The sequence below is a fragment of the Harpia harpyja genome, chromosome 16 (genome assembly GCF_026419915.1).
Source record: "Harpia harpyja isolate bHarHar1 chromosome 16, bHarHar1 primary haplotype, whole genome shotgun sequence".
NCBI classification, from domain to species: Eukaryota; Metazoa; Chordata; class Aves; order Accipitriformes; family Accipitridae; genus Harpia; species Harpia harpyja.
Window position 1 is genome coordinate 18,898,737 of NC_068955.1, and position 144,179 is coordinate 19,042,915.

At 38.1% G+C, this 144,179-nt stretch overlaps 1 long non-coding RNA gene across 1 annotated transcript; it reads right to left on the reverse strand.

Moving 5' to 3' along the window:
* Positions 1 to 22,183: 22,183 nt before the first annotated feature.
* LOC128152739 (uncharacterized) lies at positions 22,184 to 95,914 on the reverse strand. Its single transcript, XR_008238743.1, has 3 exons — positions 95,781 to 95,914; positions 35,964 to 36,038; positions 22,184 to 24,844 (listed from the first exon to the last, which is right to left on the reverse strand). It is a non-coding gene; the product is annotated as an uncharacterized LOC128152739 (long non-coding RNA).
* Positions 95,915 to 144,179: the final 48,265 nt, after the last annotated feature.

Genomic DNA, 144,179 nt, shown 5'->3' on the forward strand with positions numbered 1-144,179 from the left:
TTAGTTTTCCTGGTAAATGTTTTGTTATCTAAGTCACTGAAGTGAGTGGTTGCAAGTAATTATGTGTGCATTTCTTCACTGCATTTCTATATGGTGATGAACACATGTGAAACAGGGCCTCTAATGGAACTCTGTCCATGTGGACCCTGTGGCATTCTCTGTAAACACCGAGGCATTTCATCCTGGTATTCCAGCTGGATTTACAAGGGATTACATTTGCTTGTCCAAACTGCCCTGCAGTCACTGTTGGCACAGTGTTGTTTCTCTTTTCCAGTTTTAAACTGTTCTCTGTTGAATTAGACAGCTGCATTCTAACTCTGTGACATCTACGTTTTGGGGATGGTTAGGCTCTGATCTGTACAGGGACAACCGGTTTCTCTTTGGTGTCTGAATGATATTCAGCACCTGTTTGGTTTCTATCTCAAAATTCCTCTTTAGTCTCTGTAGTGTTGCATTGTTGGTTGCTATTTGTTCCTACTGATCATTATAGTTCATAGAGGCCCAATGAAATTTGGAGCCCATTAATACCGGGATCACAAAAAACACAGATTGGTTTGCTTATAAAATTTTTAATGATTGTCAGAAATTGCAGGGCTGGCTGGACATACCATCAACTGTTCAGAATTACAGTAAGACTGGGTGAAACTAAAAAGGACTAGCATCTGGGCTGGGAAAAAAGATTCAGGCCAGCAAGTCTGTGAACCAGTGGAAGTCACACAGGCATCTGTGCTGTGCGTTCTTTCACGTGAAAAAGCACAGAATAATGATGATGATGATGAAAGCAAAGATTCCTGTTTTCTTTACCCATGCTTCTTGCTGTAATTTTGATGAACATGCAGCAGAGTCTGTTCTAGCACCTCCTAGAAAGTTCAAGGGCTGCTCACATCAGTCATTACTAAAAGAGGAATTACTCTGCATCCAATTTGCAAAGAAAATGCTTGGAAATGTTCTCTGTATCCCTCTGTGGGAATTTCAGAACCTGCAGGACTTCTGGTTGCTATTCTAAAGAACATAAATGAAGTTGAGTGATTTACAGGCATAGCAGTTGGAGATGAAGGGGAAATGTCTTAGAACATCCGCTCCTCACCTCTTTCCTAAATATGCTTTCACCTTGTGTTTGTGTTTTCTGAAAGCGTAACACATTGGTTTAGGTACATTTTTCTAGTCAGCCCAGAGCATCTTTTGTCTTCTTGCATCCTCTGTATTATTTTGCCTCCCTCTCCTGTGGCTGAAGGGGAGAACCAGCTTCTGACAAACAGGCTTAATCTTCCAAGGTGCCAAATAATATGGCCCTATACAATAAAGTGCATAGATAGTTGGTCTTAAGAATGTGAATGGTTTCACTGATTTCAAAGGTCTTTCCCCAGACCCCAAGATCCTATACATTAAGGACAAGGACATGACAAGCAGAGTATCAGGGTCTTATGTTCCCTTGCCTAATAATTAATTTTCCTCTCAGCTGTGGATGAAGGAAGTGGGTAAAGGGGCATAGTTTAGGGAGAGGCTAGACTTTGAAAGGACAGACAGACTTAGTGAGGTCTCTTGCACAAGCAGCCTGCTCCATACCCAAAGTTACTTACATTATTAAACACAGGCAACTTAGTAAGTTGTCCGGTAGATACACGTTTCTGTACTTTCCATATCTTCCATGTGATTTTACCCATTAAGTTCACTGGGCATTGGATCTCACTCTTGCTGTTTATTCAGTGAGACTCTTCAGCCTTGTGTCCCATTAATAGCTTGACATCAGCTGCATTTACAGCTTATCATCTCTTGTGTACCTTCTTTTATTTTGATGTGATTTTATTAAAGAAGACATACTTTAAATAGAGATTGTCAGATTGAGGACATGGTCCTGTAGGTGATTGAGAGAGGAGAGTATTTTACATGGTGTTTTATTTCATTGTGTTTTGTTTCTCCCATGTGATAATCTGGAGAATAAAAGGGTACTTCAGAAGTGGAGTTGACTTCACAAGGCCTAGTGCAGATCTGTTGCAGTACCTAGAGTTATATCTGGGTCAAACTAGCGTGAAAACCAAATCAAGACAACATGCAGTAAATATACAATTAAATCATTGCCATTTGCTTCCTTGTATTTACTTACTTCAAGAATCTTTACAGGATCAGCTTATTCAATTTATGTCTGGCTCAGAACTTACACTGTCATGAACACTAGGTCAAACCTTATTTGGTTTACTAAATTCTGAGACAGAATACCTAGGTTTGATAGACTGGAAATGAGTGTTCATGCACATCTCTGCACAGGCAGTTTAAAAAAAAAAAACCTAGTCATTTTTGAGAGTAATAAATTACTGTGTCTACTCTGGGTTGTGAAATCCCCCTGGAAGATTTGAGAGGAAAATGTTACTGCGATTATAGAAATCTCAGTAGCTTAACTAGACTGTTTGCTTCTCTTTGGAAATGCTAACAGATAGTAGAGCAGACTATGGACTAATGTCTTGCCAAGGGCCTTTTTTCATGCCAGAACTATTTTTTTTCCCCAAGATAAAAATCTTTAAAAGCTTTTCAGTGCAACAAACTTCTTTTTCTCTTCAGACATGCATAACTGAACAGTTTGTGTTCCTGTTTGTCCAGAAATGGTGAAAGAGATAAGATCTCAAGATAGAGCTTAGTCTTAGGTTAGAGAGGATGTTTATGGCTCTATTGTAAGTCTCTGGCTTATGAGTGTTTGAAAAGTAAATGCTGGCATAACCCTAACCACCATGTAACAACAAAGTAACCATTCCCTGTTTAACTCCCAACTGTGCCTATGTTGTCGGTCCTTTTACAGGTAAAGGAAGGGTGTTTCCAGACTTATGATTGATTCTCAATGGCAACTTTTGCTCACTTAAACCAGAACAGTATACATCTGGGCAACTTTTAAATATTTTTTTTCTACTAAGCACAAGCATGGCCTCCCTGGCTCATATATAAAAGAGCTCTAGCACAATTTTGCACCTCTCATTTAAACATTGTTTTATGGGCTGAACTCTAAATCCTCATTGTCTAAATTTTCAGGATGGCTAAGGTGATTAGCAAGCTGCTTAGATTGAAAAGTGGCCTATTTTAGGTACACTTGTTCTCTGCCAAAGGTTTGTTTTTCTTTTTCTTTTTTTTTTTTTTTCTCTCCTGCCCCTTCATTATTCTCTGAAGGGACTGCTACATTTTCCTCTGATGGTGATTAAAACTATGTCAAATTGCACATGGCTGCCCAAATCTTTCAGAATTGATTATTAGTACAGTTTTGCAACAAATAAAACTGAGTTAATTAGTGCATCTGTAATCAACAATAATCAACTTTATTCGTCTGTAACAAACAACTTTGCCTGATCACACTATAATGTAAAATAAAAGTGGCAACAGTTGTATATTAACACAACTGACATGAGCTCTGGTTTTGCATATATTCAGTACTTGGTGTGATATTTTTGACTTGCTTCATGTGTTTAATCATGTTTCTTCATCTATCTACAAGGTTTGTTGGGTACATACTCTATTGTAATTCTTACTGCTGTGGCAGAGCATCTACTATAAATCAGTGGTGGGTTTATTGATCTAAACCATGGCTCAGATAGATCTCTGTCTCATATAAATCAGCATATCTCTATCAAACTCATTTATGTGGCTGCATCTTCTGGTCTTTCACATTCTTTTCTGTATGTATTTGTCATATAAAAATATTTATTTAAATAAATGATACAGTCTGATATCACAGAACATGATACCAAAATACTACCTGTGTCTTTAGGTTCTTTGTAAGATTATCCAGCTGCCATGCATATGTGTGTGTTACTGGAATCTCTCATAAAGAACTCAAAGGACTCTGACCATCATATGAAGATAATTCTTTTTAGTGATGACTAAAACTCAAAAGTTGCAGAGCTCTGATTGGATTGCCAACACAGGGTTAGGAACCTTGTAAGACATTATTGTAAGAATGACAGCACTGATTAAGGCCAAAGATCTATCTAGCCTAGTATCCTTCATTCAACAGTGGTAATAAGCCCCAGCATAGAATAAGAACATGAAAAACATATATGATATTTCTAACCCAGCGTTCTCCTAGCCTCTGTTTTTCAGTCAGAATTCCTGAGCCTCATGTTGTGTGTTTGTTTAGTAACTCAGTGTATTACTTTTTTTTAAATGTAAGGTGCCAGTGTGCCCTTGCTTGAAAAACATTCAACTGGTCTACCATCCATTGTATGAAGAACCACTTTTGGTTTGGTTTGTGGTGTTTTGTTTTGTTTTGTTTTAAAACTTTGTTTTTCTAGCTTTGTTTGGTAGTCCCTCATACTTGTACTAGGAAAAAGTGAACAAATGATTCCTATCCACTTTTTTTCGTGTCACTCATGATGTAACCTTATACTACGTTCTAAACACTCTGTCTTTCAGGCTGAAGAGTTCTAACGTAATCAGTCACTTTCTATGTGGAAGAAACTTTCTAGTTCTAAAGTATTCTTTTTGAGATTGGGATTCAAACAGCACACCGTAATTGAGGAATAAGTAAATAATGAATTTATATGGTGGAGTAATGACATTTTTAATGCGGTCACTTGTCTTTTCCTGCTAGTTCATATAATTGCAGAAAAACTTTGGTTGGAATGGACATCTGGAGTCATCCAATCCAACCTCCTGCTCAAGGCTGGGGTAACTTCAAAGTTAGATCAGGTCATTCAGGGCCTTATCCAGCTGACTTGTGAAAATTTCCTGAGATAGAGATTCCACAGGCACTCTGGGTGCCTGTTGCAGTGCTTAACTGCAACCACTGCATAATTTTTTTTTTCTTCATATCTAACATTAATTTCCATAATTGCAACTTGTTACTATTGCACCTCATCCTTTTGCTTTGGGAAGAGTTTGATTCCATCTTCTTTATAACCTGTTTTTAGGTAATGGAAGACTGTAATTAGATCCCACCCTAGCCTTCTCATCCAGCTAAATACTGTTCCTTTAGCCTCTTCCATATCATTTGCTCCAGCTCCTAACTGTATTAGGGCCCTTCTTCTGGACTCTCAGGAGTTTGTTAATCTCTCTAATACTGGAGTGCGAAAAACTGGACACAGTACTCCAGGTGTAGCCTCTCAAGTGCTGAGCACCTTTCTTTGACCTGCTGGCTACGTTCTTGTTAATGCAGACCAGTAGGTGGTTGACCTTCTTTGCCACAGGAACTCATTTAAACTTGACCCGCAAATCCCTTTCTGCAGAGTTGATTTCTAGTCAAATTGTTCCCAGCCTGTATTTTTGCATGGGGTATTTCTTCCAGAATTTCCATTGTCTTTCAATTTCATGAGGCTCATGTTGGCCCATTCCTTGAGCTTTTTGAGGTGTCCCTGAATGGCAGCCCTGCCTTCCAGCATATCAACTGCTCCCCACAGTGTGGTGTCATCTGTGAAGCTGGCGAGGGCACGCTCTGTGAGTTAGTCACTGATGAAGAGGCTAAACAGTATTGCTCAAGTAGTAACCGCTGAGGAAAGTTCCTCATAACCAGCTGCTATTAGTCTTTGAAGTATTGACCACTAGCCTTTCAGCTCCAACATTCCTTACCTTTCATTTCCCTTTTTGACTGCTACTGAGCTAATGTTTATATAACTCTATTTACCATAACTTCTCAGACTTCCAGTTGAGTACTTGTAGTCAGCTCACAGTCCTGCATTTTACTTTTGGCTGCCAGTCTAACCTGGAATGCCTTTTTGAATATTTAGCATTTTAGAACTTTGAAAACTTCTTACACTCAGTTTGAGAAGTTAAAACTTTTTTCAGTAGTTTGTAGCATAAAAAAAATCTAAGCAGTTGAAAAGGAAAGCTGGTTCAATGTGGGGATTTAGTTTGGGTTTCTGTGGCTTAAATGTTAGATTGGATCTGACATTGGATATATTTGTGAATGGTGGAAGGAAGCTTTTGAATCCATGTTGGATCGCCCATCTGTTGGATCACCCAGTTGTTTTTATATACTCCTAAAATTCTGCTGTTGTAAACAAGTATAGAACCAGTCTTGGATCCTTCCAGGTTTTCTAGGGGGACTGCTGCTGGGCAACATGTTCAGTATCACAGTATGCAACATCAGCTATTTCTGGCTTTCAGTCAACTACCAGATGAGGAAGCTTTGAACTGAGGTGCAACTGAAAGACATTCCCAATTAGTTAACTACCTGCCTATTTGCTTGGTTTTGTTGTTATTTTCTTTAAATTGTACTGGGGAGATGCCAAAACATCTGTAAAGTTTTATTTTAAATTTAAAAGCTTTATTACTCTGGTGTGAAGGACCTTCTGTGCTTGCTTTTTTCCAACACTCAAGCCACTGAGCACTGGTCACGTGAATCCTGATAGAAAGCAAATGTTAACTTTTCATGCTTGAGTACCTACTGACAGCTAACATTAAACTTGTAAGCATATGTATTTGCACTGGAAGTGGTATCTGCTGTATGAGAGGGGAACACTGCTTAACATTGTAAGGTAATGTTCCTCAGATCTGCTTGCCAGAATATAAGAATGGAGACTATTAAATAAGATCTGAAATATCCCTTCTTAGCCACGACTACTGACATACATAGTGTGATGACCACGATTGTTCCAGAAAATTACAGGCTAATACATGCAGTGTTCTCTGTGTGTATATATAGTATATATAAAATATGAACGAAAGCAAAGAGACAGTTTCCCTGAAGCCTTTTGCCAGACTCCCAGCACAGAAGCTGTTAACATAATCTGTCAACCGGAACAGCCTTTCACCAGCCCGAGAACTGAGCCCTGTTATCCCTGTGTTCTGTTCCAAGCAGAGCCTATTCTGGAATCATGAATTAGGTTTTACTTATTCCACTTCGGTTTATAGGAATTCAGTTCAATACCCCCTGAAATAGCAAAACCAGTATCTTCCCAGAAAATTTAGAGGTTTTGTCATGGTGGAACATTGTGATTCCTTTTCAACGGGACACCACTTCCCAGCAGTATAGCCTGACTGCTTTAAAGTGTTGCAGCAAACTGTCAAAATATACACTCTGGTAAGATTTTAACACCCACCCCCCCAACCCCCCCTGTAAGATATTTTTATTTCTATTTTACTAGCAGGGCAATAGAGTGGCCATTACTGCCAAACCAAATCCCTTTCTCATCAGTTTATTTACTGGATTTTTAGTTCTGCTTGGTGGTTACCATAGATTTTTTTTACAAAATGCGTTAAGTCTTGGCATTCAATCCTGTTCCATGGGAAATCCTACAAGCCTTCTTAGATGGCTTGATGACGTCACAATGTCTTTTCTGGCATGGTGTTTTGTGTCTTGTCCATACTCTACCTTTTTGAAGAACAGGATTTCTATCTTTGACTTCTGACTTCAAAGCTCAGTGATAAAAATCCACAGACTAAACAGATTCCTACATTTTGTTCTGCTTATCCAGAGGGTAATGCCTAGATTTTCATTTAGTCAGCTATCTTCTCTGTTGAGAACAGGCTTCTTAATCAAGAAGATCGTCAAAATTGAGGAGGTGGATCTTTCCTTTTGTGAAAGGAGTTATTTTCTAGCTTCCAGGTTTTTTTACCATCAAGTATTTGTACTTTTTTTAGTCGAAGTTATTAAACATATTAGTGTGACCTGGTATTTCTTTCCTTGATACTCTTTGTGGGACTTACCTATGAGATGAACTTTTGCACAGATGAGTCCCCTGAGTTTATCAGCTTTGTAATTAAATATAACATAGCTGATTCTACTATGAGCACAGTTATGCGATGTGATAGCTGTAGGCAGATGAAGGTGTCTGGTACATAGATGTAGTTATGCAAAACATAATCAGAGAACTACTGCAGTTATGACACATTTGCTGGACGTTGTAGTTCCTTGTGGTACTGGCAGTCCAAGCGTTGCTTACCTGAATCACAGAGGAACTTGTTCTGTTGGCAGGTGATGCTCAAGAAGACAAATGGTCTTGTGGTGTTTTTCTTGTTTGCAGCAAAGCTGTTTCATGTCTCTTCTGGTAGCTTACAAAATTATTTTAGATAACATTTTGCAGAATGTAATTAGTGCCTGCATAATTATCAGAATTTCCTACAATAATGTAATCTAATATCCTATTTAGGACAGGATTTATCAAGTTGGGAGTAATAACAATTAGAAGGAAGCTGTTTAATACAGGGATAAAGGCAAAATGACTAGGACATAATAGTATGGAAATGGAAATTAACTTAACCAAGGTGGAACTAAAATTGGAAGAGCTAAATATGCTCAGACTGGGGGAACAAGGTATTCTTCAGTGTAAAACACTGAAGGTCTGCTGCAGGTCTTGTTTCGAGGGCTTTTAATACACCTGTGAATGGCACCAGATGGCCGGAGAATAACAAACATGGTATTTAAGATGGTGGTGAAAGCCTTTGGAGCATGTACAGACCTTTAAGTCCGCTATGCTGGTATGCACAAAGTTTTAAGGAAAGGTTAGTTAACAATATTAATAGAAAATGGGACGGCAACAGGCTAAACTTGCATCTTTCTTTGGTGATTTAACTGATTTCCCGGACTAAAAAAACCAACACTGGTAGATCTAATCTTACTGGAATTAGTATTTGATATGGTGCAAGATGGAGAACTATTATAGAGGATGTGATTGTGTATCATAATTGTGCGACCAATAGACACCATGTGAAATAATAGAAAATACCAATTCGTATGAAAGCTAGAACTACCAGTTTGGGCAACAACCTTACCTAACGTATCCTTTGGCCAGAACATTGGCCCAAGAGCAGGCTACTTTCCAGCTACGTGCAGCAACAGCTTATCAATGAATCTGGCCTATATACTTTGTCAAGAGGCAACTCAGCAGATATCCCAACAGTCTGTCAACTCTTTGCTCTATTTTGGTGCCCTAAAGTACATAAAAAGCTAGTTAAATTTCCATTTTGCTTTGGCTGTCACTCTGTAGTTGAAGGGTCTTCACAGGGGACAAAACTGAGTAGCTGGGAAGACCGGATTCTTCTCCCATTCTACCACCTCTGTCCCCTTGAGGGCAGGTGCTGAGTCAGAGGCAATGGAAAGGACAGATCTCCAGACACCTGAGCTTTCTGGGCACATGTGGGCTCCTGTCCCCTGTGCCTTAGTTGCCAGGGAAAGGAAATTCAGGTGCACAATCCGCAAAGAAGCAGACCTGGACCTGCCTCCCAACATATTCCTACTGTTTATTTCTAGGGCAGTCTTTATTCTCAGTCCAGATACATAGTTCCTCATGTATCCTGAGAAAATTAAGCTTCTTACAGAACTACATATTAGTAATTTTCTGTTCTTGAATTGCTAACATGGAAAATATGGAGAATTTATTTCTGATTCTGCTGTATCAGCAGATCATTTACCTTTATTGCACAGTTATCTCTTGCCTCGTAAGGGTACCTTGGTAGTCTCTTAAGATCACCAGAACAGTGCAAAGGACAGTAGTGTGAGCCCAAGTCTTCCTTTTTTAATTCTTTTTCTTTTCTTCCCCTGACTGGTGCTGCAAAGGCATTTTGCATATATTTTGCTCTTGTAGTAGGTTTCACAGAAAATTGCATAGAATTTGCTCTGGTGTCTCTAAAAGCTTGGTGACCAAAGGCTTTTCCAGCTGTCACTCAACTGACACTGGGACCATGCGTCAATGGCTTCATAAATGCAACTGTTCTGAACACAGCTGCCCTCGTTGTACCTGTTGAGTCACAGCCTTATTATCTGGCCATTTTCTGAATACTGCCAAATTTCATTTGGTACTTTCACAGTGGCATTAAGTTTGCTGTTGTCATTTCTTGATGGAGTACAATCCTGTCTTTGGATTTAAAGCTGTAAAAAAAATCTACTGCTGCATGTAAAATACTGCTTCCTAAATCCAAGTGTAGCCAAATGCACTGTTAAGATATTTAGAAGGTTCTTAAATTATTTCCACTTTAAAAATACTTTTATGTATTCTATTTTGTTAACTTCTTAGGTTAATACAAAATTGCTTTCCTGGCTTGACATTAACATAAAGTTCTCTTTTTTTCCCCCTCTTTACAGAGGACAGTTAATTTTGTTGCTTGATACTTAGAACAGATACTAACTTTGAATAGGACATTGTTTCCCAGCCAGATCAGTAGCTGCCTCATGGGGTTTTTTTCAGTATTATTTCAGGACTGGCAACAATATAGCAGTAAAAGAAGTAAAATTTTGAGTATGCTCAGAGATTGTTTAGATTTAATGCAATAGCGAACACTGTTAATTTCTTCTTTGTAAGATTTCCCCTCCCTCTGTTATAACTATTTGTAGCTGTCAGCCTGTAACCTTATTTTAATGAGAATGGCAGCTCTAAATCCCTTCTGATTGCTTTTATTTCTTACTGGTTCTAAATAAGGATATTTCCAGTGTGTATTAATCTCACTTGGAGATGTTTAATCAACTGATCTCAAAGAGGCCAAGTCCTCTTATGCTGCCTGCTATCACTTTGGCTCTTCTGCATTGCTAGGGTCAACTGTGTTAGAATATCCACTGTTTGCACTAATTCAAAGCAAGATAAGTTTAAATTCAGGCTTTTTCCCACAAGACTAGTGAGTTTCCTTCATTTAATTTTGTTGAATGATACCTAAGAGGGGAACAAAAGGAGCAAATAGGTCATTTATGTATTAATTTACTACAAATGAGACAAATACCTTGATTTCTTTGTTTGCCTCCATTTCTTTCTTTCTCAAAATGTTTTGCCATTCTCCTATTTTCTTTCCCCTCTCCTTTCCCCCATCTTCTTTTTTCTTTTCTTTTTTCTTTTTTTTTTTTTCCTTTTCCTTTTGTCCTTTTTCTCTTTTCTTTTTACTTTTTTCTTTTTCTTGTTTAATCTGCCAGGCCAAATGAGGAAACAATTACAGGATGTTGGCTTTAAAAGTGTCTGGCTTTGCCAAATAAGTTTATCTTTTTTTTCATTGTGGCTTCAAACATGCTAAACTCAAAGCCAAGTTACTAACCTAAAACTCATGGTAACTTCAATTTTTTTCATTAGGCTTACAATAAACTTGGATAGTTTTTCCACAATCCCTTTGCCAGTGATTAGTTTGGAAGATAGTATGTTTTGAATTTGCTGAGAGATCTACTGCTCTTAGCTTAGTTTTAGTACTTTTAAAAAGCAATCAATAATGCCCGTTTTGTAATAAGAAAAATTTATGAACTGACAAGCAAAATGTAATTATAGTGGGTATTCTGTACAAGAAAAAAGAGGTGATCTTAAAGCCATCTCAGCATTCTGTTTGCACTCATTTTCATTCATATAAATGATTAAGTGGTTCTGTGCTGAAACATTTCTCTCTCAAGGCATGAGACATGAGTCTGGAAAAGTTGTTGCCAAAGAGTTTTATAATGAAGTCAATGACCATTTGTATTAACTTTTCATTGTTACTTACAGACTAATTTTTTCACTGTATTATTCTTATGACGAAGGCCCTAACTCAGCAGCAAGTTAGACACCTTTTATTTTTGTTCTCTGGGGACTGTAGTCTATAAATGCAAATTCATGACAAAAGCGAAGCCTGCATCAAAGACTTAGGTTGATTTTGCAGTTAATGAAACTGTTTCCCTTGTCCTTTCCTCTGCTGAAAAAGGGCTTCTTCCTGAATGAACCACCAAAAGATCATTCAAAAACTATGACATAATAAAGGAGAAAAAGAAGAAAATTTCATCTTATTGTGCCTGATCCAAAACTCAGGTTTGTGAAAAATCACCTACTGAATTCAGTAGCCTTTGGATCGAACTAAATAATGGAGATGTTAATTTCCATTTAGAGCTGGAAATTATGCTTTGTCCATGCTGTTTAGCAATAAGTGTTGAAATAATATGAAGTTAAATAAACATTCTGTCTTTTAATAATCAGAAGTTGCAGTGGATTTTAGTACAACCTAAGCAGTTCAGGCAGTTTAGGTAAAGCCTACTAGTTTTGAAGTGAACACATTTTCACACACCTTACCTGCTCTTGGAAATCAGCTCATGAGCTGACCTTCCTATTTGCTTTCTGATCATATGCCTTTCTGCATCACCAGTTTTGGCTGCACAAACTCTTGCCAAAGGATCACCTATACTAGGTATTAAAAAGAAGCAAACCAAAAAGCCTTCAAGCCTTTGAGTCTTAATGTCCACATGTCCATATTTAGAGAAATACACATCTAACCACAGTAGATCGGATCATCAGATGGGGCTTCCAGCTGTGCCCAATATGTAATGTTGCTGGTTAAACTTGTGTAGACTATTGCTACAGCAGCAACAATTCCATAATGCATCCTGCCAACTCTGTAACACCAGACATAGAGGGTATTTCTTGCAGTGCTGATCATTTTATACCTGACATTTAAGAATAAATTAATTTCTGTCAGGCCTGAAGTTGTAGTAAGTGAAAACCTGCAGGTTTGACTGCTAAACTTACTGGAAAACATGGACCAACTCTGGTAGAGGAGAAAACCCCTCACTATGGCCTTCTTCAGTAATAAACTCACATTGGGGCATATGTACACATAAAGCTCTACGGACCTCTGTGGGACTTTATATGAGGGTGAAGAGATCAGTCAGCACAAATCTTTCCTCAGGATTGGGACCTAAGACTTAGAGTTGGAGAGGACGCAAGCAGAAGATGAAAGCAGAACTCTAAGCCTCCTTCAGATATACCTCTCAGTGTGGCAGAGCAGCACAATGATAGCTATTGTTATGCTTGATGCAAATTCCAGCTACAAACATTACATTGGTTTTCTTACAGATTAAAAAAAGAAACCTTCCAGATACCCATATTTCATTTGTGGGAAGTAAAATAACGATGCTGTCAGCTACTGGGCAAAAGATAATTTATATACTGTGTGTGAAACTTATGTTTTCATTAAATCAGGCCTAGAGATGCTTATGTGGATTTAACTTGCGAGATTAGCCAATAACATATATTGTATAGGCTTATATCAGAGAACAATAAAAATGTTTTAATGACTACTTTGCAACCAAGTAGATTATCTGAAATTGATACTAATCACCAGGTCTCGTGTTAAGTTTATTTAGCCTTTTTGGGAAGGGGGGAAAAAAAAAAAAGCCAGAACGAAACCCTGACCTTAGTCAAGGTTCAGCAGGCTTATCTTGAGTTTCTTGGTGAAAAGTTACGGCAAGCTGACCTGCATGCCAGTCTCATTTTAGTAAAAATACTTGCTCATTTAAGCCTTGTCTTCTGTATTGGGTTGGCGTGGCAAGGTTTTGGTAGCGGGGGTGGGGCTACAGGGTTGGCTTCTGTGAGAAGCTGCTAGAAGCTTCCCCCATGTGTGACAGAGCCAATGCCAGTTGGCTCCAAGATGGACCTGCCGCTGGCCAAGGGCGAGCCCATCAGCGATGGTGGTAGTGCCTCTGGGATAACAGATTTAAGAAGGGGGAAAAGTTGCTGCAAAACAGCAACTTCAGCTTGAGAGAGGAGTGAGAATATGTGAGAGAAAGAACCGTGCAGACCCCCAAGTCAGTGAAGAAGGAGGGGGAGGAGGTGCTCCAGGTGCTGGAGCAGACATTCCTGTGCAGCCCGTGGGGAAGACCATGGTGAGGCAGGCTGTCCCCCTGCAGTCCATGGTGGAGCAGATATCCACCTGCAGCCCAGGGAGGACCCTACACTGGAACAGGTGGATGCGCCCCAAGGAGGCTGTGACCCTGTGGGAAGCCTGCGCTGGCACAGGCTCCTGGCAGGACCTGTGGCCCCATGGAGAGAGGAGCACAGGCTGGAGCAGGTTTGCCGGCAGGACTTGTGACCCCACGGGGGACCCATGCTGGAGCAGTCTGTGCCTGAAGGACTGCAGCCCATGGAAGGGACCCACAGTGGAGCAGTCTGTGCCTGAAGGACTGCACCCTGTGGAAAGGACCCACGCTGGAGCAGTTCGTGAAGAACTGCAGCTTGTGGGAAGGACTCATGTTGGAGAACTTTGTGGAGGGCTGTCTCCCATGGGAGGGACCCCACGCTGGAGCAGGGGAAGAGAGTAAGGAGTCCTGCCCCTGAGGAGGAAGGAGTAGCAGGGACAACATGTGATGAACTGACCACAACCCCCATTCCCTATCCCCTTACATGGCTGCGGGGAAAAGGTGGAGAAAATCGAGAGTGGAGTTAAGCTTGAGAAGAAGGGAGGGGTGGGCTGAAGGTGTTTTAAGATTTGGTTTTATTTCTCATTACCCTACTCTGATTTGACTGGTAATAAATTAAACTAATTGCCCCAAGTTGATTCTGGTTTGCCTGTGATGGTAATTGCTGAGCGATCTCCCTGTCCTTATCTTGACCCACGAGCCTTTTGTTATATTTTCTCTCCCCTGTCCAGGTGAGGAAGGGGGAGTGATAGAGCGGCTTGGTGGGCACCTGGTGTCCAGCCAGGGTCAATCCACCACATCATCGTATGGGAATGTGGCTGTTAAGTTCCATTATCCATATACCCATGTATTAGCATGGACTGCAAATCTAATTGTGTGAGCCTGGGAAGATGGTCTAGATATTTGAGCCTTGGTCTCTTTATGGTACATCTAACAAGAGAGACTCAAGAGGGTCTTCAAAACAGATTGATTGGCAACTTTCCAAACCTTATTTTCTTGTCACAGAAATAACCAATATTTGGAATCCTACCTACAACACTGGGAATAATCCATGTGCTTGTTAGCTTCTTTCAGTCTCTAGATTCTCCTAGGGATATGAACCAAACCAGGCATGTACATCCTGCAGTGAAGCTCTGAGGTTTTTGAAGGCGTCACTGTCTTCCCTGCTGGCATTGGCCTGTGTTAGTACGAAGTTAATGCAGAAAGACTTTAACTCCTGAGACTTATCCTAAGGTACTCCTGTAACTTCAGCCTCTTTTCAGGCTATGTAGTCACTTTGTGTCAGTGCCAGAGTAGTGATAGTAATAATAGTAATGGGCACTTCAGAAATGCAAGACAGACCCACAAATTAGCATTCATGCTAGAAAGTGTTTTGTCTGGTGGAAAGGGGAGGGTAATCAGTGTTTCTAATGAGCCCAGTTTCCACTCTGGAAATCTGAATTTCACTCTTTGTGTCTTGAAGTGTGTATTGGCTTTGTGTGGCAAGGTTTTGGTAGCGGGCGGGGTTACAGGGGCGGCTTCTGTAAGAAGCTGCTGGAAGCTTCCCCTGTGTTTGAGAGAGCCCATACCAGCCGGCTCTAAGACAGACCCGCCGCCGGCCAAGGCCGAGCCAATCAGTGGTAGTGGTAACGCCTCTGTGATAACATTTTTAAGAAGGAAAAAAAGTTGGGACAGACGGTATTTCGGCAGCCGGAGAGAGGAGTGAGAACATGTAAGAGAAACAACTCTGTGGACACCAAGGTCAGTGAAGAAGGAGGGGGAGGAGGTGCTCCAGGCGCCGGAGCAGAGATTCCCCTGCAGCCTGTGGTGAAGAACATAGTGAGGCAGGCTGTCCCCCTGCAGTCCATGGAGGTCCACGGTGGAGCAGATATCCACCTGCAGCCCGTGGAGGACCCCATGCCGGAGCAGGTGGGTTCCTGAAGGAAGCTGTGACCCTGTGGGAACCCCGCGCTGGAGCAGGCTCCTGGCAGGACCTGCGGATCTGTGGAGAGAGGAGCCCACGGAGCAGGTTTTCTGGCAGGACTTGTGACCCCGTGGGGGGCCCACGCTGGAGCAGTCTGTGCCTGAAGGACTGCACACCGTGGAAAGGACCCATGCTGGAGCAGTTCGTGAAGAACTGCAGCCCGTGGGAAGGACCCACGTTGGAGAAGTTCGTGGAGGACTGTCTCCCGTGGGTGGGACCCCATGCTGGAGCAGGGGAAGAGTGTGATGAGTCCTCCCCCTGAGGAGGATGAAGCAGCAGAAAATAACATGTGATGAACTGACCGTAAACCCCATCTCCGTCCCCCTGTGCCGCTGGGGGTTTGGTAGAGAATCCGGGAGCGAAGGTGTGCCCGTGAAGAAGGGAGGGGTGGAGGGAAGGTGTTCTGAGATTTGGTTTTATTTCTCATTACCCTACTCCGGTTGATTTGTAATAAATTGATTTAATTTTCCCAAAACTGAGTCTGTTTTGCCTGTGACAGTAATTGGTGAGAGATCTGTCCTTATCTCGACCCACAAGCTTTTTGTTATATTTTCTCTCCCCTGTCCAGCTGAGAAGGAGGGGGAGTGATAGAATGGCTCTGGTGGGCACCTGGCGTCCAGCTAGGGTTAACCCATCACACCCACGTTCTCTCAGTTAGAAACCTCTGTTTGGTTCTGTGTTACTGAACTTTGTGACATGACAGCAATTAGAAGACACTTAACTGAGACAGAGGAAACAGTATGCTATTGAAAACTTCTCTTTAAAAAAAAAAGAAAGAAGAAGGACAATTTTCAATATTTAAGTGATTAGAACCTGTCATTTCATGTTGTTGTTTGCAGGATGACACAAATGACAGGATAAAGGAGCATACATGGAAATAAGACGAAAATTCAGAACAGATGTCAGGAACCATTTTTCATGCTGAATGTGCACAGTGGCCAACCAGGTAAGGCAAAAGCATTTTCCCAGTTAGGAAATAATTAGATGGCCCGTCATGGACAAAATGGCTTTCCCAATTTCCTTTTTCTCTAATTTTCTTACATTCTTATTATACTCCAGCTGCTATTCACTTTTTTCTGACTGGAAGCTTCATCATCGTCTGGACATGAACCTAGTTCTTATAGAAATGAATGAACTTTTAACTGCTAAGTGAACAGCTACTTAGCTAGATATTATCCTGTCGATATTGTATCATGCTGTTATGTTCAAGGTCTAGCAATGCATACATTTTGAAGTTCAGAGTTTCTGAAAGTTTTTAACACAGTTACAAAATTGAGTCTAGGAGAAAATCAGAGTGACAGAAAACATGCTGTTGCTATTATCTTAGAGTCTGATTATTTTAAGTGATAGAAATGTTACCAAAAATGAATCTAGGAGATAACTTGGGAAAAAAAACAAATTAAATGGACAATTGCACCCCCCCCCCCCAAGATGAATATGTTTCTGGAATCTTCACTTTAGTTGAGGCTCTGCTCCCAAATCTGATACAGATTACCTGTGTAATCTTGCTGCCAGTCTTTTATAACTTTATGCCTCATCTTTTCTGTTCATAGAATAAAATAATTTTATTTTCTCAGGTGAATGTGAGTGTGAAACTGTAATTATTTGGGGCACTGACATTTGATCTCTCCAAGTATCAGTCAGCACTAAGTTAATTTATTATGCTTGTGATCCTCATTTTAGTCTAGTGTTGGCCCATTACAAGTTCATATGTTAAAGCTATTTGAGAGTGTTAGATAGATAATGCTCACTGAGGACAATGTTAAGACTCAGACCTAGAAACTGAAAGTCTTTGGTTTCTAATAAATTTTTCCAAGAACTGTTAAGTGACACCTTTAAAAGACTTGCTGAACAAATAGCTACAACAGCAGGCCGTGTTTCCAAGCTAATGATTTACACCATGTAAAAAGTAGAGCTGTCTGCCCCACCCCAAGCTCCCATAGTTTCAGTACTAAATGGTGTCACCAATATTTTCAAGTTAAAGCCATTTATGTGATAATTAAAGAAAATAATTTGATTTTCATATTTGTGAAAATTGCTCAGTGAGGTTGCTTATGGCTCCTTAAATATGGGTTCCAGCATTCATAATAAAAATTAAAATGTCTTAATTAACAATGACCAATTTAGACATGTAATTATGGATATTTTAAAAAAGCTAATGGTGCTGAAAGATAGTAGCTCTGAGAAGCATTGTTCGCTGAAGATGTACTGAAGAGAATGATCATTTCCATTTTTCAAGCAATTCAGCCTTCAATCAAATAAAATGCCTAAGGAAATAAAGCTAATTTTTAATGACATATGGAGGCAATGTCAGTCACAGCACAGAGCAAGTACAATTTTGTTGACTTTGGAATTGGTACAGGACTTGCTTAAGTTAAATATAGCTAGAGAGCTAATTTAAGGATGATACTCTGCCCTTATTTCTGTTTCTTTTCCCCACTGTAATCCCATCAACACCACTTCATGGTGCATACAATGATGTGAATTAACACTGGAACATCAGTTTTGAATTGGAATTCCATGACTTTCTGCTGACGTATGTGACTCCCATACTCTGTTTTCCAGGATTAATTCTTTGGGGTGGTAAGTGAATAAAAGGTGTCCAACAACTCAAAAATGGGTGTATACTAGTGTCAACAAACCTTCCCCATCTAAAAAATTCAGTCACTCCTTTTTATATGGATGGGGAAACATTGACATAAAACTGAAGTTTTTCTGGAGTAAAACAATCTTTTTGTGGGGGAATTTTCAGGAATTCAAAGGGGGGCGTGTGTGTATATATATATATAAAAAAATAAAAATACAGTCTACAATACCTTACAATATATATGGTGTGTACACATATATGTATGTAAAAGATATGCTTGGTGTATCTGTAAATGAACCCTTCTTCTGGACATTAGCTTTTTCATTATGCTTTTTCTCTTGGTGGAAGATTTAATGGTGCCCTTGTACTTGAGGTCATTGACCACTACAGTCTGACTACAGAAGGAAAAGGCTACTCTTCTATTCTTACATATTAAATGTCTAGTATTAGATATGAAGGAATATAAACAAATTTGTGCAAATACAAGAACTCGCTCCCAATGTCCTCTCACATCAAATTTACATGGAAGCCCTCACAATTCTGCCTAACATGTTGTGGATAAGGACAAATTCTGTATGCTGTGTTGTTATGTAGCAGAAGAAACTCTTCATTGCAGAGTGGTTGTTCCATCAACAGTCTAACTGGCCTCTGCAGCCAGTTTTGTGGAGGGAAGAACATTGGTTCATAGGAATAGGATTTTTACTCCATTTTTCTTCCTTTCCTGAAGATGTAACAGGGAAGAGAAAGGACCAGAAGGAAGTTTTTACACCACACGCATCCATACTAGTTTAAAAATTACTTTGCACTATCATGAAGTTTTTAGAGAATCTCATGCTACTGTAGGGAGAGAAAACCTTTTAGTTCTTTTACCTCTGCACTACTGAAAATATCCATTTCCTGCTGTCCTGCTCAACACTTTTTAACCTGTGCTGTCATACTCAAGGCTATTCTTCACCTGCCTTGCGGTTTTGACATTATTAGCAGTAACAGATTTGAAACAATATTTAGCATTCCAGGTATTTGGATTTGAATGCCAGAAGTCATAGCATGAGCATAGAATTATGCATTTTTATTCAAATTATTTATTTGCATTCCTTCCTATACGCTTTCTTTATTCTGTGCTGGTTAATTGACTTTTGGTCATGTTTTCAAGACTTTTTTCATAACCATGAGGCTATGAACTTTATGTTCTTCTAAAAAAAAAAGAAAAAAGGATCCTTGTGAAATGATGTGATTGAGAAACTGGATTTTTAGAGGAAAAGATTGGTGGAGTTCATCTTATTTCATATGACTTAAGTTAAATAACTAATCTTGAACTCTACAGTTGATGGAGGCAGAAACATCACCAGTGAGTGCCATATTCCATAACAGTATGGGCTGAATGGACCATTAGCAGGATCTAAGCAGTTTTGTTTTGGACATTTACAGCTAGGCCACACTTTCTCTCTTCCGAAGCGGTGAAGATCTACCTAAAAATGAGATTTGATAGCGTTGTTTACTGAAATGAATTGAAAGCTGCATTTGCATGTGTTGTTTTCAATTTACAGCTTATATTTTCTGGATTAGAAATTCTTAGTGTTTTAACTTCTCTGATTCAGTCTGGGAGAAGGCCTTATTCTTAAACTAGTATGTCCAAATCTTCCCTGTTGTCCTTACTGTGAATTCATGGTGCTACAGTACAATGTAAAAAGGTTCTGTTTAGTGGTCATTTTGGCATGCATATTTCTCAATGTCTCAATCTGACAAGAGTCTGTAAATGTCATGGAATAACTCTATGATTGAGCCCTATTAATATTACAATTAATGCAATATATCATATGAAGTATTTCACGAGCACCAAGATCCTGTAGAATCAAAAAACCAAATAAAAAAACCTTATTAAAGCAAGTACTAAATATATAGCTTAGTACTACAATTTAATTTGCAGTCACTAAGCAATCAAGCCATTTCAAAACAATTTTTCTGTAGTATTAGGGAAGACAAAATATCCCCTTAATATGCCTGTGTTTATGTTTAAGATACAAAGTATGTGGACTTACTCATGTGGCTAAGGTTAACTTTCTGGATATCTGTTTGTAGGAACAGGGATATTAATTTGGTAATAATCCATACTGCAGAAGAAAACCCATTTTGGGGGAGAAGGGGCTTGGTGAGGGATAAAATGCATTGCATGCTGCAGGCAATTACAAGACCAATTGTTGACTCTTTAAGAGCTTTCTTAGAAGAGGTCTTTGACTAGCTAGAAAATGAGCTGCATGAAAATCCAGGTTATGTCATAGGTATTTTCTTGGTATCACAGGGAGTATATAGCATTTCTGTACCTTCCTTTTTTGCCTCCAAGGGAATAGTAAGGTTAAATTTGTATATGTATTTTCAAATTCTGAGAGGAAACATGCTACGTATGTGCGAAATGTTATTAATAATAAGATCACTATATTGTGTCAGTTGGCATAGTTGTGTCCTGGAAAATAGTTCTCATATCATTATTAGCTATGACTATTCCAAGAGGAAATGTTAAGTACAATACTACAAAATGGACCTCTTTTGAGCATATTTTCTTTATGTTTATGTGCCACTGAAAGTAATAACTGACCCTCTTAAAATATAAGGCATTATTTCCTTTTCAGTTTCCAGTGCTGCAAACGCTGCATTAAAAAAAATAAAAAATAAAAATTGTGTGGATTATTCCTCTTTTCTTCCACATAATTTGTTAATGTATGCAGCGATGGAGAACTTTAAGAGATTCTTTTGATGCAATGTAAGAACAAATTACCTTAATTCAGTCCAATTTATACATGAGAATAACTGACTCAAAACAGTCCTGTGTTCAATGTGGCTATGACTACCTTAAATACATTCACTGAATATGATCTCTACAGAAAATAGCCTTGTAGCATTAATTATTATATGAGATTTTTTTTTTTAATTGATTTTAAAAGGTAAAAATTTTCAAATGATACTGTTATTTAAATGTAGTGTGAAGGTTTAAGTGCAAATCACTCAGGTAACTTTTTTTTAAGAGCAGACTAATGCAGTATTATGTTTTATAGTGCAATAAAATTATGTGCTAAAATTATGCTCATAAATGCAGGCAAATGTAAACTAAGCTATTAGTTATGTTTTCTCAGATAAAAGTGATTAGCATAGCTATCAAACTCTTCTCCCATTTGAATAACAGAATTATGTTTGAAATCTAAGGCTTGTTTGCAAAAGCTGAGTCTTAAAAAGAAATGTAAATCCAGCTATCAACGTTGTATTTGAAAGTGAATGCAATGGTCTGCCCGTCATTCTAGTAACAACTAAGAGCAGAGGAACATGACCCAAATTGCAGCAAAACACATCAATATGAAATGTGCTTCAAATACTATTTTAGAAGTCATTCTTAGCACTTTATCATAATCTCTTTACTGCAGATCAGACTTATTTAAAAACTATTGTGGTTTGTTTAAACATAAGAGTGATGAAAGAGTCTTTTAGCAACAGTCACCGTGAGACAAAGTTTCATGTATAATTCATGAAGTATGTGGTCATCTACTAGCAAATTAATTTCCATCTGACAGCTATACTTCTGGTAGTGTCTTCTCAGGAAGGCACATGGTATATAATTAAAATCTGAACAGAACAAATTAAACGCTGATTACTTCATAAACAATTTCAAGGCTCGAATATTGTTACGTGTCTTTATAGGATCAAACCAAGATATTTTGACAATGTGTAGATGAATGGATGTATTTTCTCAACCCTGTATCCAATTATTTTCTAATGCCTAAGGGTTGTGGTTAAAATTGCTACTGGAAAATCCAACTGTGGAAAAACAATTAAAAAGCCAACCTGCACTTCAAACCTGCAAGGAGCAAATAAAACTGTCTCTACCTGTAGGTGGCTTTCCTGTAATGCTAATGTTGATTGGTCACAGGCAACATTTAATATTTTAGATGCAAACTACTGCTCAGACAGGTGCAGTGTTTCCTTTGCATCCTCCTTGCCTCCCTCCTTTATCCCCTTAAATTTGGTTAATCAATGTGATTTGAAGCATTTAATGGGTGTTTTCCACACTAATGAGAGAAAGACTATAGATGACCAACTCTGGTGATCATAAAGGATTTCTACTTCTGGTTGGAACAAAAACTTTTACAATAAAAGAAACTATTACATAAAATGTTACAAATGTTTTCAAGTAGTCATGGAATGAAGAACACTGCAGGGAAGGTTCACACATGATCTTACTGAACAGGAATGTTTTTAAGGTTTCTACCATGTTTTGCACTTGCATGCAATGTGAGGTTTAGCTTGTGCTGGCAACTGCAGTGCAAAGTCTTAAGGACATGTTAGCATATGCTGGAGTCTGTCACCGCCTTTACTATCCTTTGCCTATGCTACTTAGATACTTGGCAGAGATGCACTACCATATCCTAAAATTTACCTTTCTAGGCACAGGTTTTTTGCCAGTTGCTGCAATACTGGATGGACAGCTAGACTTCCATTTTTGATGCAAGGACATTTTCTGTATGATGATACATCATTTATCAATCAAATGCATTTCGATTTATACCATCCCTCCATGATCTTTTCCTGGAGAGGCTGAAGGCGCAACATATACAAAATGTGCGGTAACAGATTCCTGTGCAGCATAGCAATAGCAGCAGCCCTTCAGTAATGCAGGCCAAGACAGTTTATTGAGAGAGACCATTTCTTTAAATGACAAGAGTAAACCTAGAAGAATTCAGATGATAAATGTGTGTGCAGACATGGGTGGTATATACAATGTTATAACATTGGTGCATATGTTTATTTCATAAAGATAAGACTAGTAAGTCAAATGGGGACTTAAAAACATTGAGCCTCAGGTAATGTGATGGAAGATTTGTCTACTGCACTGGCATTTATTAGTATGTAAAGCAGTTGGTACTATCCATTCACAGTCTCTGTAATTCTCGGTAGTGAATGAACAGCTCTTCTCCTACGTTCCCTACTGTCACTTTTCTAGAAAGGCTTCCATGTCAAAAAATTGTACATAGAAAAGCACCAGTAGTATGATCACTTTATCCTCTTCTCCCTTTCCTGAGAAGCTCTGCAGGGTAATGGTTGACTTTTCATTTAACCTCAGTAATAAGTGTTTTGGCTCATGCGTCTGTGCTTATGTCAGGCTCTTCTTACCTGACTTCACTAAATAAATGAGATCGTGCTATGGCTTTAATCACAAATTCATGATTAGAGATACAGTTTAGGGTATTAGGCAGGTTGTAGTTAATGAATAGAATCATAGAAGAATTTCAATGGAAGGGACCTCTTGAGGTCAGCTAGTCTGCACCCTTTTTCCCTTTCCATTTAAAACAGGGCTGACTGAAGTTCAATCATGGTGCTGCAGATCACACCCAGTCAGGTTTTGAAGGAAGAGTTCGGAGGAAACTCTTAGTAGAAATTGCCTGCCATTGGATTTGTTTGTTTGGCATAAGCCAACGACAAAAGTATCTAAAATTAGCTGATGGCAGAATACTGGATTAGATAGCTCAAACAATTCCTCTAGTTTGAATGCTATGAAAAAGGAAACAATTTTGTAGTATCAGTGTTGGGAGGTATTGAACACTGTTTTGTATGACATTCTTTCCTTTCCACGGTTATATCAATGAGAAGTTGTTTTCTGATCTCAAAGGGCAGGCTGGTGATGGGACAGGGAAGAAGAACCAAGTTCTGAAAATGTGGGGAAAGGTACAGAAAGAGTAATCGGAGCTGGCAAGAAATGACATAAACTAAGCTGTAAGCTAAAGTAATAGGGAATGTACAGATACAGGGGAAAATATCCAGGTTTAACAAGAGTAGAAAATGAGCGAAGGCTGCTTGAGGGTGAGAACATCACCACTGAGATTAATGGTGAGCAGTGGCAGCAGTTGCCACGTCAATACCGTATTAAGTTTGGAAATGTTTTAAGCATAAAATTTCTACAAAGGAACAGATTCCATGTGGTAAATTTGAGTTCATGCCATCTCCAATTTTGTAAGACCCACTGGACAACAATTATACCTAGTAAATATTATCAGATGGCCAAAATGTGAGACATGATGTTACATGTGCTGAAAAATCTGTCATGCTGCAATGTCTGTTAAACACAAGCTGAAAGAACAGTATAAACTGCCAGTAAATATAAAATGAAATGAAAACAAACACTGCAGTGCATGACTTCCTGTGGGATTTGATATTAATCCCCACTTAGGAGGAGCAGTCTGTACAACATATTTTCCCTAGGGGACTTGTGAGTTATCCAGCTAATCCTTATTCAAGGCATATGATTTGTATCCGGCAAGAAATCACGCAGAATTTTTTCAATCAGCTCCAAATAGACAGTATTGATAATGAAGTCTGTGGAATTGGATTTAAAACAAAAATCCTTGGAAAACAAGCTTAATGTGCACATTCCATTATGCAGTGGTCAGCACTGTAACTTTTAGACAAAGGTGCAATTTTAAACATCTGAGTATCTTCTTCTTAAGGTTTGTTTGGATTCAGTTTGTCTGCTTTATGCTTTCAATAATTTTTTATCTTGTTATTACCTATATTTTTATTGGATACAAATCACAGATTAATTGTCCCATCGGTTCTCTTTTTTCATCCCAGTGATGGATGCGCTGTCTGTGCTGGTTTTGAAGTCTGTTGTATTTACCATCTGCATACAGCTTTTCCAGATTCAGATTCTTCTGCCTGATATGTTCTTACTTCGCTCCCTGCTGACAGCATCTGTACCTTCCCTGTCCTATGGAAAAGTAAAAAGCTTAGAAGAAGGTGGTTTGCAGAATATCATATTTCATATTAAAGACACTCTGGCATAGCACCTTCGTCATATTTTTCAAGTCCAATTACTGTTAGGTCAAGACTAGGTACTTTAAAATGTGTTTGTTCCTTTCCTCTTTGAATAGAATGTTATTTAATGGCAACTAAAACTAACTTAATTCTATTAGTATGAATACTGGAACTGTTGGATGGACCTTTAAGAAGACAAACATTTCTGTCCCCTATGATCAAAAAGAAGTGAAGTCCACTGGTCTCATGGCTTGCTGCCACAAAGTAGATCAGACAGGCTTGGCTGAAATATTAACTGGGGTTTGGTGCTTTCAGAAAAGTTCTGTATTCGTGAGATGGGAGAATGGCCTGTGTTAGCAATTAGATCATTTCCTAACCTAAGCCGGGGTGTACTACTATTTGGCATTGTACATTTTTAGTCTGTGCAAAATACCTCATTTACTTTTCATGTTTCGAGACTGGAACACAAAAATGCCAGATGTTACATATTTGTTACTTCTTGTAGTAACATGTTTGGGGTACGTATGCAGCAAATATTTCAAAGACTAAATCTTGGCATGAGACTACTAGTATGCTAAATATAGAAATTACATTGTTCAGAATTTTAAGAGTTCAAATTTGGTATGTTGCTGCTTATTTAAACACACATAAAGAGGTGGAAAGGATGTAGGCATATTTTAAGTTTTCCCCAAATGATATTTCTTTAAACAAGGTTTTCTATGCAGCTGGCAGCTCTTTGGTTCCAGTGAGATGAGAACACTTGCAAGAAAATCTTCCCTTGCTAATGAAACATAGGCCGAGTTTGTCCATTTATCTGAAATAAACAGATTACCAATTTATATTTTTTTACTGAGCAGTAAACTAAACAAAGTAAGCATAGATAAGTGGTGAATGACTTCAGGAAGGATGAGCGCTTCTGCCTTACTGTGAACACAGAAGTACTCAGGACCTTTCATGAATCTCTTGAGACTGTAGAGAATTTAGCAGTGTATTGCAGTTGGTAGGTGCTTAGAGTTATAGCATCAGCTCTGAGAAGAACTTACTGTGTGTTTGGGTGACTTGATCTGCATATCTGTTAGTTTCTACATATGTGAAGAACAATACTTTGATTTATTGGGTAGTAGCATAGTTTCTAGTATATGGGTTTCTACAGTCCTGGAAAGATAATATTTTGACTTTGTAGCCTATGATTTTCTCATATTTGTTTAAGATATGGGTATGTGTTTTGTTCTTTGCATATCTCCTAGAAGTGGCAGAATTTCAGATCCTGAAACCAGTGATTTCCCCAGTTAATTTTGGGAAGATGCCACAGAAGCTATAGAGTCCATAAACTTCAGTTTCTAACTGTTCACAAGACTGAACTACTATAATAGCTTTGTCTGTTAGCACTGTGTTTGGACTTCAGCTTGATATTTGCTGAGTCAGAAGGAGAACTACTATCTGCTTGGTCCTTTCTGCTGCTGCATACAACAGTCAATTCATAGTGATCTCAGTTACTTGTTGTCCATGTCTTCCAAAAGAAACATGCAAAGACATTGAGATGATCCTGGCTTCCTATTGTTAAATAGGTCAAGTTGTTACTGGGGAGTAAAATCCACTTATATTATGCATCAGACTTTTATTAACTTGGGTAGAGTATCAATTCAGTGTTAGGTCTGTAAAATGTTCCAAGCCTTTAGCAGTTCTGTAAACAAAAAATTCTTAGTTGGCTCAGGAAGCCCATAAATTTAGTAAAAATCAGGAAAGTATGTGTGTGCCTACCAGTTGGGTTACTATTAGTTGGTGGGTTTGTTCCCTGACTGCTGGAAATAGAGTGTCATGAAATGATCTTTGTCTCTGTCCAGGCACTCAACTTGTATATTACACTTCGTTGTAGAAACATCTCACTTCCTATAAGTCATCTTTACATTTTTGGTGAAGGTAGAAGGACAAGGTAAGGAAGTAAAAGGAAAGACACTTGCTGTCAATTCCGAGTAGTAAACTGCTACTTGGGGTCTGGTTCCAAAACTGAAATTTTGTTGCAGGTAATGAGTTAATCGGTGACATCAGCAATGTTGTTTGCTTTTCCAAGTACATACAGTACTTAGCTAAGAAATATTTCTTATATGTTATACACTGCAGTCTTAGTCCCAAGTACTTTTAAAAAACTTAATTCCTCTGATGATTTAACAACCTATACAACAGTCTGAATGTCTAGAAAGAGAACCCATTTGTTCTTCACACACCATCTCTCTAACAAAATAGAAACTAGTAGATGGAAATTCTGAGAACGTGAGATTCTTGCCAATATGAGGCCGGACTCACACTGATGGTTAACTTGCTGAACACCAGGAACATAAGAAGTGCCAAGACTATTTCCTCTCTTTTACTGTATAGTAAAACTCCATCAGAAAATTCAAGGAGCACCTTTTGAATGCTTAAACTTTTTTGTGATCAACAGATAATCTCATATGATCCAAAGGACTTTTCATCCTTATAGGTAGGGTTGTCAAACATAAGTTGAAAAAGAGAATGACCTTGGTGGTATTGCTGTCCTACCTATGAAATTTAAGTTACTTGGAAACAAGCATAAAAATTGTAGTGTCAGGTGGTTTTTTTGGCACTTATCGACTACTAATGGTCAAGTTCAGTCTAATGTCTTACTGTAAGTTTCAGGAGCCTGAACTGTACTGAAAAATTAACTCCATATATGGTTCCCTAAGGTACAGCTATTGTCATAATCTCTCCTTACTCCATCAGTAGAAACTTGAGCTCAGTAAAGTGTTTATTGTGTGTAAGCCACATAATAAACACTTGTATATATCGGACCTACCTAATGGACCCAAATTTAAGAAGCCATATGCGTAACAGATTGTAAAGCAGATAGCTCTGCACCTCTGCCTGGTCTCAGTGTGTACTGAAAATCTGAAGGCTGCAGAAAGAGTTGTCTGTTGGCACAGCTTTGTCAAAGTAATGCTGACCGCTCTAGTGGAATCCTAACAAATTGAAATCATCTGGATGCACTGGCAGAAGCCAAAAAACTGACTTTATACTGCTTTTTCCAACAGAGCAACCAGACCACAACACTGGACCATGTGGGTGGCCTCACCCACTTACATATATGACACTTCTGGAAGCGAAATGGCTATGAAATCACTGATTAACCCCATGTATAAAACAGCTAGTTTGTCTTGGTGAATTAACAGGCTATGACAAGCCATCTTTATGGCTAAGGTTCTCAAATTCAAGACAAGGAAAAATTGACAATTGCACAATTACTTTTCTTCATGTGCAGAGCTAAGTATTGGAGGACTTCACTTACAAAGCACTTGGATACAGGCTGTGTACAGAGATGTGTATACTTCTTAATGACTAACTAGTGTACTTGAACTGTGTTTTCCAGAAAAGCCATTTTTACTTGTGTTCTAGGTACAAGTTAGTTGAAGAATTGGGGTAATCAATTAGATAAGCTGAGTAAATTTCACTTTGTAGCTTTTCAAGCTGTGTACGTGTCCCTGTCACAAAGAAAGGAATAAAGCTGTTATCTCTTATTTTTCATCAGTATAAATACAGGCCCTTTAAATTTATGTTAAGATCACTAGAAACAGAATTTGTCCCATTGTCTGATTTTAATGCTTAAAATCTAAAGAAAAAATACTTTAAAGAATACCTGAGAGTTGGGTGAGCATGATTCTCTAGTTGACTGAGAGATACGCAAATTGGTCTCAGAGTTCATTAGGGAGTTGACCTTGCCTGTTCCCTGAGCTCTGATGGTTTGGATAAAATGGAAACTAGATCTCGGCAAACAAAAGCCTGTGGTGTCTGGATACCTCTAATGAGAAAGAATGAAATCCTTCACTGAATTCAGTAACAAAACTCTCATCGACTTCAACAGGGAATTGAGGGGGGTGAGCAGTGACAGGGTTTCACTAGGAGTACTTAGTATATGCTTTGAAGAATGTATGATGAGTAAGAGCATCACTTCATACTGAATGCTTTTGAAGGGCAATGGTTCAAGCAGGAGAAAAAATCTTGTGGGTGTTAAAAGCAGTGGATAAAATTAAAAAAAGATTCCTTCTTCCTGAGAAATTCTAACTAACTTTCTGTTTATATAATAATAACATGGAATGACTCCAATGAGGTAAAGCAACCTGAAACCCACTGAGCATTCAGTAGTACATAATGAAATCCTGTTTTTTGTTCCTCAGCCCATCATAATATAAATAGCCAAATCTATGTGCTGTCATTTCTGATCAAATGTTCATCTGATGACCATGGATTTTGTGGATGTTTGCATTAATGATTTGTTAGAGCTTCTTTCTAATACTTTTTCTGCATTGTTTGGCCTTTAAGAATTGATGTTTTCATGCATTTGTCCTGCAGCTGCAAGACCATGCTTCTATCTGTTGGTGTTTGCATGCAAAATGTGCAGGAAGAAATTGATGGATGACACGTGCGTCCAATAACAGCAAAAAAAAGGAGGGAAAAAAGTAGAATAAAACAAACTCCTCTACCCTAATAGGAGATTTAAATCATAACTGCCTCAGGAGAGAATTGTTTCCTCCTTCAGTAGCAGTCTAAACTCTTGATCATAGTGCAGCCAAGACATATCCCCAGAAACACAGTGACTGAGCGTTGAACAGTGCTACATCTCTTTTATGAAAAACATTCTCTGAAAAGCTTGCATAAACAAGAAGCACACATGTTCAACTAAACTATTTTTTGGCGCTCTTACAGTATTTGTTGAGTCATTTGGATTTTTGCATGTGTGTAACTCTTTAACTTCCACACTCCTTCCCCTGTAGGCAGGTTTTGATTTTTCTTTCTCAATCATCTATGGTTCATGAATTTCCAGAATGAGGCTATACAAAAGTTACTGTTTCAATGGTTGCCATTAAAACATTAATGCATGATAGCTGCTCTTGCAATATTTTTATAACTTTGTTAAAAGCTAAATTTTAACAATAGTTACTCTTCTTTAAGATGTATGCTAAATCTTATCAGTATTAGCAATGATAAAATTATTTATTATATTATCAGGGCTGAGATTATGACTACAGTTAAAATTGCAGCCCTTTATACACTTAAAGGAGGAATTAAATTTACTTGTTTTCTATTTAAAATATGGGTATAGTTGTGAATGTTTTGAGTGTTTTTAATGAAAACATCATTTCTATATATGGTTAAATCAGAAATCTCTCATTAACTGTATGAGCTTTTTTCCCTTTTTTTTTTTTTTAAGAACCTAAACACACCCGCTCCCAAAACCCCAGTGTTTGCCAGATGTCAACAACAGCAGCAGACAAGGATTCAGTAAACCTAGAGCCTATTCCCAGAAGTGCCAGTCATCTGATGTACAGCTTCATCTAGTTTCTTCTCTCACTTTTGGTTTCCTTGCTAACTTTTGCTTTCTTTGCCTTGCCAGTGAAATTTCTTCAGAGTGGAGTTTCTTTCCACAATGTGTTCAGACAGTACGTATTGCAGCTGGGTCCCAACCTTCATTTGGACCTCTAAGCTCTACTGCTTCAAGTCTTTGTTTCTCAAATGACTTTGTGCATGTATTTTCAGGAAAAGAAGAATAGTAGAAATGAGTCTGTCGCCCTTCCTTCATTGCTGCTTTAGAGGTCCTTCTGTGAGCTGTTAGAAAAGTAAGCATAGACTGTATTTCAAGGAATTCCAAGTGAAATAAGAGGAAGCTCAATAAAGCCTTACAGGATTAGATACCTACTGAAAAGGCATTTGGTGGGGGTGATGATCTTCCAGTTGCTGAAGTCAGCTTTTAAGTACTAATTTGTTTTTTTAATTTCCCTATGACAAGCAGTTGCCTAATTTCAAGGTGCTGCTATGCTCACACAGGAGTAGCCCATCACTTTGGTTCTGATTAGTAGTGAATGACCACTTTATTTTTTTTCCACAGATCAACCAGTTTTAAATATTTGGTATCTAAGGTACATAGATATATCCCATAGAATTTATTATGTATTTTAATATATAGACTTCCTGCCTTGTATTCCAGTTGTGGCAGTTCAAGGTATTCAGTAGATGTAGCAGAGGAGTGCAAGGACTTAAGGATGTTTTCTTGGTTATGGCACAGGATTGTTGTTTTTTTCTTTACCATAGCGTTTTCATCAAATCTTAATCAAGCTATGCTTTTAAGGAGTCATTATTTGTCTGTCTTCTTTTTCAGGGGTCTGACTTGAGACATGGTGCTTTCATCTGCTGAAGTATGCATAGTTGCAAATGATTGAGTGATATATAGCGCTAAATCATCTAAATCAGGTACTTTGACCCTCATATTTAAAACTGAAGTAGGGTAGAGACCTTTAATCTCTGTGCTATAGTTCTCCATCTTTAAGAGCTGATAATATTCCTTCAACTCATGGAGATGTATTTATGTGGAATACTGTAATGATAAGTATCACCAGAAGTCCATAGAGAATTTATATTTTTTTTTTCAAAACACAGTTTGAACAATACTCTATATAGTCAGAGGCAGTACACTGAACAACAAGGGGAAAGGAAAATTCTGCTGAACCAATAATCTTTTGTATTCTTTGACGTAAGATCTTGTAGAAAATTGACAAGTGAAGTTTTAAACAAGGAGGCTGAATGAAGTTTATGCAGCCAACTTCCATTCTGTTACTTATAGCTTTGAGGTCTTGAATTTTAAGCCCTAGTCATACTCGTTTAACACAGTTACTTAGAATACAATACACAAGCAATATGAAGTTCTCTACTTCTGATTATTATGTCCAGAAACTAAATGTATGTGTTCCTGAAGAAAGAGACCAAGTATATTTGAGATAATCTAGATTATTTGTTTTTAAAGATTGCTATTTCTGTTGCTATTTATATGTTCAATTTGCGAGGAGGATGTATATAAGTAGAAAAGAATGTCAAAGCCTGAAGTGGCAATTCCATGTAACGATAGCTTTTTCAACTGTACTGTGCTGTTGTTGATACATCTGAATGTCTGTCCAAATCTCTAGGGATTCAGTGATGCCTTAGGCAATCTTGTATCTCAAATGCACCAATCTGCCACATGTGCAGACAAAATGTGTGAGTACCTGCTCTAAATATCTCTTAGGCTGCAAGTTCATGATCCACTGCCATACACTTTTGTGAGAGCATGTTAAGTGTGAGAAGAGCTTAGAGCTAAACATCCCACACCTCATAGGCAGTAAACAGAAGGAGTGGCCTGACTGAGGTGGCTGGGTAGGGATTAGTGTCCCAGCCATGTGGTCCTACAGATGACGTGTTGGACTTTCTCTCTGTCCTCCCTGTTTCCAGGGCAAACAGTGGTCCTACATTCATTCCAGCAGTGGCCAGGAGAGAAAAGTTCTATTCTGCTGACTTGTCAGTCCTAAATTTGTTCAAACAGGATGTTTACTGACATTAAGGTAAATCAGATGATGAATATGAAAATACTGTACAAGATGAAATTGTTATAAATTAGTTATGAATACATTTAGACAAAGTTCTGAAAGAGCTTTCAGCAAGGAGGAAGCAAAGCTGTTTTAAAATTATGGAAGGGATTTTGTGAGAGAGAGCAACTTTTCATCCAAAGTATTTTGCTCTCTTGTTACATTTAAAAAATATAATTTATAGTCATTTTTTGGCTTGTTTTGCATTGTTTTATATAAGCAGCTCATTGATATTCCTTTTGGTATATAAATGGCTGTGTGGGAAATATGAAGACTGTGAATCATGTAATGGCTGTCACTATAGTCCAGAGTGACTAGTCGTTTGCATACATGTACTTTTTGGCATCCTGCATAAAGAAATCAGAAACAAGTATTTGACAAATATTCTATACTTGCTAGTTCCTGTTTTTCTGACCAGGTTAAAGAAGGAATAAATACCTGAAACTGAATAATTCTTCACTTGTTCAACTTGAAAACAGAGACAGTAGGATTTTGTTGTTTTGTTACTTGAAAAAGCTTCTCCTTTGCTTACACACACCAAAGCAAACATTTCCCATAGTGCTTTAAAAGAACACTACAAATACAGGCTCTAGCACTGATCCACATTTCACTGCTGGTGGCTTCATATTGGTTAATTTTAACTAATGTCAGTAGAGCTATATCCAACTGATTAACACGACAGAAGAACAGAACCTGCTCTCTGCAGCAATGTAGATACACACAATACCTATGAAAAAGAATACTGCTCTGCTCCATCTAATAAACTTATATTAGAGTTAGATTTCAGAATTACAGTCTTGTTCCTGCAAGCTCTTCTCTTTCCTGTCTCTCATCTCCTCAGTCCATGCAGCAGCTCTCCAGAATAAGGACTGAGACCTAAGTGTCCATGTGTCTTCCTGATGTGTCCAACACAGCTACTGCTCTCAAGAGTAGGTCAATGCCTCTTTAGATTCTTTCGACAGAGTGCCCTAGGGATGCAACTTTTTATTCACTACAGGCAGTTTTCTTAAGCACTTTGATTAAAATATGACTAAAGAGGTATTCTGGCAATTTTGCTTTTGTTTCTATTTAGCCAGGAAAAAAAAGGAAGGGGAAAAAAATGTTTTGCTGAATTGCATGACCTCATGGACCATATTTCATGTTCCTCATTGAAATGTGGTTAAAATAATCTTGTATTTAACCAGTTCCAAACCTTCAAACAGCAACATGATTTTTTTTTTTTTTAAATGTCAACTTAAAAGACAGGCTATTTTTTCCTTTGGCTGTATATATCAAATACTTATATATACCAAACATTCCTTAATTAATATGAGCACTGTAATTCATAAAAAACAATCATAGCATTTAGAGTTTTTAGAGGAGCTACTGTTGCTGCCTTAGCCCTTTTAAAAAATATACTCCCTGAAGGACAAAATGTCATCTATTAATATGTATCCATTATTACTTTTTTGTAACTCTTAAGACTGCTGATGTCTGTGAATATGGAAGCATTTGTAGGTTATAGACGGTCTGTTAGTTGACTTGCAGTTCTAAGCGCAGTATTTTCTAAAACGTAAAAAGCAATATTAATTACCCTCTGTCTATAGTAGAGAGTATAATGTATTTTCTTCTGGAGATTTCACATTTCCTGTGATCCTGCAATAGCAACACTTGAACTTGTTAGGTTATTTAGAATAATTGGCAACACAGGGATAAAAATTTCTGGTTGACTGCTAATTGCACAAATTAATAAAAATAATTCATCTTACATCAGTCTAGCCTTTAAGCAGCTTTCTCACTTTTTTAGAATGCAACGGTTTTGAGATGATACATTCCCAGCAGAAGGAGTTTACCCTCTTGTTGCGTTGCAATTGAAGGGTAGAATCTTCATGCGCAAAGGCTTGTAATAGGAAAAATTGAGCTAATTCAATAACGTATACATTCCTCCCAAACTAAAATGACATATTTTTAATTTTATTTTCTATTCTATACTTTATTCAGCCTTATTCAAAAGTATCTTGTGTCCTAGCTGTTTAATGGGGTTGATCTAAAAGATTTGTTACGCAGGTCTGGAAATGCAGGGAAATGATTGGCTCCTTTTAAATGTATTAAGTGTAGTCAGTTTGCTTTTTATAAATGAAATAAAAGAACTACTTAAAAAATTTTCAATTCTTCTCCATGATCAGTCTATTGTCACATGCATTTGGCATTCATTATATGTTAGCCCTAGGCGCCTCCAGTCTTGTACTCAGGCCAGCAGTAATTTGGTTTATAGAGATCATATGGCAGGGAAACAGACCTTGAAAGACAGAACTCTAAGAAGCATATTTGATGAATTTCCTATGATTTGAGTCTGGGTTTATTCTTTCCTGTTGTGGAGCAGACACCCTACAGCACACGCGCTGAGGCCCGATGAGCCTGAGCAAGGGGCCAATTAAATGACAATATGCGCACTGTTTTTTCACACATCTTGGGTTGCATTTCCTATCAGAGAAAGGGAAGGGGTGATGGGAGGGGGAGGAGAGGAAGAAAAAGGGGGGCCTTGTAAAGGATCCAAATATGGGCAGGAAACCACACAGAGTGAAGGTTGCCTTTGTCGTTAACAATTAATGTAACCGCAAACGCTGGAAAAAAATGTACTGCGGCTGCTAGTGGCAGTGGCGTAGCCAGCACAGCATGTCTCCTGTCTGCCCTTCTTCCCAGCAAGGCTGGCATCCTGGTGCAGCCAGCTCCAAGGCCTCTGCTGCTCTAGCAGATGAACCAGCAACTGTTTAACCCTTATACCCAGATGGGTCCCAATCATTATTTGAGCCTGCCTAATAGGTTGTAGAAGTGGCAGAAATGGATCTCGGAAATCTCCAAATGTTTTTTTGCCATTAGTTCTTACCCTCTTGATCTGCGTGCTAGAGTCCCTTGTGGCTTTATAGGCTATAGTGTGACCTCATGCTCTTGGATGACATGGGAGATGTTTTTGTATAAGTCACTAAATGCCAAATTAGGCCTGAGCTGAGTGGGACTAAGCTGGTGAGGCTGGATTTTGATACCCTTTCTTATATTCAGCAACACTTTGGTCACTGCCATTGATGGGATGCCTTAAGTAGGAAGCTACTAACCACTATGAGTGAACAGATACAAATGTAGACCTAAACAGACACTTCCTTCTCAGAGGTCCCTGGGTGCAGCCTTTACACCCAAGCAACAGCACAGACACACACACACGTGCACACATGTACGGAAAATTTCTCTCTGGGTTTTATTTCATTTTAAGGTCCTAATTTCTTTGATGATGTCCAGAGACTGTCCAGGTCCCTTTGGTTTTTTTTTGATTGATTTTAATTCCTTTTCACCTCCTTACTTCTCCTTTCCTCTCCCTTTACATTTCCTTCCCCCAACCCCCACCTTTTTGTAGTAGTTTATAAATGCCACTTTTCATTAATGTGACCAGAATGTCATCAAGTAGTTTAATGCTCTTTAATGTCCTTGTATCATTTACGTTTTTTGAACAGTGTGGAAATGAATCCCATCTGTGGGTTTGCTAACATCAAAAAAGTTTGACAGGCTATTTAGACGTGCTACTTCACATTGCATTAGCTTGTACAATGTCAGAGAGGCAGGAGCCAGTGAGGCCATACCGCGCCACCTCACTTCTGACCCCTCCTATAACTGCTCTGAAAGTGACAGATCACTTACCTCAGAAAATCAAAGTCAATTGTGAAGTATCTTGGCCTGGACAGGAGCCCAGAGGCCCCAGGAAAAGTGTGAAGCCTAAATAAAAAAAGGCAAAATCATTCTGTAAAAAAAGAAAACCAAATCAAACCCATCCTCTCTTCCTTGCTAGTGCCAAGAGATGCTTATAATACCAGTTGGGCAAGTGGATATGCCCTAATGTTGTCTGATGGTTCATTTTTATTGGTAACGGGATTTTTTGTTTTTCTTATGGATGGTTAAATGCTTCCAAAGTCATCTGGTTACATTTTTCAGGTTTTTTAAAAAAATTTGTTTATTCTTACATATTGGCCAACCAAAAAATGTTGCTTCTAAAATATGTGATATTGTGCCATCTTATTGAGGCCTGTCCCCGCCCTTGGAAGGGCTTATCATGCTCTTTTTTCAACACCCAGACTTTTGAGGTGGTATTTAAAGCTTGTGTGTACCCCCTCTGCAATACCCCATGCAAGTTAATACATATCAGGAAAGTATAATTTCATATTTTTTTCAACCTATATTTGTGTTAATGTCTCATAAACAAGGCTTATGGATTTAACTTACTCTTTAGTATGTGATGGGTGTATTTTAAATTTCTCTGGCTTTGTGCCATGAGAGTGACATGCCCCCCTTTTAAAGCATTTACTGTAAAAAGAGATGTGGCTTTTTATTTCAGGAAAACAAAAGCTTCTGTTCTTACTGAGACACAGGGAACAGCAGAGAGTGCATTTTAACTGTTAATCATTATGGATAAATGGATAATAATTTCCACCTCTGAGTGCACCAGGATTTATTTGCCAGTTTTTTAAACCCTCCCCCATAGTGCATTTGCATACACAAATATAATTTAATTTTAAGTAAGAATGTAAATAAATAACCTTGTATAGTGGCATCAAGTTTTCAAAGCCAAGGTAATCTTTTATAAGCATGAAATAAAAATGCCTTTAAGGCAATTACTGTAAGTTTGTAAGTCCTTTAGTCTTTAAGAATTGGGTTTGTGTGAGGTAACGTACAATTCTGTTGTTAGTTGTGTCGTACTGAAAGAGTAAAACACAAAGTGTGGAAACAGTAAATAGTGCACCTTATTTTACTCTTAAATTGGTAGGATCGTGATAATTTCACTAAAGGCAGGATGAAATTGGCACTATTTCATGCCCTGATCTAAGCACTATTTACACAGTCAGGATCCAAACATAAAGGAGGAGACAATCAAGGTTACATTTAAATTCATTTAGCAAACACATGTATTTAAGATGCAATTCTAATTGTTTGATCTTGTGGGTTTTATGCTAAATGTGGATAAGCAGAATGGACTCTTAAATTTTTCAAATTAATTTCAAGCAAAAGAAGCACATGGATTTTCCTTAAACATTTCATAGGAGACAAGGAAAGAAACCTTAAAAGTTTATTTTAGAAGCATTTTCCAGGTAGCAAAATCCAAACTTTCACCATGATGACTTGTGCTGTCTTGCTGATTTGAAATCTGAAACATAGCTTCAAGTTTGTTGAACCCAGGAAGAATAAACCACGCAGTCACAAAGCTGTAGTTCTATACGAAAGCTGTGAGGCTTCACTGAAAATGTAGTAGACAAATTATGGGTGTGCTATTAGAATGAGAATTTGTGTTCTTTACGCACACATGCAGGAATCTCATGTATAGACAGCAGATAGATTCCTCTGAAAAACTAACCCAACCATGAAGAAACCTCAAAAATTACCATTGGACCAAAAAATTAAGCAAAGTTTCAGTATAAGGACTTAATCCCAGACAAGTTGTTCTCAATCACAGTTACAATCAATGAAGTGCTCATGTATTTCCAAATGTGCTTTGGGGATTTTGGAATAACTTAGCTGGGTACTTGCAGCTGTGCAGGGCAGTGAATACAAGGCCTGAAACAGCACACTGCTCACTTTAAGCTCTTTCTGGTATCATACCAGGCCTCACTCGCCCTTGCCTTGCTCTCTGTTGTTAATTACACCACAGCTAGTGGATACAATGTGATACCCTCTTGAATACTGGGGGATGTGTGTGTGCAGCCATTAATACTCATTAAAAGTAAGATCAGAAGGGACCTTAAATATGTTCTTTGCTATGGGCTAGATGACAGATTCACCCTCAAGGTTGGATTGATTATACCTAAACTGCTTGCTTTAAAAGCCAGCAGGCTTGGGAATTCCACAGAGTTCCTAGTTATTCAGGTACTAGCCTACCATCACTACTGGAAGACTGTGTTCCCTACATCTCCTTTGCTGCAATTGAAGCCTGTCATTTTTGTCCCATCCAGAGTGGACAAGGAGAACCATTATACCTCTCTGCTTTAGAGCTATCTTTCGTGTATTTGAATATAGCCTTCATATTTCCCCTCAGTCATCTTTTGTCTAGACTAAACAACGCTAGTTCTTTCAGTCTCTCTTCAGAGAATGTGTTTTCCAGATCATTCTTCATGTTCTCCAGTGGGCTAAATGGAGGCTGCTTTCTATTCAAATGTGATGCCCCAGCCCAGACACTTTATCCCAGTTGTGGCCATACCGCAAAGTGAAGTGTAAAAATTCTATTATGTGTCTTTCTGATGATACTCCTGTTTATGCTTATCCCAGTGTACTGGTTTTGGGGGTTTGTTTTGGGGGTTTTTTTTGTTTTTTTTTTTTTACCACCCTAAATGTGGCACTGCTGACTAATGTTCTTCTGTGACCCATGACACCCACTCCTTTGAATCATTTTTGGCAAAATTGCTACCTCTTGGCTTTTTCCAAGTTTAGTTTAGAACATTGGGCATTCCCAACTGATATGTTTATTTTTAGGTCATGTAATATCAGGTTCATTCTGAACTCTAGTTCTGATGCCTACAGCTGCAAATTTAGTGTGTGCTAATTAATCATTAAGGTCATCATCTTTGCATGGTGTACAAAACTGCCTAGATTTTAGTTGTCTCTGTGATTTCCTAGGACACACCTTCAAACAGATTTTTTTTGGAGCATAGGACTTTCTCAGCTTGTACTATGTTTGGGCCTTAAGTAAGCAGAAGTGATGTGTAAGTTCTCAGACTACACTGACAGAGAAAAAGAGAGCTGAGATGACCTCAGGTAGATAAAGAAGAAAATTTTCTGTTTATAAATTTAAAATGTAATGGGAATACACTGGTCATAGAAGGCTATGGAGATGAAGATAAGCCATTTACAAAGAAGATATTATGTAACAAACCCAGGAGAATAAGGTATTTGACTGCATTTCTCTTTGGCTATATAAAACTGAATCATAATTGCCAACAATTGCTAGCTATCTAGGCTATATATCTATGAAGAAAACAAAAGAGAAAAAGCTTCTACCAAAGTTGGAAAGACTTGCTTTTACCCTTGTGCAAAATTTTGAATGGAAATGAAGAAAAATAGTAATGTTTGTAGCATTCTTAAACATATAACTTGGCTTTCTGTGATGAATGAGCTCGCTGAGAGTTGAATGTTGGAGAGCAAAAAATAAATTTACAAATGAAAATGTTATTGTCATTTAAAAGTTCCTATTAAAAGTACTCAATAGGATGGGTATTTATCAAAAAGCATTCATTTTTTAAGAGAATATTTGTTTACTCAAAAGCTTCTAATTAAATGCCATAGTGTGCTTGATTTTAAGCCCAGCTCTATTGTATCAAAAATGAAAATGTGAAGACAGCATGTCTTGTCTTCTTCCCCCTAGGCTACTGACAGTAGTTTGGTCTGTGGCACAAACTAGAGAAGCTTCAGAATAGTTTGTACAGGCAAACTCATCTGTACTGGATTAAGGGGCTGTTATGGGAGAAAGCTCTTGAAGTTCAGCAGCACTTTGCCTGTATCTCTGATATATGGCAAATTTTGTGACAGATGGAGAGCGACAGGAAAACAGTTTTAAAATCAGTTTTAATACTATCTCCTAGCAATATTGGAGATTGTGTGGGGAAGTGGCAAGACAATGGGCATGGTGTTCTCTCCATAGTCGTCGTTTCTGAGAATACAGACTACTTCTTTTCTCAACTGATGGGTCTTTAGGTGGTTCCTGCTACTTCAGGGTACAGTTTTTATACCTATAGTGAGTATTTTAAGTGAATATTTTCATTGAACATAAAGTGAAACACTCTTATCCTAAGACTTTTTTGATTTGTTTTGGGGAATCTATAACAGGTATCTTGTTACAGAAAACTGCTGAGGAAAAATAATTCTATTTCATTGTTTTCACTGTGTTACAGTGAATGTTTTTAGCTAGGTCTACAGCTATCATCTCCATTTTTCATTTGCTTGCCTGTTACTGTTTTCTTTTTTTCTCCTCTTTTTTTTTTTTTTTTGGTGCCACAACAGCTAAGCTTATGATTTATTTTATTTTCATACAGTTGGCAAAATATTGTGCTAGGTGTGAATGCCCAGTAAAGTATATAACAATGAGGTTATATAAATGAAATGTAACTCTAGAATAATCAGGATTTATTATGTGAATATAAAGAGGTCAGCAACTGCCAGTCTGACCTTAATTCTTTGACCAATATTGCTTGATGAAAAGCCTTGGTTATAAAGCTAGTTAGGAGGCTAATGGGGCTGTAGTTATAACAAGGACAAGCCAGGGAGGGCTTGGAGGGTATGCAAAGCAAGTGCAAGTATGCAGCTCTGTCAGCTGCTGTTCCTGCCACTTCAGCATAAAAAAAAAAAAAAAAATCGAAGAAGAAAACCTGCAACTACTTTCCCATGTTGTACATAATGTTACAATGTTGCTACTATTTTGCTAGTTTTTTAAAAAATCAATTAAACTGTCACGTATCCCTGTTAAGATGTTTTCATGACAGAGATAATATTAGATTGGGCTTGGATGTTATTTGCAGTACTCTTCAAATTTCTGGAAAATAAAATACAAATGAAACAATTAGTGAAGCAGGAGACAGCTGGGGATATAAAAGGAGTGGTAAAGGACAGGGAAAGAGGAACATCTCAAGTATCAAAAAAACTTGTGTGACTGGGTGCAGTGAGGAATGTCTCCTATGCCAATGAACTTGCCCTGATTTAGCCTGGACCTCTATTTTGCATCATATTGAGTACAGCTTTTGCCCTTCGGTGGGCTTAAAATAGTCCACTGTATCTGTGGAGACATTTAATAGAATAACTTAGTTAAGATACTTGATCTTTCATCCTTGATGAGAGATGACTTTCTTTTCATTCCAGTAATATTCTGAGGACTCACTAGAATATAAACAATCTAAAAGAAGCAATCTTGAAGGAAGAATCCCTCTTCCTTACTAGAACACTAAAGCTGGTAGTAAATTCAGATTTTAAAAATTATTTGTGTTCTGTATATTTGGGACAGCAGATAATCTTTTCTTTCTGTGATTACATAAGAAACATATTAACTTATCACATCGTTGTAACAGTAAAGCATCATTCATATTTTATACTTTAAAATATTTATCCTGTTTGATTTAAACAAATTAATCTGTTATGTGACCCTATCACAACATTTACTTGATAGAGATAAGATGGGACATGTATGAATGGTGCCGGAAGCCTATTTCAAAATTTTTTTTTTTTTGCAAGTAAAACACAAAAGAAACACAGACCTAAGCAAAGTTATGTAGAACATTAAGTCCAATGCCTCTCCTCTACCACTCATTTGCATATGGATGTGCAGTAAGCATTTAGTCCAGAAGGGTCCATACAGCATTGACTTTGCACTCCTTGCATGGCCACAAAAGTGCTTAGTGCTCTATCAAATATTTGAGACTTAAAAGATCAAAATATTTTTAATACATGTATGTATGTGCACATGCACCATGAAAGAAAGTAGACCATAAATATCTCTATAAATATCTCTGATGTATTCATTCTTTACAGTTGTAGAAGATTGCTTAAGCAAAATTCCACAATGTTCATAGAAAGAACCTGGTACGTAAAGAGAAGCTAAGAAGTGTAATGTTTTAGCTGTATTTGTTTTATATAAAGGTCTCACAACACAAAGTTATCATAACTCTGTAGATTCTTAGATGATCCTGAACACTGTAGTATCAAGGCTCTTAGCAATCCCAAATGGACAAAAAGATGCTGAAACTCAGCCTATATTGCTGGAATACTTATTGAAGAGGCAACTTTTAGCCCAGCTGGCAAAATACCTCATTCTGATGAAAATATAAACACCTATGACATTTTCGCAAGATGTAGTACCGTTTAGGAAACTCAACAGTATCTTAAAGGGAATTAGATTCATATTGAAAGGTACCCTTGAAGTCTTAAAATGCATTGGTTCTTATGTTGAGTTATGTGCTCTAATAAAGCTGTCAGTATTTTGGCTTCTCTTTTTAGCAAAACTTTAAGAATCCCTGTGAACTGGTTTAAATTCATTTTGCGTTGGAGATTCTCTCTCAGTCCCAGCAGGGGTAGTAGGCTATGATTCATAACATACGCCTTAGTTGGAGTCTCCTATTCCTATTTGGACTTGTCAGTTTACCTGAATAGTTTTTTCTTGTAAAATGCCATAAAAAGTCACTTGATTTACTGAATTCTTGACAGGATTCCGTGGTTAGTATTAGATTTCCTCTCTAAAACAGAAATGTAGTTGTAAAGTTAACTATAGAAGAAGTTGGTTATTGTGAACAGAAATGTCTAAAGCATGAAGAGAGCATCAGGAAGTACACCCCTGAAGCTCACAGCATTTGATCTGAACTGTACTTTTGGTAAGAGGGAGTATGCCTTTTCCCTTGCCTTCTCTGCTTGGCACCCACGGGCTATTCATCTTGAAATCAATGCCAAAAATCCCAATGACTTCAACAAAAACCAGGCTGGCCCATATTTTATAAAAGAAGCTAACATGCATAGCAGAAACTTGGCCAGATTCTCTATGCTTTAGTAAGGTAAAATTTCCACTAATGAAATGGGTCCTTCTTCCTGAAAGCTGATAAATCCAAACAACACTGCAAATCTCTGGACTTTCAAGGTCTGAAGTGTCTTTTTGTCTTCTCCTTCATTTGTGGCTATTTCCAATGGATAAGACTGTCTCTGAAACTCAGTGATTTATTTCATTTTAGAGCACAGCATTTCTCTTTCCCTTAGACTTGTGACTATACAATATGATAGCATTTCAATAGCCTTTCCTCTTCCTGTGGTTTCTTTTTTTAAGAGGAAAAAAAAGATGAGACTATGCATCCTTGTATTGTAGAAATAATTACAGCTGCATTATTGAAACTGTAATTTTACTAGCCTTGTGCAACCAGAATGTTAACACTGCTCTAAAAATGTGCAGAGATATACATCTGCGTTTGAGTTTAACTGCTTGGAAAACTTTGGAATAAATATGAGGGTTACCCCTCCCTTTCAGGAGCATGATGTGAGTGCTGTTACAGTACTAGTTTTGTTTCAATACAAGACCTGCACTGTAAGCCTTTGGTGGCCAAAAGGTAAATTACATTCATGCAAAACAAAACTGATGAACTACTGAAAGCTGTAGCTGCTGAAATAAATTCCTGTGTGCTAAATTTATGGCAACTATGCACTGTGTACACCACAGTACATTCACTTTCAGATTCAACTTTCAAATGACTTTCATTACCAAAATAAGTAGCAATATTGTGAGAACAAGGTCCACCAGTGATGAGTAGAAAGGCATAATTTTGTTGTTGGAAATACTGATGCTCATCAGCATATATTAAACCTTGTGTGGATCAAGGAGCATTGCTTGTGCATTTATTTTCATTTACTTTTCATTACTGACATAGAGGTAGTAACGGGGCCTAAAGGCTCAGTTTAAGAGGTACCCTACTGTATTAACAGACTTGATCTTGAAGTTCAGGGCCTCCAGCACCAGGGTTTCCTCCTACAGGATGGCTTTGCTTTGTCCTTTATGAATGTACTCGTTTCCTCAACGGCAGCAGCTCCTGCTTATATTCTGTATGTTTCTACTTATTACAGTGATGAGCTTGCTGAGGGAGACTGAAAAGAAGGAGGATAAAGAACGGGTAATGTCTTCCTTTCTTTGCACAACCTTCTGCAGCGTAGAAAACGTTGATGTTTGGATAGCAGAAGAGGGAATTTTATGTCTTCTCAATGTTTGTGCTGAATTGGGTAACTGTCTAGCATAGAAGTGTTCTGTATGATGCTAAAGTGTGTTTGTTGTACTTCACTGTCGTGGTTTAACCCCAGCCAGCAACTAAACACCACGCAGCCGCTCACTCACTCCCCCCCACCCAGTGGGATGGGGGAGAAAATCAGGAAAAGAAGCAAAACCCGTGGGTTGAGATAAGAACGGTTTAATAGAACAGAAAAAGAAGAAACTAATAATGATAATGATAACACTAATAAAATGACAACAGAAATAATGAAAGGATTGGAATGTACAAATGATGCGCAGTGCAATTGCTCACCACCCGCCGACCGACACCCCGCCAGTCCCCGAGCGGCGAATCCCTGCCCCCACTTCCCCGTTCCTATACTAGATAGGATGTCACATGGTATGGAATACCCCGTTGGCCAGTTTGGGTCAGGTGCCCTGGCTGTGTCCTGTGCCAACTTCTTGTGCCCCTCCAGCTTTCTCGCTGGCTGGGCATGAGAAGCTAAAAAATCCTTGACATTAGTCTAAACACTACTGAGCAACAACTGCAAACATCAGTGTTATCAACATTCTTCACATACTGAACTCAAAACACAGCGCTGTACCAGCTACTAGGAAGACAGTTAACTCTATCCCAGCTGAAACCAGGACATTCACACAGCAAATAATAGGAAAGACAGTGAGTGTTGGTCTTCCAGATCACATCCATTTGATGCAGTTGTCTCGCATGCCATTTCTTATTTCATGTTCTAAAAGCAGTGACTCCTTAAGAGCTTACACACATACTAATGGTTAAGATGTAATTGTTAAAGAGCAGATACTTCAGACGTGATGTTCTGCATAATTGATTGAAAAAATATAGACTACAGAACAGCCAAAACAAGCTTAAATTTGAGTCTAACCCCTGTTACACAGAAGGAAGTTCTCCTTACCAAGGGACACCCATTAAGTGAACACAATTGTTCTTAGTAACACTGTCAGCCCACAAAAACAAAAAGGATTTTTATTTTGATTATTTTTAAATTTTAATGACAAATCCTTTCCCTTCTTCACATTAAAAAATAAAGGCTGTGCTGGAGTCCCATTAAGGGACTGCTTTAGAGCCTGGTTCTCTGAGGCACTTACATTGTTTAAATTTTAATTTCTAGTCTGAAATTTTTATTGAAAACAGTACTTATAAACAAACAAAAAAAATTTCTCATAGTCTTTGGCTTCTACTCTTGCAAAATCTTCTAAGCTTTTACCTGTCCCAGTGAATTCTCTGCCAACTCCCAAAGGCATGTTTTCCCTCTGTTTGGCCTCCCCTAGTCAGTGCTACAGCACTCTACTTAATGTCTTCCTATGGTATTTTGACTAGGAATAGAATATATGAAAAGATGTAAGACTACATTCACCTTTGGTGTAATGCTATGGAAGGCAATTCAAATAGCAGTCAATGAGGTAACGTCACAGATAAATTTGTTTCACACAACACACTATTTTGGGAAATTTCTGACATGGATACAAAGTTGGGAGAAGGGACTGTAACCAGTACTTTATTCTGTGAGTCTCCACCTCCATTCTGGCTGCAAAGTATGATTTTCTTCATAATTAGAAATGATTTGGAAAGTAATTTTTTGGTCTGTGATTTATTCATTGCAAATATCTAGCCTGTACAAATTTATATTTAAGCTGTTTTGAGTAACGAAATGGGTCAGGCATTAAAATTCTGTTTCCTAACTGGATGCAAAAATCTCAGAATTAAGTTTTTAATGTGAATAAGTGGCTGCTAAATTTGAAGTTCTGTGAATGCAGTATTGCATATAAGCATAAGGGTGCCTTGAATGCTCCCATTACTTCTAGTGTTAGTTGGATCAAACTCCAAATTCAATGAGTAGGTGAACATTCCTGTTCCTTGACTAGCCTGCTAGAATATTCATGAAAATCCCACCAAATGAACATGAACAAAGCCAAAATAAAATTAGGTACAGTGTGTACACTGGTAAGAAAAAAATCCCTCCTTTTAGAATTTACATCCTGAATGGCTAGGGCAGCAAAAATACATTCATTATCCTCATCTTCATGGTGCAAAGCTCCCTGAAATCAGCATTAGATTTACACTGCACAAATCAACATTTAAACACAAATTTAGTATTAATTTACTGCTCAAGATGAGTTTAGCTGAATGAGATGAGAGCCCATATGACCTACCAAAGAACTGTATGCATCTCTCTTGATTCCTATTCAGATACCTTAATGAAATCTAGCTCAGATTTCTAGAACTCTTCATCTTCATCTACAGATCTCAAGCTGCTAGGGCAGCTGTAGCTAATTCCTGTAGTCGAGTGGAGAGCTGTATTACATATGCAGCATTGTCCAGAGGATTCTGTGCTAGATTTCAGCATCTCCTGATTACTACCCTATCTCTCATTTTGCAAGAGAAACACTGTAAGCAGATGGACCACAGACATTTCCATTGCTCTCTTCTTGCACACATCTTGCTTATTCCTAGTGCCCAATGGGGTGCTGTGACTGAGGAAAATAGGGCAAATAGTTTTAAAATATTTCAAATGAAACATGAACCTGCATTATTTCCCTCTGCTCTTACACAGGAGATTCTCTAGGCTCAGGGCTTTTAAAATTAGTTTACTTAAGAAACAAATACTGTAACTTCTTTCCAAGGTCTTGCTAATTCCTTTTGTTGGTTCAGTGTCCTCCAGAGTTTTAATATATTTATATGATTTTCCCTTCTTGTAGGGAGTCTTTAGAGAACCTGCAGTAAGTCGACAGGTTCCTGTCCACTGATAGCCTTCTGGATGACTAACACTTTAAAAAAAAAACCAAAACCACCACCACAAAAAAAGGTACGTGCATTAGAGAGACCAGGTTAGGTTTGCAGGCTTCAGATTGTTTTCCTGTGTATCTGTTATTCTATTATGTGACATTGCTGAATACAGGAATAGGATAAGAATTCTTAGGGCATTGGTATTGCTCTTCAACTTTAATGGGGTCTATGGAGTACATTTTTTTTTGTTCTCATCAGAAACACCTTACCTTGTACAATGCTTAGAAACTAGATTATTTTTCACAGGCACTGTGCTATTCAGAAACAGGGCTGTAAGGAATGCTGTAGTCATATAGTTATATTAATGTCAAGAAGAGTGAAAATTACCAAATTAATACAAACATTCTCAGAGAAACCTATCTGTCATTTCTCTTTTACGTTTTTGGGTCTAACTGTTGGGTGGCTCAGCAAAAACATGCAACTATTAATGAATACTTAGCACTTGTAACTGCAGGGAAATAACTCCTTGTATGTAAGGATCCCTGAGTGGGCCAACCACAGGTATGTCCTGGAGTTTTGTATGTGGAAGGTGAGTAGGATCAGTGAAAGGCTGAGCTGGACTTGGCTGGGAATGGGATGAGCACATGGGCAACATATTGCTTTCATCCTGTGCATCACCACATTATGACACTGAGTATCTATCACGTTGTAATATTTCATCACTTCCTATCTATAATGGACTACTTCCAGATTAATGGAATTATTTTGAAATTAGCCGTGTATTCTTTCTGCTCTAAATCAAAATATGCCTATGGTATAATAACAAAACCATGAAAGCTGTGGGAAAGACTGAAGGTGCTTTTAAAAAAAGGATTGACACAAAGCTTCATTTAAAAAATGGTTTTGAAGTAAATGATGTGCCTTGCTAGGATTCTTCACGCTCTTCTCCCATCCCATATAAATGATAGCGTTATCAATAATTCACTAATGACCTCAGTAGTCAGAATCTCTCATCTGCCTCCTGCTGAAACAAGTGTGGGGCTTGGGGTTTAAATGGAATACAAGAGAAAGTCAGGATTTGTCCTCCTACCATCTTCTTTCTTAAAAGAACTTTCTGGAAGAAAGGGCCAGTAAGGGAAGCTGTTGAGAGTTCAGGGCCTCATGCTCTTCTGAACAATTTGAGCAGCCTAGATTTCCTTAATTCCTTTCTCATATGCGATAATATTTGCCCTCTCCTAGTATTAGTTTTCTTAATGATGGATATATCATGAAAGCTCTGTGGATTTTACTCTGTAATAAGCCTCTCAAAAATAATCATGATAGCCTTAGCTGTCTTTAAAAACAAGTATGTTTATCTGATGAGGTACATTTTAACTATTCATTGACTTCTGACAAACTATAAGTCCATATGGCGTCCATACTGGGGTGAAAGACATTGATAACCAAGAAACTGTGCTAATGCACAGCCACCAATACAGAAAATCTATTGGAAATTAATATAAATGTAAACAGAGATAATTTATAATGTTATTACGTCTTTTTGCCATTTTAGGACTATACTGTTGTCTATTTTCAGCACATAAATTTTCCAAAAAAATAATTTGTGATGCTCTACTCTCCACTGACCTGTATCCTCTGCTTCTGTTTGCTCTAATTGGCACTTACAGGTTTGGGCCCTTAAAACTGGCATGAGAATTGAATTAACATGATATTTTAAGCTTCTGGTCTTATCACAAGTTTAATTACAAGAATAAATTAATTTTGAATATTTTTCTATCCTTAAAAAACCCCTTACTTTAAGAACCAAAAAGGGGCGATCATTCCATTCTCGTTACATCCCCAAAATTGCCATGAGAAATAAAATAATTAATATCTGTGCTTATTCTTTATCATTAGTCTTTGTCCTAAGAATGGATTAATGAGAATATTCAATGAGAATCAGAACGTCCTGGCATTCACTTCTGTGAAAACTCATTCTTGTGTCAAAGATTGTAATGAGGACTGAAAGAAGCATACAATTAATTCATAGCAACCTTAAGGTTATAGTGAGAAAATAGTACATCATTCCATACTGATGACCAAGATGAGAATAAGAGAAGATGAAGAATGAATGAGAAGATTGAAGCAAGAGCATTTTAAGTCTGCATTATAAAGCCTTTGTTTGATAGTGTATCATTTTAAAATCCACATTAGTTTTTATTGACTAGTTTTCATTCCATTAGTGGTCTTTTTTCACCTCTCCTTCCCAGATGTTTCTACAGAACTAAGCAATTACCTATCAAACTGATTTTTTCCACCTCTCCCAGGTAACAAAAGAAGATGAAACTACTTTTTGTGTTCACAACAAAGGCTAAGAAATAAGAACACTATGGAACAAAATGACCTTTAGAGAAATTTCCTTGGTATCTATGGGTTTGAAACAAACATAATCTGGTTTTGGCCCAGTATGTATTTCTTATGTATTCTTTGCTGCAGTGATTAAACTGTACAGTACTGATGTGGTGCTCATTTTCTGAACTATTCACAGTACAAAATAAAAGACACCAGCTCATGTAAATATGGAGTGCTTGGGTGGGCAAAGCCAGGAGGAGGAAGAGACACTAACACAGGAAGACAAGAAGATTGCACAGCTGATTAGTTCAATGTATTTGTTAGGCCTTGTGTTGTGTGTGTTGTGCATATTATTATTTCTGATCAGTGTCCTCGCAGATGTGTAAGTGTTGCTGGCTTTGAATGACAGTTACTGATATAATATATAGTAGCAAGAAATTAAATGAGCACATCTCCTTGAAAAATGTTTAAAATGGGTGCTTTGCTTTTGATTAATAATTAATGTTGCTTAGTTTCTGTAGGCTTAAAAGAATTATTACAGCAGCACGCCTGCTCCATTATACTTTAGGTTGTGTCAGGTTTTCCATTATTAAGCCCTGTATTTTTAGTTTGTTTGGTAACGTGGCTATAAAAACTGATTCCAGCCATGAACTTGCCAGGAAAAGATCTCAGCTTAGCAGAGACTTAAAAAAATTATTTTAATTTTTAAATAGCTCAGCTATTTGATGGTTGGCAGGGGAAAGGAAGCCTGGGATAACTCTTCACAGAGAGAGCGCTAGTGATCAGAGCATGGCCTTCTCACAGAATGCTATGCTTTATGCTGTTTATTTCCTGTCACAGGAATGCTGCTAGAAGATAAGCAGAGGAAGTTGTAGTGAGAAGCCTGACAAAGAAGGAGAGACTTCATACCCTTAATGAATATCTGGTTCAATATTAGAATAAAGCAATTCTTACTATTTTTCTTCTTTATGGATCCTGATATGGAGGTCAGAGCTGAACTTAAATTGTGGAAGAAGGTATGAGAGAGAAAAAAAATACTGGGGGAAAAAAACGTTCTTAGTGCTGTAGTGGCAAAATATGGACCATCACTAAGGAATGTGGCATACAGTGAGAGTCTAAGAGGCAGTGAGCACAAACTGAAATACAAGAAATTGTAATTAAATATAAGAGAAAACGCTCTGACTGTGAGGGTGGTCAGACACTGGCACAGGTTGTCTAGGGAGGTTATGGAGTCTCTACCCTTGGAGAAATGCAAAGCCCAACTGGACATGGTCCTGGGCAACCTGCTGTAGCTGACCCTGCTTTGAGTGGGTAGTTGGACTAAAGAATCTGCTGAGGTGCCTTTCAACCTCAGCTATTCTATGCTAATAATAATAATAATAATAATAATAATAATAATAATAAATGGATCTGAAACAAGATTAAGACTTTGGTGCTTTCTTTCTCAACTTTACATTGCTTTCTGCCTGGTGGAACAGCCTCACTGAGGGTAAAGGTGTATATAATCTCAGTGGAAGGTTATGCCTGTAAATCTGGTTGTGAAGACAACCCTCCTATTAACTGTGTTAACTATGCAAGTAAGATAGAGTGACTTTTCAGTTTTGTATGTCAGGTTGTCTTTGAAAAGCTGGACAAGGGTTAGGCTCTTTTTTTAAAACTGGCCTTAACCTTGCTGCTTTTTTTTCTTTTTCACAGTGATTCCTAGTGGGATCTGTCCTTGACGTGAGAAGGAAGGAGGAAGAGGAGGCAGGCATTTCACAAAGGTATTGGCAAGGTGGTTTGGAGTTTTTCTGCACTTTTCTTCCTGTAGCAAATCCTAAAGGGACACAGAGTATCGGAGGCGTAACAAGCAAGTGGGAGAGGACTGAGCTCAGTTTTGCATTCTACTGCTAGAATTGTTCATGGGTTGAACATTGCCCTGTCAGTGGCCAAATGCAGAAATAACCTTAAGAACAGAGACTAGCTGTGAGCCGAGTAAGATTCCAGAGGGTTCTGGTTTAATGCAGTCTTTACTGAAGTAGTGTTCTTCGTACCATTAACTGCAAAAGTGCCTATTCTTTCATATCATTCCAGGGACCAAGGAGCTGACATCACACACAGCCACGATTCAACATGATAACAGCTAGCTGAAGAGTATTTTCTTTTCTCAATGTTAAACAACTCAAGAAGGGCTACTTAGCCAGTGATGTTAGAGGGGCTTACATCTTCACATTTGGCCAGCAGCTTGATATTCTGAACCAGTAATTTTACAAAGATCTCTACCTTGACAGAAGCCTAGCATGGAAACCTTATGAAGAACTCAATTTGACATAAGACCTGCAAGAAATACTACTATGCTAGAGCAATTTAAGAAACCAAACTCTTTGCTTAGGATATCAGCAAAGAAAATGTGTAGTGATGAATTAGTGTCCTGGTTTCAGCTGGGATAGAGTTAACTGTCTTCCTAGTAGCTGGTACAGTGCTATGTTTTGAGTTCAGAGCGAAGAATGTTGATAACACTGATGTTTTCAGTTGTTGCTCAGTAGTGTTTAGTCTAATGTCAAGGATTTTTCAGCTTCTCATGCCCAGCCAGTGAGAAAGCTGGAGGGGCACAAGAAGTTGGCACAGGACACAGCCAGGGCACCTGACCCAAACTGGCCAACGGTGTATTCCATACCATGTGACGTCCCATCCAGTACAGAAACGGGGAAGTGGGGGGCAGGGATTCGCCGCTCGGGGGACTGGCTGGGTGTCGGTCGGCGGGTGGTGAGCAATTGCACTGCGTATCATTTGTACATTCCAATCCTTTCATTATTGCTGTTGTCATTTTATTAGTGTTATCATTATCATTATTAGTTTCTTCTTTTCTGTTCTATTAAACCGTTCTTATCTCAACCCACGGGTTTTGCTTCTTCTCCCGATTTTCTCCCCCATCCCACTGGGTGGGGGGGAGTGAGTGAGTGGCTGCGTGGTGTTTAGTTGCTGGCTGGGGTTAAACCACGACAATTAGCCACCTCATATTGGTTTATTCTTTGACAGCAGACCCCTTGGGGGTGAAGTGGGAAGCAGAAGGACCATGTGAGGGAGACCAGCCTGCATTCAAAGGCTTAAGACTTTTTTACTACCTCAACAAATTAAGAGAAGGGGGTGAACCATGGTGTCATTGCAATAAGTGAAGGAGATAGCTCAGTCTATCAAAAATCCTACCTCTGTAACAGTATTTACTGCCAGAGAAGAGTGCTGGAGAAACAGCCCCTGAGAAATCCTTTGTCACGGAGCCTCCCTCACTTGCCCAGCTGCAAGTGCTAGGAATCTCCTGCAGCCAGCTAGTAGGTCTCAGCAATTATTCAGCTATTTTATACAGCAGGAGCTCCTAAAAGCTCATGGGAGGTAAGGCTCCTGTCAGAACACCTTGAGGCATTGAGAGTTGGTGAAGTCCCCAAAGATACATAGTGTTATGGTGTCTAAACCCCTCTTTTGCTTCCCCTCTGTGCCTATCTCTAGTGCAAAACCAGGAGCCTTTGAAAGTTGGACCCCAGTCTTTGTAGGAATAAACTCAAACCACAGCCCAAGATGACCTTTGAAAACTGAAAGTTCCTTAGACCACAGTAGAACTGGTGAGTACATTTTGACACAACCTCCTTTTGATTTCTTCACTTACATTTTAAAAATAAAACTGCTGGTAAAACTTAATTCCCCTCTCCCTCCCCCCTTATCCCCCCCTTCCCCTTTTTAAATTCTGGAGTAACACACATGGTGACAGTGTTGCAAGTAAGGTTTTGTGTGTGTGTGCATTAAACTGATACATTTAATTAATGAAGACACCTTGGGGCTCAAGCCTCATCTTGAAATCACAGTATAAAAAATTAAATACATGTACAGTGTGTGTGAATGGTTGCTACTGAAATCTGTAAAAGGAGCCAGTGAAATATCAGCTGCACTCCTACTTAAGAAATAATTTTTAAAATTTCTGTGAGGTACAGTGTCTTAGCACTATGATTCTGGCAAAAAAGGAGCCATGTGGGTTTTTTTAACTGTGAAGTACACAGTACAAGCTTCTTTTCATTGTTTTCTTTGCATGCATACATGGTTTGTTAAAGTGAGAACTGTTTCATTGTGTGCTTGTGCAGCGTTTAGCACAAAGAACACAAAAAAGTATTTGGGGCATCTGTGCTCTACTTTAAGACATGTACAATTGTGAGTAGTAATTGACATGCCTAAAACAAGATACCTTTAATAAGGTAATCACAGAGAGAATTGCAAATTTAACTTAGGATTGTAACTTTTCTTTGTATTGTAACACAGTTCTTTCAGGTACTTTGCCAGCTTGGAGAATTCATATGACATTTAGGATCCAAGCTCTCTATGCAATGCAAGGACTTAAGTACCAAAGAGTAAAATTCATAAAGAATGACACTCGCTTGCGGGAATAAGGAGAGGAAGGTGGATGAAATTGGTCAGACCAGTTAATGTAAAATGACAAGGAAGGATTGTGCCTTTAGTCCTGCCCCTTGAACAGCAGTTACTAACTCTGCTGCATTTCAACTGCAGTTCGGTACTTTGACTGGAATATCATTTTCTCAGAAAGGAAATGAAGGAACCCTGTTTACTCACCTGCCAAGAAAAGGTCTATTCAATTTTGCAGAAGTAATTGTTTATTAAAGTGAAGAAGAACTGGAGCCTGGTTATGTTTTCTACATCCCCGACTGAATGCCCTAAAACAATGGGCAACAGAATCCACATTTCATATTTTCTTTGGCTCATTTGTTGTATAGTGCATAGTAAAAATCACATCTCTGAGCTCTAGTTACCTTGTTGTATACAGATCAAAGCTTGGATGGCAAAATTTGGAATCTCACCTATAGTGAGTAGGTTGGTCATACAACACCTTTCAGCTACTATGCTACTTTCAAGCAGGGAAAACCAAGTACATCTGAGTGCAATTTTGCATTGCTGAGATCGTATATTTGTCGAGGAAAAGTTCTCTACAATACTTTCCTTGCTCCACAGTATTACCGCAGATTCCTCCATTGTATGTATATAGTCGCTTTTTGATTGACACTGGAATGAAGTCAGTTAGTCATATTAACAACTTTACTGGTGTTGAAATCTAATCTTTGTCTGGAAATGGAAACATTTATTGAGCAGTACTTTACAGCTAAGGTGCAGAAGCCTACCTGTGTGGCTTTCAGTACAGAACTGAAACACGTTTGACTGTTGCATACTGAGAGAGACTTTCATTTTAAAGACTGTTTCCAAAGAAGGAAATATACCTTTTATGCAATCTGATGAAGCCAAAGAACTGACGTTGGGACTGAGTTATCCATATGGATACTATTCAACACTGTTCTAGTACTATCATAGGAAGTGAACAAAAAGTAGTACTTGGTTAAAGAAAATTCTCATGCATCACTGCTGTATAAAGAAGTACCAGTGTCTTTGTGAGAGACACGTTTTTTTGATATAACAATAAATTATATGAATGGGAGCTGTGAGTCTGAATGCATGTGTTAGTTTCACATTGTTCTTTAGAATTCCTTCCCATCATATTTGCAAATGACATCCCAGGCATTTCTGACAGAAATGTGGATGTCCGAAAAGTGGTCTAAGGAAACATAGTGCTGAATGCAAATATCTGTTCCAGTGCTCTTCTGGGAACTGACTTATGAAAGAAAAAGAATAACTCATTTTGTGGAAGGAAAAACATTGTCTACCATCAATGCTATTAACAGTAAAGAATTGTTGTTTTCAGTTTTTATTTCAGTTTATTGTATTTTCTTCAGCTAGTGGCATTCTGGTGAGCATGATGAAAATCTTGCCTCCTAAAAGAGCACGTGAGTGAATAGTAACTGAAACTCATTTTTTTCAAAGTTTTTGGAAGTCTGAATGTTCATACAACTGAATAGTTTGGCACAATCTCCAGCATGAACACAGATGAAAATACTAGTTAATACTATCAAAATGTGACATTTTGGTTTTTCTATTTATAGATCCTGCCTGTTCTGCAGCTGTTCCTTATTATACACGCTGACTAGAAGATGAAGTATAAACACAAGGAAGAACAGAATAGTAGTACTATCTTAACCTGCTCATTTGATTTTCCAAGTTCCATATATCAACCCTTGCAGTGAGTATATGTCTTTCTAGTACAAATCCAGTCCAAAAGTAGTTCAAGGTAACACTAGTCCTATTAATAGACCCAGCAGGCTGATGTTAGTCACAGAAGTCATAAACCATCAGGCTTCTGTTATTTCTGACTGTGGTCTTATTGCATGTTAAAACCAACCCAAAACCTTAAATCTAAATATTTCCAAATCTACAAATACAATATTGCTGGAGGTGGGGGGGAGGGGCGAGAGGTGATTGGTTTGGCACAGAAGTGCCTGGAGAACAAAAATTTCTAATGAGAAATTATTACATGCCAACTTCTCTTGTTGTGAAGTTTTTTGCATGGGATTTTAAAGGGCAGAACTTCCCACCTATCTTATCTTGTGCTATAAAACACCATAGCTCTAGATGGGAATTAACAGTTTTGTCCACAACCCTGTCAGCTGGACTGTACAAGTGTTGATCCTTATTAGATGAAAACAAAAATAATTGCTACCCATAAAGTGGCATTATTTCTTATCACCCTGATAGTGCATCAGCACCAATTCCTAAGCTAATGGAGCTGTGCTACCTGGATGAGAGCTGTCCTGTTCTTCATGTGCACCTGCTCAACACCCACACTACAGATAGAATTTACTGGAATTTACTTTCAAGTAAGCTATTAGAAACTTTTCCTGGGGGAAGTGGGGAAGGAATGCGATGGAGGGGACAGCTTGAATATTTCTTCAGCGCAATTTGCAATGTACAAGTCTGGGGTCTTCAGGACAATACCTAGTTCAGTATTCTAAAAAGCTAGATGGGGAATAATTTCTTTTTTCTTGATTAAATTAGGGTCCTTTTGGACTAGTGGTTTATGAAATATGGAAGAAAATGTCTGTACCTTCACAGCTATCACAGAAGCTTGGGGCAGGGTTCTCCAAATGAACTGTTTCTAAAATGATATAATTCTGGTTCTTACTTAGCAAATCCTCTTCAAAACCACTATCAATGTCAATCAAAGAGCGCTCAAATCAAACTGAAAGTGATCTTAGTTTGTGGTTCTGAGATGTCCACTGTAATTCCAAGTACTGGACTGTTTGGTATTCTTTTTCAGACAGGGAAGCGTCATGCTGAGTAGTGTTTGGAAAGACAATCTAGGAAGCATTTTACTGTGCTGTTTCAGTCTGCATTAGGCGAAAAGGATTTCTTACATTAGGCAAAATGTCTTGCTAAGGAGATAGACACTGAAACTTTAAAATTCCTTTTCTCCCTTTCTGGAAAGACAACATCAAGCTGTGGACTCCAAAACTGTTGGGAAAAAAATAACAGACAAAGGAGGGTGGAAGTTTTTTTCATTCTGAAAAGAAAAGAAAATTAGCAATGGCTAGTAACATTTGCAGTGGTACCTAGAGATCCAGCTGAGAGTGAAACCATAATTTTGTATACTGTTTGTACACATAGTAAGAGTCAGTTCCTGCTCAAATATGCTAGAATAAGCAGAGAATAACACAAAAGGGGATAATGAAACACTGTGTTATTAGCCCAAATTTTAGGACTAGAAATCTCTCAACAGACTGTGTCTCAGACCTGGGAACTGAACCCAACCCAGTGCCTCAATCACAAGGTTAACTGTTCTTATTTTAAGAGAAAGAATTGTATGGGTAACCTTCTAGAGCTTCAAATGAGTATCAGATTATAATTCCAGTTTTAAATTTCATATTCAAACCAAACCCCAAATCCAAACCTCTTGAGGGTCTCTCAACACTGTTAATGCACCCGTCAGTACATATTCCAAACGGCATGTGTATTCAACAGACAATAGTGATTGTTGTGGTGGGTGGCAAAATATGCAGTGGATTGCAGTAGCAGGGATTATATCCTGTATCTTTTTAATATAATACATGGCTCATATTTCAAAAACTGTTTGTAATTAGGGTATAAAATATGAATTTGATTAATATTTGCATCCAATCTAATGCCTTCATTTGTTCCATAGTTTCGTTTGAAACAATTATGTGCAAAAGATTCTGATGTTATGTCAGCTGAAGCTTAGCAACTGTTATTATTGATTATAGCTTTAATGGAAAATTCTCAGCAGTTTACAATATTTAGTTAGGATATTTAAAGAGACCTAAAGTATTATTATAAAGAAGCAAAGCTAGGTTTGGCAAAGAGCCTTTCTTTTGTTTCTGAAACTTTCTGCAGTAAATTTAGAACAGAAGAGCATTTCTCTAGAGTAAAAATATATGTATTGCTGGCTACAAGTGTGTGTTTGCTGCTTCACAATTTTAGAATTAGATGATGGACTTATTTAGTAGGCATTGGATAGTAAAAAGTAAAACCCCTAATTTAAAACGTTCCACATTACCACATTCCAAGAAAAACACGGACCGGTGAACAAAACCAGCAGTATTGTAATAAGAAAACAACTAGGTGCATTTTTTCCAAAACCTAAACCCAGAAATCTAAATGTATGAGTTACTGGCTAAAAATGCCATTTTCATGTCTCAGTTTCTTCATGAACTGAAAAAAAAAATGTAGACTTAAGAAAGTTAAAAAATAAGATCTAAGACTCCAGGTCAAGGTTTAGAGCACAGTTCTAATTTTATAATCATCTTTTATGAATCTTAATGTTGCCTTTTTTAATTTAAAAATGTGCTTTGGAAGAGATTTATCATTACGGCATTTTTTTTAATGTAAAGGTAAGATATTTTTGGTAATTTTTTAAAAAGAATTATAAAAATTACTGTGACCAAAGGATTTCTATCGTCATATTCTGTGCACTGGCTTTGTTATCTAATCTAGGAAAGTGGTCACTTTTGACAGAAGCTACAGAAGACAACTGCTGACATGTAATACGAGCCCCATATCAGCAAGCTGCATAAGCCCTTATTGCTTGGCATCCATTTCTGATTACTATCAATTTCTGAGCATTGATCGTAAGTCATGACTATTCAGACGCTCATACCTACACTCAACTTCAAGCACATGCTAACATTCTAGCCCAGCTTTCTACAACATCAGCTCAATTTGAGTTTTACTCAGTCATAACTGTAATAGTGCTTGGAAGTGAGAATGGAAGATTGTGGGAAGATCAAAGGGAGAGAAAACTTGAGCCAGTCTTGAATCCCTGCTCTTATGAAGAGTGCTAAAGCTGGTTTGGTTTGACTTTCTAAAGGGTTTTGAAGAACAAGAGAATCTGTACCTCTGCAAGAAGGTACAGATGAGAGGAAGACAGGATGGTCATAACTTCAGAGATATTTGTTCAAATTAAAGGAAGGCCCTGAAAACAGAAAAAATTCATTGTGAGGAGGGTAGGGCATGTTACAGGCAAGATGTTGGAAATCTGAGATGCAATTTCCTCCTCTTGGACATCAGTGTGCTGCCTGGTGTAGTTTACCCTCTGTTGAACATTTAAGGAAAGATTTGTGATCAGAGAGAAGATGGATCAAAGCAGTCAGCGACTGTGTGGATGACAGACATGGATGTTGATAGAAGAAAGGATGTAGCAGTCAGGGATGCTGCTACATCTACAAGGCTCTACGCTACTTCTGTGCCTTTGGGAGGAGAATGTTCTCTTCTCCTGAACTTGTGCAGCAAAATCGTGCTCAGGTGACTTATAATGACTTTTTTTCTATAGAAGTCCATGCCTCTAAATAAACAAAACTTCAGCTGCTTTCTAAAGAGAAATTTCTCTTACACCTAATCTTTCTTGCTTTATCCCCGTGCAAGAAATAGAACAAGAGGATTGGAATGCTACTCAACTTGTTGGTACATCTATATGATGCTATTGGCATGTGCTGATCTCTAATATTTCACAGTCCCTTCCCTGTGATAGCACTGTTCCAGATTTCATATTTAGTTATATTCCAGTAGCACACAATATCTCATGAGGGCAAAAGATTATTTTAAAATATAATTAGTTTTGATGGGGAGAGGGCAAAGGGGGCTCCTGGATCCTGGACTTGCTCAGCTGTTTGAGCTATTGCTGTTTGTGGATAGTCCAATATTAATCAGAAGGACACTGCATGTAAAATATAATAATCTTTGTGATTATATCTTTTATCTCCCTTTTAAAAGCTAGGCAAAAGGCAGCCTCTTAACGATGCTCAGTGCTTTGTACAACTCCATGACGAACCAGAAAATAGCACCAAAATATGGTGTGTCAAATGTATCTCCCTTAGGAGGTTTGGTGTGACTACTCCATTATGTGTCCTGACCTTCATTGCCTGAAGGACAGCAAGTTTTGTTCTTCAATCTGTTTCTTTCGACCTCTGCCTTGACCATTTTGCTTTGATATGCATTATAAATACAAGTGCCATAGACAGCTGTTTAAGTAACTAGTAGAGATTATTTTATTGTACTTGCTGTGATGTGCAGAGAGAATATAGTCCTTTAATACATGATCAGAAGTATATGAATTGAATTAATAGCCCTTCAAGGTAAGACATATGGTTTGATGAATATCTTCATGTTTAGAAAACATGGAATCCAATTCCAATTTAGCCATAGATTTCTTATGTAATAATGGGATGAATCACTTAACAGTTATTACTTCACCTGATAAAATGGTGGTATGAGTTAAACTGATGTTTCTAAACTGCTTTGGAATCCACACAGCATGTTGCCAGTATTCAAAGTAGTCTTAACTGAAAAATCTTCACCTGAACATGTACAGAGGCACACTGCTTACTCTGCAGTACTGTGAGCATTTCCACGTTGGAGCTTACTTTCAGGAACATGTTGCATTTGTTCAACATGTGGACCATATGAAAACTAGGTGACATCAACTGCGATGGATAATAGGGATACTTCTTGGAGTCTGAGTTTCTAAACTGGGTGCCTAAAGTCTTGAGGGTTTTAAACAACTTTGTTTGTAGAGAAAGTCCATATATCCACTAGGTTTATTATCACTGTGCAGAATTGAAGGCTGGCAAGCAAAAAGAAGGTGTCAATTCATACTTACAGGTTTACTGAATTATTGTCTTTATTCAAAGTTTTCTCTTCTAACCTTTACCCTCTTCTCATTTTTTCTGTTCTTTTCACCTTAATTTGTATGTGCTGTATTTGCCTTCCCTTTCTTGCTTTCCTTTCACTGGCTTCTAAGTAGAAGTTGGAACAGGGTAGATTGTTTCCGTTTGAATCAATGTTTTTAATATCTGATATTCAATTGTTTGAAATTAGGCAAAACTTGTTACAACCAAAAAGTGGAAGCATCTTTAAATCAGCAGATGCACAGGTTTTTGCTATAAGGACTGCATCCGTAGTTGATATCTTGCTAAGTGATATGATTATTCCATGCAGTTTCTAGGAAAATTGCAGTGTAAAGCACACCCACCAAAAGGCTTAAGGCGTTGTGCAGTATAAAACCATTTTGAAATATGTTACACAGTAAAAGACTAACCTCTAAAGAGAAAAAGAAATTTCATGCATGGAGTCCAAATGGGAGGAAAGACTACATAAGACAATTGTAGAAAAGTAGGAAGTGTGAAGCCAATGAAATACATTTCTGGCTGTGGCCTAAGAAACTGTTATGCTTATTGTATTACAATTGAATAAAACAAGAAGCTGGGTTATTGTCTGAATGATAAATCCTTTGTGAGGCATTGAAGCTCACTGCACATTATTCTTGTGCTTCCCCTCACTTAACTGTGCTGTGATTTTATGAGTTATAAGCAAAATCTGCACCTCAAGTCACGCACTCTTAAAAAAAACAGCAATATAATCTATTTAGAGAAGGCCTGAAGCATTTTCAGAACAAGTGCATCATTTTTAAAGCTTTTCCATGGGGAATTATTTATAAAAATATGTATCTTTTGGGATTTTTACCACGATATTTCTTAATTATTGCTGACATGCCCCCCATAACACCATGAGCTCCCTCAAAGGGCAGGAAAAGAGAATCAGTCTCCCTTAATCACCAAGTATAAACCAAATAAATTTAGCAACTACCTCATGCTATTGAGGCAACAAATTGATGCATTCAGAGTTCCCTAATGACTTAAATGTATAAAAACTAACAGGAAAAAAAAGGTACTGCATGTTGCCAGGATGAAACCTCTGGCTCAGAAACCTGCAAGTCATGTGTGACCAAAGATTGTCTAGTCAGTCAGCAGAATGATTTGTATTGCGGAGGCAGCTAAAGTGAATTGGAGGTGTAGGAAATTAAGCCTTCAAGGAATCAGGATAGGGGTCCAGTCCTGCAAGTATTTAATACCTAGAATAGCATTTAAAAACACAAGTTATCTTACTCTTTTGGGCAGGACCATTAAAAATAAAGAATAAATCCTCAGGATTTCCACAAAGAATTAGTAGAGAGCATCCATTCAGGGTGCTGTATATCATCTTCAACTTAGAGTACAACTCCCCTGAACAGCCAACGTATGCTAAATCAAGTACGGTCTATACAAGTATCTTTCTACTGTTTATCCTCATTCATTGATTTGTGTTGATTTTTTCAGGTTTGAATAAACTCAGTACTCAAAAGAAGTTTTCTAGCATGACTCTACATTTTTATACATTTATACTATGATAGCTTTGTGGAGTCCCAGTGGGCACTGAGGTTACATTGTGCTATTTGCTTTATAAATTTTTAAAAAGACAAAGCCACTCCAGGTAGTCCCTTGCTATTAAAACTGTAGTTGGCTATGAGAGGAAAGAAATACAACCATGTGCTTCACATATTATGTATCAAAGCCATCCATCAACACCAGCTCACTTGAATCTTGTCTCAGATTCAAGTCTTGTGTTTTGCAGAAAAGAGCTTGAAACCAGATGAGTTCTATGACAAATATTTCTCACAATGTTAGATGTAACCCTCATGGATTTATTTATTATTTTATTCTGGAGAATGTTTAGATTCTTACAGGATTGGGCACTCATTTCCAACTGACTTTATTTAAAGTTATGAGCCTCTCACTAGGGTCCAATGACCCTTGCACATAGGGTTTTAGTACAGAGGGAGGCACTTAAAATCACCATCAAATTACACACAAGCCTTCACAGTTGCACATACTAGTAGGAAATACATTCTGTGCTTTTTCTTCTGTGATTATTTTCTACTGAACATGACAAAAATTTAAAGGAATACAAATTTTTTATGTCTTTTATGTATGTACCTATACAGAGACATGAAAAAATTATAATCAGTGTGGTTATATTCATCCAGGATTATTTAATCTAATGATTTCCTTTAAAGAATGTGTTTTTTAATTTTAATTATCCAGTGCTTCAGCAAAGAGATTAAGGAGGTTGAATGAGAGTCTGTCCTGCTGTAATCTCTAACTTTTGCAGGTGAAATTTATTAGTCTGTTATATTGATGTAAGCACAGACTGAGACACCATAAACTTCCTCTGTATTCATTTGACCCTTTTCATTTTGACTGACCAGCCTTTAGGAGTTGTCTAAATAGTGGGGGCAGTTTTCAGGTATATCTTAGTGTTCTTGGAACAGACTTGAAGGACATTTAGGGCTAGCTCCACAAAAAAAATATGTATCTAATTTACTGTTCCAACTTCAAAATTCTTCTAAATCCTTGCTTAGTTGTCTGCTCACCCTAGAGCCAACTAAGGTTCACAGCTACCAGATTGTTGTCCAATAAAGTTCCCAAACGTGTGCTGTTAAAAAGTATTTAAGTAAGGCCTGATGAGACTAAGTCCTAAGAAACCTCCCTCCAGTCTCTTGTTTATTTCATTAAGAGGGTAAATAAGAGCTAGGTGTTACAATACTCAGCACTGACAGTCTTTTTTATTGATTCCTAACCTGGTCTCCGTAAACACACTAACTTGCACATGGGACGAAGGTGTCCTTGTGATTCTGGGTATTTGTCTGATGTGGTAGTGTTTAACATATGTATGAGGGAATAATACATACTAAAGGCAAACCACAATAATGTTTTAAAGTTCTTTACAAAAAAGAAAAGACCTTTGTCAACTCTGGAAAAAATGATCTTTCATTCCTTTCTTGCTCTTCATTAAAGAAGCAACAACTTGCAACTGCAAATGTAATTCAAACCCTTTCTAAAACAAGAACAAAGACAAAAGTAGAGGAGGAGAAGCAGTTATCTAAGTTCAAGTTGTTTCTGTTGAAGCATAGATTTCTGTGCCTTACAAAAAGATTACTTACAAATCTTCCTACTCAGAAGATTTTACCAACTTCTAAAACTTTCTCAAAATACTGTCATTGCAGACATCACTGATGTCAAAAGCCTGCACTGTCACCAGAGTAATTTGAATAAAGACAACTGACATCTATTACTGAATGCACACTCTATAGCATATTTATAAAGGCTCCTGGGCTCTGATTAAACAGCAGCTGCTCAACAACCGGACCTCAAATCAGCTGGACCACAGCAACAATCATCTTACTTTAGCAGACAAGTACAACCATCACCCACACAAACAATGCAGCAAGATAAATGAACCATTCTTGCTGAACACCCACATCTAATACAATGCTAAGAAGTTCTTGAGGTAGTGGAGGAAAAAAGCATTAGTGCTATTCAGTATTTATGATCATATTTGCAAGTTAAGCCATCCAATCTAACAAACTTGAATGCTTATTTTTCTGAAGTCTCCCTGTCTGATCTTTAGTGCTACCTATTTTTGTCTAATCTTTTTGTTAATTCACTTTCCTAATAATTTAATCTCCTACTCAATATTTTGATTTGATAAACTCTTTGTTCACTCTAGTTGTATCTCACTTTTCATTCAAGTACATACGTTTTTGACTGAGCAAACTTGTTACATGTTGTCATGAAACAGACCAAACTGTCCCCAAGGGGGACAGCTGTCTCCATTCTGGGAATCCTAAGCAGCAGCCTTAGACAGGAATTCTCATTTCTTCAAGGGTGTTGGTTCTTTTCTTTTTTCCTTTTTTTTTTTTTTTTTCAAAGAACACCCTATGTAAATGTATTTAAGTAAACAAATAGTCTTACAATCCCCAAAAGGTCCCACGGTTTATGCTACTGTTTCATATCTCACAAGAGTGTTAGGCTCACTGCCAGTGTTAATCCATTCCATATTAGAAATCTAAAACCTCTCAGATGTATTAGGCAGCCTACCAACACTCAGCCATTCTGTGCTGGAATTTGGCTTAATTCCTGATAATCATCCCCTTGCACTTCTTCAGTAGGGAAAAGGCTGGTTTTTTTAAGAACTTGTCATTGGTGACTGCTGAGATTTTTGGTTACAGTGAAGTTTCACTAAAGCAGTTCCCGAAGCTGTATTGTTGCCATCTCGCCTGTAGTGGTCTCTACTGAAAAACTGAAGGCCTTATGCCAGAGTCAGAAGGCCTTATGCCAGAGTCAGAACATCATATATTTGCCAGCATATACCACAGTTATTTTCTTTTCTAAGTGTGTGGAAATAGGCAGACACAACTGATAACTGTTAGCAAGTGTCATATGCTGTATTATTTGCAGAGAGGCTCATGGTAATTAATGAGAAGTCCAGAGATACTGGTGTTCTTTGCATTGTTGTTAGTTTGAAACGCCTCATCAGCTGTTTGGTTGTTTTATCTGTATGAAGCTTTGAAAATGATGTTAGAACACCACCGACATACATAGTAAGCAATGATTTTTGTTTTTTGAAGCTCATAGACTCAAGAGGAAAAGTAGCACCTACTGATTTGTATAGAAGAAGTAAACATTCAATTTGAAAATACAAACAGATGCTAACAAATGTTAGCCAATCCCTGGTCTGATATCTCTGTTTAGCCTATTCCTGCTTTAAATTGTCTGCAACACAAAAAAGGATTTTATTTAAACAGGAATATCATGGTCCTAAAGTGTGAAAACACTAAAGAAAGCCATTCAAAGGGCTAGAAGCAGTTTCAGAGCTGTTTTTCCCTAAAATCCCCTTAATGCCAGAGATGCACATAAGCTAACTGAACTATTTCACCCTCTACATCATCAGCCAAACAACTTGAAAAGCAGTTGCCATTTTTAGATAATTAATAGTCTAAATCATGTTTGTTTTTATCTGGGTGTCCATTACGCAATCTGTTGCTGTTATCCAACACAACAGCTGGGTATAATTTGCTTGTGGCTTATCTGGCAGCCTACAGGCATAGAATTTAAACTTATATGTTCTTCAAAGGTGTTGGAAAATAGTTAACATGAAAGCAACCCCTTAAGTGGAGAATGTTTGCTGTTTTGTCTGAGTTGTGTCATACATTTTGCACCTTTTCTACCCACTCTGTGAGCCTCTAACCTGAATCATTCGTAGGATAGCAAAATGCCATCAGACGATATTCATAGTATTTACCCGGTGAACAGCTTAATAGGGTAGGATGGAGATTTTGGGAACACTCTAAGCAGACAGCATGTAATAGTGACCAAACACCTGGTGTTCCAGTCCTGCTCTTTCATGGGGGCCAATAGTGCCCAACTGTGTTGAACTACACTGAACAGTGTAATTGCTTTGAGTTGAGCTGTACAGTGGCTTTTACTAAATGCTAAGAATGTCACTTGTGTGCTTACACGACGACAGCACTGTTTTACTGTGACAGCCATTTAATTTTAAAAGATTTGTATGTGTTTTGCAGGATGGACAAGTAAAATAAGTTTTGTTTACCCCAAGCAACAGCTGGTTGAAAAATGAAGCAGTCCAGTACTGCTATTGGTTACGCAGTGTTGCATGGGTGTACTTCAAAAAGGGATTTGGTTGACACAGTTGTAGAGCCTTAAACCATAAAGTCACAAGCATGACTTCAGTTAGGTCAAAATGAGGAAACGCTGTGAGGTGCTGTGGTGCTTAAAGGAATTTACTGTGTCCATGTTAAGATTGGCATCAGGATCAGGTAAATGGGGAGCTGATCGGTGAGTAGGTATCAAAGCCTGACTAAGTCCTGTAAATCTGGTCTGAAGATTCTGTGCTGTAAGTGGAAAGCACAACAAGCTCTTTGACAGCCTTGAAAGCGTTACTTGAAGAGGACTGCAACAAGAATGATGAAAAGCAAGTGCGTTACATCTGTGGTTAATATACCTTATCCCACGTGGATGTGCTACAAGTTTCTGTACATCCTGTAAGTGACCAATGGCATAGATTCATACATGTGATGCTGTTAACAAACAACTTTAACACACATAGGATGTAATGTGCTTCTGGTTGGCACATTTGTGTCTGACATGAAGTGCAGCGCTATTGGCCATAAAGCCTGATTACCATTTGATGTTTTGAGGGCCAAGGCTCAAAGGCAAAGAGGAAGACTGGCCCACAATTTCTAATCAGCAATGACAGAAAAAGATCTGTCCCATTCGAGGCAAGAGAGTTAAAAGTTAATTCAACAGAACTCTGTATTTATGAATATTATTAAATAAATATACCAAAATATTAGTAAAGCACATTTTGAAAAGAAACTTATGTGTATGAAATGAAAAATGCTTATATTTAAAAGTTGCTGTAAAAGATTTTTCTTTTGTAAAACACATTTCTTAAAAAAGGAATATGGCATATAAACACAAACATACATACACACACATCTGCACATGCATACTTCTCAAACCCATAAGATGTCTGTTTGAAAGATGTCAGTTCTTTCAGTGACTTAAAGTTTCTTCAAGGCAGAAAACTATGGAAGATACAGTATAGCTGAACATCTGTCTTGTCATGTAGGCAGATATTAGGATTAAATTAACTAGAAATGAATAGAATGATATATGACAGGGTGCAGATGTCCCAGCCACAGTGTGATAATTTCATTGCAAAACTATGTAATGAATTCCATACATTACAGAAACACAAATATACCACTTTAGGTAATTGTGATGAAAAGGTATAATATGGAATGGATAAACAGATGGTGTACCCAAAGGCATTTTTCGTGTACTGTTGCTCTTTAGTCATTTTGAAATTACTTTATTTGGTTTACTGTACGTCTATTATTACATCCTTTCTTTTAAATTTTTTTTCACTTAGCTCTTCTGAATCTGGATTGCATGAGGAGCATTAAGGACCATTTTGCATGTCTGCTCCTTATAGATTGGTTAGCTCCTATTTTCTTTTGTAAACTGTACATTGCTATGCTACGTCTAACGCCAACATTTCCGTGACTTCAGAACAAATTGGATTGATTCTAGAAGCCTTTTGGCTTTATGTAGTTTCTAAATTGGCACATGCTGCATCTGTGCTACTTGAATTAGCAGAACTGTTCATATTTTACCACAGATTATTGGCAAATTTTCCTTGATTAGTTGCAAATGGGTACTTTGGATAGTGTGCGAGATTCAGTTGAGGCCTATCCATTTCTAATAGGTATATTAAAACATGATTATATGAGGATATATTTTATGATGTGATTATTTGACCATCCCGAAAAATAAAATACCTTTTTACATCTGGCCACAGGTGTTTTTAAGTGCTGTAAATAGTTAAATATACAACATGGCTTTTCATCACTGGTCTCATTTGGAGCATATAGTCAGCCCTTGACTGCATTGCTGTCCAAAGCTGAACTGCAGGGAGACCAGTAACTGAGGAGCTACATGTAGAAACTTAATATCTACTCACTGCACCCATATATGCCTGTACTCTTAAACCGTGTGTACGTCCTTGGAGGCTGGACTGAGACCCGTTTGAAAATACAAAATTTTAGTTCTGCTGTTAGCTGCAGATTATTTAGCTAATGTCTCATCGACCTAGAAAGTAATAGCAAAACATTTTCAAATGCTGTTGAGATTAGGAAAAAAAATCCAAAATAAGCTATTATTTCTTTTTCACTGTTATCATCTTGATTCATATTCCGGTATCATAGCAATAATATCCGCAGCATTGGTGTTCACTTGCAATAAACAGCTTCTCAGGTTATCAACTGCTTCAGCTTCAATTCAGCGTTTAATCACCTGCAAAAGATATTTATTGCCTTGTATTCTCTAATGCCATGAACATTACCTCTTAATTATTAACCATGTCTCTAATTTTATGTCTATTTTTTAAGAAAAAATCTTTAGTAATTGAAACAAAACATGGGAGCATTGTCAACTGATTTTCTTTCTTTCCTAAAGCAAATCAGTGACTAAATATGGCAGTATTTTTATTACCACCAGTACAAATACATGCAAGCACCCCACATATTTCAATCACTTCTGCAGCGGTTGGTTTTATTGCTAGTTTTAATCACTTTAATTCAATACAGTTTATATAGTGGTTTGATGAAGGTGCTAGTACGAAGTTCAAGTTCCAGTACATTAAAATGTTAACACACTGGTTACTTAATTTGAACTTAGTATCTCCTTGTTTCAGTTTCAAGTGAAATATTTTTGTATTTGACATTGCCTGCACAACGTCCTTGTCTCTAAATTGGAGAGACATGGATTTGACGGATGGCCCACTCAGTGGATAAGGAATTGGCTGGATGGTTGCACTTAAATAGTTGTGGTCAACGGCTCAGTGTCCAGTGGAGACCAGTGAGAAGTGGTGTTCCTCAGGGGCTGGTATTGGGACCGGCGCTGTTTAACATCTTTGTTGGTGACGTGGACAGTGGGATCGAGCGCACCCTCAGCAAGTTTGCCGACGACACCAAGCTGTGTGGTGCGGTCGACACGCTGGAGGGAAGGTTTGCCATCCAGAGGGACCTTGACAGGCTTGAGAGGTGGGCCCAGGCGAACCTCATGAAGTTCAACAAGGCTAAGTGCAAGGTCCTGCACATGGGTTGGGGCAATTCAAGGCACAAATACAGGCTGGGTGATGAGTGGATTGAGAGCAGCCCTGAGGAGAAGGACTTGGGGGCACTGGTGGATGAAAAACTAGACATTCACTGGCAATGGGCGCTTGCAGCCCAGAAAGCCAACCATATCTTGGGCTACATCAAAAGAAGCGTGACCAGCAGGTCGAGGGAGGTGATTCTCCCCTTCTACTCTGCTCTCATGAGACCTCACCTGGAGTACTGCGTTCAGCTCGGGGGCCCCCAGCATAAGAAGGACATGGACCTGTTGGAGCAGGTCCAGAGGAGGGCCATGAAGATGATCGGAGGGCCATGAAGATGATCAGAGGGCCGAAGCACCTCTCCTAGGAAGACAGGCTGAGAGAGCTGGGGTTCAGCCTGGAAGAGAGGAGGCTCTGGGGAGACCTTATAGCAGCCTTCCAGTACATAAAGGGGGCCTACAAGAAAGCTGGAGAGGGACTTTTTACAAGGGGTTGTAGTGATAGGACAAGGGTTAATGGCTTTAAACTGAAAGAGGACAGATTTAGATTAGATGTAAAGAAGAAGTTCTTCACTGTGAGGGTGGGGAGGCACTGGAACAGGTTGCCCAGAGAAGTTCTGGATGCCCCATCTGTGGCAGTGTTCAAGGTCAGATTGGATGGGGCTTTGAGCAACCTGCTCTAGTGGAAGGTGTCCCTGCCCATGGCAGGGAGGTTGGAACTAGATGATCTTTAAGGTCCCTTCCAACCCAAGCCATTCTATGATTCTATGATTTTCTATTTCTTAAGCTTTCAAAGGAAGTTAATCTATTTAGAGGCATATGTTTTTAAATATGGATATAGCACAGTTCATTTTCTTACGATGAAAGCATATTTTGGATAATCATTTTTTTCCAAACAGATGCCCAGTTTATCTCACTTAAATCAACTGTTTCTGACTGGACCAATTCCTGGATGAGTTAATTGAGCATGGCTAAACCCAAAATGCTGGACTAATCAAGGAAATAGGAAGAGGTGATGACTATGAAGATTCTCAGCTTTCAGTAAAGGTGTTTAGTTGTTTACTTATATTCTCACAACAGAAGGAATGTAACAAACTCAGCCCACTGGAAATAATTCTGGATAATCTCACTCCATTACTTTCGGTGAAATTGAGTCTGCTCAGTCTACCCTAGTGAACCAACATCTCAGGGAAACAAGAAGGTAATAGCTCATTCATGCAGTACAAAATAAGTGACAGAAGGAAAGGCAGAATGAAAGCTGTATGTCTTCAGTTTTTAATTTATATTAGTAGTCTGCCATTAATGTATTAGCTTTTCAATGGCTGTATTCAGCACAGGAAATCAGTGTATTGGCAGTGCTCTTCATTAGTACCAGGCAAATGCCCTGCTGTCTTGCACACATCACAGCTGTTCTTTCATGTTCACTTTTCAGACTTGGAAATATTAGTTTGGAGAATGCTGATGTCGTTTGACTTTTTTTTTCACCTCCTCCTATGGAATCCTCTTCTGACAAATGCATACTAAAAGAAAACCAGATGCTTGGATATCTTAGCTATAAAAGAGGGTAACTTTCTATTCTCAGTGCTTTGAATATACTCATTTATCACTTTCTGTGATATAGTTCATAGGCAGACACCTCATGGGACCATGCATAGAAATCTATCATTGTAGTCTTTGTATATTAAAAAAAAATAGTAAGATGGCCTTTAGAGCTCATGGTTGGAAAGGACTTTTTATGGGTCAGGAATTGTATTATGAATATTTTGGCTAATTATTAATTTTGTACCCGTGTATAATTATACTACTTTTGAGTTTTGCTTTAATAAGTATAACTAGGATGATAATGACTGATACAGTTCTTTTAGTTACTAGTTGTGTGGTTGTTTCTGAAGTCTTTATTTCCTAGGTTGCACACTCAAATTTTGCTGTAATTTGAAGTAATCGAAAAGTATATCTGGTTCCAGATCTTTTGCTAGATGATCAGTCACCACAATTCTGGACAGGTATCTACCTGCAAATTAATAATCTCAGTTGAAATTAACTAGTATCGTTACTGATGTGCCAATAGCGATGCAGCTGTAATTAATTTGTACAGCATCAGGGAAGAATTTGGTTCCTCTCTCTAGTGCAATAACCAAGTAAAGACTTTTGCAGCTGTTCTGATGCCTGTGAACAAAAGGGATGATGACAAACTTCTAGCTCAATTAATCGCCACAAACACAGTTAGAACCTTTGAATGGATCCTTTTGGGCTCTTGATGGGGGGCACTGTAACTGCTAGATGGCATATAATACTCTTCCTAGAGCTATTCTCTATTGGTTTTGGATTTGAAACACAGTCGTGGAGGGGTTTGCCCGAAAACTTCACACCTTTCCTGTGTGGTAGCAGGGCAATGGTCGAAAAATTAGCTCAGGCTATGGGAATCAAGAAATGCTGTCAGGTGACTGACAGCTACTAAAAATACAACTTTTAAAATATACCTGTAATTATAATTCTACCACTCTCTGTCAAATTTCCATCTAAGGTGAGCATGCCATCCCTTTGACATGTTAATTTTCAGTTAAAAAAAAAAAAATCTTGTTTTTTTTCTTTCCGAAAAGAAAAATAAGCTACCAGTCTACTACTTGTAGGCAACTTTACAGAAGCAATGCAGCATGTTTGCATAGAAGAAAAATCTCAACAACTTTCAGTTATTTCACAGACCTACTGCAGAGCGAGTGCTTCCACTATGGAATGGTTCTGCTGATAGAAAAGTACGTGTACAGCTGCCTGCCAACAGCAAGCAGTCCTTGCAGGATGGCTTTGAATTGCACAAAAATGGTATTCTTCCTGTCCGCTAACCTCTGTTTGTAATTTTGAAGTTTCAACAGATTTTTTTACAAATTACTGCAGATAAGTCCTTATTAGAAAAGCAGAAGCAAAACCCCAGAAACAACAAATCCCTAGCACCTCACTCCCACCCCAAGCCCCCACCATAAAACAATCCTTCCCCAGCACTTTGTTAAGCAGACATGCAAGGAATAGGCTTACAGCTTACACAGTCTTGTTTTTTGAACAAGACAGCTCTACTGGAGAACGAATCAGAAAAGAGCTGGCATACAGGAAGAGGAAAAAAAATAGCCAGGCAGTCATTCTGGGAGGTGATGACCCACTGATCATATGAGGTTATCAACTAAACAAGTTAGTGGAATCACACCCTGCATGAATAACAGACAAGAATATGCTTATGAATATTTATTCATGTGCAAAGGCAAAACCAATTTTTTTTTTCTTGTTTGTTATTGTTTGCAAACACTGAAACACTTGAGACTTCTGAGGCTAATAATAAAAATAATAAGAAAACTAGAGATATTTGGGTTTAATTTTGCTTATTTCCTGTGTAGCTATTTACTATCAATACTTACTTTCCTGATATTAATGAAGATAAGCTGCAAAGCGGATTTGTCAGCATGAAAGACACTAGCACAGCTAGGCCTTAAAAGTTAATTTCTTCATGACTGTTCATAAATTAGACTGATCAGTCTGTTGTATATTAGCTGGTTTATCTATTTATTCCTGTGTGGATATCTTAAACAAGGATCTCCAGCCTAATAATAATTTTGATTCTGTTCATAGGTAATGAATGCAAAAAAACCCAACTGGGTGGCAACCACCAAAAGCTATTTGTAGTGAATTCTTCATACAGCTGTACATTGCAACCACTTGCCTTTGCATAAAAGACTAAGTGGGTCCTAATCCTCTGTAAACACATACATACTCCCAAACAAAGGTGGGTAGGGGCACACACTGGCAAAAAGGAAACGTACTTTTCAGTGGTCACAATGAGTGGTGATACTCAGAAATAAATATTACCTCACTTTTATCAGTGTGAGATGTGTTCAGTAATGAAGACCTAAGACAGGGACTTCTGAATGCAATGTAAGATAACTGATTACAGACAAGCACAAAAATCTTTTTGCCATTCTGAAGGAAATGTAGTAGTACTAGTTACCACATTTCTTCTCTCTTCCTTTCCTCGTCCCCTCCCAGTAGAAAGCCAACCATAGACATCAGGCACATTTTTCAGTGAAAATGTTGAGGAAGTCAATAGGTTTTCCCCCCACAAATTTCAGTATTGATCAAATATAGCACTGTATGACCAAACTGTTCCAGACAGGTTGAGTGTTAATCCTTAAATCCCCGTGCATCCACCAAGTTCAGTATGATGATTTCTGTCATTAATGTTATATATAAGCATAAATCAGAGCAACTGACTTGTAGCATCTTCCCCATATGGCCTGGCCTGGCTATTACAGTGGGAACAGGCATTAATATCTCTGTCAGCTAGCTGTGAGACAAGAGCCCTATTTTCACTGTGATAGATATGTCACTTCACTATCCGGTAGGATTTGTGGGTGCTCAGTAATGCTAAAACTATAGGCCAATGAATGTTTAATATGCTATTAAATCCATGGATACATACTTACACCTTTTTCAGCAATCGAGTAGGGCAAATTTTATTCTCGATTACTGTATCACAGCAAATTTTGTAGTCATGCTGTGTGTCATTTTGGCAAAATGATAGTAGTAGTGTATGGATGTTTAAACTTTATTTTTTGCAGCCTTGATTTATTTATGCAAGTGAGATATCTTTCATGAATTTTAATCTAATAACTGGGTTTACAAAATAGCGATGCATCTGCAGTCACCAATAAGGCCTCTTAGCTGAAGCAAGGCTATGAAAAGAGCTAATGTCGAATATTTGTAAGCTCTGTTGAGTTTGTGTCTCATCTGAGGCATTGTTGCATAAAATGCATTTCATGTTTTGAAAAAAAAATTGTGACTACAGTCTTTAGTTATTTTTAATGCAGAGTAGGGGGACCATAGGGAATATTGTGATTTCAAAGTTTCCTGATAAGAATGCTTCCCAGCATATGTGGTGAAATACACTGCTGTAAGTCTTCATTTATTTATCAGGCTGCAATTCTCTAAAAAAGAAAGGACTTATTCTATAGTGAAATCATTGCTTATATGCAGAACTAATCACAGATGAAATTCAAATAATTTATATGTAAAATTAATTTGCCTAATGGTATAGGAGTTCAGTTAGCTATATGGCAGCTTTACTGGTATGCTGAAGCACTTCCTATTCTAAAAAAAAAAAAAAAAAAAGGCAAAGCAGAGCAGTGAATACAGTCTGAGCTTTGCAAAAGGGGTTTTTCCACATGCAGGAGATGATACTCTCAGTTTAAGAGCTCTAGTTTGGAATGCATAATTCTGTTGCAGTAGGTGTGTTTATCTTTTTTAAGTACCCAGCCTGACAGAGGCATAAAAGACCATGAGTTGATCCATTAGGTAATTAGGCCTGATCCACGCTATCAAAAGAAGTTTTTCAGCTCATTTTTAGGGAGGCTTGGATGAGGATCTTAGGATCGGAATCTGAGCTATGTGTATGCAGCAGCCTCCATGTTGTATATTTAGTGAAAGGGCTGGCACACTTCTGGGCACTTCAAAAATAGTAATTGCTGCATATAATCTGTGAGAGCATATAAGTACGTGCGTGTGTGTGTTTGTGTGGCGAGTGCATGTGTGTGGCTGAATAAAGTAGAAAAACTGGCTGGTACCAAACAACAGCAATTCCTAGAGGACAGGGGAGGAACTGGAGGAGACCCATGCCCAAACTGTGTTACTCCTCTCCTTTCAGCATGTCACTTGACAGCACTGCCTGCTGGGATTTCAAGCTGGAAATCTTGGTGTCAGTGATAAGCTCTGCAAATGTGCAGGCTTTGACCTCATTTCTTAATGAAAGAAACAGTAGGCTGCACTAGTGGAATCATCATAAGGTCAGTGATTAAAAAACTATTGTAAACAATATTGATACCCTAATGCTATTCAAGTTAACCTCCCACTGAGATTAACTGAAATTGCACAGGTCTTTGTCAAAATTGTCCAACCTGGTGTTAACAGTTTGCTGAAAGCCAAATAAAAAAAATCTTTGAGATCTAACATGCTAGGAGATGGATTTCTTTTAAAATACTGTCTTGTGAACAAAAGCTTTCATTCTGTAAAGGATTATATGTATTTAATAAACTGCTGGGTTTGTATGAGTATGGCTGCGTTTCCTGAGACATGGTTACTTTTATTGAAGAGTCCACTTGGATTCCTTGCTTTTTTTGACCTTCAGCTTAAAAAGTTGAAACAACCATTCTCCCAAGAATCAAAAATTAAGTTAGGGAAATGATGATGATTAAATTAAAGAAGAATTCTAGACCTTTAGGTGTAGAAAATGAGTATTTATAGTTAAAAAAAAAAAACAAACTTGAAAAGGCATAGATTTGCATAACATTTTTCTCTTTAATGTTGTGGGATTGTCTTACTGTAATGATCCTGTGAAATGGAGATAGGTAAGAGATGACAAAGAGGCTCTTCTCCCTGTGTTAGAGCTCCAGTGTTTAGCCATTCATATTACTGGGACAGGATAGGAAAAGCTCCCTAACTCAGATGATTTTCCTTTTTTTTAGCTCAATGGGGCTGAGAAGACTTTCTGAAAATACAAAACGTCTGCATCAGCAGGCTGTTGACTTGCATAGGGCTGAGAAAAAATAGTTCTCTATGCAAAGGACAAAAATGGAAGATGCCATGGGACAATGGTACAATTACCACCAACCGAGATGTCCCTTTCATATTACACTAATATTCTTAAAAGATGGTTTGCTCTGCTCCAAAACCAGGGATTGATAAAGTCTGAACAAGCTTTCAGACTGCTCCATCAACACACATATATGCCCCAGGCAAAGTGAATGAAGGAAACAACCTACCTTGTATACACATATTTCTATGATTTAGTGAGAATCAACTGTATACCATCTCTTTGACTCTTGAAAGATAAGGAGACATCAGAAACCCAGCCATAATTAGATGATAAATTGAATGTGGACAATAAAAGGAAAAGGAAATGATCCTAGTTGAAAGGAACACTCTGCTTTTCTACAGGAAGATGGCGATAAAGAACAAAAAGGTAATATAAATAATAACATCCAGAAGCTAGATATGTGGTATTCAGTAACAATGTCCCCTTTAGGGCAATGAAACAGAAAAGAGAGAAAATGTAAAAAGTCATGTAAGAGTGGAGCATGGGACATGGAGCAACAGGGAGGATAGTGCAGGGAGAGGTTATATCTCTTTACTCTCCAGTGATCATGTAAACTCTAAATATCATAACATGGGAACGAGTTACCTGGTTTCTTCCATCCTGATTTTTTTCTGTTTTCTGAACATAATTTAGGATAGCAGAAGTTTTACAGAACCATGAATGCAAGACTCACCCAGTTTTCAACTTGCCCTGAGCGCCCAACCCAACCTGTGTTTCTACACTTCCAATTTGCAGGCCCCTTTTGACCACACAGACCTCTCCCTGTGCAGCAGTAGCTGGTAATGCTTGGCTATAGCCTCTGCCTCCCCGGAGCACCAGGAGTTGGAAGCCCTTGCTGCACTTGTAAGATCCAGCCAGGATGCTGCTCAGGGTTCAAAGCAGCCACAGCAGCAGAATCTGAATAAAACAGCTAGCTCTGAAATGGGAGTAGGATTAAAGATGCAGCAAAGCTACCTATAATACCAATAAAATCAACTAACAGGAGTAACAGGAGTAAAGACATAACTGTTTAACAATAAGGACTCACACAAAAGCAGTTGAGTACAAATGATCCTAGCAAACTGTGATCAGTATGATAAAGTCCTGCTTGAAATGTCATTCTAGTAGAGATACAGAGCTCTGACTTTTGGATAGGATCCTGTAAAAGACTGAACTACAAGTGTTCAGACAAGCATGAAATAAGGCAAATTATAACAAGGCTATGAATTCTAACACAACTACAGCTGTGGATGTTCCTGAAGCATATTTTGCCCTGTGATTCTATAATATTTGAGTAACTTCAAACACATTTTCTTATATATCTCTAATGTTCAGTTTATTTAAGCTGACATCAGAGATCAAACCCAGAGATGATATTCTGTATTGGGGTTCATTTACTCTTCCCACTGCCTGTAACCAACATCTACCTGGTGCAAGTTCCTCCCTATTTATTCTCTCCAGAGAAGGAGAATTAGGAAATTTGACTCAGGCTTTTTTACGATACAAAAGATAGAAAAAAGATTTTTTTTAAAAAGTGTATGATCCACTCCATGCATATGTTAGAGGACACTAAAAGAGTTCCTCACACTTCTGCAGAATTAACAGCTTCAGCATAACTTACTGTTAGGTCCTAACTCCTCCCATATACCCTGAAGTCATACCACCATCACTGCTAGCTTTTCTCTTGCTCTTGCGAGCAGAGAAGAAAGGGAGTCAGATGCCTGAGCTCCTTTGGTGTATATCAGCTTAAAAATGTGCCATCTTCTCCACACAGCCAGGGACCCCATCCCTTTCCCACTCACCCTTGTCAAGGTGTAATCCCTTTGCCCTCTTTCTTAGGATGCTTTTAAGTCCAATGGCAAGGACTTGTTAGTTGGGGACTTGTTAGGCTGTGGTCTGACATGAGGTATGGGTAGGAAGCTCTGACACCAGTGAGGCTCCCTCTGTAGGCTAAAGCGTCCTCTCCAGAAAAATTACTTTAGTTTGGCCTAGACTATCTTGAGGAACTGGCCACAGGGAACAAAACAAGGCCATTAGAGTAACCTGTCTCCAAACCCCTCAAAGTCTTCCCATGCCAACCCTGGAAATGAAACAAGCAGTAAAGTTAAGAAAGGCTACAAAAAAAAAAAAAAGTTCTCTCTTCTTTTGTTTGGTGATGGATTATATTAGAGAAGGTGAGAAAAAGATTGCATTCATTATGGTGAAAACAACGATATACTGTACTGAAGTACAGAACTGAAGTACATGAATGAAGCAGTGAGGAAAAACACTTAGTTTGTACCATACATATTGCAAAATATTTCCTGCATTGACATGAGGTCCTTCTTTTTTTTCACCCAAAGTTATGTAAAATCATGTAACCTGTTGCACATGACTTTCTTCTGCCCTTGGGCTAACTCACATGCTTTCTCTTTGAACAGCATTCAAATTTCTTTCCCTAGAATGTGCATGATGTGCAAACAAGCTGAGACAGAGGCTGTTGTGGTTTTGGCTCATTATAGGCATGCGCGTGTGTGTAAATATATACATTTTTATATTGCACATATAAAGACATAAAATGGTGCAAACACCAATGTTAGAAGGCGCAATGAGAAACTTCTTAATGGGCAAGGGAAAGAATCCAAGAAGTATGTTGTTAATGCAGGCTTCATTCAACAGGTCGTTGCAAACCACCTAGCATTCAAATAAAAGATGGTGATTCGATACATACTCCTGTTTTCCTGGCAAAATGTCAATTTGTGACACAGCACCATAAAAATGAGGAACCAAATGAAACATAATGAGGTTTTTGTTGTTGTTGTTAAAAGAATAGTAACAACACCTTTAAAAGAAGGGAGGTTTGGTTTTTTTCCACTGGGAACAAGAGAATCCATTTTGGAAATAATTCTGATATCAGTAATTTCACTAAGAAAACACTGAAGTAGCACCAGCTTCTGCAGCATGAAAGCAAACTAGGTCTGAAAGGAGACATTACAAACATATCTAGTGTTAATACCTTCATTTAAATAACATAATGTGTAATAGACACAGGCCCTATATATAGACCCTCATATTAGGTAACTAAAACAATGCAGATATGATGGTATACCAGATGGCAAAAGTATAATTTTTATATAAATATGTATGTGTGCATGTGTATAAAAATAAACACATGTACATAGCCTGTAGGCAGGCACACGCACAAATATCCAACATGTATGCTATATGCAAAAACATCTGTCAGGTAACACACACTTGTTTTAGCCATAATGAAGCATAAATGTTCTGTAGACATTTCCTGTGAGACATATCACTAACTGCAAGTATATTCATTTTTAAATGTCCATACAGTATTTTACACTAGCCGTGAGGATTCTACTAAAAGTTATAGACAGCCCTCTACAATTTAGAATTTTCTTCGTGTTACCTCCATTACAAATGTTTTTGCTCCTGGAGGAGCTGCCAAAGTACTAAACCAGCCTAAAGGAAGTTGGTCAGATGTGATCTTGAGATGGGAATATACAGAGTTCCCAGAGTATCTTTTTTCAAAGAAAGAAACCATTTTAGATTCTACACTTTGAGACATCCCAACACCTTTAGGACATTGCAGAATAATAAAAATAAATAAATATCAGAAAATATTTTGTGTTTGGATGCTTGTCTTCACAGGGATTTGGTTTACTTTATGTTTCCTGGTTGATAGGTAGGAGAAAAACACCAGCAGTCCAGAAACAGCAGCAGCTGCAGCAACAAAAAGGTCATGAAAAGTAAGTGCGTGCTATGCAAATAAAGGAAATGAAACAAACAGATCATTTAAAGCATAAAAGAAATAGAAGAAACAACCATAAATCAACATGCTTGGGAAAGAAAATTAAAATAAAGGGCAGTTTGAAACAAATCAAAATGTCATCAAAACAAAAAATGGCAAAACCATAAAGAACCAATAAAACAAACAGTAATTGGAAGAAACTGCAAATAAAAATAAAGTGGAACTAACAGGAGCAACAGGTGGTTGCTCGTGTTACACAAAAGACTGAGTGGAAGCAGAAGCTTTTGGATATCCCCAAAAGATGGGAATGCTGTTGGACCACTGGCCCTAGCTTGTGAAACAGTAACAAGAAGTGATCTACCCATTTCAAAGTTTTAATCCAAACACGTTTGAATTTTCTGACTGGATGGAAAGTTGGCACCAGTTTCCTCCATTTATCTAGTAGTCTACAAAACTAAAAAGAAAAAAATTATTGCCCCCCCCAAAGCCAAAAGTGTTGCTTTAAACACCTCAGAACCTGACACCCAACTAAATCCCTGCACGTGTCTTTTGTGAGCAGAAATCGGATTTCAAGTCTGGACACAAACTGGTGCTCGGGGCTGTCGGAGTTGCCCTGCTTGTGCTGGGGAGGGAGCTCAGGGAGCTGGCTCTAGCTCAGCTGCCTCTAGGAGACCTGTGGGGGACAGGACGGCACACAGAGTTCTATGAGACAGCCCCCAAGATTATAACATAAGCACCATGAAGTGTGCAGGGAGAGAAGAAAAAAAATCAGTTAATAAATGACTGAACAGGTAGCATTTCACTTCTAACTAGACACCAGCTCCTAAAGGTGTATCTGTTTTATTAGCTACAACAAGCAAATGACAAAGAAACAGCTATGGCCAAAATTTGTGAAATAAGCTTAAATTACTAATAGGCCAAAGAAAGGGCCTTAGTTGGGCGAGACACAGATGGAGGAGAGGGGCTGCTGGTGTGACGTATTGCTCTGTAATGGCTTAAATCAAATGGTAACTTTCACAAAAATTGTCGAGTTGGGGTTGACGTACTGTCAACACCAACATGAGTAGCTGCACGCTGCCTGCCCCAAGTTCCCCTGACGCCTGCCTCTGAGGGGCCAGCTGTCACGACCGCCGTCCACGCGTGGTGGGCTGCAGGGCTGTGTTTTGAGGCTGGGTGAGGGACAGCAAGCTGTGCCTGCAGCTCTGGTGAGCTGCATCCTGCACTACCATTTGTTATCAACTTCAAATGGCTGTACAACACCTGCATTCTTGGCTAAGCAGGCAAAACAACTGTATTGCACTACTGTAAAGGAATCGAGCAAAAGAGCCTCAGGACTACAGTTCCAGTAAGTTGTGGATCTGGAGCCATTTCCTAATGACAGAAATAGATGAATAAAGTGGCTGAACAGTACATGTTCATCAAGCCTACTAGAAACCTAATACTCTGCTTCAGCAGTTTATTTTGCCTTTTTTTTTTTTAATATATTTGTTCTTAAACAGCCCCTAAACCCACGCTGTGCAGTAATTTATACAAATATTCACAGGCAACTCTGCACTCAGTATATATAATTTTATTGTTTTGACTTAAAAGTCACAAGACTGAAATAAAAATGCACGGGTGGCACTTTGCCATACTGCCCCTAGAGAACAAGAGGCTGTCAGCCTGAGCTCTGTGCCAACAGGTTGCTGTGTACTAGACTAAACTGAACAGCAATAAGTCTACACAGCAGAGCTTTGCTGAAAGATGTGATCACACCTCCTAATGTGACTCCATGGCTCTGTTACTTACAGCTAAATTACATTATTATGACTTCATTGTTGAATCCCAATTCTCCTAATTATAGCCTAGAGATCTATTATTTGATTTTGTAACACCAAGTGCTTCTTTTCTAAATCATGTAATCTCTTGTAGCTTATTAATGTCAGGTTTGTGCACACGCAGGGACTTGGTTGTTTGCCAGGCAGAATCAAATTTTCAAATTTTCACTGTGTTATGTTGCAGGGGTTTGCTTGTTACAATCTAATTATATTGGCACTGAAAGCAAATTTATATTATAAAGCACTTTAACTCTTTCACGGAAACATATTTGCATATGTAAGTGTCTCGCCATTGGTCTAGTAGCTTTTTCATTGGGAAATTTTTATGGGATTGTGTGGAAAAGAATAATAATTTTGAAACTGTTAACTATTTATTTTCCTTTGAAAATGTGAATGTTTTCATTTAAAGTGATGCTCATTGTAATAAATCCATGAGTTAAATGCAAATAGGTGCCACACATGAAACTGCCTTTAAGCTTCATGATGACAAAAGCAGAAAAATGGAAATTTATTGTTTTATTAAATGACATAAATCTTAAAATGCCATTTTAAATTGAGACTCTATTTCCCCAGTATAAGAACTGTCTGTCAGGTGGTTTGGGTTTTATTTACATAATTCCCAATAATGCTAAGTGTATTTGGTTACAAGTAGAGTATTTTATAGTATAAGCAAGCTTTAAAGTCCCAATAATATGCATGTCATTACCTTCTGCTAAATTCAATGGAAGTTGAAGGGACTCGTGATCTTGCAGACTCAGGGTGTGTGCAAGAGTGAAATAAGAGACTACAATTCTCAATTACTATGTTCCCCTTGTTGTATGAGGGTGGAGCGCATGAGTGGTTTTAAAGCTCTCTTTAAACTACCCGGTTGTGTAATGCATTCTCAGGGCTGCAAGGGCTGTGCCCTGGTCTGCTGTTCCCATAACATAAATAAAAGGCTGCTGGTTCACTTTCTTGCTCACCTGGTGTAGCTGTGAGTGGGTCCTGAAAGGAATGGGTCTGCAGCATCCCACTCTCCTGGTTGCTCCCAGGCAACAAGCTTCCACTTCTCTGGCATGAGCTTGAATGACTGTGTGGTTGGAGCGTAAGTCATACAACCGGCAGTTTGGTGATTTTAATTTTTTTTCCATTTGCCCCTGCCCCCGCCCCCCCCAGTTTCAATCAGATCACTGGTTTGGACTGATTTGCGGTGCAGTCAGGAGACTGTGCAGCTCAGTCCAATGCAAGAGAAAGGGCAAAGCCTGCAGCTGGGGCAGATGAGAGAGGGGAGAGCAGGGCTGCTGCTCTCAGCAAGAGCTTACAGCTACACTGGATTAGGTATAATGTAACTGTACCCCAAACTGTACTCTAATTGCCTGCCTCCTCCAGCAGCTATGACAGATAAAAAGCAGCTAGCCCATAATGTGCAGCCTCCCTTCCCTGCTTCCAATACTCGGCATTTTGTTGGTTCTGAATTACAGTTAGATTTCCACCATACAGAATAAAATGTTCCATAGGGGATAATTCTGCCTAGTATGTGATACCTCTCTCAGTGCCGTCAGAGGAGCAAAAGAAAGGATCCGCATTCAGAGACAAGCCTAGGACTGAGGAATTTGGGGAAGAATTTGTCATTCAGCATATATTTATAACAGGCTTAGCAGAGTGGGCCACAACCTTTGTTGCTGTAGTGAGAAGGTGTTTACGTATTAATACGAATATGGGATCGTGATGGAGAAAACATGTAGACACAGTTGCCACTAGAACTTAATGGATTGCAAGATTTACTCCCAATGGAAGAGAGTCTGCCCCTGTTGCCCTACCTAAGTCAGCCTGGATGTTTAGTCCACAGAATTCAATAGAACTCTTTCCATTGGCTTCAGTGGACTCTATTTCTATATGCTCCAGGTAGCTAATGAGTGTGGTAACCTACATAGTATTCTTTGATAAATCTCAGTAAATACTATGATATATGAAATAGGGATGTTGTGTGTCTCAGAAATAGTTAATGAGTACTGTATTACTGCTTTATTTCTCCTTTATAGGGAGAAGCCTACCCTCCATTTTCTTCTTCCCAGATGCAGATTGAGAGATAGTGACCCGATATACTGGAAACTTTGCTAGTAAGCTCACCCTCCTGTCATTTGAAGAAGATCCCTATCTTTAGTTCTGTGCTCCTTGTTAGATTTTCCATTTATTTATCCAGTCCATGGTCACCAGACCAAATAGCAGTTGACATCTGTTTATGCAGTTAGTGCTCCTTACTGAATCAAATCCAATGTCAGTTCTACTCAGTGAATAATAAAGTATAGCTTTCAATGCCTATTAAAAACACCCCATTGGTGGGCTTCCCTGCTGAAGAAATGTGTAAACTCTATAGCCAGATTTAATGGGTTGGTTTATATGTGGATCACCTTACACTGCACGTGAGTACTTTTAATATTTGCAAGGATTATCATCTCCATTCCAAGTAGGTATCTGGAAAGAGAGGTACAGGCACAACTACTTTTTCTATATAGTAAGGTGTTTTTTCTATATATTTTGATTCTGCAAAAACATCCAGGATCGCTAGCAAAATTGGCACCAGTCAAGTGAATAATAAGAACAAAAAGAGATTTCCGTGAGAGAATAAGATACCGACGGGAAAACTATTATCAAGATACAGTGGAACAAATGGGCATTATAGGTATTAAAAAGCAAACATTAAATTTTCTACAGTTGCAGGAATTTTAAACTCTTTGAGCTGATCCCTGTAAAATCCAGACCTCGTATTAAAGTTCATCTGAAGCTGCTAAAATGGGAAGAGAATTGCAATTAGAATTGCAGTGCCAGTAGCATAGAGATCTTCTGACTTTCCCACACAGTAAGTTTATGCACATACACAGATGCGTATTACTAAGCAACATAAGCACTATGAAATTTGAAAGAGCAACTCTTGTGTCTTCTGTGGTGTAAGTATGAGAGATTTGACCAAGGAAAGCAATAGTTCGTGATAAAGCAGCAATGAAAAGCAATTACACACCAAATTACCCTTCTGTAAGGGTGTTTAGTAAGAAATACTGATCTGTGGCCACTTAATGTCATTTGCAGCAAATCATTGATCAAATGTACGGATACATCTGAGGGTCCTTCTTATTGTGCTATTAAAGTAGCATATTCAATAGTTTTATGTAGCTGTCTAACAAAGAGATGAGTTTTTGACCCAAAAGAAGCTCCAGAGCTTAGATTTTCCTTCTGGTAGATTCGTAGGATTATGATCAAATAATGGAATGTGTTATGTCTTGATTACACAGTTATGGAGCAATCACCTGCCATGTTTGCCTATCCAGTTTATCTTTCTAATCAAGTCACACTGCAATTGAAGATTTTAGAACAAATTCAGTGAAACTGCTGGAGAAATTGCCATGACAGTTTTGGTTCTGAATTTCATATCAATCATACTAGCTGCTTACACACCAGTTTTCTTTTGCTACAAATATTAATGAACTTTGCTTCTGGTTTTTGTTTCAGCCCAGCTGATACTGTAGAGGTTTGTACTTTGCCTTGCACTTTTTTTTTGGTGAGGAGTGTATGTACATCCTGGCCTAAGCACATAACACTGTTACACTCATTTTTTGGAAGTAGCAGAAGCAGATGATGCAACTTGCTGCTGAAGCTGCAGATGTTTCACAAACTTTGAAATAGAAGTAAGGTCTCCTAAGCCCTAGAGCTGTGGTTTCATTGTTGCCTTTCTTACCATTTATAAATATGTGTTGGATTTCTGTCCATTAGTGTTTTGTCTCAAAACTGTGCTGTTTCAGCTGGATTTAATGCATGTACAGTCATGTATTTTTTTTTCTGGGGAACACTTTTAATACATAATCAATTATTAAATAGGGGGGTGAAGAAATTGAACGAAAAGGAGACACCCATACAAAACCGATTTTTGTTGGCTGCATGACTCATTAATGAACCTTACTCAGTGCTCCTATTGTGCTGAGTGCCTTATAATGAAATATAGAGGGTTAATGGCTGCAGTGCAGTGGGTTTAAGCAAAACCACAGCAGGTGTGTGCCTTAATGAGGTGTTAATGGGGAGACAGGTGCATGTAAATATGGAGCAGGAGGGCACAGGAATGGCCAGGAGAGAGAGCAGAGCAGTGTGACCACAAAGTGCTCTAACAGCAGTTATAGAGTTAAGTGCTAATTGTGCTGTGGTCTTTGATACTGTCAAGTTAGACCTGAAAGAGTTCACCTATAGTGAAACATTCTGTGTTGTTACCCCTTTGATACTGTCAAGTTAGACCTGAAAGAGTTCACCTATAGTGAAACATTCTGTGTTGTTACCCCTTTGATACTGTCAAGTTAGACCTGAAAGAGTTCACCTATAGTGAAACATTCTGTGTCGTTACCCCTTCAATGGAAGGGGCTGGCGCTAGGAAAACTCTAAAGATAACTCTTGTTTCTTTATCTATTTGGCTAAATGAGTTTTCATAGGAAATACTGTGGCGAATTTTCCCCAGATTAATCACTGGTTCCTAACCTGGTGCATGTGGCTTGGGCACACAGGTATGCATAAGGAGGTCATATCTCCACCTGCCTTTTATAGAAAGCATTTGTATTAGTTGTCTTGCAGGAAAAAACAGATATTGATAGCCAAGGGCCCTAACCTGTTGAGTGAACAAGCAATAAGAAAGGCTAAAACCAAGCAACCTCAAGTATCTAGCTTCAGTGCCAGAGAGATGCAGAGCTTCTCAGATAAAATCCATGTCTTAAGGTAGGAGCTGATTCACATGTTCTCAAATGGTAAGAAACTGTATTTTGGGGATGCATAACAGCTGACAGTAGGAAGCAATTGTCAGGAGTGGCCATACCACAGCAGTTCCAGAACTGGCAGCTGTGCTGGACACGCTCTGGAAAAGCACTTTGCCGAACTTAGAAAGTTGAAGCCTTCCTTAGGCAAATTAAATTGTTAGTCTTTTCTACTAAAACTGTCTATGACCTCTCATATTCCTACCCTAGGAGACCTGTCACCTTGAGTTTTGTTTTACTATCTTTTTTATTTGGTTTTGCAAACAATAATAAAAAAGTGTTATTGTTGATGGTATCATCACTCTCACATGTTAGCAACTATGGCTGTAAGAGGAATAACTCACATGTCAAAATTTCTCCTGGCTAACACTGCCACAAAGATCACTATTTTTCTCCTGGTTAGCTTCTTATAATGAGTCTGCTATTAAAACTTTTTTTCAACCCTGGAGATAGAGGCTTCCTTTTCAGAAATAAAATAAAAAGTAAAGCTCTGATTCTGGGAAATAATGGTCCCAAGAAGTATGTTTCCCAGGTGCTGTGAAATGCCATCTTGTTGCCTATTCTACTCTGCAGTACACATTAACAATGTTTTGGGCAAATCAGAATAGATTCCTTTGGAAGATTCATGATGAACAAAATCCTTAGCAAAAAAATGTTTTTATTAGCACTTTTCTTATTACTCCTTACATTTCTGACAGTTTCATCTCCCTCTTAGTTGTGAAACAGGAGTATATGATAAGTCGGCTCCAAATGTCATCCTCAGGGTATTTCTTTAGGCACCTGACATGAGCGCCATTAGCTCAGATTACTCAATTACCTGCTGGCATTCTGAAGGTGCCTAAAAAAATAACATGAATATATTGCTGGAATTTGCATTAAATGTGAATGGGTAGTAAAAAATTTCTGGATTCTTTGACCTCTTTGTGGTTTGTATTAAAAAAATAGCTAACCAGGATCTTGTATGTTAGAACAGCTGCATGCTTTTAAAAAAGCTCCTAAAAGTTATTTACTTTTTAAAATATCTTTATTTATAACTTTTCATGGTTGAAAATTAAAATAGTCTATTTCCATTAAATTACACTGCAAAAAAATTAAACTGGAGAAACAGAAAGTTTAATGACACTGCTTGAGTCTCATGGAAAAAGGAAAAAAAATATGCTAACCTCTGAAGATTGCTTGTTACTCTTTAAGGTAATCTTTTGAGTTGTTCATTTTTTTCAGTTTATAAGGCATGCTGACAGGCACTTTGGACAACTTATCATGACACTGTGTGCCATAAATGTGATGCAGTGCTTCATAAATGTGACAAAGTACTTTCAAAACAACTGTTGACTTTTAAAGGCATGCTACTCCTCTAAAGGTAGGATATTTACTGTAAGTGCAGTTTGTTGAGATTCTCAGATAATTTGCTACCTACACATCTTTAATATGTTTGTGAATTCAGAAGATGTTCATAATTGTAAGTCGCTATGAGATTACTGTGTTTTAAACCAGGCTTGACAGCACAATAGAATCCAATAAAAGAAAGCATCAGTTGTACAAGGGGTACTTGTACAGAAAGACAATGTGAATGCAAATAAGATTAAAAAATAATTGACAAAGAAACTGAAACATAAAAACTGCATGTGTATTTCTGTACTACACCCTCTCCACATCGCCATCTCAGGAGCCAAACATAAAAATACTATTGTCATAATAAGAGTGATTCTAATGAAAAGTGAAGCGTATAGGAGTTAAGATAAAATAAAGCTGCTTCCCATCATATTGATTCATTAAATAATCTCTAAAAGATGACACATATTTAAATCTTCCTATCTACTTAAAACTCTTTCCCACTATAAGCTGTTGGTGTAACATAAAGATATTCTTATTCTATTCTGTCAAAACAAAATACACTTCCAGCTTGATGGTCATCTGTAAATTCAGAATTTGTTTCTCAGTAGATTGAAAAAATGCCGGCTGCATCCCGCCTTACACTGGAAGAGATCAAGTGATCTTTACAAAATCTAAATCCAATCAAAATAATGGCCCCAACAGAAACCTCCCACTGTACTTGTCTGTTACTGTCGTGGTATGCCAGATGACCCACAGGTAATGCTATTTACATGAAACTTTTTAATGTGAGAACAAGCTAGAGCAAAATGAAACTATGCCTGATTATAGAAATGTACTCACCACTATAGCTAAAAACAACAAAAAAAGAAACATCCTATTTCAGTGTACCCAAAAGCTACTATCTGTGTGTTTTCCAGGTATGGCCTAATATAAGACATTACCCCTCAGTAAAACCCTTGGCAGCTGGAAAGGGCAGTTGCACTGCATTTTGCACTGCATTACATTTATATATCTTCAGCTATCATCACAGGAGGAATTTAGGAATAGCAATACCTACGTCTTGAAGCACTATTGAAAGTTGCTTTATGAATCTTTTTTAATTGAGCTTGCTTAAGAAGTTGCCATTCCCCTCTCCACTCCACGCTTCCTCGCCACATTACCATGGTGCTGTGTCTGAGCTGCTATGTACAGGTGAACCTGAGCAGATTAAACTTATCTGTGTTTATAAAATCTTTCATTCTTCTGGTGATTTCCAGAAGTCACCATCAGAATATGCAGGGAAAGAGATGAATACCTTGAGGCACAGATTATATTGATGCCAGGGCTTTACCTTCAATGACAGCTCTGCTCCACAAACTGCCTGCTGTGACAATTCAGGGAATTCATCCAAAGGCATTGACCTATTAGTCTAGTTAGGAACTTTGTAAGCAAGGCTTGAAATAAGGTGATGATAAAAGTCTATCTATCACTAAAAATATCATGACTCTCAGAGGTAAATGTGAATCACAAGAGAGACAAAAAGGAGCATCAGGACAACCTGACAAATATCTGTTGTGCTTATACACAAAAGCTAAAAGTAATAGGGAATAAACTGAAACCTTATAGCGTAATGAAATGGACAATTAACTGGTGTGTCAGAGATGAACACATCACAATCACAGGGTGACAACAGTGATCCAGAATGGTACAGTTTCAGGCAGGAGAAGCAAGGGAAAAATGAAAAGCATTTCAATATATGCCAAGAATTAGTACACTTTTCCAGTAGTCCTGGAATGAGAGAGATGATGATAAAACAGGAAAAGGACAGGCACAATTTCATGATGAGCACGGGCTACTTAATCTGAAGAATGAGATTAATATCACTTATTTGAACAGGGAGAACCACGGTAATTGGGAAGGCAAAAGGGGGTGGAGATGAGCTTTAATTACCCAAGTATCTGTGGCAAAATAGCAAGGCAGAAGCAGGTCATTTTGTCTAGACATGTTTCAGAAGGTGGAGAAAGGTTCCAGAGAAACACCAATGTAGGCTTGGTTCTAACTAGTGAGGAGTGACTGGTCAAAAATCTGTAGATGGATGTGATAGTAAACCAAAAGAGTTCATGATACACAAGGAAAAAAGGTGATGAGAATAACAGGAGTAGGACAGCAGACCAACTCAGGGATCTGGTAGATAGACTCTTTTGTGAAAAAATTTGATGGAAAATAGGACTTCAGCAAAAGTGGTGGTTATGACATTAAATATTAAAGGCACAGTAGCCATCTGGCTCAATGGAGGAGAAAAAGAGGAAATAATGTACCAAGGCACTATAGAAGCTTCAGGACCTCTATAGTATAAGTCAAAAGAAAATAAAGACTAACAAAATGGAAACAGTGAGGACTAAAGATGTGTATAAAGAAGTAGACTGACATGTAAGGTTTAGACCAAAAAAGCTGAAGTACAAAATGACTTACCAGTATCAAAACAAATAAAACCTAATAAGGGAAAAAAAAGTTGATCCATGACAAATGAGGAAAGAAAAAAGGAAGCATCCATTAGTTAACATGAAAAAAGAAAGAAACATAGATGTCATAGAATAAAGTATTTCCTGTCCTTTTTAATTCATTCTTCATCAAAAAGGTTAGCTGCATAGCCAAGGTTTTTCATTTTAATAGAGGGAGATGTGTAGAGTCTGCACTGGGAAACGCATGAGTTAAAGTGTGTTCAAACGAGTTAGATGCATTTCAGCCAGCAGGACCTGATAGAAAATTCACCTTAAAGTTCTTTTAAAGCGAGCCAAGGCAATCTCTGAACCAGAAATTATTATTTCAAGAATATGGAAAGGCTGGGGGAAGTCCCACAGGACTGGAGAAGGCAAACACAGTAACCGTTTATAAAGAGGGGAAAAAGGGTCAAGTAGACTGGCTTTTAGAAAGGCACCTATCTCAAAAAGTCAGGAAAGCATCATGTGTCCTAAATTAAATACACAGAAATCATTGTTCAGTTCTGAAAGCTGCACCTTGAATTTACCAGATACATAGCAATTTTCTTTTGGTACATTCACAGATGTAATTGCCTAGATTGGTGCATTACAATTTGCAAGAATTGTGACCAGCAGAATTTAAGACACTTGAGATGTGTTCCCTACCAAATGAAGGACTGAGGCTTCAGTTTGAAGACCTTGGTCCTGAGGGCAGATCTAGGAGTCTGGGATTACAGCAGGAGAAGATGCATGTCCTTTCATTGGGGGATCTGAATCAAGCTGGCACAACATGATTAACTTTGAGTCTCAGATTGTTTTTATTTTTACATATTTATTTTTCCCTGCCACAAGATACAAACTAGTATGTTTAGTTAGAAAAACATGTTTAATTGTACTCTGCATAAACTCCCATTTAGAAAGAAAATGTTTTTCAAATAAAGTTCTTTAAATGTTTTGTGCGACATCTGGACTTTTTTTTTATATAAAGGATCTGAAAGGAATTTAGAATCCCAGACTCCTTGTGGTTCTCACATCTTCATAAAAAGGCAGCATACTAGAATGTGCTTGCTGCTGGGAACTGACACTTCACAATTAATAAGGAAGTAAAACATCTCCTGCTAAATACAGGTTTGGTCTTGTACTGCCTAGGAGTTTTGCCTGAGGACCTTTCCAAAGAGGACTGTGAACTGTATGCAAGGTGGGGAAGAGTTTTAAAAGACTGTTTCCTCCTCTTATCCCCTAGTGCATGGGCTGACCATGTTCATTCTGGTATGGCCTGTGTCAGGATGCACGTGCAACATTCACACTGGGCAGTGGTGACAGGAGTGTGTCAGAGCCATCCTCTTGCAGTCACCATCAAGACAGGTGCAGCACAAGGGAGAAGCTCATACACACAGCATATACTTCGTAACACAGTTTGTATTCTCTAGACTATTTAGAGCAATTATAAATACAGTATGATTTAGTCTCCTAACTTTATCACAACTCTTAAAATTCATTTGTTGCTTCCCTGGAAGATCTGATTTCTAGAGTCATGTCATGGTATAAAATCTTAATTTTTGTTAAAAAAAGAAAGTATGTTTTAAACTCTTAGACTCCCAAAGAAAAGATGAAAAGCATAAACTGTAAGGGTTCAAAACCAAAGGCGGCAAGAACCAACAGTTTTTATTATTTCTTCTAACATTTTGGAGTTAATCGTACAATTTTTGGTGGGCTAGGTCAACTAGAATATTATCTTGGGCTTTTACTGCATGCTGTTCTCTTAGTCTCTGTGGTTTAAAAATCACAGTTTCTTTGAAGAAAAATGAATTCTAGTCCAGGGCTATAGAAGATCAGAGAGTTCCAACAGTTTTCAGGGATACCTAAAAATTTAGGTGCCCACCTCCCATAGAAGGTCAGTGGCAGCCAGGAGTTTAGCTCTTGTAAGCTCTTTTGCAAACCTCACCTGAAATCTCTGTTATTTTCAAGTAAGTGTTTTGCCTGTTGAACTAAAGGACCAGAATCGACTCTTGCACAGTAGGTTTCTTATAATTACTCACAATGGGAGACTGCACTCACAGCCAACTCCGGGAGGTATTTCTGAGTCTCTGATTTCTAACATTCTTCACTTTCTCACCCTACAGTATGAACAGACTGCCATGTATTGCTGACAATTTATGTTTTCTCTCTAACACCCACCTATGTAACATCTATGTTGAGCATTTACGTTTACGCTAATAGCCCCTGAGAATCAATTACCATAAGAAGATCTGTTTCTTTACACTTCAACTGATGAATCAGTCATAGGTTAAAACAAGAGGAGGTAAAAAGCCAGCATGTCTGCACTGATTTTTTTAAAACCCTTTACTTAAAAATACTCTGGATACAGATTATATTTTTTTCTGTCCTATGCATGTTTAATATTATTTTACCGGCCTTAAAATACAATTTCATAAATGGATTGAGCAAAAAAGCACTCAGGATTAACTGTAGCTTTTTTATATACTCCAATATTGTGTTGTACCCCTATGCAACAGAATGCAGTGTGTTTGGTTAGCACACCCTGGTGGAAGTGAAGAAGTATGATAGCAAGCTGGCACCTGGCTGAGACCCGCTCCGGGCACGAACTGATGTTACAAAGACGGTGCAATGAGGAGGACAGAAATAACCTTCTGAGATCCCAAATGCCTCTGATGATTACTTACCGGCCCCAGGTAGAGTTCTGCCATGGAGACTTTGTCTGTCCTCACACACAGGGATTTGTTGGGCCCAGTGATGACTCTCCCCTCTTTCTAAAAAACTTTCAGTGGTAAAGCTCTGCGAAGATGAGTCCTTTCTACCTCTTCCCGAAGTTTCTGCAGAAGTATGGAACTGTCACCTGTATAGAATCTGACATCCATCCTGATTTGTCCTACACAGTCCAAGGTGAAATGATAAAGTAATGGCTTAAAGAACCTTAGATTTCTAGAATAGATCTCAGATGGCCAAAGTTGCCCAATAACTTTTTTTTTTTTTAACCTTTTCAAATGTTGTTTAGAAATTGCCTTCTTTAGAAATGCCTTCTCTTTCTCATTGCTGATCAAACTGACAGCAATACTGTTTATTAAAAGACACATTTATTTCCCACTGGGTTCTTTGCATTTCTGTATGTTTCCAGAATTCTTCATACTCTGGCTGTAATGGTCTGAGAGGTCTAACACTTCACACCATAGCAATAGCTGCAAAGCAGTCTGCACACAGAAACCTCAGGGAGAACCTCTTGGGAATGAGTACCTCTCCAGTGGCCTTTTCTCTGCTATAGAGTTTCCTACAACAAAGGCAAGCCCAAGCCCTAGTTTTTGTCACTTAATCGGTACCATTCCACAAGAAAGCTTACAGACAAACGCTTATCACATCCTCCTGGGAGTAAAGAACCTCCATTCAGAAAGTAATGAGAAGAACCTGAATATTCATTGACAGTATGACCCTTTTGATCAAACACTGCCTTTCTAACCTGTGATTATATATGTGCAATGGCAAAAGAGACACTGGATGAGCAAAGATAGACATCTAGAAATATTGGCAAAGTGCTTCCTAAGCACAGGCAAAATTAGCAAGTAGTCATATGAAAAACCAATTTAAATGCCAGTCTCAAAGCTCTTGAGATCTTCCTAATTCTGAAGTTCACAGTGAGGAATTTATAAAACTATCAAAGGAATCCCTTTTTTGGAGCAAATCCATTTCAATTTAATTAAACATCCAGAGAAAATATTTTGTAAAAGACAAATATTTTTAAAGTTAATGCAAGGCAACATTGATATGTATAATTTCCATCTGAGAAGTATAAAAACCATATGACTGTAGTTCATAGTTACAGTCTCACTGCAATTTCCAAATTATAGCTCCTTAATTTAGAAGTGAAAAGACTTTATTTTCAAACCACTTGTCTCTTTTCTTATACATTATTACCAGTATTAAAAAAGAAAAAAAGAGAGGTTTCATGGTCAGCTTTTACCCTCAGTTTCATGCATATAAGCCTGGTTTACTGATGATGTATAGAAGGCATATAAATCAAGTCTCCCTTTGCAATGCAACCGCAGTTAAAAAGAATTTGAGAAATATCTGAGTCACCAAAGTCAGTAACATCTTTGACTTAAAGCACTTGCGGGACACATCTGCTAACAGAGGAGATTGCCTTTTTATATAAATGCTTTTTGGAGTGGAACCACAATGCAAATAACCCAAATAAAGCAGGGAGACAACCTAACATGAATGGATGTCTTGCAGAGCCAAAAGTTTATGACAGCAGGAACCAAACTACAACTATAAACAGGCTTTCAGGCAGCACCATGCACAATACTGAGGCAGGGTAGGTGTGGCTGTTTTGGTACTTAAGAAACTGCAATGCACAGTGTCATCTCAGCTTCCTGCCAACTTTCCTGTATTGGTGGAGTGTCCTGGGCAGCAGTACTGTGATTCTGCTTAGGGACTCACGGGAAAGCTACATCTCTGCAGTTGTCATGCCCCATTAGGTGAACTCCATTTTACTCCTAAATCAATGAGAAGAGAGGAGATGCTAGGCTCCCATACAGTGATTTAGCGAGATGTTATCCTCCTCTTTGTTGCTAACTAGAACTGTATTTCAGCTGCAAATACTCAAAGAAACTGCTATTGTATGTTTGCCTGTTAACTCAGTTTTCAAGAGAAAAAGCGTTATTTGTGCTTCCACAATGAGCAAACCCTTATATACCTGCCTTTGTCTGGTACTAATGACAGTCTTAATTAATTCCAGACAAATATCAACTATGTCTCCCTTGTAAGGATTTTGGCCTCCCCAAATGGCTCTTTTCTCTTACATTCCATGGGCATAGTCCAAAGTCCATAGAGTCAATTGGACTTGGTCAAGTGTGCTTTGGCTTGGGTCCTGCATGCCCAGGTTATTTGGTATTCATTGTTAGTAAAATTACATCTCTGCTGTGATCCTTGTACCCCATCTTCCCTTCCTAAACTTATTCATTAATCTTTCTAATACTTATTTACAGGTATCTTTCACCTTTTTCACATGGTACATTGAAATAGCTCACATTTACATTTGCTTAGTGATCACACATGGCCATGGTTCAGTTGATGTCCCCCTGGTAACATGTTTAACTGGGGTAACTTGACTGTGTATCTGACCTTTGACTTTTGATGTGGTTCTATGTAATTTGATCTTTTCAAAATTTTGCTTTGCTGTGATCATATATTTGCAGTGTAGGTCTGCTTTCCTTCGACCACAACACTCAAATATGTCTTAGGTAAAAAAAATGAAATTTAGTCCTCGGGGCTGCTAATTCCATAGTTTTTCATAAACTGCAGGAAGTTTCACTTTGGTCCACTTACTGCTTCTTCACCATTTTGCTGATACCTATACTTGAGGTAATGCAGAGTATTTTAAAGTAACATAAATAAACGGGAAAATGACACTACATCAGTCTAAGTGCTGCTAACAGGAGTTCAAGAATGGTACAGAACAAATAGGGAAAATATCGTATATGTAAATCATTTGTGAAATCAAGTTAAAATTAATGACAAACAAAATTGAGTTCCCTTTGTGGTTGATTTCCATTTAGCTGCACCCAACAATAAAATAGTTATCAAAGAAAGCTACCAATTAGATTTTAATTCAAAACATTTCCAGAAAACAGTTCCCAAATCTCAATTGATATCTCTCCAACAACCTCCTAATTGCAGCAAGTTGGTGGTAAAGAAAAAAAAAAACCTGCTTTAAATGAAAAAGATGTATTCCGTCTGCTGGAGCATGCAGTATCCTTTTCTTAATTATTCCCAGAATTTCCCCTATACATGAGCTTCCGCCGAAGATTATAAATAGACAGATATGTGTGTGTGTGTCTGGGTGTGCATGTGCACACGCACATGGATGTATGCTGAAAGAAAGAGACAGGAAATGTTATTGTATCAAAATCTAAGGGATTTATCTAATGTTCTACCACTTTTTTATGAAGTGTACTAATGGGCAAAGGTAAAAAAGACCACAGAGTTCAGTTGGGGAATTTCTTCCATTTAGTTTTACCAAGTGGGATGCCTTCTTGAAAGGATCTTTAGCATAATCAGGAATTCAGAACTACCTATAATAAAACTCTCCAGAGCCTGTCTGATCTGTAAGCCTTAAATACTTTTTACTATACAAAGACAGAATAAAGTATGTTGTTTTACCCAGGAACTGCAGCAAAAGTTCATTCTTCCTCCACTTACCTGCATGAGGTAGAGACAAACCATTGCATGATTCTGCCTTCATCTAATGTGAGACCATACTCTTCTGAACCCTCTCAGTTTAGTCCTTGCTGTTTTCCTCTGTGCACAATTGAAGCTTGTTGACAGCCCTCTGCACAGTCCTAAAAAAAAGGAGAAAGATGACACTGAGACATCTGAAGCCTGTTCTGCGTAGCAAGAATATGATCCACATGACAAGAGATGGAAAAACTTAAAAATATTATTTAAGTTTTCTGTTTCAACCAGAAACTTCCAAGCAGATGATCACTGATGTCTTTGAGGCCTGCAAGATCATCGCTATGGTGTCTAGGAAGCACTAAAGATATCCGACCATCTTCCATACTGAAAGACAGAACACTTTTCATTGCAGGTCAATGAGCAACAGACAGCTTCTTACCTCTAGCTGTTATGTTTGGAAACCATGTAACCCTCTAAAAAATGTTGAACCCTTCTGAACTGGATTTTTAAACACCATCTGGCTGTTGAAAATATGGTTATACTACACATTCCAGACTGCATAGTATACTTTCATAGAGCTACCAGAGAAGATGGATAAGCAAACTAAAGACGAGGCAAAGGCTGTAGAGGACAGTGCTGAGCATCCTTTGCAAGGAGGGACTAGATGTAGAAATCAGCATGCAAGGAATGTAACAGACATTTATTAGCTGACAGTGTTATAAAAGCAGATTTTTTTGCGCAGTTCATGAATGCTTTCAAACATCATCTTGGTAATATCAGGCAATGCACCTCCTGGCATTCCTCTCACACTGAACTTTTTTAATCTGGTAGGAACCCTGGCGCAACTGGTTCCATTTATGTTCTCAGCAGCTACAGTTTCTGAGAGACAGAGGGTCTCACAGAGACTACTGTAATGGTCCTAATGAGAATTATCTAGTGTTGCTGTAACTTATGGCAGAAGCTAAACTGACCTTATCACTCAGGATAAATGAGAAGAAATTGGCTCTGCAGATCCCCCTAGCTCCTCTGGGCCTAGACTGAGCAAACAGGTTTATGTATGGTGTATGTGTGGGTTTAAAGGATCCTACTATGATCAGTTGCTACATAACATATCTGAAAGAACAGTTGAGGGAAGTCTGAGGTACTATGCATCTGTAGATGAAAGAACTATCAGAAAATTATAGCAGTAAATAAATAAACTTTGGGCATGTTGCTCTTTACCACAATATACCTGCTCTACTTTCATCATAAATTCAGCCAATGTGAAAATGCCTTGATTTTCTCCAAAAAGCATTCATGGAGAGTTTGGCATCTTCAGTACACATTATATTAACTCTCACAATTTTGAAAAACTCAGACTCACTATAAATGTTTAGGGCTATAAGACACCATCTTTGTTTTCTCAGCTTGCTTTGCCGATTTAGTTTTATTTTCCATAGTTAGGAAATGCCTCTTTAAATGTCAGAAAAATCAATAATTATGTGAAAGGATTTTTTTATAGACTGTTTTTTCCATTTGTTTGCAGAAAAAACCCCCCAAGAGATTTGGGGTCTCCAGCAGAGTAAAGGAACAGAATCAAAAGGTGTCAGCGCAATCTCTGGCACAACAAATTTAAACATTTTATCCATTCAAAGAAGTTCTAATACTCTTTTATGTTATGCTCTATGTCCCTGACTTCCTGCATCTTTTACTTGGTCAGATTCACCCACAGAAGAGTGCAGATGACTTCCCTTCCATGTAAAGATAAGTTGAGCAAGTAGCAAAGCAGCGAAGTTTCTCTTTGCTTTGTAATATCTGCAAAAGCTGTTTTAATAAGTGTTTGATTCTACTTGCCCCCCTTCTACAGCTAAGGTCAGCAATGAAATTTTGTTCTAGATTCAAACCTTCATGAAGTTCTGGGTTATTTCAGTTCAAGTCTTTTGATCAGGACTGCCTTTGCTGTTTCAGTGAACATGATAAATAAGGAGCCAAAAAACCGCTTGAGCCCTGGACAAGAGAGAAGGTTGTTACTTCTCAGCAGAAACAAAACTTACCAGCTATTGTCACAGCCACACATAAAACAAATGAGAGATAGAGCTGCCTCTAGTAAATATTTTCTGTCTTTCATCAGAGAAGTGTGGTTTGAATAATAGCTCTGACAAAGACCAGCATCTCTAAGATCATGATTACAACACATACCAACAGACCAGAGGGGGAAATCTCTCGGCTACAGACCAAACAAAAAAGTCACTTGTAGCTGTGATTATCAGTCAGCCAGAGAACTGCTCCCTGGAAGGTTGTTGAGGTGCACTGTCCCACCCCCATACTATCACATTATATCTACAAGAAAGACACGGAAGTCACACACCAGTACCCACAGACATCCACATATGTTGACTTCATTAAAATCATATTGTGCTTTTTGCTGTCAGGTTTTTTTATCTGTAGGAAAGTGTCCTCTCCCGGAGGTTTTCTCCCCCCATTTCCCTTTTTAAGATGCTGAGGACTCTGCCTCCTTCTTCCTGTGGGTAACTGAAAAAAACCCACAAGAAAGGTCATCATTCGATCTCTGCTTTGTCTCTTACTATAATAAAATGATCTTCCTTTATATCACACTTTTATATGCTTGACAGCTATGTTTGACAGTTAGTAATAAAAGTCAAGTCATAATCTGCTTTAAGTTAGAAAAGTCATCTTGAAACCCTTTGGTATTCTTGTCAAAAATAATAATTGCTCATTGTCAACATTAACCTCCTTGAGCCTGCAGATCCATCATTTCCATTGCTCAATTTAACAAGCGTTACTGCCTACAAAAATCTGCTGTTGAGGTAACAGACGGGACACTGTTGCTGCTATATCTTACCAGATATTCTTTCAATATTAGTTCATGGTAACATTAACTGGGAACGGTTCAAAACAATTTCTTATAAAATACAGGCTTTGACGGTATTAAAATAATTCACAAAAATCTGCTTTTATTAAGAAATGCCACATATACTTTTAATTAAAAAAATGCACAAGTTCTTATTTTTTTAATGTTTTTAACCAGAAAGTAAAATCTGAACTTACTGTACCACACACAGTATTTGGGACAAATGGGATAACGCTTGAGATTATAATCTTTCACAGTTTTCCATAAAATTTTCCTTGTTCGGTACAATTTAGGTGCTAATCTCTTTACCTGGATATTTTAGCATATTTGAGCTACACGAAGAAAGTTGGAGACGTGCTAGAAGAGTCTAGCATGTGATTAATAAGAACACTTTGGGAAAAAAAACCTTTTAAATTAAACCCCAAATTTACTAAACAGTTAGAAATCTAGCTAGATCTCCATTTCAAGATGGAAAATCTGGCACCATTTTAAAAAACAAATGTTATGAATGCTATCTCCATAAAACAACCTGAAAAGATGGTAATTCTATGGGAAAAAAAAAAAAGAAAAAATAAAAGTAAAAAAAAAGCCTAAGCTGTAAAATTTCCTCACCAAATTGCAGAATTACAGTACAACTAATTTGCTTCCTCATTACTGCATTTCCTTTATACTAGGTAAACTGAAGGCAAAAGCTGCTATTGTTGTCCAGGCATTTTCATTAGGACCCAAGAAGCAACTGACTATAAGAAATACGTTTTTCTTAAAATCATTTGAGACTCCATGACTTGCTTTGCTACCTATTTCAAACACATCTTCGAGTACAGGTTCCTAGTTATATTAATGGAACTACATGTGGAAACAGTTATTAGGGCTGTGTAATGCTGGAACGGGTTACTTAGCGACAAGGTAGAATCATTCTTGTCCAAATGTTTTTAAGAAAAGGCTAGGCAAACAACAAATGTGGATAGTCCAGGTGCATGTGAGCCTGCTTCAGTTCAGTGAGTTGGATTAAGATTTCTTCTAAGAGCTCTATAATTCTGTGACTATTGCCCAAATCCATATTGCTTCATCAGAGTTCCTGTTTCTCCCTACACTCAGGTTCAAATGGCCATACTCCCATTAATAAAGATTGTACGTATTTCCTGATGTAATGCAGATGCTTCGTCTTTTTATACTTTCAACAAATGAGCTTCAGGACTCAGTCTTTGATGGAATATTCAGTACACATCCTCTTTGAAAGAACTAGGAACAACAACAGCTCTGAGAAAAGCTCTCTGAACTTGAACTAACATGCAAAAGGATTATCTACAGAAACATGTATTAAAACAGAATGTTATGTCATGCTAACTAATTATTTTACTATAGGCTTCCTCAAGCAGCTTCAGGTAGCTTTGTGCTCCAGCCTACCTCCTAGTATAATAGTCTATCAAGTATCATGTCACTCTTGTGTGAATCAGGGATAAAATACTGAAATCCTTCAGGGATGAAAACATAATGTAAGCCAACCTCCCAAAAAACCAAATGGAAAATTTTGAATTAATTAATCCTTGATCATATTCAAATACATGAATGTCAAACATATGTATATGTGTAAATACTTACAAGACAGTATTGGTGTTAGTCACTGACTAGCAAGTTACTACTCCTCTGTGAGTCTTCTTGTCTTTGAGTAAGAAAGACAATGAAGATTAATCTCTGTTTTGGATCACCAGGAGATGAACTGTAACTTTTGAACAATATAAATACTTTCTCAGCTTTACCTTATTATGCTAATGCCTCTAAGGAAATGTGAAACTCAATCCACGTGTCAGAATATTCCAAATCCACACCATTTGCTCCATTTTAACCATTTCATAAATAGGTTCTTCTATACCCTCTTAGCAATGTATACATTTTTTAATTGTTTAGCCTCATCTTTGGATAAATATGACACATTATGAAAATGTAACATTCTTTGTGCGGAGATCACAATGTAACTGGTACCACTTAATATTAATCCTAAATGTGTTTATAATTCTAGAATGTAATTAGTCGAAAAATATTTGTGCTTAGCACACAAGTATGAGGTTCATAATGAAAATCGCAATACTCACCGATTGTTACTGACCCATAGTAATTGTTAAAATATGAGAATTTGATTGGGGTTAACAAGTGAAATGAAAGGTTCTGTGTGTAATGATGCTAGTAGCATTTACGGTGTTATAAAATATCACATTAGGCTTGTATTTTCCTAACTGGAGAGGTGCCAGAGCAGTGAAAAAAAGAGTAATTTTTGTTGATGACAAACGGTGATGCAAATTTGAAGATATCCTTAATGTATCAATACTGGTTAAAGAAGTGGTTCAAAATTTTATTCATACATTGAATGCAACAGCAGAAACATGACCTGGGAAGCTGCATCTTAAAACCTCACTTTGATCAAAACAACAATGTTGCACCTTATCCAGATTCATTGCACCTAGATCGTGTATTTTAATCTAGAGAGAAAGAGAATTGCATGACAATCTCATCAGCCTGCTGACCTTACTATGTCCAATGTATCTCCTAAAAATAGTAGGGAGACCTTCTTTGATGTCCAAACATGATGCATAAGTTGCAGCTACTGTGAACTAAATGACAAGGCAGCCACACAGTAGCCACATGTGCTTTTTGACCTTGTGGGCATGAAGCACTGCTGGTCCAGATGCTATTAGACGACTCAATGCACAGTGGTGCCTATACTAAAAAAGTCCTGCTTGTTCAGTGAACACAGCAGTGTGGACAAAGATCCACCTGAAACAGCCACCTATACTTTTTTGTGGCTTATCTGACAGATTCCTGGTTGGTTTGAATAAGGGGAGTGGTAATCTATGATTGCTCTTCACATGCCTTGGAAGGTTTTAGGCTTCCAAGTAAGATGTATCATTTCAGTGCTTACTACATTGACCAAAAGACTGTGAGTGCAAATTGCTATAATTAAATCACTCTCACACAACCAGTACAGAAATGCCACAACACCATTCTTGGGCAAACCAGATTTTCCAAAGTACAATGTTCTTTAATTTGCTGGAAGGGGAAAATAATAATTCTCTGAATGCTAACAGCCAACACTACTATTTGCAAACATTTCAGTTCTCATGTGTCTGCTATTCTGGGTGAGCAGAAGATTTTAAGAATTGTCACTCATAAACAGTATTGGCTGTGGACTAGGGGTGGGCTGGGATAATGCTACTGGTAAGCTATTGGCATCTTATTGCTTGCGAGGGAAAGGCTGCCATAGCCTTCACCTCACTTTTATACTTGTGTAGTTTTCCCTTTTCTGTAAAAAAAAATCTTCATTGGGATTTCCCTCACACTTGAAGCTCCTGCTGCTTGTGACCCTGCTACCTTCTGATGACAGGCCAGTATTTTCAGGTGACATGTAGAGTTTGGGGTATTTAAAGATCTGGTTGGCATAAGTAGAGTTTTACAGGGCAGCTGATCTACTTATTTTTGGCTTCCAGGAATGATTTGCTCATGAACAAACTACACTCGGGAGACCTGCTGGTCAGGATGTGAGTATTGGCTACATTTTATGTCTGTCTATATGGCATTATGTATAATGCCAGGATTCCAGCCTAAAGGGCTGAGCTAAAGCAGTGACTTCAGTTATCAGGAAGCTGGAGACCTTTACATACAGATACTTGTAAAGCACTTTGCACTTTTTGGAAATCTGGAGTAGGTTCAGTTGTCCATGAATACATAACCAAAGGTTCCTTCTTTGTTTCTGTGAGGTACTTCTAGCCTGTAAAAGTGTATTGAAAAACCAACAGAGTCAGACAGGTACCTACTTAATTACTCTTGGCTACCAAAAATACAGTCCTATCCTAAATAGTAAGTATTTAGCAATATCTGGTAAGCTTACCACACAACTGTGGTTTCACTAATTTTCAGTCTGTTTGAAAATAAAAGATACATGCCTTTAATAAGGGTATGTCCGTTATAATGAGTCATCATGCTGATATTACTAAGGCAACAACCTAAGACCAGTCGTGTTGGCACAACTAATGGCATCAGTTGGCCCACAAAATTATATTCAAATTATATGTGAGGGGAATCAGTGCAGTTTGACAGCTAACACCCAAGTGTACATTTTTGGTCTCACTTTATTAGAAATCTTACATACTTACTAAAGGAGGCTGTCAGATCAAAAAATTCAGGCATAGATTTATGCTGATTGAGAAAGAAAGGGCCACATCTGATAAATTCCTCTCCTCCTCCCCAAGCCCTGCCCTCTTAGCACTGGTTGGGATGTCAAACTTTCCTATATCACATGTAGCAAAGCTATACAAATGCACAGCACATCCATTTAGGAGCACAACTCCCCAGGGTATTTTTCTTCATTCAGTGTTTGACCCTCCTACGTGCCTCTTTTTTGATCTGAAAGACAACCAGAAGTGTTGACAGCCTGGACAGACATACACTAGGCGGGGGTCACCACTACTCAGAGGAATGCTGTTCAGTGTGTACGTTCCTGTTACTCTAGTTCTTGAATGCCGTTTCCGATGCAGCACTAGAGGAATCGGTGTAATGTAGTGAGTATGAAATCACAAAGGACCACTGTCTCTAAGGTAAGTTTCCAGGCTAAAATGGCTCTAGAGACTTTTGTGTAACGTCAGTTACAATTACCCATTTTTTGAGGAAGTAAAATAGTTATCCTGTTAAACTCACATTCATATTCCAAACATCACAGGAAGGCTGTTGCAGCAGCCAACTCCATGTAAACTTTTCTCTGTTTCAGAGGTGGGCTACTTTCATGCTTTTAATGTAGTGTGTCCTGGTTTTTTATTTTGTTTGCTTAGAAGTGGACAGACTAGACACTGTCTTCAGAGGGAACTTCAGAATCACAAAATACCCTGGCAAACATCAAGCCTTGTGCTCAGTCTAGCCAAAGGCAGTGTGCCCCCCAAAAGAAACTCAAAGAAAGCTGTATTCAGCTACAAAAACACATTCAATCCACTTCACAGAGCATTTAGTGTTGATTTGGTTAGTGCAAATGTGATATTTGCGTCAAATTCTTGTGTCTTGAGAGTAGGTAAGAAAAAGGTCAGCCAGACATGATTTCCTTACATTTTTTTAAGTGGGACTGTCTGCATGTACAGTATTCTTTGTGGAAATAACAGAATAAATAAAGTTAGATGATGAAATGATATCAAGACTATCCAAATATATCATCTCTCATGCTAAATCTTCTATAATTGCATTAGCAATGGGTGACTTCAGTTTCTTCATCAACTTACTACAGTTCCAAAAAAGTGCCCAGGTTACAACATAAGTCTGGACCTGGTTAGAGTTTTCTCTTGAATTCTGAACCAAAACATCATTGAGCACTAAAGTCTCACTCTCTCCAATCACCACTGCTTATGAATAGGATCTTTCTTATATTTTTCCTGCTGTTGTTGTGTGCTAACTGCCCTGCCCCCTTCCCACTTTCCAAACCCATATGAAAGGCTAATTCATCTGGGCAAGGGAACCCTTTGTATTGAACCTGTGCTGAATTTTATTAAAGTGACTAAGCAAGGTTTTTGAGATGTGCTGCTGCACTACAATCTGCTTTTGTTTTATTCCTCTATTATTCTTGCATTTTCTTTTAAATACTGAAAGACTTTTGTTGGGAACAGACTTGAACATAAGCCTAAGGCTTATTATATCTCCCTTCTCTTTTCTGAGTTACTAATAGGTGAGATTGGAGGGGGCACTGAATAATGCAAAAACACTCATTACTCTCATAATGACAGCTTTGCAGCTAGTCTCTGCAGAAAGATTTAGAAATGTTTAAATTCTTGAATTACAAGTGGCTTAAAATGGGAGCCCACCAGTCCAAATAAAAGTTTTACTTGTCACCTACTTACTACTGTGTTAATCTTACAGGTATTCAACAAAACGTAATCACAAACAGGCCTGCCAACATTTTGACTACAGGGATTTTTCTTTTTCTTTTTTTTTTTCCTCCTCTATTTGAAGAGAGGAGAGGTGGGAGAAAAAAAGAATTGTTATTGACTATGTTCACCAGTAGGCTGAGATCATATCTTATGCAGGTAATACCTGAACTTCCAGTGTGTGTGCGCACGCATGTGTGCACATGTGCATATGTGAAGAAGCCAAAAAAAAATCCAAGGACCAAGACACCAGTAACAAGTATTTGCCACAAATATTGCCAATACATATCAACTGCATCTTCAGCTATCATTTCTGACCTAAAATTAATATACACTGAAAAGTTTTACAAATGCTACAGAAATATTTTTATGAAAAAAGTTTATGGTGTCAGAATAATTCTTGTTAGCCATACAAAGTGTATGATTCCAATGATGTTTAGAGGGACTATAAAAATATTTTGACTTTGCTGATATTTGAGCATTTCACATAAGCCTGCCAATTTTAAAACTTCATCCACAACCACTGACTACATTACAGGTTATTGCAGAAGCTACTTTATAACAGGCAGATCTGTCACCCAACAGGATGCTGATTTTAGCTGTTTCATTACTTCATCCTTCACCTGTGACAAAAATCTTGGACACTTGGGTCTGGTAGAAAGAATATAATCCTAGCAATGGATTAATGGTTAAGAAAGTTATATGAATAGTACCATCACAGAATTGCAAATCTTCCTCCTTCCAAAACGTTCTTTATATTTTTGCAGTGCTGTGTTTTCTTATTCAAATTCCACTCATTTGACTGGTGCCAAACTATCAACATACATAGTTGACTGCATGAGGAAACTAAATATATATGAAGAGTTTTGTGCACTGACTTCTTCCACAGCTTATGCAGATCACTGAAGGGAATGAGTCTAATCACAAAAGTAATTTCACTGGTGATAGCACTTACATGCAAAAAGACATGGGCTCAGAGATGTAGGTTTTTTGCCTGGCTGAGTTACCATGCATTAACTAAGAGTTAAAGAACTAAAGCAAATTACCTGGGTTTTCTTTGCTACAAGTTAAAGTATGCAGTCTTCTGTGAGAGACCTAGTTAAACTGCAGTATCTTGGCTGTCTCTGTATGTATTTACCTAAGCATCCTGTAGATTAAGGGTAGTCATAAAAGTTTATAAGACAACTGGTGAGAAAATTTTAATCAAACTTTTTTAAAATGGCAAAAGAATAGCATTAATTTTTTTTTTTTTCAAAATCATTAATCAAAGACAATTTTCTCAAGACTCTTCAGGGGAGAGCTAAGCAATGTTTAGCAAATAAAAATTATTTTTTAATTGCAACAACCCTCCCCAAGATTTTAAGGATTTTGTTTTCAAACAAAATGGCAACCAAGATAGTTATCACTTTTTTACACAAAACTTTCCACAGGAAGAGGATGTTCCCTATTTATTTTAGCTCTCATCCTAGAAGGTAGTAGCCAACTCCATACCTTTTCCTCTTTGCCTTTCACAACTTGAAGTCTTATACTTAAGGCAGAGAGTTAGATTTAACTCTTTAGCTGTTACCATGTTATTCTCTGATTGTCACTGGAAGAGGACCTAGTTTGTGTCTTTGGAGGGTGTTAGAGTAGGTGATCATACAGCATGAGGCCAGATCTCTAGCTGGCATGAACTGATGTCATTCCACTGAAGTCCCTGCTGCTGTGTTGATCCAGAATGGCTGAGGCTCTGACTTAGTAACCAGAAAGATGTGTTCCAGTCTCTGTCAATACTGGGCAACTCTTTCCTGAAACTTAGGATTTGAAATAACTATGGTAATTTGGATTCCACTTTGTGATAACTGTTGGCACATGTCAACTTTCTAATGGCAGAGCAAGAAAGAAACACCATCAGTACAGTCTGCTCACGCTGCTGCTGTTTCTAATGCTGGCACTTTCGATGTCCTAAAAGCTGTTGCCGTTGCCTCCTTCCCTGTTGATGCCACCGCACATCCTTGGGATAAAAGCCAAACAGCACTTTCTTTGTACTCTCCTGCCAAGATAATTTTAACCCCCTATACTCCCTCAAAATACAGAAGTGCTGATTTGGGCTGAGATGAAATTTCTGTAGAACTTACAGCAACTTACTGAAAATAATCACTCTAAAGAAATGGAAAGGACTCATACAATATCATAGGATGGGTAGTCAGATTAATTCATGGTGTATTAGCTGAGCAGCTCTTGTTCTGTAGAGACAAAACCATTGCATTTCAATTAAGAAGTTGCTGAATGTATTATCTCATCTTTTCAAAATACTTTCACTTCTGTGTTGCATGTCTGGCTTCCTGACTTATTGGTTACAATTGTATATTCACCTGCTTATGCTAGACATAACAGTAGTTTCCACATTATAGTTTTTTCATGGAAAATAAGCTGAGGAAGTCAGGGGTTTGGCTTTGTGAAACGTCATCGGTAGGATTTTGGGTTTTTTCGAAAGCAAGATGAAACATGGAATTCATGTTCAGGTACTTGTTCTGACTGACTCAATGAAATTGGGACTCGTGGGTATCAGTGGAATGTTCCACTTCTGACTCATCTCTAATTTTTCTCAGAACAGTCTGATCTCAAGCGTCTTTCAGCCTTTCTGCATATTCTAACCCTGTTCATTTATGGTGAGATTCTTCTACCCTGTCAACAGTATAGTACTTATACTGATTGCCAAAGAACTATTTATTGAACATGATACTATTTAATGGAAGTGTGGCTGTTTGTTTGACTCTTGGCCTGAGACAGGTAAAAATCAAACACATTTTAAAATTGTATGTGGTTGAAAAAGTTTATAATACATAAAAGCCAGAAACATGGTGATTTTCAAAAGTCTAGAAGAAGTAGCAAAGGTTGGAAAACATTTGTAAAGATATAGCATGGAAAAATATGAGCAAATAAAGGTCAAGCCCATTGCCAGCAGCAACAGCAACAGTAATTTTTGAAAATCCTTTGTTTCAGACTTTGGTGCCTATTCTACCAGCACCACTACTCTTAAGTGGGACTGCCACCTCTGTTTCTTTGTTTTTCCTGTGACTATTTCTCCTTTGTCCCTGTGTTCTTTTTATCTTCCTGAAGGATTTAAATGAAGCTTAATGATTTTTCTAAGTCTAAAAAATATCAGTCTGTCTATAACAACAAGGAGACATAATCTTTTCAAGATCTTATTTTCCCAACCGGGGACTTTGGAGGCAAGCTGGCTAGGCTTTGAGTTTGCTTGGAGAGCTTGAAGTGGAAACAGACTATCTGCAGAAACACAGCTCTTCCATCTGCTTTGAAATTTCTTTTTAAAATAAGCTATCTTATCGTGTTAAAGGACCTCTGTGAGTGGATCACAAAAATCCTGTTAAAAGGTTTAGTGGACAAATGCAGTTTTTAAATCTGGACCTATATGTGGCCATTCAGTTAAAATAATTTTGATGTTCGGGGTTTTTTTCCATCTCTTAAAACATACGAAGCAATTGTTGTTTTTCCATAAAGCACAACAGCTTTGAAACACTGAAAGACATAGCTTGCTTCTCATTACATTGGTCAGTAAACATCAGGGTGAACTTAATATATTTTTCATGGGGTAAGAATTTCTAAATTGCAGTTCTTTATCAGTGTATAATTTTATTCAGCACCAAAAAAAAAAAGACAGTAAATGTTCTTCTGGCTGATACGTTTTCAGGCAACTTCTTAAAGTACTGCTTTTGAAACATGCTACATTGGTCTGTGAACACCAATACAGAGATGAGAAATCAGTGAAACTAACAGAAAGAACAGGATTTGGTCTGAGTCACATCTCTACTAAGATTGAAACACTGAGGAAAAAGTACTTTAAAAAAAGCTCAGTTATTTTAATTATTGAAAAATTCTAGCAAAAGCACTGAACAGATACTTTGAATATGTAATTGAACTTAATGCCCCAAATAAAAAAGAAAGGCACTGGGGCTGTTAACATCAAAGCTCGCATTCACAATCTAGGCCTTGCAACTGATAAGATCCTTCTGGAAGGATAAAATAGAAAAAAAGATCGGAAAAATCTCCATATTTCAGTGTCACTTGAGTAAAACTGACATGATAAAAGCAAATATGTGAAGAAAGAAAAGGCGAAGTGGGGTCAGGTTCCAGCTCCCAGCAATACTGTATCATACAACGTCTTTAGTAATGAACTTCATTAAAAAGTAAATTAAGTATTTCTTAGGCAGCAACAAATGAGATTTTCTTCTATAGACTCTACTGAAATGTAGCAACCACAGTATCAAAGCAAATAAGCAACAGATACATTGAAAACAACACTGTTCAGATAGCTGTTTCTATGCTGTTGCAAAGCACAAACAGTTAGGATAAAAGCCATTTTCTTCTGGTAGATGATTTACATTAGTTTTGGGGGTTTATAAAAGAATTCATTTTCATGATGATCCACAGAGGGATTCTACTAGCCAAGTGATACGTTAAGAATGACTAAAAAGTATTACCTTAAAAATCACTACTGTTACTAGAGAATTTTCAGAGCAAGACAAATCTTCTAGGCCCTAAACTATTTCCAGAGATGCTGAGGGCTTTTCCATTCTCAATATTTCTGTGGAAGCTGATAGTGCTTCTCTTCTAACATAGAACTTTTCATATAGGTATATGAAAAGGTATACGAAAAGGTATACAGCTATATTCCTGTATCATAAAATACATACAAACACATACATGCTTCTTCTTATGTATATTCAATACACATACAGATAGATTGATCAATCAATCTCAGATGTGACCTGGTTTAAAATAGACCTGAAAAATAGGTTAGTTTTAGCCTGGTTCGTTTCAGTGGCCCATGTTTGTGTCACTGTCCTTCAAACAGCTGTAGCAGCCCTCCATGAAGGCCACAAGTTGTACTGGCTGTAGATACAGACAGGCACCTCTGAAACCGGCTTGCATATCAAAAACAGTATCGTGTTGACTTTGACCTGCAATCTCAATGAGAGAGATATAACACCTATTTCTTGATTCTGTTAAAAGACAGCTTTATATTTGCGCACAATAAAGAAGCACCACCATTACAGATGTTTGTAAAATCATACATGTTGCATGAATTGACCTAGAAATCCAGGATCTCTCACCCTACTCAATTTTGTGCACAAATTACTACAAATATTGACACAGACTTCAAATTTTAATCGTGATATTCTACCTTTATTGCTAGTAGCTTAGGTAAGGTTAATTGAAATACATACACACAAACCCTGGGTTGATGGAAAATGTACATCTTACTTCAATAATACAGTGATAAATTTTCTGAAGCTAGACATCTAAGTATTTCCCTCTCAAAAATATACAGTGCATTATATGGTTTGTTGCTGCTTTACAAAATCCAAGAACAAGAAATGAGCAGGAATAATTTTACTTTTAAAAATGAAAAAGAATAATTGAAAAATAAATATACTAGAATACATACATTTCAGAAAACCTTTGCTCTCCTGATTTGACCCTGAAAGCACAAGCCAGAGTACTCTTGTGGGATTTTTTTTTTTTAATAAAAAGGAATAAAGGCTGATTATTTACATTTTCCAAAATCCTCTTTTTAACTTTTTCAGGCAGAATTTTCTTCCTCTTTAAGCCATTTTAATGCTGTTTCTAGGACTGTAAGTCAATAATACATAAACCATGCAACCTTCTGAAGTAGGGTTACACATACACACAGAACAGCACAGAGTAAACCAGCTTTCAATCTTTCAATTACACATACCACCCATTACCCACAAAATGAACAAATCCCAAGGTACACAAATATCTCTAAAAGGTAGATTTAGTGTGGTCAGAGAACCACGTGGTCGTTTGGTGGCAGGATCTGAAGAATCCTGATAATAAATCATGAATACACAAATTCCTTTATCCTCATTCTGAAAAATGAAAAGTCAAGCTGAGCACATGGCCACAGTCTCTTGATGACAATGCTCAAGTTCATTTCCTCGCTGCATATGCAGCAGCTATCAGTATATTTTTCTTCCTGTAGGGCACAGAGTTCATAATGTGTTTTTTCACAGTTCAAGTTATGATAAAAAGATTCCAGCTATCCTTTATAATTTCTGATATCCTATGCTAATATATCTGAAATTAGATAAACGAATGCTATAATGGATATTATATTTTATACATATGTATTACATACATAAATAGAAAAAAGACTGTATACTTTGGCTTAATCACTAGCATTGTCTACAGCGAACAGCAACAACTAATCAGTATGTAATGTGTTGAAAAAAACATGGGTGTCTATTGATTACTTTTTTCTGAAACAAAAGACCACACGTCTGTTCTTTCTCACAAAAAAAAAAAAAAAAGATGTGACCTAATCTCTTTTTAAAAAGACAGTGTCTAAGTTTTCAGACAGTTGAACTGCAATTCAACCCTTGCCAAGAAACAACTTGCTATTCAACCAGAGCAGTAATTCTTTCCATGGACCTTGACTCAGCAAAATACTAGAGCATCTACTTAACTTTGGCATGTGTTTAATTGATTAGCTAGGCAGGAATGCAATTCTGTCTACATGCTGTGTTTAACTGAAATTTCATTGCTTAGCAAGTGTATTTCATTCTCCATCACTTTGTGGAGGCCTATGGTTTTACGAGTGGAAATGCATATCCTTAACAGTAGATACTGTTATTTCTTACAAGTTATTAATTGATCTTAAAATAAAAATTACTTTACCCATGAGCTAATCCTTCTGGGGACAAATACATACTCTCTCTCTATACACACTATATATACTCTATATATGCTATATATACACTACATTTATGTATGTCATACATACTATATATATTGGTTGAAAATATAGCGCTCTCTATTTCAGTGCAAATTTTGCCAAAGACTACAGTAGTGTCATGAAAGTGAAGCAAGTTCCCTATATTTAAAATGAACTGCTGGATGTATATAACTTTCTTCAAAAAAAAGGCACATTCAATTAATAATCCAGTCAATTTCCATTACTGATTCAAAAGCAGTTTCAAGCATTATATCTATGTCTGAATGCTTGTGCCAATTTCTGTGGGCTTGCAATCATGTTTCGCATATCCTATAACCACTTTTCAAAGTCTTTGTATTCTCTCATGCTGTGTGAAAGACCTTATGAAACTGAAAGAATGATTTCTCACAATGTACAGTAAATTACAGAAAGCACGCTGGGAAAGAGAGAATTATAAAATTAGTAATTTTGAGTACACAATTTTTTTCAGATGATAGATCTTTTTCTTTTGGATGTAGATCAAATTAAACACAAAATTTCTACTCCTTTCTAAATTTATTTTCTTAATATACCATAAATCTTTTCCAGTTCACTAATATATAAATATGGTTGATATCTGATTATCTTTAATATTTCTGCCAACTGGCACATGAAAAAGATGTTGATGATCAGGACCTGATCCAGTTTCCATTAACTTCACAGAGAGCTGGACTACATTCTAAATATATAGTGCAAAAAAGAGAATATCATTTTAGATATAAATACTTACCTATTAGAAAACATTTGCAGCTTGTAATAATTCAAATAACTAAATATGCAATATAACAGATGTGTGCGCTACATGCAACAAACCAGACATGCACCACACAGGTGGAAATGGCATGGTGTGGTGACAGTGGTGAGCGGGGAAGACAATCAACCTGAAGTGTTCTGCAACAATAGTGCATACCAGATGTTCAAAAGATCCTACACATTTTTAGAGGCAATAGTGGCAATAAATCATCGATTTCTAGAATGCTGTAAAAGAGAAAATTAGTAGGGCTCAGTCCTATAGATGAGCCTGATATGTGGTACCCTGGTAAGCACTGGGGCATGCAAAGGGGCAGGAACACTTCTGTAAGGTTAGTCATTTTATGTGCTTGTTTCTAGGCCTGAGACACCTTCCTCCACAGTGGCACTGCTCTGGATTATGTTAGCTGAGCACAGAACCCCTAGTGAAACCCTGAGCAAAGCAACTAGTAACTTCACTGAGACCAAGCATTTCACCTCTCCTGCAGAGCCAGTCTACCCGCAGTTCCCCTCTAAGTAGTCTAACAATTAAGACACAATAAAAGATGCTGACATGCTGTGTAAGCATTGTTCCTGACTCTAGTTATCCCATTTTTTTTTTTTATGTTTTGCCCTTAAATGAGAAAGGCATCAGGTGGTAACTCAAACACTGAGATACCTATTTACATTTTAGAACAAACAGTTTAAACAGTATTATATACAGATGTCTAAATATTTTGAAAGTTTCTGTTTATGGAAGTAAAATGAAACTACCTGTTTAAATTTGGAGAATTTTATTTGAAATCTGCATGCAGAACTGAAATTGCTTGTTAGTTGATACACTGTGGCAAATGAGGCTTATTTGCAGAGTATATGAAGTGCTTGGATTTCTGTTTGAATTGGGAAAAGCAATACATTTGAATCTTCATTAGACTGCTCCATTTTTACAAAAATGATTCATTGTATAAAAACAGTAGTAAGTGGCTTACTCTCTGTCTTTGTCAACAGACAACTGGCAAATTGCTGGCTGCATAATATTTCTGTTAGACTACTTGTGTATGGAAATCTGACTGCTTTGCAAGCAATTTAATCAACAGTGTAAATAACCTGTGTAAAATAACCAACAGCGCAAATGCCTTTAAATAATCAAGGCTCTTTAATGTACATAAAATAGGCTTTTGTACCTACAATAGACTTGATCTTTATAACCATGGTTCATTCTCACCTATTATACCACATTGTGCTCTATAGTAATCAATGCATATAGAAGCTTGATTCTCAAACCTACTCTTTAGTAGGTGCAATTTTTCACCCACAGAGAATTGTGTCCACAATTTCACACTACTAATAAATTGCCAGGAAAAATAAGATAGGATTACAGATGTGAAAGCTGGAAGCTTGGACTGAAAATTGGAGTGTGATGCATAAATAAAAATTAATCTACAACAACAAAAAAAAGCACATAATTTGCTAATGTTCTTGAGACACATCTCCCATTTTTCTTAGGCAATGAAAGTTCCCTGGGTTTTACAATGTGATAGAAGTTTGACAACATCAAAATTCACGTTTTATGCAGCATAATGTATTTCCAAGTTTTCCCATTTTAATATGTCTATCAATATACAAGTGCTGAATATGTGCATGATTTGCTTAACTACGCAAACATGGGAGTATTTCCCTATGTTCCCTGCTAGATGACATCAAACAGTGAGAGGAGAAAGAGCTGGAAGACTAGCAAGCAGGTAGAAGAAAGACCTTAGGATATGATGCTAACATTAAAACTATGGCAAGGTAGCAAATTAAAATGGGTGCAAATATAATTGATACCCACTTAGAGTTTTCTTTAGACTCTCAGAACAATACAAAATTTGTGAATCAAGCTGTCATGCTCATTTTGCTTTAAAGTGTCCTTTAAAGCTGCATATTTTTATCATGTGCATTTTTTAAAATGTTTTAAAATTTAAGAAAAAATAATTTTAGCTTTTCATTAATTTTTGAAGATGACAAAAGTTGTGTGCAAGGATAACCTTACTCAGTCTTGTACTTCATAGATAGCCAGAAACAGCTTTTATTAAAATGAAAATTGTCGATGTTGGATGGATTTAAAAGAAGATGCTTTCAAGGAAATGAACCTCAGCTTTAGGTAACCTGAGCAGTGCAATGTACTAAGCAGTATGAAAGAGCTAAAAAGATTCATTACCAGTAAAGACGTTACATGAGATTAAAAGTGTTTACAAAGCAGCTTGGCTTCCTAATGTATAATATGGTCAAGTACGTACTTTGTTGAAAATGTTGAAATACACCATTTAATCTTTAACCAACCTACTTTTTACACCTTTTGATTCTATTTTCACCACACTTCCTCTTCCCAAGCACTTGCAAGCAGGTAATTTTGTGCCCAACTCAGGGGTCAGACATGTTAGATTTAAAATTTGAGGCAAAGCTGCAGTTCTTTCAAAGGCAGTATTTTGGAAATGGATGCTCATTAAAGAAACTGACTGGTAAGATCATCCCATTGCATTTTTATCTTTCCCTTTTCAGTGGTTTTGGTGTGTTTCATCTGTTACGCGTGTGCACACACACACACAGACAAACAAACAAACAAAAAAAGAGGCCCAATGAATTTAATTCTTTAATTCTCTATAGATGTTTATATTTATACCTCCAGATCAATGAATCTAGTATGGAATCACAATTCATTGCAGGGTACCTGCAATGAAGTACTGTTGCAGTGCCTGAACTGTGGTGTCACTAATTCATAGGAGTTACTGAGAACCCAGAATTGCCATTAGAGGTTACTAAAAGGTTATTTTACAATGTTGCAGCTATTCAGACACTTACTCATATTCAGTAGGTGAAACAGACTTCATTCCAGATGGTCCTTCTGTTTACCATTCTTTAACTAAAAATACTACAGTAGAGAATAAAGACCCATGACAGATACTTCTATCTGCCCACAAATACTGCACGTCTAATAGGAGCAAACAAAACTATTTTGTATTTCCATCATGGGTTGTACCATGATAGGACCTTAAACACCTCTGTGTATAGGTAACATTCAGTACAATCAATACAGACGATTTTGTTTATTACAATAGTCGTTACAATCAGTTATTTCAGAGAAATTGTCATAAAGTAGGTTATCATCACTTGCATTTATCTTCATAACCTTTACTATTAGTCCTCCAGAGCTCTTATTATAGAGATACCAGAGAGAGATCTGCTCATGTCAGAGAGCTTTCTTTCATGTAATTCAGTCTTGTAGCAATCATAGCACTTGTCTGTTGTATACTTTTTCACCAAATTCATTCAAAACATAGCACCAGAAACTGGAGCTCTTATCTGAGAAAAATAATGGAAGGTTAGTCCAAGTAGCTCTAGACAAAACAGTGAGGTTCTCAGTTGAATTGGGATTCATCTCGTCTAAGCTTAGATGTCCACACTGCATATGTCCATTTCTGAGCTAAGGTGTCTAGATTGTCTCTACAGTCAATGGAGAGAAATAGGCCTTCCTAGGGTGTGGATCATCTCACCTACTTTCAGTGTTCCACTGGATGAAATTAATCACCCCGTGAAAGGACTTATTTTCCTCCACAGACTATAGAGAGCACCAGAATGTGTGGTTCAGCTGTAAATATCTATGTTGTAGCATCCTAAAATTAGATGAGATTAATTCCACTTGTGGATTTGTATCTATATTACGTGACCATCCTCTGCAACCACTAATGGGAACTACGCCATAGTAGCCACTGGGAAATAAGCCAGTGTAGCCATAGAGGATGAATGTGTCCTTTGCCCTCACACTGAGCACTATCTCCTTTCACAAGCAGCTCCTTTATTGAAATGGAAATTCTTAAAGTGTAATACGCTATTTGCAATGGGAAAATGGCAGTATTTCAATTGGCCTCATAGAGAAGAAATGTAAACAGGAGACAAAGCATCTTTCTTGTAGTTTTTAAGACCTGTCTCCTTACTTAAATAAACACAATTTGAAATTACTATAAGAAAGGCTCATTTGATTTTTGAATCTGTACTAGATTATTTGACTTAAATACACATTTTAGTATGATCATTACTGGTATATCACTTCAAATGGGTTGCTATTAAAAATGCAAGCAGGTAATTTGGAACTTTGTATTTAATATGCAGTAATTAGCACTCTTGCTACTTCCCAAAAGTTACAGCTTCAACCTAAACCCAGAAAAAAGTAATAAAGCAGCAACTTGTTTTAAGTTGACTCTGAGAGTAACATTGGAGTTCCTTTCTTTTTCTGATGATGTGGCCTAATTTACGTGGTCTTTCAACATAAAAAACAGACTGCTGTTGAGAAATATGGCAGTTAAACAAACTGTTAATTCTGACATTTCTATTAGAAGCTCTAATTAAAGGCAAATTCCTGTGTATCCTACTGAGATTTCTAAAGGGCTCAGAAATAAGGAGTTCATTGTGATGTTTGTTTGAAGATTGCAAAAAAACCCCCAAGTTTACAGGTGGAGCTTAACAAGCTACAGTAGAAGGTATGTGAATTTTAAATAATACAGAATATTCTCCTTAGGCTTAGCATTAGGGCTATTCATACCTAGTCAATAAAGGATGAAGACCTTGTTAAGATTACCCAATGTGGTATGTAGTGTTTGCATGCGTAAAAAGACTGGAGGGGAAGGTGGCAAAGGAGAGCTGTAGATTGGTTGAAAGGATGAAATAAATCTGAATTTTTTTACTTCACAAATTCTTTAGAGAAAGAATGAGATTTATCCTTATTCCACCACAAAGTTTCTGTTCAGCCTCTATTCTACGCCCATCCCTTGCATAAATATTTTCAGCAAATAAACAACTTACGCAGTAACCTACTGCTGAAGGGTCAAGAGTGCACAGCAGCTACATTTTTTTCTGACCAATGACAAATACTTTAGAGCTCACTTATGAGTAATGAACTTCCACTTCAGATGGCATGTTCTATTTTTGTCCTTAATTAGAGAACAGTAAAGACTGTGCCTTATTGCTTTGCAGGTTTCAGGGGTTATTCATAATAAAAGACAATATTACATTAAAACATAAACAACATTCAAAACACAGCATATACTCAAATGTAACATACTACTTCTGACTACAATATGAATACTTTTCTATCACTACTAATATTTGAATTTTATCTGAATATTAGGTTAAAAACATTTTCGTTTGGAAAACTAGGTATCAGCTACCTGAATCTAATAAATCATATTTTATCTACAATTTTTTTTCAAATTCTTCCTACAAGTTTTTACTGGAGTTGGGTGGTTTATCTTTTTCACATCTCATGTTAACCTCTTATGACTTGCTTCAAAACTTACAGATGCTTTCTCCATCAGCTCAAATCTTCACAGACAAAATTTAGAGCCTGTTACTCAAATTTGAGAGGTTGAGAGGAGGCAAACCCAGCAAAATTCAAAATAAAACTTCCTAAGATGAGAAGGGACTGTCTCCTAAATAAAAGTACTTCAAATCTTGTTCCCCTCACAGTAAATTATGCCCCATCCAGATGAGGCATAGAACAGATGTCATTGAACAATGGCAAGAACCTCCTTTTCTCTATCAACTAATTTCATTCACGGGAAATTAGATATATATTTATAACAATGGTAAAGGTATTTTTGGAAGGGTAAGTGGACGCTACTGGTGGACATGAGAGAAGAAATGAAGCACTCCAGAGGTGATCAACTGACATTTAAATGCTAGAAGAGTATTCACTTAGAATAAGTAGATTTGGACCAAATGACTATGCAAAAATTCTGTGTGATGGGTTTTTTATTTTTCACCATAGAATCACAGAATATCTCAAGTTGGAAGGGACCCATAAGGATCATCAAATCCAACTCCTTGCTCCTCACAGGACTGCCTAAAATTAAACCATATGACTAAGAGCATTGTCCATACACTCCTTGAACTCTGACAGGCTTGGTGCTGTGACCACTTCCCTGGGGAGCCTGTCCTAGTGACCAACCACCCTCTCAGTGAAGAAACTTTTTCTAACGTCTAACCCGAACTTCTCCTGACGCAGCTTCATTCCATTTCCTCGTGTCCTATCACTGGTCACAAGAGAGAGGATATCAGCACCTCCCCCTCCATTGCCTCTGTTGAGAAAGTTGTAGACTGCAATGAGGTTACCCCTCAGCCTTCTCTTCTTTAAGCTGAACACACTAAGTGACCTCAGCCACTCCCCATAAGTCATGCCCTCAAGATCTTTCACCATCTTGGTCACCTTCCTCTGGACACACTAATATTTTGATACCCTTCTTATATTGAGGCACCTAAAACTGCACACAGTACTTGAAGGGCCATTTTTTCTGCCTGTCATATGGCTGTGTAAAATTCTGAAAAAGCAGTTTTCTTTTCAGTGGCTTTTTTTCTCTACCATGGAATTAACATGTGAGTTTAGGTTAAGGCAAATACTCACATCAGGTATTTGGTGTCCATAGAGAGAAAGCTGATGAATCTCAGATGTGATACCTCTGACTCTGTGAGCAGAAGTCTCTGAAGCTCTTGGCTACTTTACCATTATACTAACCATAAAACTTCCATAGAAATACATGTAGAGAACAAGGAGAGACAGAGGAATGCAAAGAGAAGGATATCATGAGAGAGCTTTATTTGATTGTTCTCAGTCACAATGAAGAGCCAGGATCACTGGTTACAGGTGAAAAAGAAAAAGAACAAGAAAATTATTTTTGGATGTTATAGGGGTAGATAGCACAATCAACTGCTTAAATGTTTCCTTTATAGGCCAATCAGCTTCTCTGACTCTCGGTTCCCATCAGATGACAGATATACACAATTCTTCACTTGAGGCATACTTTAAGAGTAATAAACAATGCTTCCTATTTTGCAACTTTCATTGTGAATTTCGAAGCCTTATGAAAGGCATGGAAAGTAAAGGCTTTGGTCTCCAGAGCATTAGTATGATGATGGTGACACCAGGCTGCCATGAACACAAAAATCAGCAAATAACATGTACTGTTGGTTATTTGGAAGATAAAGATTAAATAACATAAGAACAGACACCTTGTTTAGAGGTATGCTCAAACAGGGACTTACAAAACCCCAAAGCTTTCAGAAACTTTGCTTTATACAGTGTTGCTGTGGAATAAAATCAAATTAAAATTTCGGGGGGGGGGGGGGGATAAAAGAAAGAAAAAAATAGGAAGGCAGAGCATAATTTCTTAATTTTCTTTTTTCTAGCTAACTGTACAACAGAGAATTTAGGGATGGGAAAAATAAAGCAAGCCACTTCCCCATGGTCCTTTTGTCCCTGAATCAGTACTTGTGCTCTCATGTACATCTTCAAATTCACTTTTCAATGAATCTAGTAAAATTTGTGAGTCAGTTCCTCTGTGAGAACAAAACAGGAAAGCTGCACTTAAGAGTTGCTTAGAGACAGATTACTAGCACTGTATGAGAAGTCTGGATTATGTAAGACTTAATAAAAGAAGATTTGTCAAAATCTTCATATGGTGAGAGAAGCTAGTAAGTCTTTTTGACCGGAGCCTTAGGTATTACTCTATCTATAAGCAAAAGAAATAGGTAAAGTTTTTATGAGATCTGCAAAGGCTGTTCTGATCCAGGGTCATTTAGGACTGCTGATTTCCAGCTACCAGAGAGTTTTATGAGGTGATCTGGCAATCTGCATCAAACATCTGTTCAGGCAGATTCTATGCAGAATAAGCAGATCCTATGCAGAACATGTCAAGAGTAGTTTTTTGGCTCATGGCTCAACAAGCACGGATTTGTATAAGAAGGAATAAACAAATATTTTCACAAAGCCTCAAATCTTTGACCAGAGAGGGAAGAGGATACCTCTGTTTCAGAACTGGGGATAACTACAAGAAAAAACTCTCAAAGACTAGCATTGTGATGAAATCAGACCGTCATCAAACCTCTCTTGTCTCCCTCATGATCTCATTCAGTATGGAGAAAGTGTAAACTAAAACTGCATAAAGTAGTGTGTTTCCAATGATTTGTAAATGAAAACAACCTGTAACTTGGTGAGGTACCACAAAGGGTGAGGATTACATGTTTGGGGGAATCCTAATTAAGCTGAATTTGAATGCATTTGTCCTAACTATGCTTTACTCCATTTATAAAGATTCTCCAGATATAATAGGATCTGTACATGACATATGGCTGACTGACCTCTTTCCAATTCTTTCTATTCAGCCTTTGGGCAAGATACCAGTAGAGGTACCAGAGGTCTTCCACACTAGCAGACAGTGTACTCAACAGCCGGTAGGAATGACTGTCCTTGTTATCACAGTTTCAGGCTCCACTCTCTGGCTTAAATATTAAGAAAGGTACCAAATGACTGTCACAGATTTGGTAAGGTATCCTAAAAATTCAACTGCAAAGCAATTGTGGAAGTTGGATACTACATTTACTTAACTGGATAGCCTGGCCAATGTCACAATTTGAAACAGGTTTTGTGATAGGATTCAAATCGGACCACGATGAAAGATGTGGTGTCGTAACTGAAATGTTGTTAAATGTAGAACAAAGTGCCTTTTCAATTGTGTTTTCTGGCCCTCACCTTTACTAGAGTCTGAGAGACTTGGCCTCTGCCTGACCTGGGCTCCTATGCCTGGCCAATATTGTTTCATTATATGACCAGATAGATGAGCAGTTCTGGAATAAATAGAAGTACTGTTGAAAATGTTAGAGTTCTGTAATGTGTTACAAAGCAATCCTTCCTGTAGAATGAAAGTGAATGTCTTTGAAATTAGTCATTTTTAAAAGGAACAATTGTGGTATGTCTTTTTTAAAACAAATGTGTACCATGGTCATGCTGGGGCTAATGTAATGATCTTGCTTGGGAAGGCCTTCATTTCAGCATGGGTAAACTTGGAACTATAGTGGAATTACTTGGAAGTACTGAAAAAACAGAAGACTTAAAAGTCAAAGGTGAGAGAGACAATATCCCAAACATGAGACAAAAGGACAAAAACAGCTGCCATGAATTTTCAGTATATGAATGATAAACAATTATTGAGAAATATGTGAAGAAACAAAATACAGAAATGAAGCATGCTTTGTGCATGTACATGTGAACACATAGATAAAAAACATACATGGAATACATACAAATGTTTCCCTTTCTCTCAAGTAACCAGTGTGACATGAAAGAGTAATGAAATGGCTGTAGAACAGCTGGGTAAATCCTTCATTCATACATCCTGGAGCTGGGGCTCAGAACTTAAAACATATTAAGCTGCACTTTGAAAATCAGTTTAATAAATTGAGGCTATGAAAATATGTAATGTGTCCTCCACAACTTGTGGCTTGTCTCTGCTTTGTTTCACCCTCTCCATGTGCCAGCATAAGCTTGTTCCAGGCTGAATACACAGTCAATGACTCAATGTCCAAGTGGAGATCAGTAGCAAGTGGTGTCCCTCAGTGGTCTGTATCAGGACTGACACTGTTCAATATCTTTATTAAAGACATAGACAGTGGGATTGAGAGCTCCCTCTGCAAGTTTGCAGATGACACCAATCTGAGTGGTGCAGTTGATACACTTGAGGGAAAGGATGCCATCCAGAGGGACCTTGACAAGCTTGACTAGTAGGCCTGTGTAAACCTCATGAAGTTCAACAAGGCCAAATGCAAGGTCCTGTACCTGGGTTGGGGCAATCACCAGTATCAGTACAGACTGGGTGGTGAATGGATTGAAAGCATCCCTGTGGAGAAGGACTTGGGTGTAGAGGTGGATGAAAAACTGGATATTCACTGGCAATGTGCACTCGCAGCCCTGAAAGCCAACCATATCTTGGGCTGCATCAAAAGAACCAGGAGAGCTGTATTTGGCCACATGCATCCCCATCACAGTGGCCTCCTGAAGTCAAAGCCACCTTGCTGCCCATTGTTCCGGGCCCTATAAATACAGGGACCCCGGCAGCTGGCCCACAGTTTGCTGAGCTTCGAGGCCATCAAGTTCCAAGGATGCCTGGCAACAAGAGGTCCAAGAGCAAAGCAGTTGGCTGCCCATCTTCGCATGGGGCAAGAGAAGATGCGTGGCTGCAGAAACCACAGAGGAAGAGGAGGCAGCCTCAGAGGGGGCACACCATGGCTGGTGGTGTGGAGCCCATGGAGGTGGATCCACCGGAAGACCAAGAAGAACCGATGGAAGTGGATCCACCTCCAGCATGGCTCCCCTGGCACCACAAAACCATGCCAGGGCTCCCCGCCATGACGCCATGGCAGCGGCGTCGCAGGAGTGCCCGGCCAGCACCCTACCATCAGCCCAGCGCCCTACCATCGGCCCAGTGGCCTACCATCGGCCCAGCAGCCATTAGCCGGCCCAGCACCTGCCATTAGCCGGGATGCCCAGCCTCCACGCCTGGCCATCCTGCGGGCTCACTCCTTCCATATCCCGGCATCAGCATTGATGGTGTTGATTGCCACGGGTGGGGTGAGCCCATCTTTCCCATTCCACCCCACGCCCCCACCCCTCCTGAAGGGGTGCTATCTCCTCTGCTCTGAGCCCCACAAAAAGGGGATGAGATGACCTGGCTTCCACCAGGCTGCTGTGCCGGGGCGACAGGAGTTGTCCCTCAGAGGGCCACCGAGATCCCTGCGGCCTGGAGGTGGGGTTTCTTCAGTCTGAAGACAAGAAGGTTGCCGGATGGGTGGTTGAAGGTGAAGCCAGACCCTCTGCGGCGGTGCACGAAGAACAGCAACAGATCAAGCACAGGAGTGAGTTAGACAACTGTTCCTTTGGAGAAGCAGAAGACTGCAGCTCTGCCAGGAAGAAGTGCTGGCCTTCAGCATGAAGGTCCCTTCTAGGTGCTTCAAGAGGAGCTCCTTTCAGGGTTGGGCAGTAAACAATTTTAAACAAACCCGAAACAATAAACTGAGAAAACAACAGTAAAAATGCTTTCCTCCTCTCTTGTTTGGTACTTTGGCAACTGCGTCTGGACTCCTCTGTCCCCTCCTGGTCTCCCCAGCCCAGGAAAGACACTGACGCGTGGGGTGTGGGACCAGCCCAGGGCCTTTGAGATGGTGAGGGGCCGGGGCACACGGCACACGAGGGCAGGCTGAGGGTGGTGAGACACTGGAGCAGGATGCCCAGAGAAGGTGTGGATGCCCCATCCCTGGCAGTCTTCAAGGGCAGGTTGGCCGGGGCTTTGAGCAACCTGGTCTAGTGAAAGATACCTGCCAGCCTCACCTCTGTGCCTGGGAAGACCATGGAACAGATCTTCCTAGAAGCTATGGCACATGGAGGACAGGGAGGTGAATCGAGACAGCCAGCATGGCTTCACCAAGGGCAAGTCTTGCCTGACCAAGCTAGTGGCCTTCTATGGTGGAGTGACTACATCAGCAGACAAGGGAAGAGCTACTGATGCCATCTATCTGGACTTCTGTAAGGCCTTTGACACAGTCCCCCACAACAGTCGTCTCTAAATTGGGGAGACATGGGTTTGATGGATTGACTATTCAGTGGATGAGGAAATGGCTGGATGGTCCCATCCAGAAAGTAGTGGTCAATGGCTCAGTGTCTGGATGGAGATCAGTGGTGTCCCTCAGGGGTCCATACTGGGACAAATACTGTTTAATATCTCCATCAATGACATAGACTGTGGGATCGAGTGTGCCCTCAGCAAATTTGCAGAGGACTCCAAGCTGAGTGGTGCAGCTGACACACCTGAGGGATGGGATGCCATTCAGAGGGACCTGGACAAACTCGAGAAGTGGGGCCATGTGAAGCTTGTGAGGTTCAACAAGGCCAAGTGCAAGGTCCTGCACCTGGGCCAGGGCAACCCCAGTATGAAGACAGACTGGGGGATGAAGGGTTTGAGCTGCTCTGCAGAGAAGGACTTAGGTGTACTGGTGGATGAAAAACTGGACATTCACTGGCAGTGTGCGCTCACAGCCCAGAAAGCCTACCATACTGTGGACTGTATCAAAAGAAACATGGCCAGCAGGTCAAGGGAGGTGACTCTGCCCCTCTGCTCCTTTCTGGTGAGAACCCACCTGGAGTACCACATCCAGCTCTGGAGTCCTTCAGTACAAGAAAGACATGGACTTGTTGGAGTGGGTCCAGAGGAGGGCCACAAAGATGATCGGGGGCTGGAGCACCTCACCTACAAGGACAGGCTGTGAGTGTTGGGATTGTTTAGCCTGGAGAAGAGAAGGCTCTTGGAAGACCTTATAGATGCCTTCCAGTACTTAAAGGGGGCCTACAGGAAAGGTGGGGAGGGACTCTTTATCAGGGAGTCTAGTGATAGGATGAGGGGTAATGTTTTTAAACCAAAAGAGGGTAGATTTTGACTAGATATTAGGAAGAAATTCTTTACTGTGAGGGTGGTGAGACACTGGAACAGGTTGCCCAGAGAAGTTGTGGATGCCTCATCCCTGGAAGTGTTCAAGGCCAGGTGGGATGGGGCTTTGAGCAACCTGATCTAGTGGAAGGTGTCCCTGTCCATGGCAAGGGGGTTGGAACTAGATGATCTTTAAGGTCTGTTCCAACCCAATCCATTCTATGATTCTATGAAAATCATTCAGCCAAAGAAAGGATGAAATATGGAAACTCAGCTTTTTGTTGTATATAGTAACTGAAGAACTTTAAGAAAGAGTAGTGATTCACAGATATCCAAAGCTTTTTGTTACTTCACTATAAAGCTTTCAAAGACTTGTGTGGTGACACACAACCTCCTCAAGTTACAAATGGAGAGAATAAGTTGCAGGTTAGATTCTATCAGAAATAAACTTGGACCCATGAAACTCTGCCTATAAGTATTCTGTCTAGTACCAGAAGAATAACATTAATAAAAAGAATTCAGAAGAATATTTTTTCTCTTATATAGAAAAGGAAAAAGAGACATGGAAGCTAAGAATAGTAAAAAAAATAGGATTTTTTTAATAGGAACTTTTGTAGGAAATGTGGCTGTTACTTATTTCTTAATGTCTAAATTTGAAATTCTTTCCAGTGTTGGTCATTCATTCCATCTTCAATCATTTTATTGGGCGAAGGAACATATGACAAAATCATGGAAATAGATATGTATGCTATTATTCATAATATCTGATATATGTAAGTCACCTACTAATTCAGGGCATGAGACTGCTCTTTGGATGACAATTAGAATGTTGCCACTAACTTCTATGGAAGCAGCTGAAGAACATGGGTGTGAACTTTATTTACTATGCAATTCTAATGTTAAAAAACCCTATCAATAGTAAATTAATAATATAGTTTAAATAGATGGTAGGTATTTGAGTCTGAATTCCAGAACAACTCCATCTCCAAAAGAAAATATAATAAATTCTTACTGATTTTACAGAATAAATATCACATATGATTTGTACTTAACATCAGCATTTATTTTCCCTCCACCTCTTCCTCCACCTCACGAATGTGAAATGTCTTCAAACACAAGGACTAGCTGGGGGTGGGGTGGGTGGGGGAGGAAGATCCCTATGTTATGAATCTCATATCTTTTGTCTGCCCTAGCCCATTCAAGAAGTGCTCTTAATCTTCTGAAATATTTGCTTAAGTAAATGTGTTTCTCTTGAAGTATCTCCCAGGCCCTGTTAGGAATTACATGAAATACCTCTTGGCAGTGACCACATCCACATACTGGCCTCAGACCATGGATCCCACATATTTGGAAGGATGTGAAGACAAAAACAGATGAAGATGGCAAGGACCCACATACAGATGTTATTTTTTTCTCATCCAGAGTAAAAAAAAAAAAGTATGATCACCATTGGCCTCCAGAGCCCAGTGGGTCAAGTCCTCACATAGCCCTCACAGACATTTTTATATTCTGGAGGAGTGGCTAAAGAAATGTCTGCCATATTTAGGCACTAAATTAAATTACACATTTTTTTGTATTGCAAGAGAAAATAAGTAACCCAGTAACTTCTAAATTAAATGGAAATGGAGTTAAGTTATAGTAAAAGCACCACTTGGTACACAGATTCGTGTTAATGTAGTGTATGTGCATTCACATAACTGTGAACTTAATTAGGAATTCAGACCTGAGAGATCAGTTGCTTTAAAAGAAAAAAAAAAATTTTGAATTACATCAGTGAATATGCCTTCTACAAGCATGCACCAAAACAAAACATTAATATCTACAGAGAGAACAGAAGACATAAATGTTGTATCATCATACAGTACATAAAAATGGGTGTGTAGTTCACTATGGTGTATTAGGATATCCCCAAACCAAAATCCTAGACATTCCGTTTGTGGGAAGGGGATGATATTGCTACAATTATTCCTCACTCAATTTCAGTACTTTATAATATTGCAATGCTTCAAGATGTAGTCTTTTTTTTTTTTGGTCTAGAATTTAGGAATAAGCAGAACTGAAGCAGAACACACACAATGTTTGTCATTTAGGATTTAGATGTATGACTAACATATCAGACTAACAGGCACTTAGGTGGTTTTGGTCCTCAGTACATTCCCATGCTCAAAATTAAACACATGGATTATTTTTTCAAAAAAACTAGAGCCACAATTATGTCATTGAGAATTAAAGTCAATACTGCTTACAAACCAAAAAACAGATTCAGTATTCCAACTTACAGACTTTAAATTACATTTTTCATGTCCGATTAATGAGAAACCTTTCGGAATTTCAGCACAGTATACCTACTTTTGTCTTTTTTTTTTCCTCAGACGTGACAGAGGGTCAGGTACAGGCAGCTGTAACATACAGCAAGAGCATATGAATAACCAGATAACTGAGGCAGTATGGAGAGCAGTTCTCCACCCTTTCATCCCTGTAGACAGTATTTGTCCCTTTGATCCCTGAGCAGATCAAACAAAATCCACTAATCAATTATTTCCTTTTTTGTCTTTCAGATGCTGCCACAGGCCTTCAAATACTGATGGCTAAGTACCTCAGGAATATTTTATTTGTTTACTTTTATAAAACAAATGTTTACCACAAAGGAATATTTTTTCCATCTTATTATTTCTTCCACCATCCAAAACCATAACTGAAAATATTAATTTTAAAATAGTTGCAAAAGCTTTTTAGTATTAATTATTTTGAATATAAATTTTGGAAACATATTGGAAACTTAACTTATAAAGAGAAAGCGGATTTCTTACACTGACATTTTTCAAAACTGCTGACCTTTGGACTTGACAACATCTTCACTCTCATTAACAAAACTCTAGAGGGTTAGTCTTGAATGGACTGTTTGAGGGGTGGCGGAGGAGAAAACATACTTCCGTAACACAGAGGTTTAATAAGAGTGTAATGAATAGCTACTCACCTCCATGAGAATGATAATAAAAATTAGTAGTTTCAACTGTCCACTTTTCTGTGACATTGAAAGGGTCTGAGGACTGACTACCTGCGTGGCCAGTCCATTCACATGGCTACCACTTATGTTGCAGTTTCTTGCATATGCTATGTATCCATCTTGGTGTATTAGTCCTCTTCAGATGCTAACATCATAGTACAACTCCTCAGTCTGATCTAAACCACTTTATTAAAACTCTGATGTGTCTATTAGAATTCTTACTCTGCAGCTATATTCAAAAAGTTTCATCTTCAACTTCTAAACCAGAAAATGCTGACCTGAAAGGTTCAGTCCTGATAACTCTCATATGATGTTTAGTACCACTAGTGCATCAGTAGCACATTTAAAATCTTTATTAGTCATTGAAAATAATAAACACTTAAAACTTGATATATCAGCCAGTTTTGCTTTGTTGGGAGCTTGTGAGAATAGAGACATACTTTCTTTAGACTTTGAGTAGCAGAGATCAGAAAGGAAGAAGAAAACTAGATTAAGAAGGAAGAGGAGCTGAGTTATTGCCATGTTGTCTTCAAACTGCGAAAGGGTATATCTTAAGGATGGGAGAAGAAGTCTTGGCAAAGGGAGGAACACCAAAGTGAAACTACGGTAGTGGACCTTGGATGATAATAACCTGATAGCAAAAAAGGTTGCTCACCAAGTTAATGTTGAGAGAAGTTCAGAAGCTGTTGTAGGTGGGTGTCACAGAAACACCAACTAAGGGGAAAAGAAAAAAAATTCACAACAAACTGAATGAAGCACAAGTAACATATGAGGGGAATTACTTCAATATAGTGGAAGGAGAAAGAAAAGAGATGGTTTGTATTGCAAAAACAAGATTTAAAAGAAGTAGAAACACTCTATTTGTTACAAAAATGCTTTTATCCCACAAGAATGGTATTACTTAACAGATCTTTGGAAAATTTTCCATTAGGCTTCCAATTTCTAGATTTGGTTGAAACACTGTTAGAGTATAAGGTGAGTAGATTATTCAGCAAGTGAAGTTTATCCTAATAAATCCTTCTGGCCTTATCTTATTTTCCAGAGACATCTTTCTTAAAATTCTGCACACATGGATATGATACAAGAGAATAACAAAAGCAATTATTTATTGTGAATAGGGTAACTCTAAACTTTTCAAAGCAATTGCACAGAAAACAGACTCTAGGTATTATTACTTAACTCTTAGATTTTATAATTATCTAAGGAAGAATGGAAATTAAGCACCAGGGTGGAATTCATTGAACTGTAAAATTATTTAGGTTAGGAAGGCCCTATGGAGGGGGGTCTAATCATCTGCTCAAGGGAGGGTTAAGTTCAAAGCCAAATCAGATTTCTCAGGACTTATCCAGTCAGCTTCTGAAAATCTTCGAGGATAGAGAGTCCAAAACCTCTCTTCTGTCACTTTCAAATAAATATGAGTATATATACCTTCTATAGCCACCTTAAATATCTTTAGACATGAAAATATTAGTTTTCTAATTCTGTTGTCTAGATTCGCCCAGCGGATGATTTATCCCTAAAGTAGCTGTCTAATGCAGTTGGAAGTATTTCCTGTCTGTAGGTGCATACTTCCCCTCCCTGAGCCATAAAAGGAGCCCAGAAGAAAGTTTATGGGAGACAAGTAACCTTTAGACAACTAAAGTTATGTAAGATGACCCTAGTTACGATGTTCAGGCTTGAGCTCATTACCACTTCCTCTTATACGTGGTCCTTTCCACTATTCTATACCACTCATGGAATCCTAGCATTGATTCAAAATGGGATTTCTTTTGGGAAGAATCTTGTGTTGCCCAAGATCTTGGAAAACCTTCCATATACTATCATGCAAATGGTGACCAGTAACTTATGCTTAAATAGTGACTGAAAACTCTGCTGCATTGTTCTGGATGGAAACCTGCAAGTGAGTATGTTTTGCTTTTCTTGGTACATTAGTATAATCTAATTTTCTATGCTACAGATCCCTCTGTTAACAAAAACATAAAGTAAACGGAGAGTGAGTAGATCAAAGGTCCTACTTTCCAGGCCCAGAGATAAGAGCACTGTGACTGGCTTTTTTCCTAAATGGACATTTCAATTTCTGTGTATTAAAGGTCTGAATGTTGATAAACTTGGCTTGTGGACAGTGCCCTTTCATACTCTGAATTAGTACTTTTGTTGCACTTTCTCAAGCACTTTCATAGCATTTTGTGAAAAATGACAGTGACACATGCGTTGAAGTTCCAGTGGTGCTGTGACCTGAACATTATCACCTCAGACTGGAAACATTCACTAGAAACATTTAACAAATATGAAAAAAGACAACTGACTTGACCACTGTCAAACATGGTGCAGCCACATAGTAATAAGGTTGCATGTAGCCCACTCCTCTCTCCTTCCTGGAAAAAAAAGTAAAATCATGAGCTGGAGGAGAAGAGATTTGCAGTGATCAGTAATGATTTCATAGGAGAGGTTCCAGCAATGCTTATCCCATCATCAGGGAGAGACAAGAAAGTTTAATTTCTGCACTGTGCTCTCCTACTGGTTTGTGATCCAGGAACTAAGGGACTAAAATGCATAACGGGTAGTCATGGCTCCATGAGAATAAGGCAGCACCTAGGAGAAAGTTATGGGAAATTGGGAAGTGATTTGATGATGTCTTTTCTAATGAGGAAGAAAGGATTGTATAAATTAGACAGAATTGTATCACAGTGAGATTAAAGAAACTTAAGAATTTAAGAAACATCAGTTGAGATACAGCATTGCCCTGGCACTATGCTACAACTTTATAATTCAATATGAAAAAAGAGAGATGCAGCAATATAGGTCATGGACACAGCTGTCTATTTGGCTAGCACAAAAATTGATGGCATAAGGAAAAGAGCCCAAATAAGCCTTTGATGAAGAATTACTGGGTCCACTTGGACCAGCAGTTTCCAGGTTGCAAGACCTGTAGATACATTTGGATTAAGCTCTCCAAAATGTCTGCAGGATCCAGTAGATACTTATCACTCTGATAAAGTTTTCTGCTTAAAACACATTTTGATATCATGGTGTCATCACACAACTCCCAGAGCCAGAAACCATTTTGAGATATCCATGTCCTATGAAGGTGTAGTTAATTGGTTGGAGTCAGAGTTGTGAAGAAGGTGAACCAGTTTGATTGGGTGAAGGGAGAAGTAAATTGTCTTGATGGAACATGGGAAAGAAGGCATATTGTTTATAGTAGGAAGGCAGAAAGAGATTTTCAATGGCGAGAAAAAAAACCTGACTATAGAATTTCCACACATTTCAGTGAAAGAAGTCCTTAATCTCATCTATTAATATTTGTCCATTAAACTGCAGCATATCTATTGTGTACTTTGCATTTTCCAGACAGATAGATTGAATCTGTAATCTAAAAGCCAAATGAGAATGAGAATAAAAAAAGAGATACAAGACTCTAGTGAAAGATTTGGGCGATTATTGGCTCTTATTTTATTATTTGGTCATATTTTCTTCTTTGTTTTGTAGTTTCAGCTATGATCCCTATGGGACAAGAAGCACCTTTAGCTGTATGTTTATAGTAGGATTTTGCCTCCAAACATATTTGAAACTATTGCATATCCTCAGCATTGCTGGTCCTCTGTCTAAAACAAAACCAATTTCTGCTGTAAATATATGTGATAATTATGAGAGTTCTTAGTTAACAGCTCTGTTTTTAATAAACACTTCCTATAAAATAATTCCATCATATCAGCTACCTTAATGATTAATAAACATCACTATGCTTGGAAGTATTTGCTGTTTTCCATATTGTTTATATATATTGTCAATCACTTTCTATGAATTACAGAAAAGTAAATCTTTTCCTCTTCTTCCCTTCCTTTTCTCCCTGCAGTTATTTAGAAGTCCAGTTCATATATTGTGTCCTACTTTGATAAGACAGAAATACTATTGATATTTTTTATTTCAGTTTGATAAAAAGCATGTTTGTTTTCGGTCATAGATTTAAAGCCCCAAAATGGACCAGTACCGTAAATAAAACATGCAATCTCATTTTAAAAATTTATTACAAGGAATTTTGTTTATGATTTCATGTTCTCCAGTAATAATTAATTGGAGGTCTTCACTGGTCCCCACAGACTAACTATCATTCAAAATGCACTAAAGGATGATCAACACACAGCAGCACATCTTCAGCAGTGAAAGTAACCATATGTATTTTTACTACCAGTTTAACATAAATTTAAAAACAAGTAATTTTACAGTGTGTGTGTGTTTTGCAAACACTGCCAAGAAAATAGCTAATTTACCAGTTACTGAGAGTTTGAAGATTTTTTACTTAAGTTACAATCATTACTAAATGCTTCAATGATAATACTTTGCACTTTTACAGTGACTTCCATTGGAGTGTCTGGAAAAGTTTTAAAACTGTTAATTGATTAATTAACAATAATTATTTTCAAGAACATATTGAAAAAATTCCATTTGTCATTCTGTGTGAGTTTGACTATATTTGAAGCAACAATACAAGTAAAACTAGCAGCACAGCAGTTTTACCTCCACTGTACAAAGGAGAAATTTATCCAGCAAATATATGGCCACCATATATTTTCATTCCTCACATAAAATCCCAAATTCTTAATGCAAGGATGGACTTGGTAGCACATCCAAATCAAATACAAATGGTCGTCTAGTGCAGGGAGACTGTATTAACCTCTCTTACAGCAGGAATGTTCCTGCATGAAAAAGATTATGGAAGTTAGGGAAGTTAGGAAGCATAATACACTGAGGAGTACTCTGTACTCACAAATCAGATCTCACTTTGACAATCACACATTACCTATGTGATTATTATCAGTAATTTAAATAATGCTACAGAAAAATAGAACACAAAAGTTATCTTAGCATCCTGAGCCTCTCTTTTCCAAAGTGAATTATTCATTGATTTAAACAACAATCCTTTCATGAACCTGTATTTCTACCCTTTCATTCCGTTGGTTACCTCCTATTCATGCAAATTCTTGTGCTTTTCTGAGCCAGTCATATAATTCTGTACGCAATTTGTACATATCAAATAATATCTTTACTGTCTGGTCTAAAACTGTGTTTGGAAATTTTCATTTTTTCTGCTGTAGAAGTTTCCATGTTCTCCTCTTTCATCACCTTTTTGAAATCTTCCTCATTTGGCTACTTACGTTGAAGTGAGTGAACCAGTCACAGCATGCCTGGTGAGCATGTACCACTGAAGATATTTTGGAATGATGAAATGCTGAGTATTATTCTCTCTTTTTCACTGATAAAGCTGAACTTATGTTTGCATTTTGAAATGTTCAGTCTCTTAGGTGGACTGGTGCCTTTAACGAAATAAAATAAAATTCTTCCTGATCGCTTCTATGTCCACTAATTTCACAGATGTTCATTTTAACTGGAGAATCAGAGAATAGCTGAGGTTGGAAGGCACCTCTATACCATCCTGCTCAGAGCAGAGTCAACTATAGCAGGGCCATGTCCAATCAGGTTTCAAGCATCTCCAAGGACAGAGACTCCACAACCTCTCTGTGCAAGTGTTTGACCACACTGACAGTTTAAAACAAAAGGCACCAACCAACCAACCAAATAAGAAAAAAGTCTTATGTTTAAATTGAATTTCCTGTCTTTCAGGAAAGAGGAACAAAGGAAAACAGATCATACTTTTTTCCTCCTTTACCTCTGATGAGGAACATTTGCTGTGCACTAACCCTAATGCTATGCAAATTTCAATATAAAGTAAGAAGAATAAATAGCAATTGCTGAAACACTAACATCATTCTCTGCCCAGCACCACTGAGATTTAGTCGTGACCTAAGGCACTATAAAGAGAGCATATGATTACATCAAACAAAGTCATCTGAGTGTGAAGTATTTGTACATCCGTAGCACATACTGTTTATTTCACTAAAGGGTCAGGAGAGTTCTTGCAAAGATTAAATGATGTACTCTTAAGGTCAGCATTTCACTTCCATAACTAGTTTGTATGACTGACTAAAGCAAAGGTTCAGCACTTCACTAGGGAAAGAATTTGACCCACTGACAATAAAGAAAATGAGGTAAAAAGTAACAAAACATAGGACACCATGTGGCAGTACATCCCGCCCCCCCCATCCTGCCAACAGGAAACAAAACTTCTCCAGGAAGGGAGAAGGGGAAGGAAACCCTGGAGGCTGCAGGTTGAAATTTGAACTGGCCAATCGAGATGCAGCAGGTACACCGAGGTGACCCTCCTAGCCAATAGAATTAAATGACCACAGGTCAGATTCGACAGGGGTATAAACGGGGTCCCGCCGGAGGACACGTTGGCAGTCCTCCTTAGAGCAGCGGGTCTGCAGTCGGGGACTCCCCCTCAGGCTGGGGCACCACCCGAGGTAACTCCTCGAGGGAGAGAGCCCTCAGCTTTTGGGTGAGTGATATGTGCGTTTTGAGCCATCACTTTAATTCTTGGGGATTCTTAAGTCGGCCGTGTAGTATTAATTCTCTTTACATCATTGAGCCTGTGGTTTTACAAAATGTTACTGGACTTCTAACTAGCTTTTGCTGAAGAATAAATCTGAGTTTTAACACCTGTTGGATTTGGTTAGTCGTGCATCCGTAACACACCAGTCTAAAAAGCTCTTCATCTTTGCAATATCCTTAATTAGATCACTGAAGGCAGCGCTGTATACCATAGAGTTTTAATGACTGGCTTGTGGAGCAAAATCCTACAATTTATTCAGGTTAACCACAGTTTTAAACACATGGTATTTACTTAACTAAGTTTAACTGTATTTTTGCAGAAGTGCCAACATCAGGAAAATGCGTGTTTTCCTAATGAAATAGTCTATGATCCTATTCCTATTTTGCTGCTGCTTATTAAGGATTGTTTTCAACAAACAATTGAAAGAAGCTTCCCTTATTGGTTGGCTTAATCCTGTAAGGTACATAACCCTAAAATTTTTTAGGGGTGGGAGTTGTTCATTGACTCTAATGAGACATCTGCTTAGTTCAGTACTAGGGAATTTAGTCCAAGTGCAGATATGTAAATTTCTTTGCAGTGTCTTGAATGTGCATCTGCCTTGACCTCCTCCCAGGGCATCATGTTCCATTCATTCCTTATGCTTTATGCTTATACACTTTAAAAGATAAGCTTTTATTTGCTAGTACTAATTGAGAAAATAGCCTCTGATATTCAGAATTATCCCACTAAGAACAAGATGCAGTATAATATGTTTGTTTGTATATCCAATGGCCATTAGATGACAGTATTGATCATGCAGATCTGGCGTAGTATGAATTTGAACTGTGAGTTTATGAGTAAAAAACTGCCATCTTCACCTGCCAGGCCTATAATTTTTGAATTTATTAATCCCTGCTAGTATCAAACCTTTTCTTACCATGCTTCTAAACCAAGCTTCCCATTAAACAGAAGCAGAAAACTGAGTCATTGACAAATCTATAATTTATTATACTAAAATTAAATATTTGATACGTTATGTAACTTACTAGCTAATTTAGTTATTATCTTACAAGATATACAACAGTTGCTTTTTACCACACATAAGCATTTAGAAATTAAACCAAATCCTGTAAAACTTAAAGACAGTCTGCATGGAGTATATCAACTCTGCACAGCAACAGATTTTGCTCATTAATGGCTAATTACACTCCATTTTAAGAACTTGCATAATTTAATTATTTAAGAATCTTGCAATACATTCACTACAAAGCAGTGATATTCGTAATTCCAATTTTGCATTATCTTTGAAGTGTATGCAGTTAGAAAAAAGATATTACAGTGAAATAAATGAAAATTCGTTGTTAAGAAATCTCTACTCACCCTAATCTTGCTTCTAACCCTCCCTTCCCCCAATCCAAAAACCATTTTCCCTCATTAATTTTATTTAGCCTCTGCTGCCTGCAGACAAGCAGTGAATGTCCAACAAGAAGCTACGGAATTGTAGACATACATCATGTAGTCTGTCTATTCACTGGGAATTAACTTAATGCCTCTACAAGGTGTGTCTTAAAAATCCATGCAAGACTGTGAAAAACTTAACACTCTCACTTCAGTTTTGCTGTGCAAATGCAGCAAAGTTTTATTAGTCACATCTGCCTTTTTAAATTTTCTGATCTTTGTCTTTTAAGTTTGGAAAGGACCTTCAGAAACTTTCTGTTTCTTGTTTTTAAGTATCTTACCTGATAAATTATATAACTTTCAAGTGTCTAGCAAGCTGGCTGAAGACCTCTATAGGCTATTTTGGGGTCAGAAAGATGCCGTATTATTCTGGAACATCAGAAGTGCAAAATGCACTGTTCTGGAGACTGACAATGCGGCTAGCATTTTATACAATATTAATCTAAAAGTACAGACAGAGTGGCAACCATTCACTTACATTTCAAAATGTTAACCACATAATTGTACTTTCATACACAACAGGAGGGATTCCTAAGGGCATCTTTCCATTTAAGAGTATTGCAATGGATTTAGATGCTTCTGTTCACTCCCTAATGGAAGTCATGCAGGTCACAAAACCATAAAATACAGTTTGGTATTTTAAGTTCAGAGATAGGTCCACACACTGCAGAGGAGGTTAGCTACACAACTTTTTCAATTCAATAGAAATTTTCACCAACTATGCAACAGAGATCTTCATACTTCTAACCTAAGCATCCATTTATATGACCTTTTTTAGTCAGAGAAGCCTTTGCTTGGATCTTCAAAAAGTTCTGTCCAGCAACTACCAAATATTAAACACGAAAAGTTGCCCATATTCCTAACTGATTTTTAACTGTCTTGCCAGCATATGTTCCTGTGCTAGAAAAGGGGCACATATCTCCAGACACAAGGGCAAAAGAGAGCGCCATACTGAATTTCCTACTCTGTAATCTTTCCCACAGCAAAACTGCTACTGACACATAGGATCATTTGATCACTCACACCTTTGGCCAAATATGCTAGTAGTGGCATATCGAGGATTTACAGAGCTTATTTTAAGCTTCATTGGTCATAACAGCTGCTATACAGACAACAGAAATGCTATTTCCTTCTGAAGGACAACCAGCATGCATACACTGTAGCAATATTTACCCTGTTACCATATAGGCTTCATAAAGACATTTGCTCAATCTAAGCCCAAGGAGCTCCAATGAATATGTGGTGTCTTGCTGAAGTTGCAGCCAAAACTCACTGCCATTTAAATATCAGAACAAAATAGGCATGTACAGAATGGGAGATAGAGATGAATATTTTTCAGTTGTTTCCCAGTGTTGTTGGCCATAAATGTATCCAGAAATCAAATACAGTAATGAAAACAGACCTTTGTAAAAAAGACCTCAGTCCTGCTTTTCCACACGTGTCTCTTCTTGCTTCTTATTCCCACATTGCAACAAAATACTAGCTGTCTCTTGAGTCCTTTACTTAATAAGCCTTCACTGTTGTTAAATGACCCTAGTCTAAAATAATGTCTATTATAGGTAACTTTAAATACTGTCTTTTTAAGTTGTAAGTATATCACTTAAATACCTTTTAAAAAAATACTTACTGCACTGTGCAGATATACATTCAGCTTTTCTGCCAATCCCTTACTATCAAATCCTTTTACAGTTCTTTGTTGTTAAACCAAATATAGTGTTACATTGTCTGTCCTTACACACATTACTGCTGGATAAAGCCCTTAGTTCCCTAGACTAAATCTGTGCTGTTCTCTGCCCTGGTTTCTCAATGCTATCTCATTGCAACAGCTCACATTGAAAGCACGCTATTCCCACACCCACCAACACAGCTCTTGGGATAAGAACTGCACCATTGATACAGTGTGTATTCTTTTCCATAGGTTCCCACCAGCATGTTGCTAACAATTTCCTGGGCCTTATCAAAAAAAAAAAAAAAAAAAGAGAGGAGGAAAAAAGGGGGAAAAAGCCTTTGAAAAGTGGAAACAAAGAGTCAGACTCCATTGTTGTTCTACTTTCACTGCCATAATCTGTGTTTTCCATCATCCTACATGTAGAGACTACAAACAACACCCAATACAGATACTCCAATCAACAATTTACTGTGGATGGTTATTGTTCAGTATCTGTATTCTTTCATCCCAGTATTTGTGGTTTTCAAATCATCCTTTTCATTTCCTTTCAGCAACCCGAATTGAGTTGAACCCCGTCCCCCTGCCTCCCCCCAAAAATCCTTTTCCTTTGCCTGTCAGCAGGAGTAACAACTGAGTCAGTTTCAAACTTTGGACTTGATTCATGCAAGCGAAACATACAGATCACTTGAGTTTGCTATGGAAATTACTCAGAAACAAAGTGCGGAGCATGCCACTTTGATTAAGTGTACAACTGGGATCCCTTACTTCTCAGCATGAGGTTTTTCCCCTGAGCAAAACTAAGGGCTTTTCAATCACACAAGAAAAATACCGGTAAATGGGCAGGGGGTGAGGGGGGACGAAGGATGATCTTGGCTCTGCTGCAGAAAATTATTTTTAAAAAAGAGGAGGTCTTTCTTTTCTCTTCCTTCCCACCCCCGCCCCCCCCCCCAAAAGATCCCTGTTAAAAGTAAGCTCACCCCAGGGGACATTTTATGGTTCGGCCACCCTTTACAAGCCCTAATTTCATTATTCAATACATTGGACACACTCAGAACTGAAGTGATATAAAGCAGTAATAACATGCACAGTAGTCCTTCAAGAAACACTGGCCTTTTTTACAAAGAAAGTAGTTGGTAATGTGCTTAAGACCAAGGACCCTTCAATTCTGTTCCTGAGACTGACACTGACTTGCTGTGTAAACACGGCAAACTAATTTAACTCCCCCCCATGCCTACATTTACTCATCTACAAAGCTCATAATACATAATAATGTGTTTATACATTTCTTATGATGGTTATCTAATACTTGTGGGCTGCTCTGAGACAAAGCCACTGTAATAATGCACTTATCCTGTCATATGCCCTAAACAGTCTGAAGGGGAAGATGAAAAGTGTAAGTTTAGGTTAGGATATTCAAGTGGTGAAATCTCACCATTGAAATCGTAGATCCTGTAACAGTCAAAATTTTTAATGGAACTGTATTTATATAATGAGAAAAATCAAACCCTGTGTTACTTTTATTTTAAAAATTAGAACTAAAAATATCATTAAATGCTAGATTTTTTCAAACAGCAATGGAATTTGGGAATACATAAATTCTAATACAATTCATGCTCTTTACTTCCTTTGATTGTGTGGGGAAACCTTCCTCAGGAAATTGTTTGAGATAGAAAAAATTAAAAACTGTGTTTCTTTTAATGAGTTAGTTTTGTCATAATTTCTGTGTGCTTTTCCACTTAAATATAGAGGTGTGCCCACATACCCTGAACAGCATGAAAAACATCTGAACCATGGATTGTTCACAAGAGGTTTGCTTGATCTATTTGCTGTTTAGTGTTAATGCTTTTTAACAGTCATTGAAGTTACGGAGTCAGATTTGTTCTCTTTGTTCAGAAATATGAAATATTTGAGAAAGATGCTTAAGCTCCCACTACCACCTCATTAACTTTGTCTTGGTTTTCCCCTCTCTTTAACACCATTCAAATTTTGAAGGGAAGCTGTATTAGATTGGGAGGTCAAATAGCACTACTGTCAAAAGGGAATGGAAGATAGGGTTAATGGGGGAAAGATAGGAAATAAAGTCTCTTTAGCCCTCTCCCCATTAAATACTGAACTTCCAAGAAAGACAAGAGAGAACAGAAATTACTCAGATGTAGCTATGGACTGCTTTTGCTATACAGAATAAAAGGTGATAAAAGAAAAATATTCATATTTCTTTGGCAGAAATCTTATCAGAGAGGTGTAAAAAGTATTAAGTAGGCATATAAAACATGGCATTATTATACCAGTAATATAAGACTAAATAAAATCACATTGTCTAGGAAGGCTTCTATAGTAGTTTTACATCCCATTTCCAATAACAGAATCATCTAAATCAGTTAATCAAAACCCCAAAGTTTAATCTCACAGTATTTTCTTGGTCAATTTTTCTCCCTTAATTATTTTTACCAGATGAAATACAATATTGGAAATTTTTAATACAAATATGTGACTCATAAAATCAGTTAATCACAAGCCAAGCACTATTACATAATATAGTATTTCTCCATAGCCAGGCTTCTCAACTGCTGAAAGTACTGACACAAAATGGTACATGCTAGGATATGTGATGAAAGGCAAAAACGACATGCTTGGCAGGTCACACAATAGGTGTGCATATACATGTACTAAGCCACATGGTCAAGGGTGCTTGAGTCCATGTGTGTGTGTGCATGTGTGTGTGTGTTTATGTGTAAGCTAGATCAAATGACAGGAGAGGACTTGTGGTGTAAGGCTATTGGAACCTTCTTGCCAAGCTTTGGTCTGTGTGCATCCTGTGAAGAGAGACGTACATCATAGCAGAGCACTGCCACCTGCATCTTGCTGCTGGGCCTCATATGTCACGTGTTCCTGACTAGCCCTGACACATGGATTCTGCAGATACGCAGAAATCAGGAAGTTGTTCAGGCGGTGTACACGAGATTAGTATCAAAGGGAGGAGTGCAAGCCAGAGGCCAAGAGAGTGACGCTCCCACTAAAAGGATGGGACTTTGTATGCCTAGTTGTTAGCTGAATGCTGAGCTGGTGCTAACCACTTTTGCCCAGTTGGTTTGACTTTTCTAATGATGATGCCCACACATTTCTGTGCCTTTTTCCAGTACTTTCTGCTCTATCTGTGAAACTATTTTCAGTTTCTGCGTCTTCTCTGATGCCATACACTTTCTGTTTGGAAGGATTTTTAAAATCCACCTCTTCAGTACTGCTTACTGATCCTTTCCCAGCCCAAAATGCAACATTCAGCTTGAATGCTCTTTTTGCTAATTTGTGAATACAATTCATTCAGTGAAGCTTCCTCTTTTCAGATACAGTTATTTTCCTTCCAACAACACAGGAAAAAAATGAGGGCGAAGACCCTGTTTCTTGTAACAAAATGTTTCTAGAAACTTAACCTACACAAGCTACAATTTAAAAAATGGCAAAGACTTACTACTAAGCAAACAAACAACACGAATAGGGAAAATAGAGAACATGAATAGGGAAAAAAATGCAAGCCACACTAGTTATTAAGGATGCTTACAATACTCTGTGCCATACTTGCCCATGCTACTATAGTTTAAAAAATAAAAACTAGACCAAAACAACTTAAGAGCATTTCAAATCAGTATTTGAAGGCTAGGTGAAACTGAGTGTAAAGAATTAAAACTGAATGCAAAGTTAAGTTCTTGCAATAATAATAATTAAAAAAAATAACAATGTGTGTATTAAAATTCCTTCAGTAAAGGTGACCTATGGCAAGACTATAGCTTTACAATCGGTCCTTTGAGCCCATCAGCAAACATACTTTAGAAATTACTGCAGCATGCCTCCGAGCTTCCACACGTTTTATGTGAAGGGAATACCCTTTGCCAATCCTGAACATCATACGGGACATGCCCCTGGAATACTGGGCAAAGACACTTGTCACTGCTTTACTCGTACCTGTGTTTTCACAAGTAGATATATCAGCCCCAGAGAATCTACTCTCACTTCCACAAAGGCAGGTATGGTTTAAGGCAAGCATAATCGAGACAATCACCCAAAACCCAGTGCACAAACATGGCTAAGGTTGCAAAAGTGGGCAACTCAGAGAGCAGAAGGTAGAAACTTGGACCAGTACTGTTTAATATCTCCATCAATGACACAGACTGTGGGATCGAGTGTGCCCTCAGCAAATTTGCAGAGGACTCCAAGCTGAGTGGTGCAGCTGACACACCTGAGGGATGGGATGCCATTCAGAGGGACCTGGACAAGCTTGAGAAGTGGGGCCATGTGAAACTTGTGAAGGTTCACCAAAGCCAAGTGCAAGGTCCTGCACCTGGGCCAGGGCAACCCCAGTATAAAGACAGACTGGGGGATGAAGGGTTTGAGCTGCCCTGCAGAGAAGGACTTAGGTGTACTGGTGGATGAAAAACTGGACATTCACTGGCAGTGTGCGCTCGCCCAGAGCGCAGAGCCCAGAAAGCCTACCATACTGTGGACTGTATCAAAAGAAACATGGCCAGCAGGTCAAGGGAGGTGACTCTGCCCCTCTGCTCCTTTCTGGTGAGAACCCACCTGGAGTACCACATCCAGCTCTGGAGTCCTTCAGTACAAGAAAGACATGGACTTGTTGGAGTGGGTCCAGAGGAGGGCCACAAAGATGATCATGGGGCTGGAGCACCTCACCTACAAGGACAGGCTGTGAGTGTTGGGATTGTTTAGCCTGGAGAAGAGAAGGCTCTTGGAAGACCTTATAGATGCCTTCCAGTACTTAAAGGGGGCCTACAGGAAAGGTGGGGAGGGACTCTTTATCAGGGAGTCTAGTGATAGGATGAGGGGTAATGTTTTTAAACCAAAAGAGGGTAGATTTTGACTAGATATTAGGAAGAAATTCTTTACTGTGAGGGTGGTGAGACACTGGAACAGGTTGCCCAGAGAAGTTGTGGATGCCCCATCCCTGGCAGTGTTCAAGGCCAGGTGGGATGGGGCTTTGAGCAACCTGATCTAGTGGAAGGTGTCCCTGCCCATGGCAAGGGGGTTGGAACTAGATGATCTTTAAGGTCTGTTCCAACCCAATCCATTCTATGATTCTGTGAAATGGGTTGAATGAATGCAGCCTTTTCAAGACATGCTATGTCCTCAGCTCGCAGCCATCACTATTCACTTTATTGCTTCTCCTGTCCCTTTAACCAATTTCCCTCATCTTTTATCCGCCCCCCCCCCCCCCCCCCCAATGTATTTCTTTTTCAGGGAATCCCTGTGTCCTAGATTATAGAGGTGGAAGGCAATTAAAAATGAGAGGGGGATTAGTTCATTTTATGAAGAGATTATTTTTCTCAGCACTAAAGCAAAGGGAATGGCTAAGATTCTAAAGCACTAGATTTATGCTAAATAATTATACATTAATTTACAGTGTTCTATAAATTGATGAAATGGCATGACACTGAACTTCCTGGTTCAAGTTCATCTCTGGTGTAACTTTACTTGATCCAAAATAGAGTTCCAAGAATGAAAATGACACTCTATGCTTGATTAATTTTAAGAACCTTGTGCTTAAAAAGCTACATTTTTGTTTCATAAACCTTTTTTGAACGGAATACTTTAACAGACTCCAAAAAGGTAAAAATTAGCAAGGTGAAAAATATTCATGTTTAACAGCAGTAGCTATAGCAGGACATCAACTTCTGTACACAGGAGGAATTTAAAAATTAAAACACGTTGGTATTTGTTACTGTCATAAATGCTGTTGAAGTACCCAGTATTTAAATTAATAATTTAAGTGTTTGCCTAATGAACTGGACTTGATTACATTAAGGCATTCTCAATTAATTCTGACAGATCATCTTCTGAATTAGAATACAGACCCAAAATGGTTTATGGATTCCTGGTCAAAGTGTTTACTGAGTGAATATTTCTTCAACAATTAAAAATAACCCTGTTCTAAAGCAAAAATGCTTAAAAAGCAATAAGTGAGAAAGTTAGAAAAAAGAAACAAAATAACAAACAAGTGCAGCAAATTCTCCTCTTAGCCATCGTGTCAGCTGGAAATTGGCAACTACAGTAGAGTAGCAACAAGAAGTGACAAGTAGTGGAAGAGACATGCTACCTCTGGCAGCTATTAAAAGCATGTGAAGAGGTTAGAACCGGCTGGTATATGAACCTTTATAATATCATTCAGAAAGATAACTAGAAGCTATGAAAAAAGACAAAAGAATAAGCTATAGACCTCTGTCATATTACAAGAAATCAATGCACAGTTTTATCTCAAACCAACAATACAGTAAGACATACTGAGCCTCAGAACTATAGATAGTTTTTTTAAAATTTTATTAGGCTAGCTCAACCTGTTGTTCTTATTCACTGCACTCGATTAGGCAGCTTGCTTCCTAGGTGCTTTAAGTATTGGACTGGGCATACGAGATTTCACTTCACTTCAGAGAAGTTTACAGACCTCATTCAGGTCTTTGATTTTATAAGGAAATGAAAAACCGACTAGCCAGAGTTAAATTTTCATACCTTATGTTAACACTGCTTTCCATAATGTTCTCTTTTATCCATGTAATAGTTTATCTTTGGGCATTCAAATTATTCTTTTTGGTTTTGTTTTTTTTTTTTAAACAGTTAAACATCAAATGTGTATACTAGGACTCAATTGAGGGACAATTACAAATGGAAAGCAAGGAGAAGAAAAACAATTACTCATCAGTCATATTGGTGTTAGGAATGAACAAGCCAGAGACATGATGGTAGCTAGGAAGGCAGATGTGGATAGTTATGATTTTCTAGGAAATTATTTTTTAAATTATTCTCTAAATATTTTAGATTCAGGAAGGGCAGTTGGAGATACTTTATGCAAAACAAAAACAATGCATAGAGGAAGTAATCACATTAACAGAAGTCGTCACGTTCTCTTTGTCTGAACAGTAAATTTTTCCCCAAGCCTAAATTTTTAATACTGTGTGTTTCTCAGAAGGAACAGCATCCTTATACCTCTGTTTAGTGTTTCACAAACTTATGCTACTATTCACATTATGTCAATAAGGTGAGTCCTCATTAATCTTCATGGTAGTTTGCCTTTTTTTTGGGGGGGGGGGGGGGGAGATTACACCCCAATCTTATCCTTTGGAAACTTTTAGGAGAAAGGGAAAATTGGTGCTAATATTGAGCCACAACTGTCTTTCCACTACCAGACAAGTAGCCGTTTATTCGCAAACACATTTAAAAACTGAGATCGCGTAGGGAGGTGGGGAAGTATGCTGGAGAACTTTCTGTTCAAGAACATGCCACCTCCTACTCATATTTTCTACATCATTCATCATG